General features: G+C 37.6%; 3 protein-coding genes across 29 annotated transcripts; 1 reads left to right on the plus strand and 2 right to left on the minus strand.

Moving 5' to 3' along the window:
- Window positions 1–10,101: 10,101 nt before the first annotated feature.
- Window positions 10,102–74,535, minus strand: Smad4 (SMAD family member 4). 2 transcript variants are annotated; one of them, XR_010041414.1, is made up of 13 exons: window positions 74,399–74,535; window positions 49,714–50,092; window positions 48,350–48,524; window positions 47,817–47,846; window positions 43,059–43,271; window positions 39,607–39,726; window positions 39,396–39,512; window positions 38,146–38,196; window positions 28,355–28,538; window positions 27,135–27,303; window positions 17,758–17,896; window positions 17,087–17,198; window positions 16,127–16,300 (listed from the first exon to the last, which is right to left on the minus strand). XR_010041414.1 is itself a non-coding variant. In XM_003474029.4 (12 exons), exons 2-12 carry the CDS (start codon window positions 49,960–49,962, stop codon window positions 16,089–16,091), a joined length of 1,659 nt encoding a protein of 552 aa, XP_003474077.1. In that variant the 5' UTR covers window positions 49,963–50,092; window positions 74,399–74,535; the 3' UTR covers window positions 10,102–16,088. The 2 variants fall into 2 exon arrangements, 1 of the variants encoding a protein (XP_003474077.1); XM_003474029.4 differs by lacking the exon at window positions 17,087–17,198 and having other exon boundaries at window positions 10,102–16,300.
- LOC106028573 (uncharacterized) lies at window positions 74,150–111,044 on the plus strand. 24 transcript variants are annotated; one of them, XR_010041417.1, is made up of 6 exons: window positions 74,657–74,831; window positions 74,937–75,111; window positions 75,208–75,387; window positions 90,957–91,063; window positions 97,716–107,913; window positions 109,568–111,044. XR_010041417.1 is itself a non-coding variant. In XM_063231630.1 (4 exons), exon 1 carries the CDS (start codon window positions 74,270–74,272, stop codon window positions 74,990–74,992), a length of 723 nt encoding a protein of 240 aa, XP_063087700.1. In that variant the 5' UTR covers window positions 74,150–74,269; the 3' UTR covers window positions 74,993–75,111; window positions 75,208–75,387; window positions 107,841–107,913; window positions 109,568–111,044. The 24 variants fall into 24 exon arrangements, 14 of the variants coding, with proteins under 14 accessions (XP_063087700.1, XP_063087699.1, XP_063087706.1 ...); XR_010041423.1 differs by lacking the exon at window positions 74,657–74,831 and having other exon boundaries at window positions 74,843–75,111; window positions 103,734–103,793; window positions 105,577–107,913; XR_010041419.1 differs by lacking the exon at window positions 74,657–74,831 and having other exon boundaries at window positions 74,843–75,111; window positions 103,734–107,913.
- On the minus strand, window positions 100,271–118,366 carry Elac1 (elaC ribonuclease Z 1). Of its 3 annotated transcripts, none has more exons than XM_003474037.5 (4): window positions 118,213–118,366; window positions 112,276–112,440; window positions 107,784–108,251; window positions 100,271–105,953 (listed from the first exon to the last, which is right to left on the minus strand). In XM_003474037.5, exons 2-4 carry the CDS (start codon window positions 112,430–112,432, stop codon window positions 105,487–105,489), a joined length of 1,092 nt encoding a protein of 363 aa, XP_003474085.1. In that variant the 5' UTR covers window positions 112,433–112,440; window positions 118,213–118,366; the 3' UTR covers window positions 100,271–105,486. The 3 variants fall into 3 exon arrangements, with proteins under 3 accessions (XP_003474085.1, XP_013012626.1, XP_005005590.1); XM_013157172.3 differs by having other exon boundaries at window positions 112,276–112,435; window positions 118,213–118,344; XM_005005533.4 differs by lacking the exon at window positions 118,213–118,366 and adding an exon at window positions 117,608–118,205.
- Between the last annotated feature and the right edge of the window lie 5,420 nt (window positions 118,367–123,786).

The following is a 123,786-nucleotide window of genomic DNA, read 5'->3' on the forward strand; positions in this document are numbered from 1 at the left end:
ACTAGCTATTTTGAAATATTAATTATCCTGTGCTAAAGAACACTGAAAGTTCTTTCTCCTATCCAACTGTACTATGAACCTGTTAAATATTCTCTCTCTGTTCCCAGAAAAGCTATGTTTTGTTGTTGGATCACGTACCGAAATGCCAATTAGATCTTGTCAGCTGAGGGTGGTACTGAGTTCTTGTATGGCTTTGACGATTCTGTTTAGCTTTCTGGCAGTGTATTGAAAGAGGGTATTGGGGGCTGGGGATTTAGCTCAGTGGCATAAGCGCCTACCTTGCAAGCAGGCAGTCCTGGGTTCGATCCCCGGTACCGATACAAAGGAAAAAGACAAAAAAAAAAAAAAAAGAAAAAAGAAAGAGGGTATTATAGTCCCTAGTTGCAGTTGCAGATTTACTTTTACATTCAATCATTTGTTTGTTATTGTTCCTTCACACTATTTTGCAACTCACTTGTCAGCACGTTCCATTTAGGATTATTACGTCTTCTTCATGGATTTGTTTAAGACAAGTTTTTGCCATATTGTCCAGGATGGTTTTGAACTACTGGGTTCAAGCAACCCTTCCACCCGAACCTCCTCAGTAGTTAGAACTACAGAGGTATTTTAACATACCTGACCAAAATGACTTTTTTAATTTTAAAAACAAAACAAAAAGGATAAAAATATACAATTTTTAAAAATAGTAGGAAATTAATTCTAGTTAATATATTGCATATTGTTATCTTAAAAGTAGTTGTTCAGATTAGAAAATTTAGGCATGAAAAAATCGTCAATGAAAACAAACTGTTCTTTTTGATGAACTCACAGAGATTAGTATAATCATCTGTCTTGTATACACATATACATACATACACACATCCACGTGTATACCTATGTACATGTAATCTTTTCCCTTCTTTTCTCCTTTCCCCACCCCAGTTGTGCTTTCCTTTTGAGCACTTTCTTTCCCTTTCATTTTCACAATATCCATTGTGGGCTGGGGATTTAGCTCAGCAGCACAAGTGCCTGTATAGCAAGTGTGAGGTTGTGAGTTCAATCCCTGGTACCAAAAAAAATTAAAAAACAATAAACAAACAAACAAACAAAAATCCCACAATATCCATTGTACATTTTGGATCTTCTTACTTGTTGTAACCCACCCAAAAAACAAGGCCCCATGATGAAAAACGGGGCAAGACCCCCGAGATGATAAACGGGGCAAGACAACGATGTCTTTTGTAGAAGAAGCGTTTTTATTTTAGCTGGCCCAGCAACACAGTGCAGATGGAATTTGCAAAGCTGTGTGACTGAGTTAGAATTTTGACAGATTTTTACAGTTCATTTATGATTAGCTCATTGATCATTAAGTACATAGTGATGAGAAACAGAAACAAGGTGGGCCTTTGCTCCCCTTTGCTTGAGGTCAGAGGCATTTGACAGTGGGTGGTTAGCCAATTCACAGCCCTTGGTCTGCCAATTCCAGGAACATTGGTCTCTCACAAAGGGAACAATTGTTGACACAGCATCATTTGTCTCTTACAAGGGGAACAAAAGTTGACACAGCAAATTAGGTTACTGGGGTGAGGGGGGGAATGATGCATTACAAAACAGCATGACTATGCGGTCAGTAATTTATAACAAATTTATAACAATGTGGTCAGTGCTCCAGGTACATCGTTACTAAGGCAATGAGCATAGAGTATAACATTACTCTTTGCTTTTTTTTTTTTTACACTAGGGAGATAATACAATATTTACACATGTGAATTTTATTTATTTCATTTATGAGTATGCTCACAAGTTGCATCCATTTACGTATAAAAGTCCCAAGTTTATCCTTCTTTATAGATGAGTACTATTTCATTGTAGAAAAATACCACATCTTTTTTATCCATTCCTCAAAGGATAGACATTTGGGTTGCCTCCAAGATTTAGCTACTACAAATTGTGCTGCTATAAACATGTGTGACATATATTGTTGCGGCATGATGATTTCAATTCTTCTGGGAAAATACCCAAAGGGGAATAGCTGAATTGAATGGGACTTCCAATCCTACTTTTTTGAGGAATCTCTCTGCACTGATTTCCACAGTGGTTTTACCAGTCTACACTCCCACTAACAGTAGATTTTCCCCACAGCTGTGCCAACATTTGTCATTGGTTGATGACTTAAAGATAGCCATTCTTTCTAGAGTGAGTTGGAATCTCACTGTTGTTTTAATTTGCATTTCTCAAATGACCAGTGATGCTGAGCATGTCTTCATGTGTTTATTTGCCATTTGTTTTTCTTCATCTAAGAAGTGTGCGTTCACATCAGATACCCATTTTTGGATGGGGTCTTTGAATTTGGGGAGACTGATATTTTTCAATCTTTTATAAGTTCTAAATATAAATCCTTTGTCTGAGGGACTATTGGCAAAAACTGTTCCCCATTCTGGGGGTTTTCTTATCACTCTGTTGGTGTGCAACAACTTTCTTTAGATGTGCAAAAACTTTTTTTAATGCATGATTGGGGCTGAGAGGTCAATGCCTCAGGACAGGCAAAGACCCAGATATTCCAAATCAGCCACTATTATTGGGTGTGTACAATGCATTGGGTGTATTCCATGATAGGAGAGGCTAACGGAAGACTCCAGGTTAGAGAAGATTCCAGATTGACAGAAGATTCAGAGGTTGATTATACTGCAGGCAATGGATAATCCTAGGATGACTCAAAAGGGTGAAGATGATCTTATGCTAAGAAGGATCTTATTCTGGAATGTTCTTTTTCATCTTAGTAGGCTTATGTTAGTCTTAGTGGTTGGGAGAGGATGGCCTATCCCAAGTATTAATGGGAAGCCTCAGAAGGTGATACCACAATCATTAGCCTCTATTTATCCCTTAGAAAAGAAAGCAAAATTAGCCATTATGAATTCATGGTCCTCAATATATCCTTTTTGTTTTTGAAGTAGCAGCAGTTAAAATATCTTACAGATATTATTGTAAATTATTCTTAATTGCCCATAACAGTTGTCAATTATTGGGATAGTTGCAAACTGCCAGAAGAGGTTAATGATTGGACTCCCTTCCTATATCTAACAATATTACATTATTTTCTATATCTTTTGATTATATTTTTTTGCTAGATGCTGAAGACCAAGTTAAATTCAGACTTGTACTAATTAAAATTAACCTCTTGCTATCTATCAGTATCAGTTAAGTCTCCTCAGGATTTGCCTTGGAACCATGGAGAGAGCCTCTTAGTTCTTAAGAGTGTCAGCCATCATGATGAGTCACATCCATTGCTTGACCAAATTGCTTTGTGTGAAAACTTGGGACATTTTCTTCTCCTGGTAACTGTACTTAGGCTGATGCGCAAAAACTTTTTAATAAGAAGGGATCCCAGCTCTTGATGCTTTGAAGTACTTCCTGTGCAGTTTGCGTTTTATGAACTCCTTGCCTACTCCTTTATTTTCAAGATTTCTACCTAGCCTTGTCTTCAACAGATTTAGTGTTTTAATATTTACATCTTTGACCCATTTTGACTTTAGTTTAGTGCACAGTGATAGACATAGATCTTGTTTTAGTCTCTGGCATATGGAAAGCCAAGTTTTCTATTGGTATTTATTACAGAGGCTATCTTTTATCCAGTGAACATGATTGGCTCCTTTGTCAAAGATAAAGTGGCTGTGTCTTTGCAGTTGTGTCTGCATCTTCTAATCTGTTCCATTGATCCTCAGATCTATTTTTTACTAGTACCATGCCAATTTTAGTACAGTAGCTTTGTAGTATAATTTCAAGTGAGGAATTGTGATGCCTCCTGCCTTGCCTTTGTTACCCAAGATTTCCTTTGCTATTCTAGGTCTCTTTTGTTTCCAAATGAATTTTAGGAATGTTTTCTCTAGATCTGTGAGGTGTACTAATGGTATTTTGATTGGGATTGCATAAAATCTGTATAAGTTTTGGGAGAATGTCCATTTTCACAATGTTGGTTCCTGCTATCCGAGAGCAAGGGATAGCTTTCCATTTTCTGATACCACTTTTAGTTTCTCTCTCTCTTTTTGGTACAGGGGATCGAACTCATGACCTTGTGCTTGCCAGGCAAGCACTTACGCTGCTGAGCTAAATCCCTGGCCCTTTTAATCTCCTTTTTAAAAGTGCTATAGTTTCCAATGTTTATACATGTCTTTTATATCCTTTGTTAAATTGCTAAGTATTTCATTTTTTTGGATGCTATTGTGGAAAGTGTTATTTCCATAATTTCTCTGCTTGTTGTTTGTGTACAGGAATGCTATTGATTTTTGAATGTTAATTTCATATCCAGCTATGCAGCTGAATTTATTAACCCTAGTAGTCTCTTGATGGAGCTTTTGTGGTCTTCTATGTAGAGTATCATGTCATTTTCTAATAGTGATAGTTTAACTTTTGCTTTTCCTATCCTTATTCCTTTTAGTTCTTGCTCTTGTCTAATTCCTCTGGCTAGTGTTTCCAGAGCTAAACTGAGTAGGAATGGTGATAGTGGACAGCCTTGTCTTGTTCCTGACTTTAGAGTGAAAGCTTTCCTTTTTTTGTCTATTTAGTATGATGTTGCCTGTTGGTTTGTCATAGATGGTTTTTTATCAGATTGAAGTAGAGGCCATCTATTATGATTTCCTGTAGGGTTTTTACCTTGAATGAGTGTTGGACCTTATCAAAAGCCTTTTCTGCATCTTTTGAGATGATCATGTGATTTTTATCTTTGGCTCCGTTGATGTGGTGTATTACATTTATCATTCTGTGTATGTTGAACCATTCCTGCATTCCTGGAATGAATTCCACTTGGTCATGGTGTATTACTCTTTTTGATGATTGGTTGCATTCTGTTTGCTAGTAGTTTATTGAGAACTTTTGCACAAATATTCATTAGAAAGGTTGCCCCATAGTTCTCAGTTTTGATTAGAAATTTCTCTGGTATTGGTATCAGAGTAATATTTGCTTCCAGGAATGAGTTAAGGAAAACTGCTTCTCTTTCAATTTCATTAAAGTTTAATGAATAATTGGCATTTTCTTCTCTAAATTTCTTGTAGAATTCAGCCATGAATCCATCAGGACCTGGGTTTTCCTGTTGGTAAATTTTTAATTATTTTCAATTTCAGTATTCAAAATTTATTCAAAATTTTCATATGTTCTTGATTTAGCTTTGGTAATTCATACAGTTCTAGAATTCTATCCATTTGTTTTCCTGCATATATGAGTAAAGATTTTTTAAGTAGGTATTGATGATCTTCTGAATTTCCATAGGATCTGTAGTAATTTCACTCTTTTCATTCCTCATTGCATGAATTGCAGCTTTTTATTTCCTTTTCTTGATAAAGTTGCCAAGGGATTTATCAATTTTGTTTATTTTTTAAAAGAACCAACTCTTGATTAATTCTTATTATTTTCTTAGTTTCAATTGCACTGATTTCTGTTCTGATCTTTATAATTTCCTCCCTTCTTTGGGCTTTGATCTTGACTTGCTCTTCTTTTTCTAGAAGCTTGAGGTGCAGCATTAAGTTATTGTGCTTGTTCTGATGTGAGAATGCAATGCTATATATTGCCTCTTAGGACCACTTTTGTTGCATCCCACAGGTTTTGATATATCTGCATTTCCACTGAATTGTAGATATTAATTTCTTTTTTAATTTCACCTGTGATCCATTGGTTATTCAAGGGAGTGTTATTTAATTTCCATGTGTTTGTATGTAGATTGTTGCTGGTAATTTTTAAGGAGAATAAAACCAAGCAAATGCAGATGCAGTATACCAAAACCTTTATCTGTAACCCACTGGTTGTTCAGGAGTGTGCTAATTTCCATGTGTTTATATACTTTTTGCAGTTTCTTTTGCCATTAATTTTCAATTTTAGTGCATTATGGTCAGATCATATGGGACAATTTCCTTTGCATTTTATTTAAGCATGTTCTCTGGGCTAATATATTGTCTATTTTAGAGAATATCCCACATACAGCTAAGAATAATGTGTAATCTGATGTTAGGTGGAAGACTCAATAAATATCCAGTAAGTCCATTTGTTCAGTTTTAATTCAGTTCTATTATTTCTCTACCAATTTTTTACCTAGTTGAACTCTGTGAAAGTGGGGTAGTAAAGTCCCCCATTATGACTGTTACTGCATATTTGATTTTTCATGTCTATTAGTATTTGTCTTATATAATTGGGTGCTTCTGTATTTGGTGCATATGTTTATGTTTGTTATCTCTTTGAATTTTTCTAACAAGTATGTAGTGACATTCTTTATCTCTTGTGATCATATTTGGTTTGAAATTCACATTGTCTGTAAATAGAACAGCTACCCCTGCTTTTTTCTGGGTTCCTGTCACACAGAATACTGTTTTCCATCTTTGGATTTTCTATGAATTTTTGAGTCAGATGTACTTCTTGTATATAGCATATTGTTGGATCCTGTTCCTTGATCCAGTCTGTCAATCTATTTCTTTTAATTAGTGAATTGAGGTGATTTACATTGATGGTTATAATTGATTTGTATTGGCTTAACTTTGTCATGTTATTTTCCTGTTGTTGGTTCCCTGCTTTTCTCCTTTAATTGCTTGTCCTGCCTGGTGGTTTCTGTCTGTTGTTCTGGGAAATGTGGTTATTTTTGTCTCTATCTAGAAAGTACTCTTTCTAGGGTTGGTTTGATAGACATGAATTTCTTCAGTTGTTTTTTGTCATGGAAATATCTAATTTCTCCATTAATTTTGAAAGATAATTTTAACAGGGTAAGTCAATCTGGGTTGGAAAATGTTTTCTTTCAGGGCTTGAAATACTTCACTCCAACCTCATCTTGTGTTTGTGTTGAGAAGTTGGCCATGATTCTAATGGATTTTCCTTGATAGGTGAGCTGTTTCTCTTCTCTACAGCTTTTAGTATTGTTTGTATGCTAAATTTCTGGGGTCTTGATTATTTTATGTCTGGATGTAGATGTATTCTGGTTATGGCTGTTAGGAGCTCTATATGCCTCACTTATCTGCATTTAAGATTCTTTCTGGATGCTTAGGAAACTTTCTATTGCTTCTGCTTTTTTGTCATTTGCATTGACTCTTGCATTTTCATTGACAACTATCAGTCTTATATTTTCTTTGCACCATCTTGGACTTGCTGAATTGTTATTTCATGGTTCCTTGTTATTTTTAAGAGTTCTTTCCTTTCATGATCACTAGTTGCAATCCTGTCCTCAAGGTCTAAAAGTCTATCTTCAGTTTTGCCAGCTTTCAACCGGATGTTTAGTTTCCTGGACATCTCTTTCAATTTGTTTCATGCATTCTATTTCTTTCCTATATTGGTCATTCAAGGTGTCCATCTTTCCCCATGGTTCTGTATTTCTTTTTTTACTCCGTCTCCTCTAGGTATGCCGAGCAACTTCATTAAAGTTGTCATTTCTTTACCTGAGAGGTTATGCCTAATCTGATTTCCCCTATACCCTCCTGGATTTATTTCACTTGCTATATTTTCAGAAACTTCAGGTGTGTGACTTCCTATGTCCTCTGTTTTGATGTTTCCTGTACTTCTTCTAGAAGGGCTGGTTATCTGAGATTGCATTTTGCTTTTTTGTCATTTTCACCTCTTGGGTTAATATTTTGGTTTTTTCAGTTCTACTACTCTCAACTGTCCATATGTGTGTTCTACTGTGTGGATGATGTTCACCCAGTTACTGAAGTACTCCTGCAGGCCACTTGGGTGAGTCCTATATTTTTCCTATACTGACTAGTCTGGAGTGTTGATGTGAACCAACTTGTTGCTTATATTGTTCCTATGGCTTCAGAATGTTCCAGGCTGCCAGATCTACCTGCCCACGGTGTGTGCCCCAGCTGGGACCTTACTATGTCACTAGGGGTCTCACAGTCATAGTTGGGCTCCTTCAGTTAGAGGGAGGCCTTGCTGGTGCACTTGTCTGGGGTTCTCTGTATGGAAGAACTCACCCATGCTGTTGACAGCTCGCCAAAACCCTCTGGGTGGGGGGAGTATTTGCTGAGGAATCTGCTGACCCATTGCTTGGGGCAGGGGGTCACTGCACTCTTGCCAGCCCACCTAAGTCCTCTGCATGAGGGAAGTGGTTGCCAAGACTCCCACCAGCCCACTGAGGTACTGCACATCATGCAAGGGATTGCTGATGTTCCCATGGGCTGCTGAGTTCTTCTGGGTGGGTGGGGGGGGGTAGTATGGCCAACATACCTATTGGATTTTGAGGTCTGGGTGTGGGGGAGGGGTAGCTAACACTCCCATTGGCTACTAAGGTCACAAAGGGCTACTAAACTGCCCTTTTTATCATTATATAATTTAGCTCATGTTTTTGTTTTGAAGTCTAATATAGTCCATAACTGATCTTTTTCACTTTTTCCTCCAAATGCTAGGGGTTGAACCCAGGGCCTGATATACATTAGACAAACATACTATACCATTGAGTTACATTTAACATTTACTTGATATATCTTTTCCACTTTTTTCTTTTACTTTTTATATATTGTTTGAAGTGAGTTTCTAGTAGAAACATACTGTTGGGTTACTTTTTTTTTTTTTGGTACCGGGGATTGAACTCACGACCTTGTACTTGCCAGGCAGGCATTTACACTGCTGAGCTAAATCCCCAGCCCCAGTGTTGGATTACATTTCTAATTCCACTCTGCCAATGTCTTTTAAATGGTACATTTAGACCATTTATATTTAATTACTGATGTTAGCATGTAATGGACCATTTACAAATTTTTCTTTATTCTTATTTTTGTTGTCTTACTGCCCTATCCTATTACTTGAAGTTTTTAGAATTCCATGTGGCTGTATCTAGTGTTTCGAACATACTTATTTACATAGTTTTTTCAGTAGTTATACTGGGTAGTACTTTGTATTTACTGCAGTCTACTATAATTTTACCACTCAAATATAGAAAATACACTCATGTATGAACCTTTACTTCTGCCAACTTTTAAATAGTTCCTCTATATACATTTAAAACCATATTATGTAATGTTACAATCTTTGCATCGATACCAGGGATCGAACTCACAACTGCCTGCTTGCAAGGCAGGTACTTATGCCGCTGAGCTAAATCCCCAGCCCAACTATCATAACTTTTAAAGCTCAGTAAAAGATTTTCTCAGTGTTATGATGTTTTTTCTGAAGTTTACATTCCTTATCACTTCATTTCTCTTATAGAACTTTCTTCAGTCATTCTTTTAGGGGGATATGCTGGCAACAATTCTCAAGTTTTTTTAATCTAATCTATACATCTCTCTGTGGCTCAGGTGGCCCAGCAAAACTATATCAAAATACAGAATTTCATGCCACCTTAAAAGTGAGGCCAGAACTAAAGAATTACTCTTTTAGGACATAAAAGGATGAAGGAAAAGGTACAGCAATTTCAGTGCTTGCTGAGGATGAGAAAGGTTTGGAGATTTAGAAACATCCCAACTTTTGAGATTGCTATTTGTGGGAGCTGTGATGATATGGGAAATAGAATAAAACACACAGATAAACACACACCCACATACTAATCAAAGATCAAAAGTATAAAGAATATATACAACTTCCCTTTCTCCTGAACTGCTCCATAAAAAAGTTTTTTCTTGGGAAGAATAACTAAATGACAATCTACTATCCACTTTAAGTTCTAACCTAAAATGTCCTAACTTTTGTTAGCAGACACATCTCTGAAACTCATGCCAACAAGATCACGACAAAATGCTGATGTTGTCAATACTATCTATAAGCCATTGCCCCTGAATCACTTACCTGATAATACAACCTTCTTGGTGATGCCCATTTCGTTAAGGAGGCAGCTAGGAGCTTTCCTTGATCTGTTAAGTGGGCAATGGAGGACCTCCAACTTCTGCCTCTCCTTTAACTACCCCAGTTCTCATAATCTCCCAGAACCCACATCTCCTCCAATCATCATCATTCCACACCCTCCTTTTGGAGAGAAATGAGAAAAGAATACGGATTGTTACTTCAGGATCATAGCTGGAATGCTGTATTTTCCATTTCAGTAGCCACAAAGCAATGAAGGAAAATGTTGACCTCAAAGTTTGAGAATTCTTTAAGCAATGAGGAATTCTTTCCAGACAAACCCAAGACATCCACAACTTAAGAAAAAGAATGAGCACATAATTATTTAGTTGGCCTTCTCTTTTAATCAAAAACGTACTTTGTTACAGAGTTCTCAAGAAAGGTTCAACTACTTTTTTAGCCACAGACTTCAACCAAGAAAAAGTATACAAAAAGCCACAAAGGAACTAACTGGAGCTTCAGCTGACCAGTTTTCTCCAAAGCAGAAGCTGAGTGGCTCTTCTCTGAGTTTTAGTATACCTGCATTCCTTGGGCTTCAAAAGAGACAGAGCTGGGAAACACTGACACCAAGTCTGTCTCCAGCCCCCCATTCTTTCAAACTGGGTTCTATAGCCCAACAATTTCCCATCATCTATAAGCATCCATACGTTTCCCATAAATCACATATCCAATTGAACAGAAGGAGGTTTGTCAACTTCATGTTTAGCCTTTTAACCAATCCAAGTCCATGAGTCCTCCTATCAATGACAAGCAGCCTTAGCAACAGCAGCTGGTTTCATCCCTTCTTCTCCAGCTACCAGAGCTGGCCTCTACCAGGACTCCCCAAATCCCCTCTCACTCTAAACCACCCTGAAGAAAGGCTCTCCAGGTCCTTGAAAAAGCCAAGTTCATTACTGATACTCATCCAAGGGTAAACTGGAAAGATCTCTAAGAGGAGTAATCGAAATGGACCTAAAAAGATCCAAAAGTGAATTATCATTTACTGATACATTTTGTTTTTTGAGTCATATAAACCATTTTACTTGATGCAGTTCAGAGGAATTTCCCAGTTTTAATATATAGGATTAAGAAACCAAAGACCCAAATTAATGGCCTCTAATATCATTAGGCATTAACAAAAGGTTTTCAATCCATTTTAGTTGAAAAAATTACTAACACACACAGCACTTAGGAAGATGATACCACTCATATACCCATTTGAGACAGAAGGTCAAGACTCAGAAAAAGCCACTATAAAATCTGATGACAAAAATTAAATTAAGGCTTTTTCCCCCTTTACTGTTTATTTTTGTCAAGTGCTTACTGCAACCCCTAAGGTGGTGCTAGGCCTTTGGTTAAGTCTTAAGGACATATTATGTAACTTCTTGTCCATAGGAGAATAATAAAATATCAAGCCCAGTCTCATTTGAATTCCATGGAAATAAGTAAAAAGCCCCCTCAAACAGCAGAGCAAAGGTAAAGAAGAATACCAAAACTGCTGCAAGGTAAGCAAGGTCACTTAGAATTCAGAGTTGGAATAAATAAGCTAGTCCAACTCCCATTTTACAGATGAGGCAACAGATGCGCAGAGAAGGCAAATGACTTGCCGAAGATCACACATCAAATTTCTGACAAAGTAAACTAGAGTGTACGACTGTCTGGCCTAATGCACAGCCATTTGTTTCAGGATGAAAAATAACATCAACTCTGGACTTACTGAGAAAGCATTTTAAATAAACCGTGAAAAATATCCACCTCAATAGAAAGAAATGATTGTCTTCACCGAAGTTTTCTCTTCAGTCTTTCCTACATTAAAAAAAAAAAAGAAAAAGAAGCTTCATTCATTCACGTCTGATGTTAAAATCCCTGAAAATATCAGCCATTACTTTAGCTACTCCTTGGGGCAGGACATCAGACCCTCAATTTTCATAAAGGCACCTACAGGTCATAAGTATCTATAGAGAAGGCAGGCCAGAAGATACAGGTAAGAGGACATTGAAAACAAAACAAAAGAAAACAAAAATGGCCCTCTTGTCTCCAAGATTTGTATGTGTGTGTTGTTTGCTGATGTCCTCCAAGTGAGAGTACTGCCTCTGGCTGTTGATGCTAATATAGCAACCCTGTAACCCCAGTTTCTCTATGAGAACCACTTAAGTGGAAGCAATGGAACCTTCTAAAACATTACTTTAATGGGCAAAATACGATTATGACTGATTTCTGTCTATTCATCCTCCTGAAACTCAGCAAGAATCAGGGAGCATTTTAAGCAGTCAACCAGTATCAAATGCCTGTGCACTGAAGTCCTTTTCTGCACTTAACTGGAAAGCATCATGGGTACTCAAAGTTCTAGTTTCAGTTGTCTTGGTTTCTTTGCTGAAGCAGTTAGAAATAATCAGAAAAGGAAGAATGAAATACTCAGGGGAGGCATACTAGTAAACACATAGGAAGTGGTAGCTGTTAGAAATGAAAACCAGAAAAGGAAAGGAGGTTAAACACTAAAAATTCTAACTATAGTAGTCTGGAACCACTTAGTAATGGCACAATAGTTTGTCTTAAATCCCCTGAAGCCCACAAAGACAATAAAGTACAAAAAAATGTTTTATCCAGTATATTTTCTGAAATATGTATTAAATAACTCCATCAAAAAACGGCTTTAAAAGAAAAGACACTTTTCCTGTTAGTAAGGCAAGTTTGTAGAAAATTTCATTCCACAGTGACACCAGATAAACAACCTAGCAGCACTGGGACAAGCAGTGAGGATAAGGATGGGCCAAGAATGCTGCTATGATAAAGCCAGTAACTTTTTACATCCTTCTTGACATAAAAGAAAAAATAACCTAGTTATCAGAGGAAAGAAAATGGAAAGATGTGCACAAGATTCTCACAGCTATTCTCTACCTTGCAAAGAAGGATTTAGGAGATTATTTACAGATCACTAGCAGCAACAAGATGGGTTCTGCCTTTAAAGGGGAACTGAGTGTTGTCTGCCCCACTGACAAGAGCTGTTAATTAACTTTACAGGTAATTGTATTCATATACTTATTTGCCTTGGAAATGTAAATTCATCAGTTTACCAATCTGCTATCAATAAATAAAATGACAACAAAGAGAACTATAGAAATTTATCAAATACCACTCTGCCTTACTCAGAATAAAACTGCTCCTTCCAAAAGGTTTTCAAAAAAGGTCTGAATGACTCTGATTTTGCATAAATCAGCTATTAAATGACCATTTGACTATAACCAGTTAACAAGAAACTTGGAGCAGAAATACTTCCCCTCCAGATACTTAAGAGAGCATTATGGTAAAATGTACAATTTCTGTGGCTACAATAAAAAAAGATAAGCTGCAGTTCACCTTCCTACAATTAACCAAAGAATTTTAAAATAAGGTATTTATCATCTGGAAGACAGAAAATTCTACTTTGCCTTCAAATTTTTTATTAGAAATCACACCATTTCCCATTAAAATGGATTTTTTGCTCTGAAATACAACACATCTAATAGTGTGCTGTTACTTAGCTATTCCAAGTAGAGTTATTCTTTAAGCCAACCATCCAATCTGTAAACCTGTAATGTTTGTAGAAGGAATGGGTAGGCGACCTAGTTACTGGTAAAGGGAATAGAAATGAGCCATGTTTCTGGAAAAGCAATGTTACATGGCAGTGATTTATTATCATTATCACTGTATACTAGCAGTCATAAACTGCGGAAAAACAAAACAGATCCTGCAAAAGAATTTACTCCCTGACAAATAAAGGCAGTATCATAAAGGACTCCCTTTGATAATGCAAAGAAAGGCACAAGACAAAATTGCAATGGGTCTCACACTGGTTCATCTTTCATTCAGCTTTTGCTGAAATTCAACATTCTGAGAGTCTTTGAGATATGAATTATTTGAAGAAAACCATGTTAAACCATACCCACATAATAGACTCTACAAACTACAGAAACTATTTTTTTTTCCTAAAATGGGAATAAAATTTTAAACTAATAAGATCCTTCAGGTCATCGAAGATGAACATCTCTTAAAAAATGGAAATAGTTTAACAACCAAGCTGTCAGGTACAATCATGTGACAAGCTAGGTAAAAATATAAGCAATTCATAATTAAAAGTACTTTCACACTTTATGGCTCTTAATAGAAAGAAACCAAGACAGATGGCTTGGCTCCAAAGAGATACTTCTTAGCAAACATTTTCAATGCTTTCTGAAAATGACTAAACATGAAAATCTTCCCTAAAGTACAAAAACAGGCAACAGATTACACCATTGCATGGCTAAGTTTCTAATTAAGTAATTTGGGTTAAAAATTCTTATCTTTAAATTTCTTCCTCTCCCATTCCTCTTGCAGACTAAAATCTAAAGACAAAAACTTCTAGAGAAGGCATCACTCTATAATTCCGCCAATAAAACTTTAAAACCCACCACTTACCCACAGATAAAAATTCGGACTTTGCCCTAAGTATTTGTGAATACTTAACAAGAGAAATGAACAGGTAGAGGGGCTATTTAAAAATTTAAGATGTATAACTTGGATTGAGAGCTGTGATTAAATCACAGCAGTAAGCATTCAGTGGTTTCTTACGACATCTTATTAAGTAAGACCTTCTGAGCAAGGCCACAGACTTATTTCAGTTGGCATATGGAAGACTAGTATGTCCAAGAGTTTCTAGAGGTCAATGTGTAACACATCTTAAAGAATCTCAGGAAGCTTACAAAAGCCCTCAAGCAAAAAGTAAAACCATCTGAAAGATAGTATTTGATTTTATTTCACTCTATCCTGCAGAGAATCTATTTGTCTCATAAACAATCACATTTATTTTTGCTATAGTAGAAGAAAAGTTAAAAAACTAAGCAACTCTATAAGTGATACACATGTTCATGGAAAAGTCCTGGTAGAGAGTAAGGGAAAAACCAAAGCTGCCCAATACAATTGGCTATTGCCTGTCATTTAGTAGAAGGTGTCTTGTCACTGATATTGGACTCAAAGTGCAAAAGAAAAATTTTTAAAAATCAAACCTAGAATTCAACTGTGTATATTGAGATTCAGTTTTATTTATACTACTAGCTAGGTAAAAAGCATACATATTGTGTCTGTGGTACAGTCAATACATCTGCAACTTTTCTACTTAAATTTTCTATACAAAGTCACTGCAGATTGATATGATCATTGATGGCAAAGGGCTTGGAATAACCAAAAGGTATAAAAAAGTTTGCAGTCTTGCCCCAAGATACAAAAACTGAATTTTAAACATGGCATAACATTCATGATTTAAACAGTATATGAAAAAAAAGTCACATCAAATCAAGTACAAAAATATCCAAACTACCTATTATGAACTGCAATGTTTTCATTATTCTGCACAGTATTTAACACAGAATTGAGCAGTTTTCAAAATACTCATTATTTAAGCACTGCCACCTTTGCAGAACAATGAGATATTAGGTAGAGTGACACTGCTTTTAGTGTTAAAAATACAAAACCTTTCCTTATGAATTAATGAAGGAAAAGAAATTCCTCTTCTAGGCTTCTTAGTAACCAGCCTTGTGCCCAGAAACACAGAAGACTATATCTACTGTTTAACAGGGCAAAAGTATATTTACTGATAAATATTCATTTGATAGGTATAACAATGTAATTTTAAATGATATTTGTCTGGTAATTTTAAGGAATTTTCAATATACACACAGATTAGTGTTTTGCCTTGGCAAAATTAAAACTGAGGTTGCAATACAATGTGAATTGAAATAATCTTCACTAGTTTAAGTTGCAAAAAATATTTTGGATAAAAGGTTATAATACATTACTGTTTTTTTAAACACAGAGTAAAGTTACTCTTAATAATATTAACTCACCCACATGGCACAATATCTTGGAATAAAGTATGTTTGACAATAACAATTTGCACACAAAATAAAATAGGTGAATTAACTTTGAGAACTTCTCTGCTTTTAAAATCAGCAATATTGAATTTATTCTGTAGAGTAACAAACACACTGATGTTCTGCATAAAAAAGGCTCTAACACATTTTAAAGGGTTAAATTTCCCAGTACTGGAATGACTCCTTCATACATAACTGGCGAAGATTTAATAAGAATATGTTCTTCCTGATCTTCAAGCTTTGAGCCATGCCTGAAAAGTTCTAAATAGAAAAAAAAAGTTTTAATCCAGTTTCTGTCTGCTAGGAGCAAGGCAGCAAACACATTTCTCAACCCTTTATGAAAAGATAAAGCAGAACAAAAATGAAATAGACTTCAGATTACAAACAGGATTGTATTTTATAGTCCACCATCCTGGTAATGGTAAGGGCCCACAGTGAGAGGCCTCAGTCTAAAGGTTGTGGATCTGCAATCGGCATGGTATGAAGTACTTCATCTAGAAGCTGGAGGGCCCGGTGTAAGTGAATCTCAATCCAGCAAGGTGTTTCTTTGATACTCTGTCTTGGGTAATCAGGTCCCCAGCCTTTCACAAAGCTCATCCTGAGTATGCATAAGCGACGAAGATCATCTACACCAATGCCGGCAGCCGCTGACAAACCTAGAAAAGGTTTGGAAAACATCAGAGAGGGAGGGTGATCTTCCATCCTCCCTACATTCTGCTTTCTTTATACTCCTCAGCATAAAACTTCTGTCAAAATGCCAAGAAATAACTGTAGACCTAAACTTTATCAATAAGAACTAGAAACTCTGGTTAAGGCAGTTCTGTGTCTTCTAGTTACCACCGATTATAAATTACCACAATCCACCACCACCCCATCTATTTTTCTCTTTAGAGGGGGGGATGAAGGGATAAGAAACAATTTGTTTGTAAGAGGTAGCACACATCTACACGTTGGTTCTAAGAACCTTATTATTTAAACAGCCTACTTCGAAATAAGACATGACTAATAATGAGACAGTTAATAAGTCTGGCTAAGACTTCTTAAGATGACCCAGATGTCTGCCTCTCAATTTCACAGTGTAACAAAAATAATACACAAATGGGGGAAACAGATGAGCATTTAAAAACTTATACTATTTCTGAAGTCTTCAGAAAAAAACATGTTTATAGCATCAAAACTAGCAAATTAATGGTTTAGATGCCCAAATTAAAAAATAAAAACAAAAAACTCTAGTGAGTATGTCTGATCTATGTATAAATTGTAAACTCCTGGAGTTAAGGTACAACAGAGACTCTGCTTCTAATTTTCCAGTCAAAACATACAGTCATATAGTCAATCTGCATTAATCAATATTACCATGAAACTAATGGGAGGAATTTGCATGTACTATACAGAAACCTGCAGGGCCACTGCAGTTTTCTTAGCCAGTGTGATTTGCTTACCACACTGAAGAGGTTAAGAACAGGGGTTGAATGAATCACTAGTTATGCCTTCAGACGTGGAAGATGGGTGCCACGTGTTTCCATCAAAAAGTCTATAGTCAGGAGTTTAACTCTGCAGTAAAAAATTCCCCATCAGTGTGAAACCTGGCACATAGTTCAATTTTACCCTAAAATTAAAAAAAAGTCTACAAGTTATCAAAATACCACCCTCACTTAGTTTTCTCTCCAAGCTTAGCATTCTACTTAAAAATAAAACAAAATAAAACAAACAAACAAAAAAGCTAGAGAGGCATCCAATTCTAAGATTGAAATATGCTTCCTTAATAGAATTAAGCCAAGCACTTCACTGATTATAACCCACCCTGGCTGGGAGGCAGGACTTACAATAAGCATCAACAAAAAAAGTGGGGGAAGGGGGACAATATAACATAGTAACGGGCCCCTTTATCCCATACTCCTTTTTTGATTCAAAAAGAATGCAAACAGCCTTTTATCTTACTTAGGCAAAGGGAACTATTACAGAAGAAACACGTTTACAAATTTAAAAATGTTATCATCCCCAGTAAGAATTTTAATTTCTATCACTGCTTAAATGGAGTAATCAACTGAGTGAATCAAGATAAAATGCCACTATTAGACTTTAAGAAAAAAAAAATCAAAAGTATACTTACTAATAGCTGGAGCTATTCCACCTACTGATCCAGGACCAGGGATGTTTCCTGCCACAGCTGCTGCCTGGGCAGCTGCTGCAGCTTGTGCAGTGGCTGCCTGTTGCTGCATCTGTCGATGACACTGACGCAAATCAAAGACCTTTTAAAAAAAGGTGTACATTTAACATTATGAGTCCATTAGGAAAGAGAACATGTACTAAAAATCAATGTGCAATTTACTGAAAATTCAAAACTTTATTAAAAATTTCAAATTCCTGTGTAGATGTAACTGGTATAAAACAAATTAGAAAGGGGGGCCTGGAGCTCACCTAGAGGTACATTTCATTATCAGGATGACTCTGGCTGCAAAATGCCTCTACATCCTTTATATAGTTCAGTGTGGGCCAGTCCTCGTGAAAAACCACCCATCTGTGGCAAATGAACAGTTAAGAAATCACACTATCCTTTCACAACCAAATTGCTGAGTTTTCTTTAGACTAGAGTTGATTTTAGTCACCTGACCAACATCTTTTCTTACCATTCTTTTAACATTTCTGCTATTTGAAGGAGTGTAACAAATGGCACTGTCATTATGTAAGAAAACATTTACACTTTTTAGTGTACTTTAAGTACTTTTATGTGTACTTTAAGTACCTAGCTACAGAATAAAAAGATTACCAATCTTATCTTCAAATGCTCTAAAGAAGGAGAGAAAATGGATCCATCAAACAAATATAAAATCTTTACTTCATCTAAGTGAAAGGCATATGGGACTTCATTAAACCAGTTTCAGACTACTTTTCTTAACATTTGAAAATGTTCATAATTTTTTTAAAAATCAGGTTTATTCCATCACTGATATCTGCTAATTATGTGAGCTAAGAATTTCTTAAACTCTCAGGGGCCATAATTTTCTTATGTATAAATTGAGAATGCTAAGTATACATATTTTCTTAGGGTTACTGTAAACAGCATAGTACACAGCAAGCTGTCAGTGTTATTTTGGTTTTGGCCTCCTCAATAGCCACTTTTCTTTCAAGATGAGTTGGTCAGTAATTTCAATGCACTTTATCAAGCAAATCACACACTCAGAATGGCAACGAAAGGGTTGACATGACTTCTACTTCTATCTTCAGGAAAGTACTAGAATGTAAGCAACAAACAATGGATAATTATATCACTATTTGTTCTGATAAAAACCCATCTTCCTAAAACATGTTTGCTTAATTTCCATTGTTTAAAATATCACTGGAAGATTACACAAAAAAAGAACAGTCACCTGCAAAAGTTGTAGGAAAAAGAGAACAAGGAGAGTAGAATCATGACCTAGACTAAGACCCTAAGAAGCCATTATCTAACAGCACAAAGCAGGGGCACTTGGAAAGCCAAGCAACTCTAAAAGCACTTTTTCTTAAAAGAAAAAAGTGGTAAAACTTGCCTTTGATCACAGCAAAACCGAGCAGAAAGTATAGAGTCCCTGCCCTCACATAAACTTCTCCCAAAGATCAACGTCTCCGCACCACTGTTCTACATTTGTCACAAGCAATAAAAGCTGCACTGACACATCACTATCACTTGAAGTCAACAGTTTACATTAGAGGTTACTCTTTAGTGTTGTACGCTTTTTCTTTTTGGTACTGAGGATCGAACTCACAACCTCATACTTGCCAGGCAGGTAAGCTTGTGCCCCTCAGCTAAACCCCTGGCTCATGTTACATACTCTATATTTATACAAATTCATAATGGCATGCATCCAACGCATTATTATTTCACATAGAATAGTTTTATATATTAAAAATTATGTGTTATACCTATTCATTGCTTCCTTCCCACTACTTTGTAGTAACCCACTCAGCTTCTGTCTCAATAGTTTACATGTTTCAAACTATATAATTGGGATCATATAGAAGGCAGCCTTTCAGATCAGCATCTTTCACCTAACATACATTTAAGTTTTCCTTTATATTTTTTCATGATAGCTCATTTCTTAACACTGAATAATATCCCAGTGTCTGATGTATTAGTTTGTCCATTTACTTAATGAACACTATCTTTGTTGTTTTCAAATTTTGGCATTTATGAATAAAGCTGCTATAAACATCTGCATGTTTCCATGTGGACCTAAGTTTTCAATTCATTTGAGTAAATGCCAAGGTATTTGACTGCTAGACTGTGTATAAGAGTATGTTTAATTTTATAAGAAACTGCCAAACTATCTACCAAAATGGCCATACCATTTCCATTTTCCCCACCAATGAATGAGAGCCCCCACATGCTTGTCATCATTTAGTATTATCCATATATTTTATTTTAGCCATTCTAATAGGTAGTTTATAATGGTATCTCCTTAATGATATAGGTTAAACACATTTTTAGATGCTTGCTAGCCATCTGTGTGTCTTTTTTTACTTAAGTATGTTTAGGTATTTTAAAATCAAGTTGTTTCCTTATATTAAGTTTTAAATTTCTGTGTATTTTAGGCAACCTATGGGAAATAGTTTCTTCCGATATGTGTTTTGTCTTCTCATTCTCATGACAATTTTTCACAGAAGCTAATTTTAATAAAATTCAGTCTATCTTTTTCTCGACTCATGCCTTTGATGCATCTAAAATGTCATTACTAAGATCATTTAGGTTTTCTCCTGTTAGCCTCTACATATTTTATATATTTAGATCTATACAATCCCGATTTTTTTGTTTTTAACTACTGTTAACAAAATACAGTATGTAAGTAATCTCATCTGGGAGTGGAGTATAAATCTTCAAGGTTCAAATATGCTTAACATTCTTTCACAATGAATCATAACAGCCAAGTAATTGTCACATATGCACACAATACAATTATCTTGTAAATATGTTGTTTTAGCATGAATCTATGGTAACACCTGCAATATATATTATAAGTAACCATAAAGATGAAATTCAATGACTTTTATATGAAAATGTAGTAAAAATTATTTACTAGACACCTCAACAAAGATTCACAAATTATTTATATTACTGCAACACTCAAACCAGAATATTTAAAATTATGCAATTAAGCTCACCTATGTTGAGACCTGGGTTGCCTCATTTCACACCATAATTTATACATGATACATGACAGATTTCATTTCTTATGCTGGATGGTAAAATTAAGTCTATTACTGAAACAGTACCATCTTCCTTTCAAAATTTAATGAAGTTGTTGATGAAACAATCAAAGTAACCAAAGGTTTTACGAATTCTTTTTCCTCAGATCCAAAATACATTTCTAAGCGCACTCTTAAGCTAATTAACAATCTGACTCTGCTTTCATTTATCTGTTTCCTGCAGCTACTCATATAGGTTTATTACAAACTTATTAACACAGGTGGGTGTCTTACAAAGATCACTGTCAGGGTGAGGGGTTTAACTCAGGGGCATAAGCACCTGTCTGGCAAGCATGAAGTCGTGAGTTCGATTCCTAGTACCAAAAAAAAGGAAAAAAAAATCCCACAAAGATCACTGTCAATATCCTCAGGGATATCCTCTTTCAATCCGAAGTCAAATTTTAGTATGATTCTTTCATAAGGCTTAATTGCAAATACTGAACACCAGGAAACAGTAATTTGGAAGGCAAAATGGATGGTGTTACTGGTACACATGTATCTGAACATAAAAATGATTGTCAAGTTAACTGACCTACAGTAAAAGAAAAAAAAAAGACTATATTACATGAATTTATTTATATGAAATGTCCTAAATAGGCAAATACATAGCAAGTAGATTAGTGACTGTCTAGGACTTTATGGAATACTGCCTGAGGGTGATGGCTAAAGGGATTCAGGTTTCTTTTTGAAATGATATAATGTTTTAAAATTGAGTGTAGAGATGATTGCATAATTCTATTGATATAGTAAAAAATAATGAGTTGCACATTTTAAATGGGTAATTTGCATGGCATATGAATGATATATCTCTATCAAACTGCTGAAAACTAGAATTCTCAGTCAAGCAACACAAAACAGTGGAAAAGTGAGGGAAAAGGGTATAAAAGTGATTAAGATTTGATATATGTGTACCAACTGCCTAAGGTGAATGTACTTACTATGTGTCATAAATATACACTAACAAAATTTTTTTTAAAAAAACTTCATTTTTGAAAGTAAAAAGAACAAGTCACCTAAAGTCAAATACTTACTTTATTCAAATTCAAGCTTTTAGAACCAAGGATTTAGCTCAGTGGCATAAGCACCTGCCTGGCAAGTAAAGGTCATGAGTTCAATCTCCAGTACAAAAAAAAAAAAAAAATTCAAGCTTACAAAATGCCATTCTATTACATCAGATTTTTATGAATATAAAATGACTATATCATTAGAGGGAAAATCAGTATCTAAGAAAAATCAAACAAGAAAACCTTTAATTCTAGCTTCTTGGCTTGTAAAATGAAAATACGATTCTCCAAATCTGTTTTCCTTGTTGTGAAAAAGAGAAAATGTGTGTGTATATGTCTATTCTCAATCTGTGGGCAGCACTCATTCTAGGGGTTCACATAACTTGTTCATCCCAGTACAGTATCATCCATGGTGACAATCTATGTGGCAAACTAATTTACATATCCCACTAGGTATGGTGGTGCACATCTATAATCCCAGTACTCGGGAGGCAGTGGTAGGTTGACTGCTTCAAGTTTGAGGCCAGCCTGGGCTACAAATTGAGTTCAAGGGCAGCCTGAACTATATAATGAAACCCTGTCTCAAAAAGACAATAAATAAATAAATTAATTAATTAATTTACATAGCCTTTAGTTACTGATGCCCCAAAAAATTAACAAAGAAAATGTCAAGAGTCAGACTTAAGGTATACTTACATCTGTCTCTTTTTGGCTAACAAGATTCTTATCAGTGACACAGTGGTGAAAGAGCTCTTTTAAATTCCAGTTTTTATGAAATTATGAGATACTTTTTACACTCCAAATATCTTGTCCCACAAGACATTTATCTATTGCCGATGAAAAAGTACAAGATCACTACAAAATCTGCCTATGACAGTGGTTTGTCCAGTAATGGCACGCTACATACCATGGAGTTTTTTGACAGCCATTTTACCAAAACAGAAATGTTATATTTATTTGACCATCCATGAAATTAGTTATGCAAGCTTCCACATTATTTGTTTTAAATATCACTCCACATTTCATATACACTATTTGGCACATAGTATATATACAATACTAGATAGTACCTTATCCATTTATTTCTAATTACACAAGTAATCCAGAGATATGCATGTATCACGGGGTATATATAATCATCACCTCTCTAGACTCCAGACACACAACAGAAAAACTTAAAAATAGATATCCGTGGGCTGGGGATTTAGCTCAGCAGTTAAGTGCCTGCTTGGAAAACATGAGGTTGTGAGTTTGATCCCTGGTACAAAAAAAAAAAAAAAGAAAAAATGATATCCTTTCTAGGTCAATAATGAAACTCAGCTCAAGTACAAAGAGACTGGGAAGAGCCAAAATAATCTTGAAAAAAGAACTCACATTTCCTTTTTTCCAATAATATGAATCTACAGTAATTACGAAATAAGTACATGGAAAAAAGACAAATCAAAGTATATTATGTGCAGTTACAAATTCCATATGATGGATGTGATCACAGTATATACCTAAATTGCATCAATAACTACGTTTTAAAAAAGGACAGACAGTTCTCCACAGACCACCTTGTGGGACCCCCAGGAACTCTAGCCAGAACCTGGCCCCTCCTGTGTCCCACAGTCCTGGCCACCCACCTCAGGACCTGGGAACTCCAACCCATGACACGCGTCCCCAGCAGTCCCACCGCTGCCATCGGGAGCCCCCCTCACCTCCTGGACCTGGTATTGCTGTTGATCTTCGGCTCCCACACCTCCCCCCCAAACCTTGGACTGCAGTGGAATAACCATGCAGTATGGAGGGGAGATTCAGTGAGTAGAACTCAGCAGGCTTCCATCAGAGAGACACAGTGTCATTAATCCCCTCACTCCAGGGGGGAGAAAAAAAAAAAAGGACAGACATATAGATCAATGAAATGGAACTGACAGTTCAGAAATAAACCTTTACACTTACAGCCTACTAATTACAAACTGATTTTTCATTCCTGACTTTGGATTAGGCAAAGATTTCTGAGATGAGACACCAAAAGCAACCAAAGATAGGGCAGAAAAATTGCACTACATCCAATATTTTAAATTTCATGCTGCAAATCATATTAAGAAAGTGGAAGGATTTCTTTCTCCATTTGCACTCTTGCCGTCAATCAAGAGAAAAAGTAATCCTGGTAGTAATTTTGGTTTGCTGCTCCTTTAGACCAAAAGAGAGACATATGCCTTATGATGAGCCTAGAACATCAGTTCCACACTGAACCACAGACTGCTGAATTCTTCAGGGCCCAGAAGAAGGATCCATAAGACAGAAAAACCAGTCCTTCAGCCATAACTTTCCAAATCACCCCCTCAGTCTCACTAACATGGCTTCTATTTACAGTTTTTTTTTTTTTTTTATTAAGATGAGAACACTACACTGCTATATTCAGAAGTAAGTCTCAAAGCTCTTTACTATAGCTAAAGTGATTCAGAATTCCCTCTGAACCTCCACTGGGGATTTGGTATCAAAGGAGAGAAAATGACAGAAATGCAGAAATGAACCCCCTTGCAGCTTTGAAATCAGAACCATGCAATCTGAGCAAACTAACGTATCACTCCCATGTGCAAACAGCCAGTGATCAATTTGTCACATTCAGTGATGTACAAACAACCTGGATATTGACAACACGAGAAGAATCCTTAACCCATGACAGACATGCAATATGACTGAGAAAAGGGCCAGGGATTTAGCTCAGTGGCATAAGTGCCTGCCTGGCAAGCACGAGGTCGTGAGTTTGATCCCCAGCCAAAAAAAAAAAAAAAATGACTCAGAAAAGAACTATGGTGTTTTAAGTCACAAGTATTTTATACATGCTACTGCCTTACAACCTAAATTGACCATAACATCCTAACTCACTGTACTGGAACAAGATTTTAAAAACTAGGGGAAAGATGAGCCTATCTTGCATGTGGAAAAGATGTAAACTACTGGTGGTGAGAGGGCAAATTGTGGTAAAGAGCTAAAACTGATCCCAGAGTCCCATCTCCCGACACTCACATTTCAATGGGAGCTGGCTCTACCAGTATCTCTAACAAAAATGAAAAAAAAAAAAAAAGGAAAAATGCTGAAACAGTGATGAGATAATGCTCATGAGATTGGTTAGTTAAAAAAAAAGAGAGAGAATGGCTTCTTTCTTGTTCATTGTGTCTCATTCTAAATTGAAGCCTCTGATCTGGAGAAAGTCAGTCACTTAGCCAATGCTATGTAGCATTACGGAAAGGCCCACATGGCACGGAATTTCTCTGGTTTATATCAAGAATATCTGAGGCTTATTAACAGTCATGTGAAATGAGACTGGAAAGGCATCTTTTGAGTCCTGCCATACCCTTTCTAGTAAACTTCAAAGAAGATGCTCTTCCATTTGGGCCTTAGAATGACTTCATTCCTGGCCGATACCTTGATAGCTGTCTTGACTTAGAAACACACCCAGTTAAGCTACCTCCATTTCTGACCCAAAGAAATCATGAAAAAGTTTATTAAAACAAAAAAGTTCACTGATAAGAAAGAAAGGGGGAGACAGGAGGAAGGAAAAAAGTAACAACAGCCTGAAGAATGGAAAGAAGCATTTGCAAATCATGTATCAGATGAGACTAGTACTCAGTATATATAAAGAACTCAGTATATATAAAGAACTCTTAACAACTCAACAATAAAAAGAACTTAATTTTAAAACAACGAAGGATCTAGCCAAACACTTCTCCAAAATTATGCAAATAGCCAACAACATATGAAGAGATACACAACATTATGCAACAAGATTAGGAATATTTTAATCAAAACCACAATGAGATACCACTTTACATCCCTTAGGATAGCTAAATATAATAACATGTGTTGAGGAAAATACAGACAAACCAAAACCTTCATGTGTTGCCAGCAGAAATGTAAAATGTCATGGCCATTTTGGAAAACACTTGGGCATTTCTTCAGAAAACTTAAATGTTAAATTACTATTATTATGAAACAATTCTACTCCTACATATATGTCCAAGAAAATGAAAACACACATTTATCCAAAACCTTATTCACAAACATTCACAGTAGTTAAAAAGTGGAAGCAACCCATGTCTATCAATGGATGACACAGACTAAAGAAAATGCTACTAGGAATACCTAGTTCAAAAACAGGACATAAGACAGTAATTCAACCCTCTAGGACAGCAACTAGCAACAGCTAAGCTTTCTGGATTCCACAAAAATACAATCACAATGTGTTAAGAATCAACTTTTCTATACCATTACGATCTTATCAATAAATACAATTTAATATTTTATTGTTTTATTCTATTCTATTACTCATGACACCGAAACTATAAATTTTAACAGGCAATTACTGTTAATTTTGTTAGGTGTAAACAGCACTGTGATTGTGTTTTTCAAGTCTTTCTGGATCAGGTATTCATGCTGCAGCATTTTATGAGCAAACTAGTATGCTGGAATTGGTTTTAAATTGCCACTGGAAAAAGAAGTATGAGGAGAAACAAATTAAAAACAAAATGCTGCTGGGGATTTAGCTCAGTGACCTAAGCACCTGCCTGGCAAGCACAAGGTCGTGAGTTCAATCTCCAGTACCAAGAGAAAAAAAGAAAAAAAAAAAAAAAAAAATTCAAGGTGGGCATTGATAGCAATGATAAAAATTACATGCTAATTGTTGAAATTTGATGATGGGTGTAACAAATTTTTTTCCTATTCTTGGTTTGAAATTTTCATAATTTGAAATTTTCACATAAAAAATAAATCTATTTGACTTGAACTGTAATTGAAAATGACATGTTTGCCATTATAAGGCAATAAAGCAATTTCATTTTTATAGGTACTATTTGGTCATATCTATATCTTAAGCAGCTTCTTGAGAACAGGTGATTCTTAGGAACACATTTCATTCCACTAATATAACAAGGAAGATATTTGTGATGATTTAAAAAATATAAAGCTAATAATTAATGAAAAATACAACCTTCTCAGTATCTTAAAAATTACTGAAAAATTATTGAATTCAGAATTCCTTTCCATAATATCCTAAATATCAGCTAAGATCAAATTCTCCAGTCCGATTCTTATAAAACAACACAAGGGCAAAAAGCAACCAAAATCTAGGTAACTGATCAGATCAGCAAATGCCCTGAGAAAACCATAACATTTATCACATATTAACATAAGGCATTTTTCTATTCCTTTCACCTTCATCTCAATTCTTTAACAAAGTTTTTGAAGTCTAAACTACTTAAATAAAATTGCAACTAACCTTTATGTACGCACTTGGGTAGATCTTATGAACAGCATCTCCAGGTGCACGTCCAGCTTCTCTGTCTAAGTAGTAACTCTGTACAAAGACCGCATGGTCACTAAGGCACCTGACCCAAACATCACCTTCACCTTTACATTCCAGCTGCACACCTTTGCCTATGTGCAACCTTAGGAAGACAAACAGAATGACATTTCATTTTAGGTATTTACAAAGAAGTTTTAGTTCAAGTTATATTACAGATTCAGTACTGAAAATTAAAAACAATAACGACAGAACAATGTAACATCATGCCTTAAAGACCACCACTGTTAACATTTTATATTTCCTTCTTTTCCCATTCATATACAATAAAGATAAATACATTAGTGATTATTATGTGTTGGGAGCACTTAAGATGAATTCTCATTTAACCCTCACGACTCATTTAGGTTAAGTCTTATAATTTCTATTACAAGGAATCTAAGGTTTATAAACATGTCCAAATCATTCCTCACTAGCAACACATGACTACTTAAATTTTAAAACAATTATACAATAAGTCATATTTTAGGTGGTCAAAAGCTACATGCAATTAATGGTTACAGAATCAAACAGCACAGATGTAAATCATTCCTTCTCACAGAAAATTCTACTAGCATGCAGTGGCATAGAAAGTAATTCATCAGAGTCACATATCAAGAAAAGAACCAAGACTGTATGCTTATGCACACATATCCTTCTTAAACAATTAAGATCATATATTAGCTAAAATGTTTTTTGGTAATGTGTTATCTTACACATTTCTATTCTGTTACATAACTTTTCACTAATGTTTTAATTACATGAAACTGAAATTTTATCATAATTTAATTTACCTAACTTCCCTTTTGCCAATTTTTCAACATCACAAATAACTTCAAAAGCATCTGTCCTTGTGTTACCTTATTTTCTCTCAACAGAAATAATTCATTATCAGAGAAACTAAAACCTAGTTTTCAACTGGATTCCAAAGGTCTGGCTACTTACTATTCAGTCATAGAAATGTCATTATTTTTTATCACTATATATTAGGCATCTATTTAAAATAAAATAAAATGCTTATGAATTTTATATTTAACATGATCCTTATTTCTTTATCTGTATTTATCAACTCATATAAGTCACATGGGAAAATTAATAGTTTCAAATAAAAGACAATGTACGATGCTCAACTTTTAAAGTAACTAATGATACTATACCTTGCTCTCTCAATGGCTTCTGTCCTGTGGACGTTGGAGAGTTGACCCAGGCAAAAGCGATCTCCTCCAGAAGGATCCACATACCCATCAACAGTTACGATAGGGCAGCTTGAAGGAACCTTAAATGTCTCTCCTACCTGAACATCCATTTCAAAGTAAGCAATGGAACACCAATACTCAGGAGCTATAAGAAATAAATGAAAAAGAAAAAACCACCCATGTAAAACAGATATGAGGTCTTCACTTTCACTCCACAAGACTAAGTTTTTCCCAACAGAAAGGATGACAGAAAGGAAAAGGTAAATGAAACATACTTGAGAATTGGACTAACATAACAATGCATTAAACAGAAGGAATTTCTGCCTTATATTTTCCAGCTCAGAATTGAGGACCATTCAGAAATTTGGTTCTCACATCAAAGGACCAAATCAACTAAGCATTTAAAGAACACAAGCAAGCCAGGCACCATACTGCATACCTGTAATCTCAGCACTTTGTAAGGCTGATAAAGGAGGATTGAGAGCTTGAACCTTGCCTGGGTACGTTACAATTACAATAAAAGTTCACATAAGGATGGAGATGTAACTCTGAAGGCCTGCAGTTCAACTCACAGTACCACCAAAAAAGAAAAAAAAAATTTTTTTTTTTACTGTGATGTTTTATTTGACTGCGTGTATTTTCCTATGTGGTCTGACTTTGATTTTTTAAAAACACATTAACCCAAGTTGTATTCTAGAGAGGTGCTCATGAAAAACAATCTGTGATATATTTTTACAGATCTGTAATTGAAAGTATATAAGCCAGTCAGTCATCACAGTCCCAAATCAAAGTTAATTACACTCTGTATAATATGTGTACGCTGAGATTCTCTAATGTCTTATGGGTGAAAGGTCATGTCATGTATCTCAAGGGACATTTTAGTGAAGTCAATTGTTACTACTGTAATTTTAACTTTAAAAGTATGTTTGGTGTATTCATTTAAACAAGTGATTTAGAATAATTTTAAGTGATTAGAAAAAAGAGGCAGTACATAAGTTTGGATGGCAAATATAGTCAATTAACTACTTTTGAGGTTATTTGAACACAGTGAGCCCATATAGACGAAAATTGCTTGGTTTTCCCTTTTTAGTTTATGTAACACATATCTACACAGCATCTAGCTGTCATCTAGATACTGCATGCAAAGAAGTAAATAAAATAGATAGTCACTATTCAAGGAGTCACAGGGACAGACAAACAAATAAGATAACTCAGGCAATGATAAATAATGTGAGTATTTTCAAAAAAAGAAAACATTAATACAACAAAAGATGTCTAGAAGCACATTTCAGCCTGGATGGTAGGGAATTATCCTATTTGAAACCAAGACCTAAAATCCTTGTATGTATGTGAAGACTACGCAAAGATTTCAGAGAGCAAAACAAAAGCAAAGGCATATAGTAAAAGGAGAAAGAAAGAAAAAGAGAAACAGAAAGCAAGGAGAGAAGAAAGGAGGGAATCAAAACAAAGGAAAAAACTGGAGTGAGGGAGTACAACCAGTGTCATTTATTAGAAAATGAAAGTGACAGTGGTTATAGTTTGTCTGTAGGTTAACCTGTACCTCAATGTGTTTATTCTAAACTACAATCTTAAACAATAAAATTTTCAACCATCTAAAAAGATATTTGATGGGGCAACCACTATGGGAATCAGTATGGAGGTTCCCCAAAAAGCTAGGATTAAAGGTCCATGTGACCCAACTGTTCCACTCCTAGGTATTTTCCCAGAAGAATTGAAAACATCATAGCACAGTGATTTATGTGTACCCATGTTTATAGCAGCACAATTTGTAACAGCCAAATCTTGAAAACAACCCAAATGCCATCATTCGAGGAATGGATAAAAAAGATAAGGTATTTTTATGCAACAGAGTACTACCCAGCTATAAAGAAGGATTGCATTGAGGCTTTTATATGATGATGAGATAGATGAGACCTGAGACCATAATCATAAGTGAAAGAAACCAGACTTACATGTGTAAATATCATATTGTCTCTCTAGTGTAAGAAAATGAAAGAGTGAGATCCAAAATCTACAACAGATATTGTGTAAGAGTGAGAAACTGCTCAAAGGGGAAAAATAACCAGGATAGGGGAAAGGAGAAAAGAAAGTGAAAAGGAAAAAGATATAAATATGTTTATATATACATAAAATAGCTATGATAACTATACTACTAATTCTATTAATTTCTGGAAAAGAACAGTTAAAACTCATACAATTAGATCAACTCTGCATATCTGTATTGGTAATCTAAGCCAACTCTCTTGAAGATACCAATATGCAGTATCATTGTTAAATCATTGTTAAATTCCTATCTTTTTTTGAAAGCCTATCTTATTGTTTTGGGTTTTTGTTGTTCTTATAGTTGTTGTCTGTATGTCTCTTTCTTTTTGTTTTTCTCTTTAAAATAAAATAAAGATATTTGAATTTTTAAGAGTCATTTCAATCTCTTCAAGAAATTACTACAATACAGTATGATAAAACTTGTCATAGTATTCTGGTGTATGTTCCCTGTCAGGGCAAAGTTCCGAGTTCCCTTAGAAGTGAAGCACAACTCATTTTAGCCACATGAGGTAGCCACTGCTATATAAATCTAAATATTTCAGCCCTATTTTAAAGATAAAATATTTTATGGATTTCTTTCCACATAAATCTCCTTTTTAAAAAAAATGGGTGAGAGAACCGGACATGGTGGAACCCAGGCGGCTACCGAAGAAGGCAACTTGCCCACTCTCTTGGTAAGTACCTCCCTCCGGTGCGAGACAGGAGATCAGTCGGTGGCTCCTGTGAGCCTACTGGCCCATGGGATGAAAAATCAAACACACCCACCACAATTGGGGACAGAGGTCTGAGCATGTCTTGAGAGGATGACCGGATGCACTATAGCAAATATGAGGGAATTCCTTCCATCTTCTATTTGAAAGCAAATTTTTTTCACTGTTTTGTTTCATTATGATTAATTGTATTACTCTATTCAATATTCTCTTTTGAATGATTTCATAATGTTCTGTTTTTTATTTGATTTTGCTATACCTAATTGACTGATTTAAACTTCTGCATGATAGCCACCTTTACCAACATCATTTATTAAAGAGTCTACCTTTCCTCCAATGTACATTTTTGGCCCCTTTGTCAAAGATCAGATAACTAAATATGCTAGGAGTTGTTTCTGTAGCTTCTAATTTGTTCTTCTGATCCTCATGTCTGTTTCTGTGCCGGCACCACATGCTGTTTTTATCACTACAGCTTTGTGATATAACTTCAAGCCCAGGATTGTGATGCCTCTTTGTTTTTGTTACCCAGGACTGCTTCTGCTCTTCTGGTTCCATATGAATTTTAAAACTGTTTTTTCTAGTTCTGGAAAGAATGCTATCGGTATTTTCATTTGGACTACATTAAATCTGTGTATCAATTCTGGAAGAATGGCCATGTTGGCTACACTGGCTCTGCCTATCCAGGAACAGAGGATAGCTTTCCATTTTCTGATGTCTTTGATTTACTTCTTCAGAGTACAGTATTTTTCGTTGTAAAGGTCTTTTTTAAAGTTAATTCCTAAGTAAGTATTCTTGTTGCTACTGTGAATGGTATTCTTTAATTTCTTTTGGTGTGTGTTACTAGACTCCTAAAATACAATAAAAGACTCATTCAAAAAATGATCAAGTAGAACGACACTTCATACAAGAAGTGCAAGTGGCCAATAAATACATGAAGAAATGTTCAACATTTTGAACATTTTGATCACCAGAGAAATGCAAATTAAAACAATACTGAAATGCTATCTTAACCTAGAAAGAATGATCATCATCAAAAAGTCAACTAGTAACAAATGCTGGCTAGGATGCAAGGGAGAAAAGAACACATTCCCACAGACAGTGTAGAAGGAAACCAGTACAACTACTACAGAAATTACTGTGGGTATTTCTCAAAAAAACTAGAAATTCCACCTGATCCAGCTATTCCCCATAGGTATCTTCTGGAAAAAGACATTATGTAGCAGTAATACATGCATAGCCCATGTTTATAGCAACACAATTTCTAATAGCTAAATCTTGGAAGCAGCCTCCATGTCCCTCAAGAAACGAACGGATAAAGAAAATGTATTTACAGACAGTGAAGTATTACTCTGCCATAAAGATAAACTTCAGTCTTCTGGAGGAAAACAAATGCACCTTGAAAGCATAATGTTAAGTAAAATAAGTCAGACAAACTTAAGTATCACATGGTTTCTTATATGTGAAACCCAAACTATCAAGACTAAAATAAAAGATAATAGGAAGCAGGGTAATAGCTCTTCCTCAAGTGTGGAAAAAAATCAAGGATGGAAAGAGGAAAAAAGAAGGGGAGGGGAAGCAGATGACAACGGAATCAAGCTATGCTACGTACATGTACCAATTTCACAAAACAAATGTAAAACATTACATACGGCAAACCGTACGATTAAAAAAATACAAGATATTGTATTGTTATATACAAGACGTTGTATATAACAAAATGGAAGAGAAATGTGTTTCAAAAATACCACAGTGAGATATCTCAAGAAAATTGTAAGAGTACTAAAACCTCAATGCTGCCACAAATACATACTTAAACTGAGGATAGTAACAAAATTAACTAGCTTAATAAAAAAAAGTTAGTCCCCAGGGTTTTTTTTTTTTCCTGTATTGTTAAATTTTATCAACTGGCAAAAGTTTGTTCTAAATACTTAAAAATTTTAAAAGAAAAAAACCTACAAAGGCTAGGTGCTTTTCAAATGTTATCAAGCAATAGAGTACTTTCCTTCTTTTATGTTCATGTTTGAGATACTACTACATTCACTGTGGGGAATTTGTACATACAGGGATATTACATCTCAGAATACAGTACTTTCCAATAAAGGGTTACTAAAACAAACCTCACAAACAGTGAGTAATTCAAATAAAATTTAAATGCTTTGCCATGCCAGTCTAATTAGTCAATTACAAATATTAACATTTCTCCAAATATATTTGATTGTTCAGAACATTAAAAAATAAGAGATATAACTGGATCATCTTTTCTTGAAACATCTTTTTTGGGTGAGTGGGGGTGACACTAGGGATTGAATCCAGGACCTCGTGTGTGCTAGGCAATTGCTATGCCACTGGGCTACACTCTCAACACTATACTTAGATCTTAGGAAGCCAGTTTTAAAGTATTTATGAAGTTACTTACTATTAAAAATTCCTCATTAAAAACATCACATTATGCTATGGACAAAAAGCATCAGCAAAAACAGGTAGTTCATACTGGCTGAAGCTAAAACTGATAGACTAAGATAATTATCCAATCTTCTAGTAGAAATAAAAAATAACAATACTTAAAAGAGGTCTTAACTAGTCTAAAAAATAAATCAACAAGTTCAAAAGATAAATCTTTGCAAAATATCTATAATAGGTTAAAAAAAGAGGTTCAAATATAATGCATTTCCTAGTTTTCACTGAAATTGAAAAAACTGCATAATAAGCAAACTTTTCTCTATGAGAATCAGTGATGGGATGGGGGTTATAGGCTTCATGTTTAATAAAAAAAATTTTTTGTCATTATCAATTGTAAAATCTGCACTCACACTGCAACATTACTATTTACCAGTCACCAAAAGACTTATTTGCTTAATATTTCAGGTATCATACATCAATAGTTATATAAAGCTGCATCTCCGAAAAGGTTAAATATGGACTGACCTACTAATATTGAGAAGAATTTTTAAAGACATGAGAATAAATCAAACTGGCACTGGAGTTGCCTCACAAGGCTACAAAATATGTGAAAATTTTTTCTTATTCCCAACTTGATAAGTGGTCAGAAAAACACATTTTTCATAATAGAAGGCAAAAAGAAGTATGCATTAAATCCTTCTGGGTTCTCTCTTTGCTCCAAGGACGCTTTTGCTCCAAGGATGAAATATCACACAAATGACCCTACAGCCTCTCAAAATTAGCAGAAACAAAAGGATGTAATTAGTTCTGAAAGGGCTTTCTTAAATTCCACAATTCATTTGAAAGAGAAGATTGTTATATGCTAAAAAAAATTTTAATATTTTATTCCTAAATTATTGAAGTCAATCTTATGAAGCCTATGGGGGTTTCTTTCTAGCCAGAAAAGTGGGAATACTAGCTAAAAATTTTTGTAACAAAGAAATGTTTTATAAACCACATTTTAACAAATTCTGTTCAACTGTAATGGAAATTCATCACTGGGGCACTTTTAATTTCTGAAACACTCAAGAAAAAAAAATCTGGATAATTACCTAAAGGACTAGTTATAAATTATTCTTTTTATTAATAAGGTCTGAATGAGATATCATATGAAAATCATTTATGAGCATATGAAAGTACTTTCTTGAGTGAAAAAGAACTCCAAAATTTCAAACCCATTTGTGAATCTGAACACAATCTTTTGCTAACTAGAAATATTTAACATGACTATATCTCAACTTTAAGAAAAAGCAAAAACTCTGTAAAAAAAAAATGAAAAACAGTAGTTAAGGTTTCTGGTTTCTTTTCTGCTCGCTCACTAAACAAGGACAGCAGACATTTAGACTACTAACTGGAATAGTTTGATTAGAAAGTCCTAGGGAGCAGAAGACAATGATGAAGAAGGCTCCCAACAGTGGTATGCCTAAACTACATCCTGGGATTAGAGGTGTGCACCAGTTTTGGTACCCAATGACTCTTGCCTTCTGGTATTAACATGTTTACGTAGTCCTCTCAACATGGCATAGGACCTTACTGAAAAGCTGGTGTGACTTCTGAAGTTAAGTATGAAAGGATACTGAGATTCTACTTACTGTCGCCTGGTCACTCATCAGTTGCCAAATTGTGAAAATGGAGAAGCAGTTCTATAGGGAAGACTATGAAGAGAAACTAGCTTCCTAACAACTAACTTGTCAGGTATGTTGGAAAATCAGCCTGAAAGTACAACTCCAGTCCCCATGACAAAACCCCAACCAACAACTTCACTGCAACTTTCTGAAAGCTGGAACCAAACTGCCCAGCTAAGCCACTCCCAGTTCCCTACTGCAGAAAGTTACACAACAAATTGTTACTGTTGTTTTAGCTTGCCAAGTCTGGAGACAACAACAGCAACATATAACACAGTAAAAGATAAATCAAAGAACAACATACTCAAATTAGCAGAGAAAGAAATAAGTGAAGCAAATTTGGGTAAACAGTAAAACATAATTAAAGCATAAAATGATGACACTAGATAAATAAGCAGAGACCAGAACCAGAGATGGTCTTTTGCCTACCCAGGGAATATGGACTTTCCTCTATGGCCATGCAATGAGTAGGGGAATTAAAACAAGTTCTTGAGCAGAAAAATAACATGGTTCATTTCATATCTTAAAACAAATACTGAGAGTGTTTCTAATTAATTGGCAAGGAGAAGGGTATTAGGATCAGAAAATCTCGTAACAGGGAAACCAGTTCAAATGTTCTTGAAATAACAGAAGAGGAAAAATGAAAAGCAAGTTATAAGGTAAAAGTCCTGGGGGGTTATTATTTTAGACACAACCAAAAACCACAGAAGTGCTAATCCACTGACTTCATCAAAAGTGTACATGCAGTTAATTGCTTCCTGCAACCAGCTGCACAGAAACCTGTTTAGGATCATACTCACAATTAAGTTACTTCCTTACTCCACTGAAAGCATCACTGCCAATGCAAGCTGCTACAGACAAATATCCTCATTTGGTCAGTGTTAATGCTTAAACACCAGTGGCTGTTCTGCCTAAACATCTACTCTACAGTAAGAATGAGGAAGAATAAATCTATTAAAATGCCAAAGGCTATTGCTGAGTTTTCAACCAGGAACAAATGACTAAATGCTACTCTACCTCCTCTTCCACCACACTATTTATCAGAAGCCTTTTTTCAGAGTCTTGATTACTCTCTTTCTTGAAGACCATCTCCCAGTTAGCTATATGAAACAGAGTCCCATAAGGTGCCAGAAGCCACTAACAATTCACAATGATGCTGGCTTCGTGCCAGCAAAAAATATTCATACATGAGACACTGTATTTTTCTCTCATCGCAATATACCTATTTATTCAAAAAAATTAAGATCCTGATGGAATGATTCCATTTACATAATTTTAAAAACAAGTAAATCTAAACTACTAAACTATACTGTTTAAAGATATATTCATCACTTTTAAAAAGAAAAATGTAATATTCATAAAAAGCAGAATATAGGTTACCTTTGGGGGAAAAAAGGAAAAGCTTTTGACTGAGACAGGCTGCACGGAATACAAGAATTTCTAAAATACTATAATGTTACGTCTCTTAATCTAGGTGTTGACCTAAACATTAGAAACTAGGCTATATAGTTTTATTATGTATACTTGTATTATGTTACATTTCTCAAAAAAAAAAAGTATTCATGAAAAAACTCCTGAATCCACAAAGAAGTTTAAGTCACAGAATATGTAATGTAACATATATACAAAAATCTATTAAAGAGGATACATGAACTAGTAAATATGTATAGTTTAAAATAAAAGCCTATCCCACCAATACTTTCCTACTAACCAAAACAAATGTTTGTGTCTTGAAACAGCAAAAACTTAATTAAATAATTACATCTATTGCTAGTGAATATGGTAAAACTGGTTCTCATAGTCTTGATGCTTTCACTGCAAAAAAAATTTGGTCTTCTGATTCAGAGCTTCTGCCAATCCTTAAACTGAAATAGGAGAAAAGCTAAAAGCACAAAGTTCTTCCCTTCAGTTACTTTTAAGCAGAAAAGATTTGGAATCAACATAATCAATAGCAATACTAGTTATACAAAATTATGTAGAACTACTTGGAACTGTAAATTAGTCTTCCAATTAACCATTATGGCCATTGTGGCTATATCTCTTTAAAAATCTTTATTAGAACCCATTCCCTATAGATACCAAGGCATAACTGTATTTCATCTTTTTAAGCAAAGAAAACCTGTATGTTGGGACAGAGGAAAAAAATTCAAAATTCTATGTGTTACAGAGGATCTTTACATTTTTAATTTTTAAAGCTTTTATTACTTCTATGACTTTTAAGTTACATATTCTATAATTGAAGAAAACAACTTAGCTATTTACTTTACTTCATTTTCTCTGAACCTAATTTAATCACATAGTTTATAAATTCCAATTAATCCAAGATTCCTGAATCTTTCTTTTAAGATACAGTGAATTTTCTTTTCAGCATCTTTTTAAAATTATCCTGGGCTTCTTAAGCTAAGGTTTTATAGCTGCTCTATTTTGAAATCTAGCTCTGCCTTCCATTTTTATATTCAATGTTAAAACCAGCAATTACATAGTTTATACTGGATTGAAAACATCACCTTTTCTTTCAGAGACAATTACAATGAATCAAATATTGCTTATGTATGATTTGTGTGTGTGTGTGTGCATGCGTACGTGTGCACAATTCTTCTTGGCCGCACTGGGGATTTACCAAGGGTCTCTGCACTAAGGTACTTCCCTAGACTTCTAAATTTTTTTGAGAGAGGATCACACTAAGTCATTAAGTTGCTCAGGTTTGGGTTGAACTTGTGATCCTCCTACCTCCCAGAGTACTGGAATTACAGCAGTGCACCTGGTTACATCACCCATTCTTTAATTATCAATTAACTGACATTATAATAATTAAGTACTGTACTTGTCTGCAGTTATATTAAAAACTGCATGTGTGTTCCAATTGCTATAATAAAAACCTAAATATAAGGATTCAATTTTGAAATACACTCACCAGGATGATTGGAAATGGGAGGCTGGAATGCAAGCTCATTGTGAACTGGCCCTAAAGAAAAGACAATAAAAATCACATTTTTATTTATTAAAAGTTTTCCAATGTTAAACTTTTAATAAACCTTACTTAACTATCACTATCATACCTACAACTTATTTAGATCAAGCTTATATACAGTCAAAGAACTTAGAAGTTTAGATTACTTTGTAAGTAAAGTAAGCAAATACTCTTAAATTACTTTTGTGGATAGCTAATAACTAATATTCAAGTACTACCTGCCAAGTGTTAGTAAGTAATTTACAAAAGTTCATGTATGGTATTTAATGTAGTTTAATAAATGATTTATAACATAACATGTAATACAGTATAATTTATAATTCAATATATAAAAATACTTTAAATTGGTAGGACTATTCAAAAAACAAGTGCTTATGTTTATTAAATTAAGGATATTTATATAGTGGAACTAGCTAAAATAATTAAAAGCTTTTTATAGGTTAAGATACTGCTAAAAATCACAAATGAATTATTACATTCAAATTTATTACAAGACTATACATAACAGGTAGCATGTTCTCCCACCCTTACCCCATTTATATATACCCACTTACACAGCTAGAAGAAAAATAACAAAATATTAACAACGATTATCTTCAAATATTATGATTTTAGGTAGTATCATTCATGCTTTTTGATGTTTTTCAAGTTTTCTTTGATACTATTAATCTTCAAATGATAGAAAAAGGTATTTTACATACATGGAAGATTTATACTCCTGATTTTACAAGCCAAATAAATAGTGTTCCTATCCTGCCGAAAACTACAAACTATGTGTAGGGTAGCCCTTGCAATCAAGCTTGCACAAAGTATTGTTAGATTCAAAATCTAAGTTATCTATGGCACTAATTATTATGGTGAGGGAAATCTTGAGATCACAGTAATAGATGGGTTTCAATCCAATATGGGTGAGTACACAAGTTACACATGAGATCTAGGAACATATACAAAAACAAACAAATGAATGGAAATCAATGTGGTGTTTATGAAGCATCAGCAACAGAGAAGTAAATGTGTTTAGTAAACATCACTCTAAAATAAAGGCATAACTACAAATGTTTACCAAAGTTACTGAAAAAATAATGAAAAGCACAAATTATTTAACAAAATTAAACTGTAGGATGAATAAAAATAGAAAAAAAAAAAAAAGTCCTAGAAAAGAAAAAGACCTTACAACAAAAACAAGAGCTTACAGTAATGTCCGGGATGAGGCGGCATAGGCGGGTGGTGCTGAAGATGGCCGTTTTGGTGGTGAGGCAAATTAGGTGTGTATGGTGCAGTCCTACTTCCAGTCCAGGTGGTAGTGCTGTCTAAAAATTAAGGCCCACATGGATTAATTTGCTTTTATAATGTCTGCCTATTTTTCTCAACTATGTAAAAGATTTTTAAAAAGCATGTACATACTATGATGATAAGTAGCTGGCTGACCAGTAAATCCGTTCTGCTGCTGTCCTGGCTGAGGCCCTGAAGCTATCTGCAACAGTCCTTCACTATGGCTGCCTGCCAGAATACTAGCAGGCTGACCTAGAGAAACAAGAAGACATTAACATGGCACATTATAGATGCAATCCTATCATTTCTTACAACATGTGAAGGACCAATTATATCTGATGATTCACAACTACTGACAAAGATGAGCCAAAAGTGGCACTCACCTACCGCTTAACAAAAAGTAATGTTATATGTAAGACAACCCTAGCTTGAAAAGAAGTCTGTCTAGTTGTGGTGGCCTTTTTTTCCCACAAATATTTTCTTCAAATGCCAGCAAATTCCACTACATATTTAGCCAATCATAACAAACTAAGAAGCACATCAATTCACCCTTGACTACTTTATGCAGCTTTCTGGACTTTTCGGACAAGGACATGCAAAAACTCAGGCTCAAGGAAAAGCTGAAAACTGAGAAGTTTATTACTGTCAGCACTGGTACTGGTAATAACAAAATGGTAGGATTCGATAAAAGAAAACCATACAGTATATTAAATAAGATGCAATAGGGAAGGTGAGGAAGTTGAAAAAAAAAATCTAGCTCCACTGTACAATCAACATACAATCAATCAGGGCTGGGGATTTAGCTCAGTGGCATAAGTGCCTGCCTTACAAGCGTAGGGTTGTGAGTTCAATCCCCAGTACTGATTAAAAAAAAATACTATCAATCTATTTTGAAATTTTTTCATATACATATAAAAACCCACAATGATGTCTTTTCAAAAATATCATATTCCTAGACTTATGTAAAATTAGCTGCCATTTCTTCATGTAACAGATCAAAAAGACAAAGCTTCCTCTGGCTTTTACCCTACTCAAAATAATGAATGTTCTATATTTGTTACAGTCTGGCACTTTTCAAGCTATTTTTAACTAGAAAAGGATTTTTTTTTCCTTAAAGCATTAACTGCTTATCTCATTTAGAGAACACTAAAATAACATAACTGTTATTATTTGTCACTGATATCACCTCATTTTTTCTTACCTAAATAGGAATGTAATCAGATGGAAGAATAAATGTCACCACTGCTCAAAGTATCAGAGATAAAAGAACATTTCTCTCCTTTCTACAGCTCATATTTCTTTAAAGCTAAGAATTGTAAAAAGCTAAAGAGACTATTTCAGCATCCCCCAAGTTAATTATTTTTAAGATAATGTTTTTGGCAACTTTCCATGCTACTCACCACAAAAAAAAAAAATTCTACAAATTAACAGTCAAATACATTTTTGCTCATTTTTAACATCTGTAATTCTTTATATACTTAACTTACACTGTCACTGCATAACAGAAATTAAATGATTTTCATTTACAGATACAGTATTTGGAAAGGACCCCTAAGATATTTGGGTACCAAAATCAGAATAATTTATAAAGTAACCCATTGCAATTAACTGTACTGAATATTTCCATTACATATTCCAAGACAAAGTTAGTTATATGAAATGACCTCATGTAAAATAATCATGTAAAATAAACTTCTCTACTTTAGTCTAATTTCTTTTCTTTCTTTTAATCATGTATGTATTTATTTTTTTTTAAAGTAAAGGAACACTTTACCACTAGTTCTAAAACACACAGTATTTATTACTTAATACAGAAATTTACCCTGAAAATAACAATACAAAATTAAACACATTTCATTCAGACTACTTCTTCAGGTCTTTAAATAGGACTTAGCCCACCCATGAGAACTAAACCAAAAAAAAAAATGAAGTAAACATTAACAAAAACACAAAAATTCAATCTTCAGAAAACAAACAGATACCAGTATGACTATGTTCTAGCGCTAATCTACACGTACGCAGCTGTCAACTTTTTTATGCTCTATCAGTACTCACTCTGTTGGTGAACTATATTCTCAACTATATTCTCAAATATAGACAGACTATAAAAAATATAGGTAACAAAAGCACCAAGTGATTAAGGATTCTAAAGTAAATCCATAGGAGTTACTTGAAAATAAGCTACCTACAGTGAGATTGTCACTTCTCAGGTAGCAAGTCAAAAAGATTTGGAAAAAGTGAAGCTGTGATATGCTTGAGTTGAAAACTTGGAAAAATCGATCTCCCATCTATTCCAAATACCAAAATATCAATGCTGAAACTGATCTGACATTAAAGTAAATAAAGTAAATCCTTTGGTAGCAAATCATTCCAGATCAACAATCTATTGCTGTTGCAGGCTTAAATACAATCTTTTTATTAACCAGCTACAAATAATGCAATATACATTCCAAAACAATGCTGCATGATTCATTTAAATAAAACAAAACACTACTCGTGAAGCACCAAAATGTTCAACCTTTCATGACTGAAAATAAATTGAAATACAAACAGAAATAGATCACATTGTCTTAAGTCTCAAGAAAACCTAAACCTGGACCAAGAATGCAATTTGATGGTAGAGAAGTTACCTAACAACTTAGCCATGTAAAAGCCCTGGGTTCAATCCCAGCACCAAAAGGAAAAAAAAAAAAAATCTGATCTAAGAGCCTTTTGTTAATCTTTCTACCATAGAAAGAACTCTTTTGAAACAGACTTCTAATTTTTAAAAAAAAGGTTAAAAAATGAGAAAAAAAAATTTTTGTTTTAAATTAAAATAGTATTTAATTTGGATAGGTTTATATAGTAACTATGTCAAGATTTTTATTTCTAAAAAATGTTTTTAAAATTTTTATTTCTAAGTTTGCACAATGGGACACTGAGATGATTACTTCAAAGTATTGTTCTCTTAAACTAAGCAAAATAAGATTACAAGACTAAAAGAATACTGGACTAAAACTACTTGTTCATTATTTAAAATTTCTCTAAAATCTATCTGGAAAATTTAAGAAAGTTCTTTCTTCCCATGCACTAGTAAATAAAGTACAAATCAGACCATTAAGTCAGAATTATAATCAAAGTCATTACTTAAAATCCAACTGATTATACATCAATATAAGAACTTTTAAATAAATTATAAGCACTAATTTCTCCAGGACCGACTCCAACACCTATTTAATGTTTTTTAATTTTTAGAGCAGTGGTAGTATACCTATGGCATGTGTGCTGCAGTGGGCTACTGACAGCTCTAAAAGGCTTGCCTTGCCATTGTTGCCCTAGAGACTAGGCCATGTGGCTTAATGATAAAGCACTAACCTAGCAAGCATCAGGAACTCTGGATTTGAATCTCCAGCAAAACATACATACATAGAGAGACATACACATGGAGGAGGAGGGGAAGGAAAGGGAGATAAATTTTTTATCTGTAAAATATATCACAGTACTTTTATTTTTTACTTACTTGGAGTTTTCTACCAAGTGATTACCCATAAATATTGACTGACTAGAAAAAGTCAATTTACTGACTATATCGACACATAACTCACTTGTAGAAGCCACAGGAATGTTAGGAAAGTTGGTGGTGCTGGTAGCATTAGACTCAGATGGGGCCAACAGAGCTGGGGTGCTGTATGTCTCTGTCGATGCACGATTACTTGGTGGATGTTGGATGGTTTGAATTGAATGTCCTTCAGTTGATAATGATGGCTGTCCCTCAAAGTCATGAACATATTCATCCTTCACCAACATACTTGGTGGAGCTACGCAAAAAATTAAACATATTTTAAAACGTTAGTTTTTATTCCCAGAAAAAAACTTATATGCAACTAATAGGGCAACTAAAAATCAACTATATTTGAAAGCGTATTATTTTATCAGCAAAAATTATCTAAGGTAGTAGCATCAGATACAGCTTATCAATTTGACTGAATGAAATTTGAAGCTGAAGTATATTCTAAGCAGCTTCCAGAAATAGTCCTAAAGATGTATTACACTATCTTTGTAAACCTAGAGATTTCTATGTAAAATGAAATAGGCAAAAACCAAATGTCTGTCAAAATATTTGGTTAAAAAGGCCAAATACTCAAGACAAAGCTGAAACTGAATACATAGCTTTTTAAAAAATTTCACACTGTGGAGATTTAAGTGGGATCTGACAATTATCCATTTCTAGGATCTAGAATTATTGTCAACTAATACATTCTTTGAAACTTAACTATATTAAGTGTCCCTTACAGGTTTAGAACTAAACAAAAATTCTAGAATGGTCAAACTGAAATTTTCCTTTAGAAATCTAATACAAATAAGGATGTTTGATAAATATATTTAAAAACAATAATCAGTATTTTTCACATGTATGCTCATGGTTTAATAAGCAAACTCTGGCTAATAAAACATAGTATCATTGCATTAACAAATTAAAGAATAGTTTGCTTCAATGTAAGAAAAAGAAAACTGAAAGAGAACTTCATTTATAATGCTCATTTTCTGTCCAGGACTGCCTCATTTGTATGGGGCTATTGTTTTAGGTTTGCCTTTTACCATTAGCAAAACAAGCCTTTACTCTTTCTGCACTAACACTACCCCAGAATTTCACAACCTACTAGATTCTAGTAAGAGAACACAAAGAAAATCTTTTCCCTTTCTATTAGGAAGCAGCACATTAGCTGGGAAACATGTAAATGTCTGCAATTCCAGCACTCTGGGAGGATGAAACAGGAAGATCACAAATTCAAGCTCAGGATCAGCAACTTAGTGAGACTCTCTCTCAAAAAAATCTTAAAAGGCCTGGTACACAGGTGAGTGCAAAAGCCCTAGTTCAATCCCCAGTATTATTTGTTTAAGAACAAGAAAAAAGTAAGAAATTATCACTTCCCTTATTTTTTCCTAGGTACACCATTGAAGAAAATAAAATCTATCACACGTAAGTATCAATTAGTTACATGGCTATGTTTTACTAAATTGAGACAACTACAAAGCAGCAAGAATAATCCATTTTTCAAGTTTCCATTCAACCTCTTTAATTTTTTCTCATGCATCAAACTCCACTCCAAAGTTTCTCTCTAGAAAATTCCATAGGAACAAAAAAAGATCATCAAAAGGTTGCTTAACACATCATCATTCATTGGCCAAAAAGTGGTCCTAACCATTCATCATTACTATTGGCTAAATTATAAAAATATATAAAAATAAAACAGTGTTTCAGGCATAAAGCATGTCTGCATTTAATCAGTTTTTATTGTATTCTTCAACAAAGTTCTAAGTTTTTTTCACAGATCGACATCTCTATTTAACTCCAGGACATATTAGGGTTTTTATTGTTATAGTGACTGAGAGCTTCTACTAGCACTTACTATCGACATATTGGCATTGCTAGCCTGTAAGGAGAAAGCTACTGGCTTGAGAATATAACTGGCCAACTTGATACTGCTTCTGCCTTTCAGTTGACACTGAAAGAGCTTAATAGGCAATCATAACTTCTTCAAGTATCAACTATTTCCTATTTTAAATAGCCTCAGAAATTTTTATTGCTTTAATATGTTAAATAATTTCCCAAATGGCAGCTTGGAACCTCTACCACTCTATGGATCTTCTTTTTAATGAAACAGTCTAAATTGTATGTTTCTTGGATAAAACTGAAGTTATCAACAAGGATAGAAGTTTGCAACATATTTTTGTTAAGAGAAAAAAAGTTACAAAATACTGTTAATACACTGGTCATATGCATGCTTTAAAAATATTGTAAAAATGCAAGGTCCAGAACAGTGTGCACTAGTATGCTTTTTTGTGTAAAAAAGGAGGGAAATTGTACATGTATCTTTTGCATAAAGAAACCCTGGAAGAAAACACCAGAAACTAATAAAAGTGATTACCTGAAGTAGGGGGGAATGGGGGCAGGGGTGGGAGCACTTCTTTTCACTGTATACCTTTTTATAGTATTTTGATTTATGGACCATGTATTGCCTATTCAAAAAAATAAAATTAAAAGAAAACATATAGTATATACTTTTTAAAGTCTAAAAAACAGATACCAAACTGTTCAGTACTTCTCTTATGGACTATCATTTCACAAATTCATTCATTTAAAAAAAATATTTATTGAGCACCTATGTTCCAGGTACTGTTCTAGCACTTGGGATATATCAATAACAAAATAAGTGTCTCTGACCTCATGAAACTTAAGTCTACTGAACTGCAATTTTTCCTTGTTTAAATACTTAGCAGCAAGATCATTATTCCAACTCCTTTTAGCTATCCTAATGTTGGGCAAGTTCCTTGACCTCTCCATAACAGTTTCTTCATCTGGTAAAGTATGGATAATCCTAGCTACCATGTAGAAGCATTATGAGAATGGTGACACTATACTCACAAATAATCTAGCTCAGTACCTGACACATAATCAGTTTTCGCTAAGTGCTGGTTTTATTATTTAAACATATTTTCAGCACAGTGATTGTAAATGGTCTATGAGAGATAAGGAATGTGTGCTCCATAGTTGACAAAAAAAAGCTGATGCTACTGAGCTTACCCTAAGTCTACATTATCACTACTGGCAAATAAGCTACAGCAATACTCTGATGGTATTATTGCTCTCTTACTTTCTATTCTCCCACCAGACTACAAACTCTCTGAGTGAAGAAAACATGCCTTGTTTATCTTAGTATCACTGCAACCTACCACAGTACCAGACAATACATGCTCATTAAATATCTGTAAAACAAATACACAGATCAATGTGGTCATAGAAATTTTCATGAAAAAGACAATAGACAGGAAAGGATTACTACAAGACCCCACCTCTCACAACTTAAAGAGTCATTCCATTTCTTTAACTTTTAGTTACTTGGCCTTGTCCAAATTCAAAGGGACCTGAGAAATACCTGTTTTCTAAGAAAATAAGCCATTCAAGGCTGGCTTAATGTAACCACCACTAGGGGGGCTCAAAAGGCTGAATACACCTTAAAGTTCCTGAAGAGAGGTTATCAATCCCATCAGTAACAAGTACTTAGAAAAACAGTAATTTTAGGATGGAGAGAAATGCAAGGAGCCTTCAAACTTCGGACTCCTTACTAATACCCCTATAATAACACTGTAGCTTCTCAATCCCTAATATTCACTGAGCTATATCTTTTATTTCTCCAGAAACAGAGATGGTAAATGAACGAACATCTGAATATTTACTTTCAAAGTGACAAGATATCAGTGCCTGTGTGGCAAAGAGGAAGGCTTCAAGCAACCTTAAAGCTACCATTCCCAAACCACCACAGCTCCCATTACCAATCTGCACTTCTCAGAAATCTCTTTTATCATTAACAATGATGTAATACAAGGTACTACAATCTTCCTCTATTACTGGGAAGATGGAAGAAAAATGGAGAATAAAAATAAACAGATTTGCATAGTATTCTTAAGTTTTAAAGTCACATAATATTACTAGTCCACCTCTAAAATTCTCCCAACGAAGAGGTGCCAAGTTACTAATTTACCTCTGGAACAGTACACCTTTTTCTACGGTGAGACAATTCTGACTTTCGGAGCTTCTCTGAAAATTAATTAGTTTCTACAAAATTGTATTTCTTTAACAAGTTCTAAATAACAGAGCTGAAAATTTCACAGAACTCTATTTTCACATATTATACTAAAAAACAAAAATAGCTCTAACTGAATTTCTCACCTTGAAACATTTTTCTTTCTTAAAATACAATCAGATCAGCTGTGATCAGTATGTACTTTAAAGAACTTTTTATTTAGTTGAAATATATCAAGGTTCGAAAAACATTAATACTTGTAATTTACTATCATTAATAAAAGCTAGGAGCTGTAGTTCAGTGGTAAGAAGCTGGCCTAATAAGAACAAGGCCTTTGGTTCAATCCCAGACACTTCCCCCCAGAAAGTGTTAAATGAAGAAAAAACAGACTTATTGGCATTTTTCAAGAGCATGTTACCACACATTACAAGTACTCACACCCATTTAAACTGGTTCTGTAAGATTTTCTTCCCAGTTTTTATCAATTTAAAAATATTAAAGTGACTATTGTATTAATGTTTTTGGTGCCTTCTACCATATTTTTAGGAAATCTTTAGTTAATAAATGACAATTCAAATCCAAACAGCTATGTTGATTTAAATAGTTTTAAACGCCGATGAATATCCTCAAAATCTACATTTCCAAACGTTTTTACTGTTAATGTTACCTATACCTACTTTACTATTTCTATGTCAACAGCAACACCAAAAAAAAAAAAAAAAAAAAAGGGTCAGGATAAAGGAAAATACAGAAAGTTACAAGAAACATTTTACCTACCATTACTCTGAAGTGTTAATCCTGAGAGATCTTAATGTTTTAAAAGGGAGGAGAAAAAAAAAGAAACATTAATCATTACCATGAACGTATCTCCCATTATATTTTAAGCTACAGAATATAAATGTAAGTCAGAAATTATAAAACTTTATGAACCATTTCACTTCAGAAGTAGTGTAATTTCTAATATATATATAAACTTAAGTATTAAAATCTATAATGCTTTTTATCTTATTTTTCAGAAACAATGGTACCAAGTAGACAAATATCAATTATATATACTTAGTTTTAGCAGCCAAACTACAAGCTTGTTCCCAAATTCAGATTTAAACACTTTAATTAAAAATGTCTCATTCTTTACCCTTAAAGTCCTGGATAATCCCCAAATACGTAAATATAGAAAAGCTAAAACACTATTAGGTCTTTTTTTTCTTTACTCTGCACATGCCAGGCAGGCACTTGTGCTGCTGAGCTATATCCCAGGCCCTGGGTCTTCCTCTTTTATATGTCTAAGGATAAATGCGAAGTCTGCTTACCAATTCCAGGTGATACAACTCGTTCATAGTGATATGGATTCACACAGACACTATCACATTTTAAATCAAATGCATACTGACAATATTTAACGTGCTTCAGTTCATTTTTGTGAAGATCAGGCCACCTCCACAGTCGGGCATAGATGACATGAGGAAATCCTTTCCGACCAGCCACCTGAGAAATATAAACAACCATTTATGAAGCAGCAATGGTGTGTCAGACATTATGAAGGGAACTTTTATATATGTTCTCAACCCTACAAAGTCTGTTTTTGTGATACTGTGAACTAAGTATTTGGTTTTGTCCCCGTTTCCTAACATTAAACTCCTAAAATCTTGCAATTTACAAAGCTACATGCTGATGAGTTGACTGACGACCGGCAGCCCTTAGGAAGATTCAGGCTAGAGGCTGGTCACAGCAAAGACCATGACAGAATCACTCCTCAATCTACAGAGAAGAGAACATGGCTGTACACAAAAGCTGACCACTGTGGCACAACGATTTATCAACCATGTTTATGTAGGGAAGCTGCCATAAAAACTCCAACAAGCAGAGTTGGAAAATCTCTAGGATAGCTGAACAGGTGGAGATTCTTGGAGAGTGGCATGCCTGGAGAGAGGCGTGGAAGCTTAACTTGCTCTATATATCTCTTCATTTATACCCTCTATAATATCCTTCATAATAAACTGGTAAATATGTTTGAGTTTTGTGAGCAGGAAGAGCAAATTAATCAAACTTGAAGAGTGAATGGGAGAACTAAATTTATTGCTTCTGGGGTTTAGTGAGGTGGGAGTCGATCTTCAGGACTGAACCCTTAATCTGTGAGATCGAACACTATCTTCAGGCAGACAGTGTCGGAATTGAACTAGAAGACACCTACATGGTGTTCACTGCAGAACTCCTTACTTACTTATGGGTATGAAGAAATTTCCATACCTTTAGAGTCCCAGAAGTGATCTGTGTTGTAAGCATGTACTAAGAAAAAACTGAATTTGAGGGTCTCTTCCCCCCGCATTCGGAATAGTATAATTTCTATTCTATAAACAAGAAAATTAAAACTTAAAATAACTAACTTGACCATCACCACATATCAAAGCTAGAATTTGAATTTAGGTGTGATTATAAGGCCTGTATCTGTATTCAGATTTTCAAAATACAAAAGGTTATTTGTTATAGAAACTAAGCCCTAAAATCTAGAAATAAAATTTTTAAATCTAACAAGATTTCTGTAAGTTTTTTCATGCAGTAACTTAAGGGTTAGGGATGTACTCAGTGGAACAGCAGATCTCTAGCTTGCATGAGCCCTTGAGTTCAACACCCAGTATTCAAAACAAAACTAATAAAATAAAACAATGCGACTTACCTGAAGCCTTCCATCCAACGTTCTCTGTATGGTAACACATTTGCTAGGATGAGCTCCATTTGTAGTTATAGCTGTTATTAAAGAATCCAATTCATCTTTTTTTTCCTTCAGCTTCTTTACCAAACTTTCAATTGCTCTTTTTGCAAACGTTTCACTTTCTCCACCCTGTCTATGGCACATCAAACTATGTACAATGCTCAGGCAGGCATCATTACTTGTTGGTGTATTCGTAATAGACATATTGTCCATTTGTTCAAGTTTTTCTTTTAAATCAAGTATGTCTCCAATTTCCAGAGCAATTTTGATCTTTTGGGAGGCAGTGAAAAACAACAGCTAATGCTGGAAGGAAAATTGTTAGACATCTGGTATTCAAGATAACCTAAAGAGAAAGAGAGATACACATAATGAGAACATATTTCACAAAAATTCACTTATTTGTGAGTAGATAAAAGTGCTTTAGTCAAGTGAGAAACTCAATACACATAGTTAAAAATCAATGCTTAAAGAGTTTTAAAGGACTGAATTAAAATGGGTTTGACAACCCAAAAGCATTAAAGTTCGACCTTCTCACTAGTACAAAGGCACACACACTCAATCAAGTCTTACCAAGTATATTAGTCACCCTAAAGTACAATCTTTACATTACTTATTTCTGTCTCATCCTTTCTGTTTTCTCTGTTGGTTCTGAGCCTTTTTAGAACTTATTAAGGGGGGGGGGGGACATACATCAGCCTCTTGGTATCCAACACTTATTTTTCTCTAATGTGATCTTTTAAATACCTGTTTCCTCATCACATGATAGGCCTCACACAGAGAAGTATCCCCCCTTGTATCTTTTAATACTCATCACATGCCCACATTCAACAATTGTATGTTGAAGCTACATTTTACAGATAATTGAAGGACTGAGTCAAAGATAGAGATTAGAATTCCAGCTTTCACAGTAAGCAGTCAACCTAAATGAAGTTACTTAAATCTTGAATCAGGAGTAAAAGAAGGATATATCGACCCTCAAATGAGAAAATATAAAGGGCATGGCACATAGTTTTCAGTACAGTACTGTCTAAACACTAAAATACATAAATTGTTTTAAAAGGAGACTGTCCTAAGCAGGGAATTATAGCTCAGTGGCACAGTGCTTGTCTGGTAAGTGCAAGGTCCTGAGTTCAATTCCCAGTACCAAAACAAAACAAAACAAAAGATTGTTCTAAATCATGCACGTTTCTGCATTTTATCTGATTAAAACTTAAGAATATGTAAAAAGGCAGTGACAGAAGCCACTGATTTGGGATTCATAATTCACAGGCATACAGAAAGCAAGTCATTATACAAATAAACAAAAATGTGCCAGGTATATTGAGAAATACAAATGTATGAGCTTCTGAAGTGAGTAGCACAACTCACTTTCAGAAATGGCATTTGAATATGTCAGCACACTGTTAATACTTGTTCAACTTACAAGCAGCAATAAAGAATTCCATGGACATGTGATAATTCACTTTTAAGAACTGGTGATTTATTTGTGGGGAAAAGGAAGAAGGGAGAGAAAGCCAAAGTACCACAAAAAAGGAAAAATCGTTGTACACATCAAACACAGCTTCAACTCAAATTGGACCTCTTCTCTCAAATTTAAAATATATTCCTCTTACAGTTTATAACATCAGTTACTTAAGTATTTGTTTCACAAATCTTGAAGTTGAAGAAAAAAAAGAAATAATCTATAAACATTCAAAACAAAAACAACAAAACAAATCTAAAGTTCATGAAAATAGCAACATTCTAATTGTTACGGTTTCAGAACTGGTGGTCAATGTAACGCCAGCTAATTACATCAGCATGCATTGGGAGAAGATGCTCCACCTGAGGAGGGTTGCCAGGATAAATAGGTGGAAAAGAAGGGAGGTGTTGAGAGGGTTGAGGGGTTAAGGAAGCATTGTGGGTTCTCCAAGAGTTGCTGTCTAAGCGATTGGTTCTCTTGGAGAAGCTTTGGTCTTCACATCGAGCATTGCCTCCTGGCTCCGGAGGGGAAGACATGTCCTGCTTGGTCTCCAGGATGAACTTGTCACGCTGTTTCCTGGCACGTACCCAACTGTGCTTGTCATCGGAGGAGCTCGGGAGCCTGTGTCGCTGAGGACAGCTGTGGTATCTTTCAGGATAGCCCTGCTCTTTGCTGTGAGTGTGACTTCTCGGCTCCAGCATAGAACCCTCATGCCACTAGCACACCTCCTTCATCCTGCTGGCATAAACTTTCTCGCTTCCACCGCTGACCCTTGGGTCTTCCTGGCACGGATCCAGAACAGAGACTGGCATGAGTCCTTCTTGTGGGCTCTGGACCTCCAGTTGGTCTCGTGGGAGGCATTGTCCTGAGCTCTGGGTTTTTATCTGGACTCATGTGGGACATTGCCATGGGGTTTAGACTCTTGACTAAATACTCTAAGTCTTTGGTGTTGCAGATAGATTTCCTGCATTTTCTTGTGTTAACTCCCGGTGACCATTATAAAAATATTATAAACTCCACGTCCTGATCTAAATTGTTCTTGATGTACAACCCCTGACTACAACAGAAATTGGTACCAGAGGAGTGGGGTCATTGCTGTTATGTTGCCTGGTCATGTGATTTAAGAGCTTTGGAAATTAGTCTGAAAAACATTTTAGAGACTGGCCAAAGAGACAGCCTTTGTGTGCTGTATTATTTTGGAGACTCTGGTCAGAACCTGAAAGATCGAAGTACTGATGGAGATGCTGCCAATTAAGATGAAGCTTGGGAGGCTTCTGTTCGGAAAGACTGCAATGTCTGCTGGAGTCCAGGTAGTATATTGTGCTTTGGCTGAAAATGGGTCTTCTTGTTTGTATTTAGGTATATTACCTGGGTGACAGAAAAATTTCAATGTAGTCTACTTTCAGGATGGTAGCATGGTTACTTTAGAGAACGTCTAACCAGATCTATTTTGAAAATTTAGAAAATTTAGAGCAAAGAGCCAGTAGAGTAATTTAAAACACTTGGCCAAGAAGGCTCCATTGGAACTGTGGGTTGTAAAGATGAAACAGAGAACATGGTTATTTAGAAGAATAGGACAATGGAAAAATCAAGAGTACATTTGAATTGCAGGAGATCCTTATATTTTAGTCTTGCCATGCCATGTTAATCAGAAGCAAGCACTGTAATTGTAATTGTTCTTTTAGTGTGATTTTAATGTTTTATATGTTTGTAACCCAGTTGATTTGTCAAAGTACTGTGTTTTAATATTGAATCTTGGTCACCTTTTAAATGTTTTGGTTTTGATGCAGGAATTAAGTGTAAAAAGAATTATGTATACATGTAATTGTTTTATTAATGTAACAAATCTGCCACTAAGGACTATAGTTTAAGGAAATGCGTGTGGTTATTAAGTTGACGAGGGATGGATGTTATGGTTTGAGAACTGGTGGTCAACTTAACGCCAGCTGGATTACATCAGCATGCATTGGGAGAAGATGCTCCACCTTAGGAGGGCTGCCAGGATAAATAGGTGGAGAAGAGGATTGAGGGGTTAAGGAGGCATTGTGGGTTCTCCTACGAGTTGCTGTCTGAGCTATTGGTTCTTCTGGAGAAGCTTTGGTCTTCACATCGAGCATTGCTTTCTGGCTCTGGAGGGGAAGACATGTCCTCCTTGGTCTCCAGGATGAACTTGTCACGCTGCTTCCCGGCACATACTTGACTGTGCTTGTCGGAGGAGGAGCTCGGGGCCTCTGTGTGGCTGAGGACAACTGTGGTGCCTTTCAGGACAGCCCTGGTCTTTGTTGTGAGTGTGACTTCTCGGCTCCAGCATAGAACCCTCATGCCACTAGCACACCTCCTTCATCCTGCTGGCATAAACTTTCTGGTTTCCACCGCTGACCCTTGGGTCTTCCTGGCACGGATCCGTAAGAGGGACTGGCATGAGTCCTTCTTGTGGGCTCTGGATCTCCAGTTGGACTCGTGGGAGGCATTGTCCTGAGCTCTGGGTTTTTATCTGGACTCATGTGGGACATTGCCATGAGGTTTAGGCTCTTGACTAAATACTCTTAAGTCTTTGGTGTTGCAGATAGATTTCCTGCATTTTCTTGTGTTAACTCCCAGTAACCATTATAAAAATATAAACTCCGTGTCCTGATCTGAATTGTTCTCTGTGTACAACCCCTGACTACAACACTAATCAAAGAAATCCCTAGCATTATAGCTCCTGACATAAACCAGAAGAGTGGGGTTTCTTCGTATGTATTTGGTGTTTTGTTTTGTTGTTTTGGCAGTACTCAAAATGGAACACAGGGTCTTGTACATGCAAGCAAGTGCTCCACCACTGAGTTTTATCTTCTAGTCCTACAAGTATTCTGTTGAATTCATTTTCTGACATTATATTCCAAAAGCTTTATACTAAGTTATAATACTGAGTGTTTCAGTATTTCACTCAAAAGTCAATTGTCATCATCTCTAAAATTTGGGGAGGTCCTCTAGTATCTCAAAAGTCATTAAATTTCTTGGTTTCTCAAACACAGCTTACTCAAGAGTTGTAGTCCTATGACTGCTAGTGTCTGAAACACAATTTAAAGTTCCTTATATAAAAAAATAATATCTATAGGGATGTTCCTAGTAGAGCTCCAGAAGCATGACTGGCCATGTTAATATCTCTCTCAATTATCTCATGTATAAAACAGCAACTATCTGCCCTCAGAACTTTATAGATTTAGTGTAGTCACCAAATGTAACAGTGTACATAAATGTAATCTAGGCACCACAAATTGACTAACTCAACAAATACTGTTTCTATCATGTGTAAAATATAACAGATACAAATACATATATAAAGTAGTACTCTAATTTATCAGACCAACTACTTTTTATAACAAGTAACTTTCTGCATCTCCTTAGCTATCCAGAAACAAAATCCTAACCTTTTTTTTTTACATTCAACAATATCCTAACTAAGATAAAAGCAAAAATTAACCTAACATAAAATGTAAATTGCATTACAGAAATGACCAGGCATACCAACTAATTTAGAATGCACAATAAAGAAGTCAGGGTAAGCAGAGCATAGTAGTGCACACCTGTAATCCCAGTACTTGGGAGGATGAGGCAGAAGGATCACTGCAAGTTCAAAGCCAGCCTGAACTACTTAAGACCCAATCTCAATAAAACCAAAAAGAAAAGAAGTCAGGAGTTGGAGATAAAAGTTCAGTAGTAGAGGACATGTTTAGCATTCATGTGGCACTAGGTTCAATGCCCACCACCACCAAAAACAAAGTTAAGATGCTTACACACTTACATAGAACTATAAACACAGTTATAAATAAGACAACAACAAATTGAGATCTACAACTACAAGTGTGTTGTCTTGGCAGCTCCAACAGCACAATGACATACTGATGACATGCATTTTCTCAAATGGTGAACTCTTTAATAGAGTTCCAGGCAAAACAACTTCAATTAAGAAACAGAACTAAGTGAAATTTAATTTCTAAAAAAATGAAGAAAGACAAAGAAAAGGAGGGAAAGATGGAGGGAGGGAGAAAGAAACTGAGTTCTAAGCTAAGTATATATTTTCCTCTTCATGAAGTTCTGAGGTATTTGAAAATCTTGTGGGAGGCAAAAAGATTCTACCGTATCTTACAGAAAGGCATTCCTAGCCCCAACACCAAAGCTCTTCTCACAAATTTCTACTACACTCTTTAAAGTATAGCTCTGGATTAGAGAAGAGGACAGCTTGTGGACACTGAGTGGAGAGCCTCTCTGGAAAAACAGCTCAGACACTGGAATTTGACAACATGGAGAGGGCCAGACAAGCGGAGAGGGACTCTCATGAACCCAGGAGGAAACTGAAGTGAAAAGAAAAATAGGAAGAGGAAGGAAAAATGTGAGTGGAGGGCTAGAGCCTGACACACTCACTGAGACGGGTCCATGCTGTACTGGGAGCACCGTGGAGTCGGGCAACTCAAGGTCCCACTGAAGCCAAGGCTGCTGATAATGCGAATTGGTGAGTTCCAGGCCCCTGGAGGGAGGACACAGTACAGTGTGGAGTGGAGTCAAGGTGGGGAACTACATTGATTCCCGGTGAGTGCTGGAGATTGGGTCCCACGGTGGACGTCCTTGGCTGGAGGACATCTTGGAGTGGATCAGAGCCCGGTGCCACAGTGGCATCAGTCAGCTGCCCCTGGCCCAGAGAGGACTGGTGGGATCCGCTTGGGCTGAGCCACGCCCCTGGTTAGGACCCAACAGCCAGGGATGAAACTATCCTAAAAACTGTGATGTCCGCAATGCACAGGCTAAGTTGCTGAAGGCACTTGCAGATTCACTGGCTCAGAGGCTAGAGGCTAGCCTACATCGTCCCTGCGTGCACCTAAGATAACAGCAAATTGGAAGACGGCAGCAAAACCCCAGTCAGCATGCTTCAGAAAAACCGTAAGCAATACGGAAGTCAGGGACCTCCACAACACAGCTGTCTGAAAAAAACCAGAAACATGACAAGAGATACAAAAAAAAAACCTCCAGTTGCTTACCATGGGAAAATAAGCCCAGGAGAGGTAACACAGAAGAGAACCAGTGCAGCAATCATGCAATATTAGCCACAACATCAGCGAACATAAAGAAATACCTTCCTGGGGACTGGGGATTTAGCTGAGTGGCATAAGCACCTGCCTTGCAAGCAGGTGGTCGTGAGTTCAATCCCAGGGACCGATAAAAATAAAAAAGATTTAAAAAAAGAAAAAAAGAAATACCTTTGTGGCCTCACAGATGAACTTAAAACTGAAATTCTAATCCAAGTGAGGCAAGATGTAAAAAGATTAATTAAAAAAATGCAAAGCCCCTCCCAAGAAAACACAGATGAAAGAATGGAGGAACCCAGAAAAGGAAGAGAAACCTTTGATAAAGAATATAAACAAAACCTAGATTACATGAAACAGACCCAAAGAGATTACCAGGAAAATAAAAACTCCATTGAAAGCTGGCAAAATGCCTTGACAGAAACTAAAGTTAGTGTTTCAAAACTTGAAGAGAGATTTATAATGTGTGATCGTGAAAGAAAAGATCTCTTAAAAATACAAGGAACCAGGAAGAAACAATTCAAAGGCTAGAAAACAACAAGAGGATCTATAACTTAAGAATCAAAAACGTGAGCAAAGAAGCAGGAGTAACCACAAGTGAATTATAAAGACTATTCAAAGAAATGATTAAGAAAAACTTCCCAAGCATAGGAAAAAGAAATGATATCCAGATAAATGAGGCATACAGAACACCAACCAACTACAACCAAAACAGATCTATACCCATACATATAATAATCAAAATCCCAGAAATCCACTACAAGAACAGAATATTAAAAGCAGCCAGAGAAAAGAAGATCACTTACAAAGGAAAAATCATCAAAATAACGACAATTTATCAACACAAACTCTCAAATCAAGAAGAGCCTGGGAGAAAATAGTCCAAGCCCTGAAAGAAAATAACCTCCAACCCAGATTGATGTACCCAGAAAAACTCTCAGAATTAATGGCGAAATAAGGTATTTCCAAGACAAGTTGGAACTATGGGGGTTCATGGCCATCAATGCAACCCTACAAAAAAATACTGAAGGACATTCCAGAGAGAAGAGAAAAAAAAAAAAATCAGGATTCCAGCAACAATGGCAGAGGGGCCTCAATGAACGGGGCAGACAGTGGAATGAAGGAGAAAAGTGGACAAATAATAGCAGAAAAATAGAATAGCAGAGATGAGGCAGAGAAGGTAGGCTATAATCTTTAATATAGACAGCCTTGATACACTAACAAAAAGGAACACAGGCAGAGTACATTAAGAGGTAGGATCCATTAAAATGCTCTGAATAGGAAATATACTCAACCTGAAAGAGGGTTAATAAACTGAAAGTCAAAGAAGAGAAAATAATGCTTTATGTGACAGGAAGCCAGAGAGAAATAGGGACAACTCGTCCTGCAGCCACAGATAGATTGGAAAGTTATGACACTTTTGGGCAATGTACAACTACACAGCTGGAAGGAAGGGAAACCTTGTGGCTTTAGTAAGTAAAGGAGTACAGCTCAAGATCAAGCTCAGGAGTAAAAAGGTTCAGCAACACTCAGATAGATAATGGGTTGACCCCCTAATCTAAAAACTAAATGAGCTAGTGGGACCCAAAATATACAAAGCATCCTGATAAGGGGAAAGGTGAGGAACTGCCTAAAAAAAGGAAAGCAGAGGACATTGTTAATAGTGTATCAGGATTTAAAAGCCACAGTAGTCTTATCGCTCTGTTCAGTTTGATTTTATTTTGTTCCGGTCTGTCTGCTCATTTTAGATTTGAGGGCACAGATAGCTATTCCAAAAATAGCACGTTATACCACGGTAAATATCTTTAATTTCCTATTAACTTAAACTGAAACCTGTATTCTTACTATGACTGATCTTATTTGAAGCTGGTTTGTTAAGACTGCTGTTTTGTCTTGACTGTTTTTATTTGAATTTGGTATGCTTGATAGCATCAAGTCTAAGAGTAGAGGCAACTACTCTGAAGATGACAAGATGTAAAAGATACCCATTCTGGTTTGAGTATTAACTGCTTTCGAAGTTCTACAATATCTCCAAAGTTTTATTTTTATTAAAATAGCTATGTAATGCTATGTTCAATTATATTATGTCTGATGATGTAGACAATTCTATTGAAAATAACAAGAGAAAACATAGAAACTATTGTAGATCGCCTAATAGTGTGGTCTTATATGTCTTTTTCATTTCATGTTTTTCTAGGAATTAGTTTTGTTGTCTTGTTATGATCTGTTTTTCCCTATAATACAGAAAGGATAGATATACATACAGAAATTCACACATGGGGAAAATTTCTAAACTATTTACAGGATAAGATTATATAATGCACGATACAATGAACAGATACTCTGAAGAAGAGACATTAAGAAACCCCAATGCTAATTCTGTTGCATTATGATATAAAATCTAGCAATACTATTATTCACTGTTCAGAGTGATATTAGTCTAGTCTCTTATCTTCAGTTTCAGCATACGTAAAGATAAGGACAGCTACTATGAAGAGAATGAGAGACATTATGGCAGTTATTATTGACTTTCCCAATGTCAGGTCTTCAAGATCTAAAAAGCCTTCATCATCCTCTAATGACTTAATTCTATAATGTTCAGTATGTATTCAATGTGTGTGAAGATAGGGACAACTATTTGGAAGAAAAATAGAGACAATAAGATAGACAGTGAAGATCTCCAATGGACTTGCTTTGAAATCTGTGTTTCTTAAAATTTTTTCCTTATGATCTGTTTTGTTATGTTTAATCTTACCCTCTTTAAAATAAAAAAATAAAGAATAGCTCTTTTTCCATTAAGAATTACTGATCCTGGCTGGGTATGGTGGTTCAAATCTGTGATCACAGCTACTCTGGAGGCTAAGGGAGAATCACTTGAGTTCTGGAGTGCAAGACCAACCTGGAACATCAGCAAGATCCTATGTTAAAAAAACAAAACAAGGGGCTGGGGATTGAGCTCAGTGGCATAAGCACCTGCCTTGCAAGCAGGCAGTGAGTTCGATCCCTGGTACCGATAAAAAGACCAAAAAAAAACACAAAATCTCATCCAGAAAAATCTAAATATATTATCACACTAAATAACAAATGTTAAAAGATGTATGTATTAAAGTGATGTGTGATTAAACAAGGTACAGATGAAGTGTTATAGTTGAAACACTGTGTCAACTTGAAAAGTTTAGAAGTTTAATTAAGACACTCAGCAGGGAGCCAGCTTTTTTACTTTGTAAACATCCCTATCTCATGCAAGAGAAGGGTAAGATTTTGTTAGTGCTATACTGGGGATAGGGCTGGAACTGTGCAGAATATAAAAGAAGAAAAGAAACTTACTCTTCCCCCTTTTTGCTCTGACTGCTTTTGCTGACTGCTGCCTTGAAGTGCTGCCCCAGTGCCATATGCCACCCTGTATGGAGCCAAATAATTATGGATTGAAACCTCTACAAACATTGAGCTTTTTCCCTGTTCTTCCTTCATTTTGGGTGTGCAGTATTTTGTCCCAGCCAAAAGAGAAAAATAACCAAGATAGAATTTGGTACCAGGAGTGAAGCCATTACTGTGACTATACCTGACCATGTAGTTCAAGAGCCTTTGGGAAAGGCCTGTGGGTTGGAAAGGTTCAGAGATGTTCCCTTAAAGAATAGCCCCAGACCAAGGATTTAGCTCAGTGGTGTAAATGCATGTTTGGCAAACACGAGGTCATGAGTTCAATCCTGAGCACCAAAAAAAAAAAAAAAGAGTACCCCTAGAATGCCTTAGGCTGTTCTAGTCAGAGCTCAGAAGACCAGAAAATTAGTAAAGACAAGGCTCAGGAGGTTTCCAGCAGTGAAGAAGGACTGCATTGGTTGTTGGAGTCTACATGATATGTGTTATGGCTTGGCAGAAAATTCGCCTACATTTTGCTCATGTTCAGAGACTTTGTCTGAAACTACCAAGTAAGGACAGCGGATGGCTGGGGATTTAGCTCAGTGGCATAAGCGCCTGTCTTGCTAGCGCGTGGTCATGAGTCCAATCCCTGGTACCAATTTTTAAAGTCTCTTAACTTTGGGGCTGCAGATTTAGCTCAGTGGCACAAGCGCCTACCTGGCAAGCACAAGGTCAAGAGTTTGATCCCTGGTACCAAAAATAAATAAATAAATCGATAAATGGACAGCGGACTACTTAGTCTGGCAGAAGAAATTTCAAGGCAGTTGAATGCTGAGGTGGTGGCATGGCTATTGTTGGAGGCTTATAGCCAGATTTATGTTGAAAAGCAAGAGCAAAGACCCCAGCAGGATGATTTAAAACATTATGAGTTTGTTTAGAAAGGAAGTTCCAGTAAAGCTGTGGACTGCAAAGGTGAAGCTGAGGAAATCTTGATTGTTGAGAAGGAATGGGACAACAGGAAACATGGCCTTACCAAGTGTGGTAGCACATTCTTGTAATACCAGGAGGCTGAGGCAGGAGGATCATTGTGAGTTCAAGACCAGCCTGGGCTACAAAGTGAGCTCAAGGCCAGCACAGTGACACTCTGTCTCAAAAAGACCAAAACAAAGGAAACATGGCTTGAAGGCATCACAAAAAGCAGCAAGTCTCATATCTTTGCAGCCTCAAAACTGCAAAAGTAGAAAATTTTGCATAAATCAAAAGCCACACAGCATTATGTTCCAGAATAGCAGCAGCATAGAAAAGTTTGTTCCATAGGATTTAAGTCAGAGTGCCTAGTGATCAAGGCACTCAATCCCTACAGTTAGGAGAGAGGAAAGCCTGGCTACTGCTCCAGCTGGCAGCAGACCTTGGCATCATCCATGTGGTGCTGGTTTTAGGTGCACACAGAATACAAGAGCTCTGAGGTTAAAAAGGTTTCCACTCCAATTTCAGGAGGCCTGGGGGGTGGCCGGGTGCCTCGGAGACAGTAGTAGGTGAAGCTATGAGTGTGAAGCTAAAGGTGCAGTGGAGATCCCAGAAGTTTGAAGAGCCAGGAACATGCATCATTTAAGGAAAGCTGCAAGGAGAGAGCAAAGCAGGCCTAAGAGAGAAACTGTTGGAGCTACAACCACCAGAAGTACTATAGGGTGGAGTCACAGAAACCGTTTGGAGCTCTCAATTTGTCACAGATTGTTTCAGATGCTGGACATGCAACTACAGGACTTACCACTTGCCTTGCTTGGTTCCAATGCCTGTATCCACATGTGTACCTTTTAGAATGGGAATGTTTATCTCCTGCCATTTCACGTTGGAAGTGGTTAACTATGTCTTCACTTGTATAGGAGCTTGCAGTTAAAAGTTCCCTTTCTACCTCAAAGGAGACTTGAGACTTAAATTTTCAGCAATGCTGAAACTGTTAGGACTTTGGCAACACTTGCAGATAGGCTAAATGCCTTTTGCATAAAAGGATGTGCATGAGTTACTGGTGAGCCAGGGGCAGAATGTTATAGTTCTAATATAAATTGATAGACAATATTGGTTCTTAAAGATCCTTGAACCTATGTTATAATATTCAAGTTGTGAAATGCTAAAAATAAGCATACCTTTGAATCTGGAGGCTGGTTTAAAGAAATATGTCTGGCTGCTGAATTGACAAGGGGTGGACTGTTATGGATGATATACTGTGTCAATTTAAAAAGTTTAGAAGTTTAACTAAGACATTCAGCAGGAAGCCAGCTTTCTCATTTCTTATCTTAAACATCCTCATCCTGTGTAAGAGGAGGGCAAGGAGATTTTGTGTGGTACACTGTCCCTGGAGAGGGAAAAAAAGAAACCTTCCCCCTTTTTGGTCTGACTGCTTTTGCTGGCTACTGCCTTGAAGTGTTGCCCCAGTGCCAAATGACTATGAACTGAAACCTCTACAAACAGTGAGCTAAATAAACCTTTCCTTCCTTTTGTGGCTGTGTGTTTTGTCCCAGCAGGGAGAGAAAAGTAACTAAGATAATAAGTCTTGACACAACGTATCAATCAGGGCAGGGTCCAATGATAGTGAAGGTTTCAGCAATTTCAATGATACAAACACCTCCTTATGCCCTAGGTTGGCCAACTAGGCTAGGTTGTAGTTAGAACCAACCCTCAAATGATCACTGGCTTAAAGAAAGATTTATATTCTGGTTAGGCTATTTGATCATTGAAAATCCACTGGTGGCACTGTTCACTGACACCGCAGGGACTGGGCTGACAGAGGCTTCATCTCTACTTACATTCTTAAATAACAGAAAGGCATAGGACAGATCAAACACTGGCAATGTCTACAGATTTCTGATAGTCACAACTGGAAGGGCAAGGTGGGAAACACAACACTATTACTGGTCATTGGAGAGTATAGGCCAATGCCATTGCTAAACATCCTGCAATAAACAGGGTATTCTCCCAAAACAAAAAATTTTACCCAGCCCAAAACATCAATAATGCCAAGGTTGAGTTATCTGGCCTATCCCTAATTTCAAAGGTGTAAGGAGATTGAAAGAGATAAAGAAATGTAACTAGTACATGCCATAGGAGAGCCACTGAATTCTGGTAGAACAGAATTAATGACTACCATATGTAAATAACAATTTGTCAAGCTGAAGGCAATCCACAGGGGGGTAAAAAATCAGGATTAATAGTCAAATATTTTGCCTAGAGTTGGTTCATGTTAAGAAAGACATGAAATAATAGAAATAAGAGCATTAGATTTTTAGTAGAAAGATTCAACGAACACATGAGAACTTTGGAAAACAGAAATAGAACAAGCGGAGACACTGAGAAAATTGGTAAAGGCATACATTTACATTAGGGACATGCCAGTCAAAACAAAAGGAGTTTCTAGGTAGAACAGACTGCTTCTAGGTAGAAGAGATTAAATTCTATAACCAACTGAAAAGGGGGTAAAAAAGGAGACAGTCAAAAGATGACCAATTTTCTAAACAGGTTAACCAAATGATGAAGAAAAGAATAAATTTTTAAAGGTAGTTATGTAACAAATTCAGTTTTAGTTAAGCTAAGATAGAAGAGCTTAGTAAAGAAGTAAGACCTATTTGAAGACCACTAACGTAACACTGGTATTAAGGTCATGATAAGAGTTAACAGAGGTCAAGTCAACAAATGAGACATATCTTACATCTCTGCTATTGTGTTTTTCCTCTAGCTCTGCTATTAACAGAAGCTGCCACTTCTTGTAGGCAATAGATCTAATAAACCCATGGACTACAAAGCCAGATAAGCAAAGTCATTGAAATATTCTCTAAAATTAAATGGGGTTAATATGGGAGTGAGAGGTTGTGTGTAAATTCTTAAATTTTAGTTAATGAAAGCTGACATTCGTCAGGCATTCACTTTTAAATATTAAGCCTCTCTCCATCTGGACAGGTAGGACAATTCTCAGTTTAACTATCCAGAGTCAATTTCTAGCTACATAATTATCCCAGAAATGGAAAAGAACCCAAGCCAGGCCAATGATCCAACTCCAGAAAATCTGATGTGGATTATGGGGGGAGGGTCCTCCTTATTCTGAACCTAAAGCTCAGAGCAGCCTAGAAATTACTCAATGAAGTGAAACAGAAAGCAAGGCTAAGCTAAGAAACAGTCTTGATAATACTGGTTGAGAACCTATATCCAGCATCTGAATTCCATTTTTCATGTTGAATTTGACTGCTACATATTCAGTAACATACAGTAACTGAACAAAAGCTGAATTACTAACATTCTCAGAAATAGCATGAGTATAATGCAAATCACACGAGGAACCAATCATCTACTCCAGTGGGACATGAACCTGTGACACGCAAGTCTCCACAGACTGTATCTTGTTGAAAACTCAAGAAGGTTCACTCATGTAGTCAATAATAGAGAACTAGTTATCTAAAAATAGTAGCTATCAAACTCTGTGGTTCAAGATCTCTTATTAAACATTTCAATTAGTTTTTATTTGAGTTAGACATAGTTTTATTAAAACTAATAAAGTTTTATGTATTTAACTCATTTAAAGTAATAAATCTATCACCTTAACACAAATAAATTTTATGAAAAATCTTTTCCATAACAAACACAAAATCTTTGCAAAGCTCTTTAATGTCTAGTTTAGGAAGACAGCTGGATTTTCCTATTGATTCTAGCAATCTGCTTTACTTTAGTTAAAGTATTCAAAGAAAATGTGCCTCAGAGATACACAATTGAGAAAAAGGAGTATTTGAATAATACTTCTTGGATAATAATGGATAGTTATCAACACAAAAATTTAACAAATGGCAATTTCTAAACTTATAGAAAATGAAAAAACAAAGTCACAGAAAATGAACTCAAAATTTAATGGATTTTGGCCTTGTTGTCCAAGAACCCACTTGTCTCACTTTGGATATGCTACCCATTCATGATTTTGTATAACGAACTGGTCCTCTGAGAAAATACTGGTTTAGTGAGTTATACAGATTTCCTAAATGTTGCCACATTGTCTTACACAATACATCTTTAAAATCACATTGCTTAATATTATCATCAATCTCATTAGGAAAGTCTTTAAGCATTAGGAAACAGCCAATTTCACAGCTACAGATACATGTATTCCAAAAACCTAATTTTTGGGGCTGAGGATTTAGTTCAGTGGCCTAAGTGCCTGCCTTGCAAGCACGTGGTTTTGAGTTCGATCCCCGGTACCAATAAAAACAAAATAAGACAAAAAAAAAAAAAAGAAAGAAAACCAAAAACCTAATTTTCACTTGAAAGATCAGTTTTATCTTTGGCAACAAATAGTTGTTTTCCTTTAAGTGGCAGGTTGACTTCATTTACTTTCAAGGAAATATTCACCAAATATTCTGTATAGTTACAGTCTATCCATCGGTTATTCTCTTAACTAACAATATAAACGGTGTTCTATTTAAAAAGCAGGTAGTTCTGCCTGCAGCTCACTAGCACAAGTGCATTTCAACGTGCAGCAATATTTTAAGCACATCACTAAATGCTTCTAAATATTAGTAAAGACATGCACTCCAAGTTAGAGATTTTAAAATGTAATTTTTACTACTTTATTAAAGCCATTCTTAAATGAAACTGGCATTTTTCAAATGCTTTAACATGTGTTTGAATGTGAAGAACACAGAACTCATACAATTTAGTGCAACCACCTTGATTCATGCTAAGTTGTTTGCAGTTTACCCACAGTTGTTTCCTCACCTTCAGTATAAATGTTAATGCAAAGAAAGCCTAAATAACATCTTAATTATGTTTTAATACACATAATCTCTCTAAAGGGGTCTAGGGATTCCCCAGGAATCTATGGACCACAATCTGAGAACTACTGTTTTAAAGACTGGAACTTGGGGCGGGGGGTTTAGCTCAGTGGCATAAGCGCCTGCCTTGCAAGCAGGCAGTCATGAGTTCGATCGCCGGTACCGATAAAAAGGAAAAAGACAATAAATAAATAAATAAATAAATAAATAAATAAATAAAGACTAGAACTTAAGTTGAATTCTGTAACTGAAACATGTATTTCATGAAACTTAAGTCTACTAAGTCAATCTAGTTTATTTTTTGAAAACGAGCTGTATTACAATCCCATGCAGGTTAGCCCAGCTCTACTAAATAAACATCCAGGGTAGGGCCCTAGCTTTAAAAAGCACTCAAGGAGTCCGAATTGCTGTCAGTTTTACAAACCACTGATGCTATCTACAAACTTCACTTTACATATTACCAAAAAAAACATAAAAAATAAATTCAATGCCATGAACATGTGCAACTGATTTAAAAGACAAATTACAAAGAAATCATGTCATTTTCTTTACAATTAGCTGCTTCATTTACATCTACATAAAATTCTTCCTGCAGCTAATTTTAGTAGAGATTATCTATGACATAGATGCATTTATTATGCTTAAATACAATGATTCCTGGCTTAGTTTTTCTAATTTAGTACTTTATCTGTCACCTGTTCTCTAATGGTTCAATTGATTGTTTTGTTTTGTTTTCTGTCTTTTTGAGACAGGGTCTCAGTATGCAGTTCAGGCTGATCGTAGGCTTACCTTATAGCCCAAGCTGGTCTTGAACTTGAAATGATTCTCCTGCCTCAGCCTCCTAAATGCTGGGATTACAGAAGTGCACCACCATGCCCAGCTTTTTAATTTTTTTAATTTGCTAATTTTAAAATCATTTTTACATGAAATATTTTTTGTTTTTATTATTTATTTTTGTTTGGAGGGGTTCCAAAGACCAAAATCACAATCTCTTGCAATGCAGGCACTTGTAACACTGAGCTAACTCCTCAGTTGAACTGACTCGCCCCCTATAGGCATCAAATATGCCAGAATTCACTAGTGAACAACACTGATTAATATCTTTTTTTTTTTTTTTGGTAATGGGGATCGAACTTATGACCACGCACTTGCAAGGCAGGCACTTATACTGCTGAGCTAAATCCCCAACCCCTTAATTAATATCCTTAATTCAGTTTTACACTTAGAAATATATTTTGACTTGAAAAGAGCTGAGGTTCACACATTTATCCAATTTGAGACACAGAAAGCATACTTCACTAAAAAACCAAATATTTAGTAATGATCCTTTTGTTTAATCAAAGGTTTGCAATCAAAACATGTAAATTGGGTGACAGATCTCAAATAAATTATTCCAGTGTACCGACAATGGAAAGATAAAGTCTGTACTATATCAACACAAATCAAGCAATAAAGACACTGTAAATAATCAAAGCCTTTAAAATCAAAAGGGACTTTCTTATAATACAGAATTCCATACTTCCTCCACTCCATTTGCATTCTGTGTATGTACTGAAACTGAATGGCAAAAATTACTTTTAGGACTTTTAGAAGTTTATCTAAATAACTTCTTCTAGAGACAGAGATGCAACTACATTACAGACCAGTTCTTGGAAACTACTTAAGGTGATGTAAACGTTGAACTGAACATGCTCCTAGATGATCACTAGAGAACTGCTAGCTAGCTGGACAAGCTAATCAACTTTCTCATAGTGTATATAAATTTAAGACCTGACAGCAAAAGTTAAATCAGTACGACTTGCCTTTCAGGAACCAACAAAGTATAAAATGTAATCTCACATCTAACTTAACGGGTCTATTCAAAGTTATTGGCACTTTTTGTTTACTGTGATAGCCTGTGCACTGAGCTACATCTCTGGGTCTTTTTATGATTTTTTTTTTATTTTGGGGGGGGAGAAAAAAAATTGGTACTGGTAGCTCATAAATTTTATGATTTCTCCTAAGAAAACCAAATTCCACTGGGAGTTTAAATGCTAATTTAAGGACTGGAGGAAGTTGCCCCCTCTTCTTCCCTAAATGGGATACAAATAAGCATTTTAGAGTGGTGTTTTAAAAGACCAGCTTCTTATATAAAATAAATATGATGTACCAACTTTTCATCACAGGAAATACAACTTAAGTTTGCTACCAGATAGTTAGAAGGATTCCAAGTTTGGGTCCAGCCTGGGCAATTTAGTGATCTTAGTAATAACCTTCCTCTAAATAAAAAATTTTATGAAAGGAGCTGGAAATGTAGCTCAGTGTGACTGTTTATCACAATAAAGTGCCAATGCTTTCAAAAGATCCATTAAGTCAGATGTGAGATTACATTTTACATGTACATATCACTGTGTTAAAGAATGACACAGTTCAAACACAAAACAGTCATAGCTCAACTACTGCAGTGCTCTGACCTGGATGCAACTGACTCCAACTGAATTAAAATACCTGAAGTTAGGACCCAGACATTAATTTTTTTTCTAAAGCCTTCCAAGAATTCTCAAGGTATGGACTTCTGGGAGAACATGGTGGATAGATAGCAGCAGCTTCGGAGGCTCTCTGAGAAACCCCACTTAAAATCCAGGAATGGTGCCGGGTGAGAAATCCTAAGCAAGGGGAGATATACTTTGCCGACCCAGGAACGAACTAAACTAAGAAAAATCAATTGGAAACGCAATCTCGGTGATATAACAGGAACAGATAAGGTCTCAGCGTGGAAGCTGGACCCCTGCACCACCGGAAGCTGCAATTTGAATTTCCTGCAGCTGCTGCAGCGTCCCAATCAGCATAGCAAGGAGAGAGGTGCAAAAGCTCTGAGGGTGGGAAGCGGTGAATGGAGTTGAGAGCGGGACTGGCCGGGAGCCCTGCATTGACCTGCGGTGAGTGAGCAGATCGGGGACCCTTCTACTAGAGTAGAAGGTTTCAGCAAAGGACATATTGGGACCAGACAGACTAGCTGGAACAGGTGGTTGCAGTGACTTCAGTCACATATTCCCCTCTCAAGCAGGATTGGTGGACAGTGCCTGGCCTGCATGACGCCGCTGACTAAGACCCAGTAGGCTAGCCCAAACCAGATCCCAGCGCCTGGAGGTGCACCCTAGCAGTGAAGGCTTCGGTAGGTTGACCTAGAGGGGCGGGCCCAGCATAGGCTGCCCAGGTCTCCGTCTCCCTAGAACACTGCAGTGGGTGGGAACACCTAGTCAGCGCAATTCAAACAAACTGTAACCGACAAAGAAAGAAACTGGGCCTCCTATATTCACTTGTATAAAAGGAACAAAAAATATGGGAAGTGGGAGCAACAAGAAAGGGTCCTCGGCCCCCAATCCTGAGAAACATGCAATATCAGACACGGCACCAATAGATATAAAGTGCTATCTCCAGAGCCTCACAGACGAGTTCAGGAATGAAGTTATTAATGACCTGAAGCAAGACGTAAGTAGAATAGTTAGAGAAATGCTAAACATCGCCCAAGAAAAAACAGATAGTGGAATGGAAGAACAGAAAAAAAGGGGAGAATTGTTTGATGGAGAAAATAAAGAAAACATAGAATACGTCAAGCAGGTTCAAAGAGATTACCAGGAAACTAAAAACTCTATCGAAAACTTGCATAACAGCTAGAAAGAAACTAAGGATAGATTATCTGAACTGGAGGGCAGATTTGTAATATGGGAGCATGAAATGAAAAACTTCTTAAAAATAACAAAAAAACCAAACAGCAACAACACAAAGGCTAGAAGATGATAAAAAGATCTACAACTTAAGAATTAAGAACATAAAAGAAGAAGTAGGGGCACAAACAAATGGACTACAAAAGCTATTCACAGAAATAATCCAAGAGAATTTCCCTAATTTAGCAAATGGTAAAGATATTCAGATGTACAAGGCATACAGGACCCCAGCCACCTACAACCCAAACAGAGCTACACCCAGGCATATAATAATCAAAATTCCAGAAATCCAATATAAGAACAGAATATTAAAAGCCGTCAGAAACAAAAAACAGATCACTTACAAGGGAACACCCATCAGAATTACAGGAGACTTCTCGGCACAAACCATCAAATCATGAAGAGCGTGGGGGGAAATAATTCAAGCTTTGAAAGATAGTAACCTCCAGCTAAAATTGATATATCCTGCACAACTGTCCCTAGAAATTGATGGAAAAACAAGGTGCTTCTAGGATAAAGAGGAACTAGGGGAATTTGCAACCACCAATTCAACTTTACAGAGAATACTGCAGGATATTCTAAAAAAGGAAAATATCGATTCCAGAAATAGTGGCAAAGAGGCCACAATGAATGGAGCAGAAAGCGAAATGAAGAAGACAAACTGAAAACAAACGACAGAAAAAGAGCTCAACAGAAATGAGGCAGAGAAGATCGGATGGTAGGAACAGCTATTTTGGAGAAAACAAGACATCATAATAGCTAGTGCTGATTTAGTATCATTTTGTTTTGAAGTCCCATCAAATTTGTATTCTTCTGTCTCCATCGGTCTTAAAAGGTTGTATCTTATTGGATTTTATTATATATGATAATATAAGTAAAAACTTTTATAGGCAAGGACATTATTCAGAAATCATTGTTCATTTTCTGTTAGTTGGTTCTAAATACCCTATAATAATGTCATTCTCTTGAATGTTTTTATAGTGTCTTAATATGTTTGGTGCTACAGTATACGAAGTTATACTCAAAGATTTCAAGGAAAGAGACACTATGGTAACTATTTTTATGTCAGGATATCTTGTGCTGCAACACTATTTTGCTTAAATGGTTATGTTTGGGCCTGCGCTGTTCTGTTGTTACGCCCTCTTTTATCTCAATCCCCATTTTTTTAATTATTTACTTTTTTCTTTTTATCTTTTTAGTTACGGGAAAAATAAATAAAAAATAGCAGGATATAGTATTATAGTATAGTAACCTACTTTGATTTCCTATTAACTTGATTTGAAATCCTGTATTGCCCTCACCATCTTGTTTTGACTGATTTTCCCCTATTCTGCTTTGCTTGATAGTACCAAGTTCGAAAGTATAGGCAAAACTGTGAAGACAATAAGATTCATTATGACGCCCATTCTGGTTGACTATCATCTTCTTTTAAAGTCCTGTAATGTCTCCAATGCTTTGGTTTTATTCTTTACTGTTTTGTTCAATTTTATTATAACTGGTAATTCTTCTTAAAACAGAAAGAGGCAGTATGGTAACATTGTTATCACCTTGTATTTTGTTTTTACATTATCTACAATGTCCATCCTTTTGATTTGACTGACTCTGTTCTGATATGTCGCATAAGTAATAACTGTGGGAGTAATAAAACCCAAAATGTGTAATTGTCATTGTACAAAAGAAAAGTACTCTAAAGGTTATAACTGCATATATGTTTAAGTGTATAAGATAGATAACCATTATTACTAAGTTTTTTTGGACATTGAACAAAACTGTTTGCACTCCCACTGTCTGAGAGTGCTTCAATTTTGTAACGAACAACTGTTTCTAAGATGAGAATATGTAATCTATTAACTAGTGATTTCTTACTGTTTATTTTTTAAATTTTGTATTACTTGTACCCTTTTTCTGTTTTTTTTTTTTTTTTTCCTCCTTAAGTTAAAAAGAAAAAAAAAAAAAAAAGAATTCTCAAGGTACAAAGTTGAAAACTACTGCCCAGCCAGGAATGGTAGTGTTTGCCTGTTATCCCACTACCTAGGAGGCTGGCTGAGAGGCAGGGTATCACAAGTTTGAGACCAGTCTGAGCAACTTAGCAAGAACTTACCTCAAAATTTTAAGAAGTAAATTAAAAGGGCTGGGGATGTAGCTCAGTGTTCCCTGGGTTTAATATCCAGTCGGGGAGGGTGTGTCTATTTCAAACTTTGGGATTTATAAAAGCAATATGAAGGTTGGGGACATAATTGATGGTAAATGGTTGCCTAGCATGTATGCTTGAGGTCCGGGTTTGATCCCTAGCACCACAAAGAAGGGGGCAGAGAATAGAAAGATTACTGAACTGCAAAAAAATCTTCCGTTTAAAATGTAAATAGCAAGATACAGCTGAAAGATATTGGTTATCGCCAATTTTAAACTGATTAAGACATAACAGATTCTCTTTATTTAAATCTCTGTTGCTATCTAATGGAGTTACTGAAGACAAATTATATGAACCTTGTAGATAAGTCCACTCGTTATCTTAGTGGTACATTTGCAAAAACTACCCTAGTTTTCATTTTTTCTCATGTTTAAAAATTCCTTAGATGCCAATTATAGCATGTAATAATACCAAAGTGATACAACTTAAAATATCTTGTTGAGAAACTGGATTTCGGCCAAATTTCCCATCACCGAAATTACACATTTTAAAATGACAAAAAATCCACAAATTCTATATGTGACTCATATATTTGAAACACGATGCACACAGTATCATACTGAACGCAGCTCAAATGATACCTATGTATTTGTCAATGGTTTGAATGTCTGATTTTAAATAACTGAGTCTTCAGCAATGCTTGGGCAAAATGCCTCAAATTTGTTAAACCTGTACTGGACACTAGTTTATGCTGGTATAACTCCTTCAACTTTCATTTAGAATAGAAAACAATCGATCCCCGGTACCGATAAAAAGGAAAAAGACAGAAAACAATAAAATCAATAAAACTTTTAGTTTTACACATCATTACAAATCACCTCAAAATCACCATTCCTCATAGTTTTTTTTTTTTCTTTTTTGCTACCAAGGATCAAACTCATAACCTGGTGCTTGCCAGGCAGGCACTTGTGCCACTGAGTAATATTCTTCAAAGGTTTAAGGAAAAAACTCTGCCTAACTACAAAATCTTTTGGGGGGAAAAAGCAAATCTAAACATGTACAATGAGCACTGAAATGGCTAATTTAAGATGCTTCAAGGTCCACTGACTCTAAAAATCATACAACGAAAAAAAAAATGCTAAGCATGAACTAGAGACCGAATACAACTAAGTCTAAATATCAGAAAAATAATGTACTAGGCAAAAATTTAGCCAATACTAAATATGTATTTTAAATGTAACAAACCCTGCAGATTCCATAGGGTTAACTGCTCCACTAGAGGCCCCAGCAATTTACAGTTCAATTAGCATAGTATCTAATATGTTACTATAACACTGGCTCCATCAGGGAAAAAAAAAAGTGTTACCAAGTGAGACAGCTTGAGTATGACTGGACTAAATAAATTATTTTAATGCTTGCTCCTTAATTGGGAGAGCAGGTGGAGAAAAAGAATTCACACATACAGAAAAATAGCTCAACTAAAATATAACTGAAGTGAAGCATTAGTTTTTCAAAAATAAAATGTACTGCATCCTAGTGTTAACTACTGCTTCAGCAGCAAAGCCATCATTGGTCGATGGTCCATGCCAAACTTATTCCCAAATATTTTCACAGTGACTTTCTCAGTACACATTTTCATTAATTCTAAAACAGACTGACATTTCTTCCCTGTTTAAGATTTACATTGAAAATATTCAGTTAAAAAATAGGTATCCCGCTTCAAAAATAAAAATTAAGATGCAAGTAACACTTTAAAATCAAATTCACCCATAAACCTAGAAAGCAAAGAAAAAGTCACTTCTATTAATAGGATCACATAATATTATGTCAGTCTTTTCTAGAAAGGCTTTTAGTTTTAATTCTAATAACTTAAATGTACATAGCGCACTTTTAAACCAAAAACTACTCCAAATCATGCCTTTTGGGCCTGTCTCTATTACATTAGTTCTGTGACAAACCATTTGAGAAAACAAAATTATGACAGAATTACAGAAAAAAAGAAAACACATTTAAAAATGTTAACTATATTAACCATTTACACTTTAGAATACCATGCGCTAGTCATATCAGAAATTTCAGATATAGAACAAATAAGTCCTTAGTACTTAGCTACATTTCAACTCGAGTATATTTAGCCTTGGTACCACAAGGCAAAGGTAACTTATCAAATCTACAATAAAAATTATTTTAATGTAGTCTAAACCCTAATTACTTTGAGAAACTATACATTTCTGTATTGTCAATCAAAACATGATTTTGCCAGCAAAAAGCATTAACCGAATAAAGGTGCTGAGACGAAAACGATGCTAAATCTAGCAAAAGTCCAAAGATTTTTAAACCTTTCAAATTAAACACACCTATGTCTTTGAAAATCTAGCTTAAGAAATCCTAACAGCATTTTATTGCATGTGGTGAAGCCAACGCCCTCCACCCTACAACAATTTCACGCACCGTACTTGTTGTAGCCCTGACAATAAGATAAACTACGTCTTTTATTAGGATACACCTTTTACTAGGGAAAGGAGATGCAGTTAGGTGATTAGAATGTTTCCTGCATGGTGCCATCACTCACAACACCCAAAAAGTAAACAACTCAAAGCTAGAAACACAAAGTGGAAGGACACAATAAGAAAGTAAAGGACAAAGAAAAAATAAGTATCCGTCTGCGGAAAGAAATTAGACAAACCATTTATTTACTACTTTCGTTTGGACCTAAAGGCAACAAACACTCTAGTAGTCTCGACGCGCTCTGCCCGGGCGACAGAGAAACTACTCAGGAACAACAAAGCGGAGCGGTGACTGAGGCAGAAGTCGCAGTCCAAGTTCAACTGGATTGTCCGACAAACTGCGAGCGAAGTTCGGGGCTGCAGGGTCGACCCAGCAATCCGAGTGGGCTCGGGCGCGGCGGCACGCCCAGCCCGCCTTGACCAGCGCGGTGGCCCCCCGCCCGCTCGAGCGCCGGGCCTGGCCCTCCAGGCTGCGGTGCTCGCATGCTAGGCGGACCCGCCGGCCTCCCGTGCGCTGCCTGCCGGCCGCTTGGAGTCACCCCCGGAGCGGGGAAGCCGCGGGCGGGGCGCGCGGGCCCGGCGGGGGAAGAGGAGGGGACATGGCGCGGTTACCTGGGCTCCGGCGCCGGCGAACGGAGTCCGCTCTCCCGACGCTGCTCGGCCGTGGACGCGTCGCGCCCGTGGCTTCCTCACGCGGCCCGGTGCGCAACTCGGCCCCCTCCCCGAGGCGTCCGAGCCAGGCCGCCCCTCCTCGGCCACACCGCTGCCCGCGCGGGCCCGGCCGCCTCGAGCTCCCGGGCCGCCCCGCGGCGGGGAACCTCTCGTGCTAGGCGCCCGGCTCTTCTCGCCCACTCCAGGGCCCTGGGCGATCGCAGAAACAAGCGGAGAATAAGAAGGGCCTCCCAAAAAAAGAGGACTAGCACGAACGCTGGCTCCGCCACCCGAGCTGCTCCGTTACCGCAGAGGCGACGACGACCAGGGCCGTGTTGTTGCTGCCAACTTGTCGAGAAGACACTGAGCATGCGCGCGCGGAGACCACATCCGGGTAATTTCAGGGTTTGGCCTACCCCCCCCCCTCCCCTAGCAGCTCTCCTTTCTCCCGGGTGCCCCCGCCTCCCACCCCAGGAGACTGGAGGATGGCTCTGCGCAGGCGCCCGCGCGGAAACACTGGTAGATGCTCTGCGGGGATCCTCGGCCAGGGCCTAGCGTAGCACTTCGCGCGGCGCTGTGTCTTTGAGCAGAGGTTGCTCCCCGGGAGTGGTCTTCACTGAGAAACGCATTCTTTCGCAAGAGTTCTGAGGCAGCGCAGGAGAATTCGGTGTCCAGTAAGTAGTTACGATGAGCGTCCAACCAAACCTTTTTAATTTTTGTTTTGTTTTGTTTTGAGGACTTGCGTGGACTCTAGGGTTTATTATTAACAGGCAAACACTAACTCCGGTTGGTTGTCCAGCGGCTTACTTTGGGAAGAAACTGGCTGCACCTTCCTTTCCTTCCCTCCAGCGCCAAATCGCGAACTTCAGAAGTGTTTAAACTCCAGAAACGCACTGAACAGTCAAGGAATCACATTCACAAGCCTTGCCAGATGTCAGAAAATGTGAAAGGTTCGTGTTGCAAGAGACTTAGGCAGAATATTCCAGTTGGAAGCAACCGCCGAGATCTGTCATTCTCCTGTTAAGTAGGTTGCTCCTTGGGTGGCGAAAGACCTAAACTCTGCTTTCGGTTCATACTAACTTTATAGGATGAGTGCATTTCTTTCTGGTTGAACTTGTACCTCAGCGATAGAGCAGAAGGCCCTGAGCTGCATTCCCCAGCAACGCAAAATAATAATAATAACCCAGAAAACATATCAATTATATGAATGGTTTTTTACCAACCAAAGAAACACTTTGTTGTGGGTTCTCAAAGAGTAATTATTAGACAGCTCGGAGTCATTTCTTATGTTTTTCCCAAAAACAATACACTTGCCTACCATTCACGCAGTGTCCAGTTCTGTCCTCCTTGCCATCATATCCTGGGCTTTTTCTACTAGAAAGTCCCTAAAATTGTTGTCTTCAAACTGGTGTATCCTTACCTCTGGGATTAATGAGGATTTAACAAGACTAGTGTTAAGGGAATTCATTTCCAGATCTTTTCAATGTGTACTATTTTCTAAAATTTCCCAGCTTGAGGCTAAAGATGAGTGTACTCATCTTTACTATGTATAGCAGCTCCTTACAAGATCATCCTCACATCATACAAAACAAAGTCAAAATTGCCACTCATTACTAAGGTGACCCAAGATGTCAGAACCTCCTGGGCAATCCAAAAGCACAACTCAAAAATAGGTGTCTGTGTTGAGAAAGTAAATGACCTTAATGAGTGGGTATTACAGTCTTTTGCAAATGAAGTGGTTTCCAATCCTTCACTGTCAACAGAATTAAAAGATCTGTCAGCTGGTATATCATTAAAATGACTTGGTAATAGACAAATATGTGATTCTGCAATATTATACATCAGAAGTTTTAAACATTGAGCAACATTACTGACACTAAACTCCTTCCATTCCATCTGTATTCATTATGTATTACTATATAACAATAGTCCCAGAAAACTAGACACTCAAAACCGAACATATGTATTAGCTTACTGTTTCTGTGGGATTCAGGCATGACTTTCCCAGGCCCTCTGCAAAATAATGCTCTACTAGGACAGAGGATCCATTTTGAAGGTTGCATAGTTGTTGGTAGTGTTCAGTATGTTATTCTCTGTTGCCTGTAGGCTCCTCAGTTCCTTACCATGTGATCTCCTCCCTAGGAAAGCTCACAGTATGCAGCTTGCTTCTTCAAAGCCAGCAAAAGAGAATCTCATCAAGACAATGCATTTGGCTGGGGATTTAGCTCAGCAGCACAAGCGCCTGCCTTGCAAGCAGGCAGTCGTGAGTTCAATCCCCAGTACCGATAAAAAGGAAAAAGACAAAAAAAAAAAAAAAAAAAAGACAATGCATTTGTTTGTTTGTCTAAGAAATAGCATTGCTGTGTTGCCCACCCTGGCCCTGAACTCCTGAGCTCAAATGATCTTCCTACTTTCAGGGTCATGAGTAGTTGGGACTACAGGTACGTGCCACCATGCCTGGCTTGGTTACAATTTTATATAACATAATCATAAACCCTAATAAATCACAGATCTCATCTTCACTTAAAAGGAAGGGATCACAAAAGGGTTTGAACACCGAGGCTGGCAATCATTATAGTTTGTCTACCACACCATCTATTTATTTATTCTCTATAAGCTCAGCCTCTTCTCTGAATTTCCCTTCAGGTTTCCTTCACCTTTTTGCTTAAGGGAAACCCGACTTTACCCTGGGACACTGCTTCCCCTTCCACCTCCCAAACAGTGGCATCTGTATTTTCAACTTAAGAGAAAATACCCTAGAGGTATGACATATGTCCTCTCTCCTCAACAATGCTTCCAGACTGTCTGCCTCCTCCTCCTTACAAACCAGCAACTTTATTCCTGTCTAGTACTACCATCATTATTCTCCTTCCCTTTCCTTTTTTCACCGTCTGCTCCTGTCAGTCACTCCAATGCCACTTTTGTCTTAATCCCATAGTAGTTATTTATACGCTTAGATGATCTTTCCGGTACCCTGACCCCTCAATTCCTTAATTTCTCCTCCACCAAAGATCTTGTCCTCCATCCTAACTTAGTTACTCACTCCACTGAGATCATGAGAGCCTTATCAAACTGCAGCTTCTTCACAGTCACAATTTCAAGCACCTTCCACTGTGATCACCACCTCCTATTTCCGGGTCATTTTCTGCAGCACTCTAATGGCAACAACTCTTTAACCCTTGCCTCTGCTTTTTCCCATCCTTATTAGTTTAAACCCCTACCCAGTCATAGTCACTCTTGCACATACTCAGAGCCCCCTATTCTTTTTCCTTTTTCTTGCTTGCTTGGCAAAACCACAGTCCTAATTCAAGTCAGCTCTCCACCTACTCCATACCACCACTAATGCTAGAATAAAGACATAAGGCATACTGATTAATTTCACTTTAATTTCCTCACTTTCAAATTGACCTTTAGTGTTAAACGTCCCTACTTTCCCCCTGCATTCTTTTTAGATTTCATACTTTTTCTGTCTATAACCTATATGTTCTCCCCTCCATCCTCATTCTCATGAGTACATATACTTTGGCTCTTACTGAGGATATTGAAGCAATGAGACAAAAACTTGCACAGAATCCAACCATCACATCTACCCATCCCCAAGCTTTCTCTTCCCCTTCATTGCGTATTTGAATTTCCATGCTCCTAGGTAGAGCTAGTCCCTCTGTTAAGTCAACGGATCCCAGTCCCCTCTTGGCTAATCAAGGTCATGACTGTTACCGCAGCAGTTATTTCTTCTTCCACAGCACTGACACTTCCCTCTGTTGATTCATTTTCATAAACTTTGAAGCACCAGTTATTCCTTCATTGCACAGCTTCTTCTCATGGATCCATTTCCACAGTCTACTACCCATGTCTTTGCTTCCTTTGCAATAAAACTTCCAGAGTTTTCTGTTCTGTACTTTGTCCCTAGTTCTTCTCCCCATACTCTGCAGCAGCATACATACAATATGATGCCATTTTTATAAAGGTCAAAAACATGTCAAACACTATTTGTGTGTGAAGACTACACATATATAGAGTATAATCAGTGCATACGAGGTTACACATATAGCAGGTTATCAGCTGAAGTTGTAGGTTTCCCACCGTCTCCTCACTTCACTCCATCGTGATTTCATCCTTCCATTCTATCAAAATGCATCATATCACAGTCAATAATGATCTTCAAATTGGCTAAATCCAATGATCTAGTACACTGATGGCAAACTTTTTAGAGCTTTCAATGATATAAACACCCTGCTGTGGCACACATGCTATAGGTTCGTCACCACTGATCTAGTCTTTCTGCTTATCTTGATTGACTTGTCTATAACAGCTGACACAACTAATCACTTGATTCACTTTCCCCGTCCTTGGTTTCCCTCCCTGCTCCTTCCTTCTCTGTCTTATTTGTTCATTGTCTCCGTGTCTCAAACCTTGCAGTGAGTGAGTGGCCCAGGAGTTTTTATGCATATTCATTTCCTTTGTGATCTCATCTCATTCCTTTCAGTACCATTTAACATATATGCTATCTGATCTCATTTCAGTACCATCTAAAATATATATCATAATATATGGTGACAACTCCCAAACTTATATCTCCCACTCAGACTTTTTACCTGAACTCCAGATTTTAATATCCATCAGTGTACAGTATATTTTAAACCTAACATGTCACCAACTAAACAATAGTCTGTCTCAAACCTAACCCACTAGCTTTCCTATCTCAGTTGATGACTACTCCATCCTTCAAGACGCTTGGACCAAAACCCCTTGAGTCATGCTGGCTTTCGTTCTTTCTCTTACACCCCGTATTTCTTCCCAAGTCAGATCATCTTTTACCAGCTCCCTGCTACCCAGATGGTGAGCTGCCATCATCTCATGTTTGGATCACTCTTTTCAGAGCTCTCCTGTTCTTGTGCTAGCCCTTTCTCAACATATTAGCTAGAGCAGTGATGGAGAACCTTTCAGCGGTTTCAGTGATAATGAACACCCCACTGATGGCATGCGTGCCATAAATTTGCCACCACTAGAGTGACCCGCTTAAAACATAAGTCATCTCTGTATTAAGTGGTCCTTGTTCCATTCAGTGTAGTCCACATCCTTACAATAGCCAACAGGTTTCTATGTGGCTGGCACTTCCACCTCACTGCCTATCATCCCCTCTCTAATCTCACCTTTACTTTACCTCCTGTCACTCTGCTTTAGCCTTCCTTGCCTCCTTTTTTAACCCTAGAAGATGTTAATCCTGTTTCCATGCTAAAACTCCTGCATAGGCTGTGCCCTCTGCATGGTGCACATCTTCCCCAGAGACCCTCGTTGGGAACTCATTACTCCTTTTGAAAAGTCACTGTCTTCCTGAGGCCCAGTAGGACCTTTTAAAAATCAGAACTTTTCTTTGTGTGTGTGAGATCACCAAAGGAAATTGTACGTTATTTATTATGAGTATCACAATCACTATTTTGTTGGCAATGCTAATAGTATTTTTGTTACAGTTATTAAGTTCTTTCAATTTTGGAGGAAACCAAATGGAGCATGTATTACTTGGAAACTTCTATATCTCTCTGCCACTTTTTCATGGAAGGGCAAACTTTTGGAAATAACCTAAAAAGAGCAATCAAGAGAAACACACTTACAGTATGATAGGAAGCACATAGGTAAGTAGCCTGCTTAACAGCTCTCAATCAGGAGTCACCAAGTCCTGCTGATTGCCCAACACCTACTCAGTTTCCTCTTAGATTGAAACCAGAAAGCAATCTAAAGATGCCCAAGATGTTTTTGTTATCTAAACACATTCCCATTTCAGGAAAGAGGATGGCTAACATCAATTTACTGAAGGATCTGATTAATTGTTAAAGTAAATACAGTACTTACACTGAGAATACAGTTAGTAGCTTTCTTCATATTATCCCATTTTTAAAAAACTCACAGAGGTTTCATTCATGTTTTAAGTAGTTGATTTGGAAAAGAGCCTTTCTCCATTTCAGAAAATTATACTTCAGTTACTCCTCAACACTAAACTGGAAGATTATTCCATTGCTTCAGAGAACTAGTTGGGATAAATAAGTGAGAGTTTAATGTAACACCTGCTTTGGCTTCACTTGAAAATCCTTTGTTGATGGACATACTGGTTCACCCAGCCCTTGTTCTGCTACTCCACAGTACAGCAGACCAGCAGGTCATTGTACTGTAGAAGCTGCTGGATAGTCTTTTGATTGACTGTGGTCCTGCCTCTCAATCATTCCCATATAAAAGGCCCCAAATCCCACAGAGTTTGTAGAAACCTACCCCCTAGAACCGCCAACTGCGGCACTTTAGATGAATACAGTATCGAAATCATAACCATTCTTAACTTTCCCTGTGTACTACAACTCCCTCTTATGCTCTCCTGTCTTTTCCCCATAGCACCTTGATTATTGCCTGCCACCTCTCCATACTAGAATTTAAGCTACATGAAGGCAGGGCTTAACTGTACCATTCACTAGTGTATTCCAATTACCTAGAGTAAGTATTCAATATTTATAAATGAATGGACAAAGTGTTTCATGCTTCTATTATAAAATGAAAATTAGGAGTAAAGTTGATTCTAAATACTATGCTGTTCCAGGAAAAAATACTCTATGCATTAATTTTAATAGTATTTAAAAATGTATAATATTGTATATTGTTTAGATCAATAAGGTATTAACATTGTATTATATATACAGTCAAATTGAGTTTTGTTTTCATTTTGTTCTGGGGATTGAACCCATGGCCTTCATACTAAGCTCCATCTCCAGTCCTTTTTTTTAATTCTAATTTTGAGATAGGGTTTCACGGAATCACTATGTTGCTCAGAATGGGCTCAAGCTTGTGATTCTTCTTCCTCAACCTCTCAGCACACTGGAATTACAGGCCTGTGTCACCACGTCTAGCTGATACTCAATTTTAAATTATTTTTTAATCTGTAAAGAAGTATGACAGGCTAATCAATAAAACAAAAAGAGTTTCCAGCCTAAAATACACTAAAATACTGAGGGACAAATGTAATGGAAATACAAGAAAGAGATAAGTGAGTGATATAAAATTTGGTCTAAAAGTAAAGCTTTTTCATGTGATTTTATGTGGATGATAGATGCATTAGGATTTTTAGGTCCCCTTAAAGAATGATGTCACAGACCTCTTTTAAAATGTCAATACTTGGGACAGAAATAACAAAGCTTGCCATTGTTTAAACTTAGTACTGAAACATTTTAGATAGGATTTTTAAAATAAGAAACACAGTTTTGCCAGTTTTCTGGAGGTAAGCAAGCAAGAAATTTTGAAGACTACAATCCTGAAGCACTTAAAAAGGAACCAAGCAACCACCTTTGCTGGGGCTTTTGCTGGTAAAATATCTGAATTCGCTCATCATGCACTCTGACCTAGATAGACACTGGCTCAAAAGCTTTCTTTTCTAAACCCTGCTTGGGGAGCACAAGGTCATGAGTTTGATCTCCAATACAAAAAAAAAATAAAAAATAAAAAGTTTCTTTTCATTTTTTTTTTTTTTTTTTTTGAGAGAAGGTTGCTTCTTGGTGTTTTTTTGGCCATTGGTCTCACTAAATTGGCAAAGTTTTCCTAAAAGCGGAGAGTCTCCTGTGCCAGCCTCCTCCTGAGTACTAGGATGAAGATCTGGCTTCCTTTCTTTGGCAGTTCCACCTCCTAGTGTTAGGAACTTCCCTTGGGTGACAGCAGTGTAGAACTTGAATTTCTTCATTCCAGGGATAGAGATAGAGCTTGAACCTCTAGCACTGCCCACCTAAAAGTGACTATATTGAAATATACCATGACATAACCTAACATTGACAGCTTGCAGCACAATTAGCATCTTATTTTAGTGCTCACTCAGTGTAGGTATTTAAAAGTAGTGCAAGTTGCTTCTGAAAAAGAAATCACTTAACAGTGATCAGCCTGAACACCATTAAGTGTATCCACATTCCTAAAAGTAACGTAGTAAACACTGGGCTTAACATACAGGAAGTTATGTTTGAAAGCGATTCTGATGTGCATGTGGCTGTCAAGCCATTTGTTTTTGTAGCTTTAGAGGCCAAAGACTTGATGAGGAAGAAAAACCATGGGCAGAGGCAAGCCTCCATCTTTATTTTTATTTCTTTTTAAAAAACTGTCATAGCTGCTGTCATTACTAAACCTAGCACAGGCCTTAAGAGCAGCAGTGGACAGAATCCCGGCAATGGGGGTGGGGGTGGGGTCAGAGAGTGGGTAGGAGATTGGGAAGGGACAAAAGAGAGAAGGAGGGAAACCATGGAATAGCCTTTGCAGCAGTCTTCAGTATTCACAGAGGCCGGGAGGCCACTGACCTGGAGGGACGGGAGGGACATAGCTGCACCACACCCCTTCGTGAACCGTAGACTCCATTCGTGCAGCAAATGTTTCCAGCAGTGCCTGCCATGTGCTGAGTCCTGCACAGAGGGAGCCAGAGAGAAACCCAGCACAGTACAAGTCCTGAGTAGCTCCCAGTCTAGAAGGGAAGAGTGGAGTCATAAATGCCAGTTCAGAACATGGGGAAGGGAATGCTAAGAGAAAAATAAGGGAATCCTGCCCAAGGGAGTTCAGAAATCTTCAGAAAGAGTGACGTTTCAGTGAGGGAAAGGAGAGATTGGCCAGCAGAAAAGGATGGAGTGAGACCTTCCAAAGCAAAAGAAGCAACTTAGAAATGAAAGTCATTGGTGTATTTGTGGGATGGGTAGAAAAATTCAATATACAGCCATGGATATGCTTGGTTCATATATAAAACAAAACATGGTTACATATTGTATTATTTGCTATAGCAAACAGAAACAAATGTTTATTTAAAAAAAAGGGGGAGGGGGGACTAGTTAGCCCAGTGTGGTATCCCATCCCTGTAATCCCAACTATTGTGAAAGCTAAGGTAGGAAGATCCTAAGTTTGAGGCCAGCCTGTCAATTTAGCGAGAACCTATCTGAAAATTTGAAGAGGTGGGGATGCAGCTCAGTTATAGAGCCCTTGCCTATCATGCACAAGACCCTGTGTTCAATCCTTAGTAATGCAAAATAAATAAGTAGATAAAGAGTAAGGTAGCTGAACAAATTATGATATCCATCCAAGAGAGCACTACATAATTATAGGAGTAAAAATGTTTACTGTCCCTATAATGAAAGATCAAAAAGATTTACTGCCAAATAAAAAAGAAAGGACTAGAATAATGTGACTATTATTTTTTTTTTTGTGTTTAAAAGGAGCAGAAATAATATCTAACAATATGGTTGTGTGAGATGAGGTAGGGACAGGTAGATAGAGAAGTGGGATGGGAGGGAACCTTTCACTGTATGATTTCTTTTTTTAAATCATGTAAATATATTACCTGTTCAGAAAACAGAAGCTTGATTCAGTCACTTGCAATTCCAAGTGACCAAAACCTAGGCTGTCTGGAATGTGTATTTGTATTCCTCTCGTTTACCAGTTGGTGAGGCTCCAGGAACAGACCAGTGTTTGTCAGAGTCAGGGCTCTTCTTCCTGTTCAGCTAGGCTGTGGGTTTCCAGGTAACAGAGCTTCTCTTTCCCCAGGTTCTCTGGATCCTAATACCAGACTCGCACACACCAAGTAGCAGACAATATTTGTTGAATGAATGCATGGAGGAGAGAGAGACTGAGATAACACTGGAAGATAAAGGGCCAGACTGTGATGACAACACGCTTAATGTCCTGAACTCCACTTGAGGCCAAATATGTTGGGCATTTTTTTTACTTTTATTGACAAATAAAACCTACACATGAAAACCTTTTTTCAGCTAGATGTGGTGGCTCACACCTATAATCCCAGCACTCTGGGATCCTGAAGCAAAAAGATCACAAGTTCAAGCCCAGCCTGAACAATTTAATGATACCCTGTCTCAAAATAAAAAAATAAAAAGGGTTAGAGATAGATACGAGATCAGTGCCAAGGCTCTGGGTTTAATCTCCAATAGGACCACCAAAAACAAACAAATACAAAGCTACTTTTCAGTAGAGAGTTTGATGCATTTCAGTAAATGTCTATATAGTATCATGAAACCACCACCATAGTTTCTAGAACTCACTGTCCTTCCAAAAAAGGTACTCAGTGCAGTCAGTACCTATCCCATCTCTTGGGGCCTGCTCCCTATTACTAATATTTGGGTTCTTCGAGAATTCCACATAAATGGAATTATATGGTATTCCAATCTTTATATCTGGATTCTTTCAACACATTGTTCTGAGATCCAAAATGTCACTGTATCAGTTCCTGCTTTCTCTTTTATCATTCAGGCTCCATTGTGTGGGTTTGCAAATCCATAAGAACAGAGGTATATACATAAATTAGTGATTCTCAAGGAGTGGGAAGAAGGGTTTGGGAAGTCTCTTTTTAGGGAGTGATAGAAATATTCTGGAATTAGGTAGTGCTACAGGTTATACAACATTGTGAATACATTAAAAGTCAATGAATTGTATACTTGAAATAATGAATTCTGTGTTAAATAAACTTTATCTTTCAAAAAAATTCCATTTTAGTCAGATCTGGTGGTGCATGCCTGTAATCCCAGATATTTATGAGGCTGAGGCAGGATGATCACAAATTTGAGGCCAATCTGGACAATTTAGTAAGATACCATCTCAGAATAAAAATAAAAGCAGCCGGGAGTATAGTGCAATCACAGAGTTCCCCTAAGTTGAATTCCCAGTACTAAAAAATAATTATAGTAAGCATTACAAAAAAGTTACTAAGCAGACAGTCTTTGGAGACCTCGTTCAGGTCTCCACTCCTCACTTAATGAAAGACATTGATAAATGGTTTTAAGTCTCACAGTCTTCATCCAGGAAATGTTAGTTAAAAATAGAGCTCCTCTCACAGAGCAAAAACTGAATCGGGGAATATTCATGAAGCACTCTGCGTGGTACTGACACATGCCTCACTGGTGTTGGCTACTTGTTAATCTACCTACACTTGCCATCTGTCACACCCATTGCCCATCTTACTTGATTCAACACAAAGTAGAAACTAATCTTAACTGGTGGTAATACTGAACCAGGGGTTAAAAAGTAACTCGCTGTCTACCATATGTAAGTATAGCATAAAAATGAAAGACAAAAGGCTGAGTGAGGAACTGTTCCAGACTAAAGGACACCAAATAGATGTGGGAGTTAAATACTGTGTGATCCAGCTTTAGGTCTAGGAGAATTTTTTTTTTTCTTCTGTATAGGACATTATTGGAATAATTGATAAAATTGGAAAATGGACTATAAATAATACTATAGTATGGAATTGATGTTAGTTTTTGTTTAGTTTTTAAATTTTTGCTTTGCTTTTGTTTTTGAGACTGGTCTCACTATGTTGCTTGTTTCCAAGACCAGCCTTGAACTCCTAATTCTCCTGCTTCAGCCTTCAGAGTTGCTGGGACTATACATAAGCATCACTGTACCAAGGCCAGAGGGTTTTTGATTGGTTGGTTGGTTGGTTGGTTTTTGCAAGTGAGCACAGTACTGGGGATTGAATGTAGGACCTTTACACTAAGCTACATCCCTAGCTGTTTTTCATTTGTTTTGTTTTAAGTTTTTGAGACATGGTATCACTAAATTGCTAAGTTGCCTAGACTGAGCTCAAACTTGTGATCTCCTGTGTCAGCCACCCAGTGCTGGGATTACAAGCATGTACCAGCACATCCAGTTCTCAGTCTAAATTTCTTGATTTTGATAAATATAGCATGCAGAATGAGGACTGCCATGGAGCATGAAAGACTCCTCAGGAGCAGAACTGAAGGAAGCCCTCCTGCGTGGCCTTGCCTGCTTTCCTCTGATGCCAGCCTGGTGCTATGGCTGTGTAAGAAAATATCCGGTTCTTAGGAAGTACACAATGAGGGGTTAAGGGGAAAGACATACCGGTGTATAAAACTCCACTAATGTGTTAACTCTGTACTAGTTTGGAAGTACTAACAGAGAGAGAGAGAGAGAGAGAGAGAGAGAGAGAGAGAGAGAGACAGAGACAGAGAGAGACAGAGACAGAGAGAGAGAGAGAGGGAGAGAGAGAGAGAGAGAGAGAGAGAGAGAGAGAGAGAGAGAAAGATTGAGAGAGATTGCAAGATATTGGTACCTGGCGAATCAGGGGTAATGGATATTTAGACATTCTTTGTACGATCCTTGCAAATTGTCTTTAAATCGGAACTGTTTTTAAACTTTTAAGTCACTTGTTCATATGATGAAGTTCCTTTTGCAGCAGAGCTGGATTGAGGGGCATTGCTGAAGGTTGACCCCAGGGCTTCACCAGTGCCAAGCACATGATCCACCACTTAGCTGCACTTTCAGCCCCAGAGCTGAGATTTGAACCCTCTGTAGCTCCAGCCTTCTACACAGTATGTGCTGTGGAGCTACACTGCATCTAAGCAGTTGTAGCTCAAAGACGGCCTGACTGGGTCGCAGGGGACACCTCCTGAGGTGCCTCAGAGCAGCGTTTCTTCTCCAGCTTTGACACGTGCACAGCAACTTGGGGATCCTGTTAAGATGCAGATTCTGATTCAGTAGATGTGCTGGAGACTCTACGCTCCTCAAACTCCGAACTGGTACTGCTGTCCATGGACTAAAGGATCCAGGGGCACAGCCCCAGACTCTAGGGCCCAGACTTACAGGGCTTAAAATACAAAATTTATTGCAGTGGGGGTGGAAATAAACACTAAATTATTTAGGGGACAGTGCACAGTAAAGATTCTACTGATTTGAAATGCTTTGCAGGCTGGGTGTAGTGGTGCCCACTTGTAATCCTAGCACTCTACTTACACAGGAAGAACCCAAATTCAAGCCCAGTTTGGGGATTTTAGTAAGACCCTGACTCAAAACAAAAAATTTTAAAAGTGCTGGGATATCATTCAGTGTTAAGGTCCTGGCTTCAATCCCCAGTATCACAATAAACAGACTAATACAATGCTTCTTGATAAATTAAACTCCTTTACTTTTCAAATATCCTTTCGTTCAGTAAACATGCAGTGTGAGCCTGTTGGGTATCGTATTTTAGAATTCAGAACTGGATGACTATGAAAATTAGCTGAAACAGATAGGATTTAGCCAATCTTTCCCTTCCCCCAGCAGACTGAAAGTCAGCCTTCAACCCAGGCATTTTTAGTCCAACAAGTGAACTTGGGATCTGACAGTTTCACTCAGTGTCACAGGCACAAGATAGAACATTGCAGGTAGAGGGTGCTGGAATTGACAAGTTCATCAAAAGGAAAAAAAAAAGTTGGCAGTTACGCCGTCAGCATCATTTTAGTGAAAAAACACTCTTCTGCTGAATATTTGTATTTGTTTAGCTTTCAACTTTGAGGGGAAAACTATCCTATAAACAATGCCAAATTCTTTTCATATTTTAAAAAATATCCTTATAGACAATCTGGAGGAAAATAATTAAGTTTACCTAGGACCAAAATCACAGTGCCTACTTTCTTTGAAAGATTTAAGGTTAATCCAGCTGCACAGCTCTGAGGTATAAATTAGGCCCAACAGACAGGTACTGAAGAGAGAGAGCCAGAGGCTGAAAACCTCTGAGCGGGCCCCCCAGCCCCTTCTCACAGGGGGACTGTGTGAAGGGATGCGTGGGTGGTCCCAGGCCTTAGCCTGCAAGAGGGGTAGGTCTCACCTCTCTCAGGCTCCGGAATACTGACCCCTCTGGAGATTTTTCTGTTGCTCCCGGCAGCTGCAGCCTGTCTGCTTTTGCTTCTTCCCCTTTTCTTCCCCAGCTGACTTTCACTTCCTCGGCATTTCTGACCCGCTTCACTCTTGCTGCTTTTGAGCTGTCCCACACTTCTTCCCTCAGCTGCCAACATCTGCATCATCCACAGGAGCCAGCTCCTAGAATGCACTGGGCCAGGGAAGCAACTGGGGCTGGGGTCTCTGGGCTAAAGGGCCTCATTTATTCTTGATTTGTTTTGTTTTTGAGGCAGAGTCTCATGTAATACAGGTTGGCCTAAAATGTTGCCCAGGCTGGCCTCAAACTCACAGCAATCCTCCTGCCTCAGTCTCCCAAGTGTTGGGATTATAGGCATGTGCCAGCATGCTTGGCTGTCTCTCTTTTTTTTTTTTTTTTGCCTTTTTGAGATAGGGTCTTACTATGCAATTCAGGGATCCAGGGAGGCCTTGAGCTCACTTTGTAGCCCAGGCTGGTCTTGAACTTGCAATGGATTCTCTTGCCTCAGCCTCCCTTGTGGTGAGATTACAGGAATGCGCTACTACGCCCTGCTTGCCTATCTCTCTTTAATCAGGAAAGAAATGAGCACCAGACACCCCTAACCTCATACCTACTTGGAGAACACTGGTTGTATTTATTTCTCTTTCTCCTCCTTTACAGAGAGGGTGGTTTCCAGCTCCCTTCCCAATGGGCTCAACAATAACACTAATACTCTTTAAGAATGATATCCTGGCCAAAACTTTTGCCCTTGTCTCAGGCTGGGTTGCCTTGACCAATACACAGATATGAGGTGTGATTGAAAAATATGGTGAAAATTAAAAATTTTTTTTTGTGTGTGTGTGTGTGTTTTTCCTTTTTATCAGTACAGGGGATCGAACTCATGACTGCCTGCTTGCAAGGCAGGAGTTTATGCTGCTGAGCTAAATCCCCAGCCCCTGAAAATTTAAAAATTTTTAAAAATACATTACAGTAAAAGATACATTACCATTAATCCCTTTCAATAAGTGAGTATTCTTGCCACTTTCTGAAGCAGTTCTGAAAGTCCTTTTTCATGGATGTCTTTAGTTATGCTGTCATGGTTGTCTTGATATCCTGAACTGACTCAAAAGTTTTGTCTTTCATGATCATTTTGACTTTGGAGAAGAGCCAGAAGTTACATGTGCTGGATGTCATAAATGAAGACATCACCTGTTTATACAAGCCTTCCTTTGCGTTGGGTGACACCCAGCAGTAACATCCACTATATTTTTGATCATTCTGCCTAAAGATACTCATGAAAGGGAACTTCGAGAACTGCTTGAGAAAGTGGTAAAAACGATAGGGTAAGTCTGTTGGAAGCGAGAGGGAATTTTCTGAGGTGGGTTTATGGTAATACTTATATGTCTTAGTATAATAACTTATTTAAACATTCACTGTGTGTGTTGGTTACACCTCATAATTAGGATAGGCAGTGAGTTGTGAAGTTGGTCTCAACTTGCCTCAGGCTACACCATTAGTTAGAATTCAGGTCCAGACTCTGGTTCCAAGTATACTCCGCAAAAGCTCCTTGGAAAATGTTCTTTGTTAAGAGGTTTGACACAAAGCTCCAGGAATGTAGGCTGCAGTGCTGATCCTACAGCCTACTCTCTATTCTCACCTCTGCTAAGTGGAAAATCCAGACTATATTCTTCAGCCACAGCCACATTGGGTGGACACAGGCCCACGCTGGAAGCACGGGGGTTTTCTCTCTCCCCCTCCCTCTCCTCTGTCTTCCCCAGCTGCTGCTTCCATGATGCCGCACTCTTCCTCAGGATGTACTCCACTGGTCTCCTCCAAACAACCACAAGCCACTCTGAGGCACTTGACTTTGTATTGTCTTGTGTGTTTATTTTTTACTTTATTATAAGTCAGGAGCATAGAGACTACCACTACAGAAGTAAAGCAGAGAAAAACATTCAAATCATGACTGTAGCCAGGGGTGGTGGCACATATCTATAATCCCAGCACTCTGAGGGGCTGAGACAGAGGGATCACAAGTTCAAACCCAGCCTGAGCAGCTTAGCAACATAGCAAGACCTTGTCTCAAAACAAAAAAATGAAATGGGCTGGGGATGTAGCTCAGCATAAAGGCCCTGCATTCAATCCCTAATATTGTTTTAAAAAGTAGTAATAATAAATAAATGATTAATCGTATCAGGAGTGTATACTCCTGAGGGAATTACTGAACCTATCTCAACTTCAGTTATTTCCTCTATATAAATAGGTATCAAAACACTTGTTTAATTTTTTTTCCTTAAGTGTTTTAAGGAGATCCCTAAGAGGTAAGTGAAAATTCTTTTTTTTTTCTTTTGTCTTTTTCCTTTTTATTGGTATCAGGGATCGAGCTCACGACTGCCTGCTTGCAAGGCAGGCGCTTGAGCTAAATCCCCAGCTCCAAGTGAAAATTCTTAACCAACAAAAATATACTCAACCCATCAACCTAACATTCAGGAGGCTGAGGCAGGAGAATCGATGGGAGTTTGAGGTCAGCCTGGGCTACATAAGCAAGTTCAAGGCCAGTCTATACTATGTAGTGACATCCAGGCTCAAAACAAAATAAAACAAGTGTGTGTGTGAATATATATGTAGACATTAAATATATATATATATTTATTTTATTTATATATATAATATCTACCCTTTGCCAAGTACTGCCTTAAATAGAGAAGTAGTGGTGTATGAGGTAAATTGCTTGCCATTTAAAGATCTTGAATTCCAGTGGGCAATACATATGATAAACTAACATAGAAAATGTAATTAAATTATTCATATTGGATGCATAACAAATATGGATAATATAAATTGATAATTTTTTTTTTTTTTGCTTTTTGCGACAAGGTCTCACTATGCAGTTCAGGCTGGCCTCGAGTTCACTTTGTAGCCCAGGCTGGTCTCAGACTTGCAATGATCATCCTACCTCAGCCTCCCAAGTGCTGGGATTACAGGTATGCACCACCATAGCCCACTAAATTGCTAATCTAAATTGCTGATTGGATATTTTAATCAAATAGTGGACAATATAATTAAATCATAGTCACTGATTTTTTTTTAAAAGACCATCATGTGATTTGGTTTGGAAAAAGAATAAGATACTTTTTTAAATAGGGCAATAAGGGGAGCTCTCTGAGGAGGTGACATTTCAGCAGTTACCTGGATGATATAAAGGAGTGAGCTTTGCACTAATCTGGGATGAGCAAAGAATAAAGATTCTGAAGTAGTAATAAGCTCAGTATAGTCACAAAACAGGAATAAGGTCAACGCAAGTAGGGCTGGGTGAGAAAAAAGGTGTGGAAATAAAAGAGATAATATGTATAGAAGAAACTCAACAGGTAGTCATTGTTCCATAAGTAATAAACATTCTTAAATGGCTTCTATTTTTCTACCAAGGCCACATCTTCTCTTTTTGTTGGTTTGGTCTTTTAAAGGAAGATTCTATGTTGCCCAAACTGGTTTCAAACTTCTGAGTTCAAATAATCCTCCTCCCACAGCCTCCCAGGTAGCTGGGCCAGCACAGTAAGCAAGCTGTCCAGTGCATGCTTATTGAGCGCATTCATTCACTGAACAAATGTTTACTGAGTGCCTTACCAGGTTCCAGGCATTGTGCTCAAGATAAGGATATCATAATGAAGAAGACAAACATGAGAAGGAAAAAAAATAAGAAAATAAGCTATGTGCAGAGTCACCCTCAGAGATTGCTGAGGACACCTGTTGTAACCTTAGGAGCGGCCTTGGACTTTGGCATCCTAACACTTGCTGTTCCATACTACAGCACTGCCTAGAAAGTCTCCAGTGAGTCATCGGGGTAGATACAATTCAAAAGAACTCCAGGAGACCAATTTTAATGCCATTCAGGATAGACCTGAGGGTGGAAAACATCTTAAGGGACAAACAAAACTTTATATGTAATGTAGATTAAGAAGCTATACAGGGCTGGGAATATAGCTCAGTGGTAGAGTGATTGCTTAGTATGTGCAAGGCCCTGGGTTCATTATTCTATACTGGAAAAAAGGAGAAGGGGAAAAAACTGAAATCCTTTGGGAAGTATTAATAAATCTAAAAACCTATAGGACTAGCCCATCTGCCCTGCCCCTGCCCCTGCCCCTGCCCCTTTTGAGTGACTGAGGCTCCAGTCCTGGCCTCAAAGACTGTCCATAGTCCTACTTTATGTCCAGGTGCTAGCCTACCAGGGTTGATATGGGGACAGAGAGTACTGCTGTTTCACTCACCACAAATGTTAAATCTAAGAAGAGGACAAATCAATGGTGGTACAAGAAGCTTTCCACATCCAGCAGATTGGCGATTTCCTGCTATAGTGTGAGGACTCTCCAGCCTTCCTAACTTGGTCTGTGTTGGTTCCGTTGAACTCTGGAGGTGTGGGCATGCCTTATTCCCTGAATGGATTGAACATCTAAGGCATTATGGCAGCCTCCTACTCTGGCATGCCACTTGCCATCAGTTTTAGAAATCACTCATGGACCCCATCCTGTTGCCCTACACACATAGTGGGTTCCTCTGCCTCAGCCCCAAGCTCTTGCTGTTCTGTTATCCAACAGAGATGGTGCCACCAGTATTAGCTTACTGGTTTATCTTCATTAAATGTTTATTTTTCTGTTCATAGCTGAGATATGTTTTAGCTTTTTTCTCTGGAACCCATGCTTTTATCAAAACTGAATGTTGTGTCTATATCCCTGATGCCAGTGTTAATATATCTATTTTATGTCCCATGTAAAAGCCCAAATTAATACCTTTTCTGATCCTGTCCTTTCTAGAGGAGATATACTAGCCCATTGATTTGGTTCCTTGGGCTCCTGGTTAAAAAAAAACCCTGATTATTATTTTCATTTGCATAGCTAATCTTTGTTTATTTTTTATTCATGTGCCTATTCTACGGCTGTGCAATGTTTATAAACCAAACATATGGCCACATGGTATACCACTGACACAGTGCTAAACCCCTCACATATCACAGGAAAAGAAACCAAGTCAGAAGGTAAGAGTCAGTTACAGGGATAGAATTTAGCAATTCAGCTTGACTTGACTGTAGTCATTTTGGTATGAAGAATTGAACTCAGTACTTGTGCCTGCCAGGCAGGTGCTGTGCTGCTGAGCTAAATTGCTGGCCCAGCTGCAGGCATTTTGAACCACAACTGCCCTTGAGTAATCCTGGTCCATTTTCCCTACTGTTTCCTAACCTACTATAAGTAAGCTGAACTATGAAAGCAGTATATAGGGCTTTGTTACTGGACCCCGGTGCTGTCAGTGCCAAGAATGCACCTGACTTCTTTGGTATAAACTTGAGCTAAACCCAGTACATTCCAGATTGGACCCACTTTTATCCTGATCCCCCCTTCTCACCCAAAGTTGGTGGTCTTGCTGCCACTGGGGACCATACTTCTGTCAGAAAGACCCCAATAAACTGCACCCTATACAATTCTGGAACTGTCTGCCTGTTCTTTGGTCTCATGACACCTGCAGTCCTTTTATACTGGGATGGGTAAATCAGGAATGGTTCTTTAAAAGAGGACACAGAAGGAGTTCAAAGTCAGAAAAGAACATGGTAAGATGGTGGAAACAGACTGATGTGACACATTTCAAATATAGAAAAAGGGGCCACAAACCAAGGAATACAGGCAGCCACTAGAGGTTGAACCAGAAAAAGAAATGGATTCTTCTCTAGAGAAGAAACCAGCCCTGTCACCTCTACTTTAGAGCTTTGAAACTACTTTTGCATTCTGATCTTCAGAATAAGAAATTCATGTTGCTTTAAACCACTAAGCTTGTGGTAATTTGTAACCAGTGGCAACAGGAAATGAATACACATGGGGTACTTGGTACGTGTACACAAATTCTCATCCCCCTCCCCTATAGATTCTGATTCTATAGATCTGAGTTAGGATCCCAATAGTCTGTTTTTTCTACCAAGCCAAATACCTCATCACTTCTTTTCCAATGACATACTCCATCTATTTTGGCTACAAGTGTGGACATAATGACCCTTCATTGTCCCAGAGCTTGAGACTGGTGCACAGGTGGACATCTGGCCCACACTGGCCAATCACAATCTTCTCTAGGAATTTACACATGGAAGTCAGAACAGGTTTACTATTTGTGCTAGAATTTGGTTGAAGAGTCAAAGATGCCACACTAGGAGAGATGTCTACTTGCCGTGTCTGGCACTCGTCTTCTCTGACTAGATAAAGGAAGCACATACACAGCAGCAAAGAAGATAATAAGCAGAAGGAAGCAGAGTTGAATGCTAGACGGAGAAAGAAAACCCTACTCCTTTGAATCCCTGGATCCAGCAATAACTACAGAATAAATCCTTTTCCTTAGTCATACCTATGTCTGTATCGACTATCTCATACTTGTTTATGTCATTTTACCCATTAGAATTTAAATACAAATGACACAGAGACGTTAGTCACTTATCATTTGCACTAACTCTTTAGAATACACATTTCCATGTATAATCCACTTTCTGTCTTAACCACATAGTCCCCAGCAACTGTATATTCAGGCTGATTCTTTTTTGATCCTTGTTCCCTCCCATATATTCAGTGAAAAAGAAATTCTCAAGTGATGGCTCTTTTCCAATAAAAACAAATGACGCAAAACCCATATGATTGCCTTTGTTCAAAGCAATGGCTACAAAATACCTTCTGCTCTACATTATGTGGGGTTTTACAGGCATCTTTAGTGAGAAGTAAGCAGTAAAGAGGTTGAGTATTAACTAGAAGATTCTCCCTCATTATTCCAGTTACTTCAACAATAATTCTTTTTCATTTTTAAGGCATTGTCTCACTATATATTGCAACTTGAACTCACTATGTAGCCTCAGCTGGCCTTGAACTCAGAGTGATACTCCTGTCTCAGCCTCTTAAGTGCTGGGATTACAAGTGTGCACCACCATGCTTGGCTTCAACAATGCCTATCTTTCAATCCAAAGTTTCTCATTGCTGCAAAATACAACTGAATGCTATTATCTAAAAACATTTTTCTGGTGTAAATTGCCATTGCTGGGGGATGGGTCTGTGCCATTTACCAGGTAGGATTAGCTATACACTTTGCTAAAGTCTCTGAACAGACTATTGCTGGCAAATACTACCAAGTCCTTCTTAGAGTTGTGCTGTAAAACTTAGTGGAAGAAAATAGGGATTCCTATAATTTCCTCCTGCCAAAAAAGTGGAAAGAGCACTTGCCTAGCAGTCAGGAAACCTGAGCATAGTCTTGGCTCCAGCATTTATTGCCATTTAGTAAACTTAGTCAAGTCAGTTAACACTTCTAAGTTGTAATTTCTTCTATAAAGTGGAATTCATGATACTCCCCTGCCTTTTTAACTAGATGGTCATAAGAGTTAAGACATACAAATTTAAGGTATTGTTAACACACTATACAAACGTAAGGTAAAATTATGATACTCTAGTACTAGACACCTTCATTCAAACAGTGAGATTGTGACTGTTCTATTTACCAAAATTTAAAAAGTGAATTCTCGCTGGGTATGGTGGAACATGCCTATAATCCTAGCAGTTGGGAGGCTGAGACAGGAGGATCCCAAGTTTGAAGCCAATCTGGACTATATAGTAAGACCTCATCTGAAAAAAAGAAAAAGAAATAAAAGCGAATTGCTTTTCACAAGCCAATATTCACACGTTGTGGAAAAAATATCCACACATTGTGAAAAAGAAATTATGCAAATGTATCTATAAAGTAGGTATCAAACCTGGAACATCATTTAGATAGTGCTATATGCAAATGGTTGGCAATTCAAAGTAGGGATGTATAATCTAAATAGATGATACAGATCTCTAAAAAAACATGCCTAAAGTTGGTCTTCAGCAGATAATCCCAAACTCTGAATTACAGCTTTCAAACAAAGCAAAAAACCCAACCGATGTGGACTAGAGATCTCTGAAACCTTCTCCACCCCCACAACTGTCTTTACTTAGTACTAAATTTAGAGCAGATGGAGAAATCCACAAGTAAGACAATGCCTACATCTGCTAATAAATTAGTACTGGTGAGCCAAGCAACGAGAAAAATTTCAAGTGGTCTTTACATGTTAGCTGAGCTCCAAATAATGCAAAAGTTTCTGCTTTTGAGGAATTTAGATTTATGTAATTTAGATACAGTCAGTGAATGGAGCAGAAAGCAGAATGAAGAAGATAAGCAGACAACTGATGGCAAAATAAGAGCATAACAGAAATGAGGCAAAGAAGGTTGGTTATAATCTCTAATATAGATGGCCTTGACACACTAAATTAAAAAAAAAGAACCACACATGGAGTAGATCAGGAGGCAGGGTCCACCGAGATGCTATTTATAGGAAATATAATTAATATGAGAAAGAGTACATGGACTGAAAATCAAATATGAGAAAACAATGCTCTATGTGACAGAGAACCAAAGAGTAATAGGGGCAACAAGACCAGTATTTGTGGATAGGTTGGAAAACAGGCTTTAATAGGTAAAGGAATATAATTAGAGATCAAGTCCAGGAGAGAGAGAGAATGTTTGGAACCACTTAGGTAAATAGCAGGTTGCCCCCCCCCATTTAAAATCAACGGTCTTGGTCAGACCCAAAAATGCACAGTGTACCCTGGGAAAGTGAAAGGGGAGGGAAAGTATTAAAAAAGGATGGCAGAAGATATTGTTAATAGTGTATGAGGATTTAAAACCCACATTACTCGCAAAACTCTCCTTAGATAGATTTTATTCTGTCCCACTTTGTCTACTTGCATTAGATTTGAGGGCACAGACAACTATCCCAAAAACAAGGATATAGCACAGTAATCATCTTTAATTTCCTATTAACTTAGTCTGAAGCCCTGTATGACTTATACTGTTTTATCATGACTGATCTTAGTTAAATCTGGTTTGTTTGGGCTGGGGATTTAGCTCAGCGGCATAAGCACCTGCCTTGCAAGCAGGCAGTCGTGAGTTTGATCCCCGGTACTGATAAAAAGGAAAAAGAAAAAAAAACTATAAAAAGATAGGCAAAATAAGTTTTAATGGTGTATTTTTACTTAACCTAATATTCTGAACTATATGATCACCATCAAAATGATAAAGTATCTTATTTTTTTTTCATATTGTCTTTGAAACCCAGAGAATATTCTCTACTTACAGCACATCTTGGTTTGCACCACCCACATTTCCTTTTCTTTTCCTTTGGCAGCACAGGACTGAACCCAGGGATCCTCCACCACTGAGCTAATCTCTGGCCCTTTTTAAATTTTTTATTTCAAGACAGAGTCTTACAAAATTGTCCACACTGGCCTCAAACTTATGCTCCTCGTGCTTTAGCTACTGAGTAAATGTGTAACACACAAGCCTGGCTTGGACTTTTTTCAAATAAGATTTTTACTCACAAATTCAATTTAATTTAATAAAACATCTGAATACTTCAAAATTTTGTTTTGCATCGATTCTAGCAAAACATGTTTTGCTTTGATTTTTTGAGATGAGTATTTCACTATGTTGTCTAATTTGGCTTTGAACTCCTGGACTTAAGATATTCTCTTGCCTGGGATTACAGGAATGTACTGTGTCTGGAAAATGAGTTTTTGTTTTGTTGTTTGTTTGTTTTTGAGACAGAGTCTTGCGGTGTAATTCAAACTGGGCTTGAACTCACTATGTCACCCAAATTGGCCTCAGACTCCTAGCAGTTGCTCTGCCTCAGCCTCCTGAATCTTGGAACTACAGGCTCGGTTTTAAATTGCTTTTTAAAAATGTTGTTTTAGTAATTTTATCGAAATTTATTTATAGTAATTCCTTTTACCTTACTGTGTTTATATGATTTATATCAATATCTCTTTTTACATTCTTGATTGGGTATTTTGTAGAAAGTAGTTTTAACAATATATCATTGGATCAACTGATGAATGGATAAATAAAACATGGTACATTGATACAATAAAATATTTTTGGCCATTAAAGGAAATAAAGTACTCATATTATGTGGATGCCTCTTAAAAACATACTAAGTGAAGAAGCCAGTCACAAAGAACCACATGGGATGAAGCATTTCTATTATTATGCAATAACCTAAACAGGAAATTAGTAGTAAACAACAGATTAGTAGTGATGATAGTTGTACAATTCTATGAATTTTTTTTTTGTACCAGGGATCAAACTCATGACTGTCGCTCTATTAATGTTTGAAAAGCTATTGAATTGTATGGCTTTTTTTTTTATCGGTACCAGGGATTGAACTCACAACTGCCTGCTTGCAAGGCAGGCGCTTATGCCGCTGAGCTAAATCCCCAGCCCCCCCCCCGCCTTTTTTTTTTTAATCTGGCTTTTTTTTTTTTCAAGATAGGATCTTACTAAATTGCTAGATTGCCATGGCTGGGCTTGCACACCTCCTGCCTCAGTCTTCCAGAGTGTGGAAATTACAGGCATGTTCCAGCATGTCCTACTTCAATAAAGTTGATTTAAAACCTGTCATTATGAGTGCAATCACCAGCATACACACACACGAAATTTTTTAAAAAATCTTATCACTGGACAAATTATGTCCTCCCTCAGTTTTACTCAAAACAACAAATTGGAAACTACTAACTTGCAAAAAAAAAAAAAATTGTTACATAATCATTCCACTTTTTTTAAACCTCGATACTAATTTATCAATTATCACTTTCTTTGGTTTTTATCCTGCACATTTGATCACAGTAGTATCAGCAGGATACTTGACCACACTGGTTTCTATGAAGATCAGTTTTAGGAACTATTTCATATGAAAGTATGTCTGTATATACTTGCAAAGTCTTTGCTTATCTCCAGAAGTACAAATACGCTAGTGGGAAGACCACTGTTCAGGCTCACTGCATCTCAGGAGAGGCACATGGGAGGACATGGATGGTGCCCAGGTTCTGCTGGCGGGGTCCATGGCAAGGCCACTGATAAGCCAGTGAGGATGAACACTGGAGCTGCTGACCCAGACCTGTGTACTTCTACAAGGTCAGCTCCAGTCCAGAATATGTGACAGAGATAGGGTCAGATGAACCTATCATCTCTGAAAGTCACAGCAATGTAGAAAACAACCTACACAAAATAACCTCAGTTATCTGAACTAAAGGTTGTTCAGTTCTGCCCGAGGCTGCCGAAACACTGGCTCACAGTTCAAAGATTTATGTAGCTGGAAAACTTGATTCCTTGACTTTCCTCTTTCACTTTTTTTTGTGAGTGAATTTAATCTTTGTACCTGCCATGTCTGCTGAGAATATAATTAGCATGCTGACATCTGAGCAGCAATTTCTCAGCTTTATTTAGGGATAGAAGTATTTTTTACTTTGGATAAACTCAGGTACCCCCAACTTCCTTATTATCCTGAATATGATAGTTGTTTAACCTTTCATATACATTGAGGACACAGCAATAGCTATATTCAGATGTCAACTGGAGTTACCTATCCTTTAAGATAGACATGAAATTGGCTCAGTTCCTCCCCATTGTCCCAATGGGTTATGTAAAAGTCAGCGCCTTCTTCCCAGTATTCTAAATATTTCTGGGAAATATGGGTTCCGTGAGCACCTGATTCCAGCTTCCGTGAACTGTACTCCTTCGAGAACTGACCACTCTTCCTCCTGCTCTTTTCCTCCTTACCCCGTCATAGAATTCAGAACTTGTCTTTGATGGTGTGGAGGATCCTCAAATCAGGTGCCTAGCAGACTTCAAAGAAAGTTTGGGGGACACGGATATACTCTGGGGAACAAGGACATAACTCTGAGCAGCAGAGAGTCAGTAGAACATCTAATTTGTGTGCATTCCCCATTCTTTCCCCATTCTCCTACCCTCATGGGGTTTCAGACGCCTGTCTTGAGGATCTGCTCTCTCCTTCCCTTCTTTCTTACTTTTGTTCTGATATTCCTGTACTTAGCAAAAACCAACATCCACTTGTTAGGCGAGGGAAAAAAATTATTTTTTACAACTTTTTCGCTGTCTGTGGATTTCTGTCTACATATCCTGGGTCACCAAGCTGAAGTTTTAAAACTAGTATTGATAAGGATTTCCCTAGTAAAGTCAGAAGCCACTTCACTCCTCAATTTTATCTCAGAGAATACAAGTGTAGATTTTGCTTGTAAAATGAATCAGAAAAAAATAGGAGAAAAAGAACAATCTATTAATAGAATAACACAATGACAAGAATGTTTAGCCAGTTAATACTATTTATTGAGTACCTGCTATGTTTCAGGCACAGAGCTAGGCACAAAGGCAAACAAAATCAGACATAGTTATGTTCTTGTGAAGCTTACAGAGCTTCTGAGAAAAGAAACAACAATCAAATACAAAAATAAAATGAAGCTATCAGTGACAAACACCAGGAGAGTGCAGCACAAGTGCTGTGAGAGTAACATGCTACTGGGGTCAGGCTAGCTGTCCATGAGATTGTGACAGCAAACCTGTGATCTGAAGGTCTAGGGTTGGAGAACCTAGGAAGCAAAAGAGCACTCCAGGCTGAGGGACAGGCCATGTGGAGGCTGTGTACAACTGAAAGCCTTGACAAAGGACGGAAAGAAGGCCCACATGACTGGGGCTGAAAACCTGGGCAGCACTGAGGGGTGAGTGTGGGCTGAAAAGATAGTAAGGCTTTGAAAAGTTTCAAGCTGGGGAATGCGAGGCAGCTCAGATTTACGTTTTGAAAAAAGCATTCTGGCTGCAGTGTAGAGAATGGGACGGAATGTTACAAAGACTTGAACTGTCAACTGGAGAGCCCATGTGAAGACAGGCAGTGATTACTGATGATTATTCAGAGCAATGTCTTCGGCTGGGGATTTAGCTCAGTGGTGTAAGTACCTGCCTTGCACCAAAACAAAACAACAACAACAACAAAAACACAGAGCAGTTTCTTATCTGTCTGTTCTTTTTTATACTAAATGAATATACACATACAAGTAATTCAAAACAGCAAAAGTACTACCATATAAGGTTTATAAAAAAATGAAAACAAAAAAAAAGCAGCCCTCCCAAAAAACAAAACAAAACAGGAATCTCAGCAGCACCCCAGCCGTCCTTCCCCAATCCCTTCACTCCTGCCAAGGAGCCCTGCTTCCACTCTTACCTACTTACCTAGTATTTCCGCCCCCTTCTTTTTGGGAGGAGTGGGGAGCAGGGTCTAGTGCTGTGCTACAGGCCCAGCCTTTGCCCTTGCTTTTTAAAACATATTTTTAAAGTGCTATTTGCTTTTCAGTTTCACATATTATTTCCTACTAGGGAAGAGAAAATGTTCACACTACTGCTCCATGTTCCCCCGTCTTGCTTTGCAAGAAGGAATTCAAATCCATGACCAACAGTTTTTTTTAGTATTCCCATATGAAAAAAGTACGAATGTTCATTACCAGAAAAAAGAAAACATGAATCTGTAAGAACAGACTCAATATATTTCACTATAAATATATACCTCTGTAAAAAGTGTTTTCATGTATATTTGTCATGGACATATTTGACGCAGTAAGGATTTCTATCCCTTTAACAGAGTATAAACTACCCAAATTTTAAGTTTTCACAAGAACATTCAATGAAACCACAGTTGCAGTATATATATCCTAGTTGAAAGACATAATAAAGTTATTTGTACTAGGAGCAAAAATAACTATTATAAGACTGATGTCTTGGGATAGAACTGTTAGAAATGTTATCAAACATTGACTGTCCATAACATTTACAGATAGAACAGCAAAACAGGCCACTCCTACAAAGAGTGTGAAAACAAGCGGGTGATTCCTACCAAGAGCCTAAAAATATAAGTCAGACATTGTGACCCTCAGATAAATAAACTCCAAGGAAGGAAATAACTCAGAGGTACAAAGATTTAGTATGAAAATATTCACATGGAGTTATGTATAATAACAGAAAAAATGCTCCAAAATAGAAAAATGGTGATATCAATGTAAAAATAAGCATGTCTACATGTGTGTAATTATATATATATATACATATACACACATATAAACATTTATAATCATTTATAAAATACCTACATGCCAATTTAAGTTTGAAGAAAAAGGGTAAGATATTTTCTCCTGGGCTGGTCTACCACCCATACATGTCAGAATCACTCCAGGTGGGAAGTATTAAAATCCAAATTCTCAGGTTCCTTCCTAGGCCTACTGACTTTTAAGAGACACTGTGAACAGCCCAAGGCTCTGTGACTGATACATTCTTGACTCCTAACAGAGTTTGATTCAAAATTTATTAAAACTATATTAATGAGGCATGAGTGGTTCATCTGGGCAAGTGAAAACAACTTTAAAGAATGGAAAGTATGTGTTTTAAGTCCAAAAAATAGATGAATCTATGAATTTCTGAAAATTTTTAGGTCAGTTTAGGCCACAAAAAGTATTATACTAAGTTCAAATATGGAAATCATTACCTCAATAAATTGTCCAGGTAAAACATAAGTATAATAATTTTAGTAGTTATAAGGAACAGCATTTCTCAATGTTCCAAGACATTCCTTCGCAAAAAGAGGGTTCAGTGATCAAATAAGTTTGGGGCACATTATACATATACCACTCCCTCCTCTTTAAGGTCAGACAATCATTAGTAGATTACAGGTTCTGAGGAGTTAAATAACCTTTCTTTTTACTTCTAGTTCCTTGTTGTCTTAGAATTGTCCTGCCATTAAAAACAAATTCTAGGCTGGGAGAGGATCTGGAAAGAATTCTCATCATGGACTGAGTACTACACTTGACCCAACATCTTAGTTTCTTTCCTTCATCTCTGAGGGCTTATCATGGCTCAAATCAGCTCCCAAATAATGTTCAAGAACAGCAAAACAATGCCAGGCCACAAGACTGGGACACCGAAAGGAAGTTTTACTTGCCTATTACTACCGCTAGCCTGTTAGCTCAGAACGGGAAACATACCTCTTGTCTGTTCATTTATGTACGTACCTAGCACTTATTTGGTACTCAACGAAAGGGACACAGCCATTCAGGTAATTTTAAAAAGTTTTGATGAGTAATGAAATGAATGCACAATCAAAATATCAAGACTTCATTTCACTCAAAGAAAGTTTGAGCACTTACTCTACAAAGGCATTTCTAAGACTGTAGAGCCAGCAAGACATAGTCCCTTCCCCTAAGAGCTCTAAGCAATGAGCTACTAGTCCCCTAGTTCTGCCTTGTACATTTTGAGAACACAATAATTTCTAATTAATGCTTGTTTAAATTGAGTTTGGAAACCAAGACACACCTTAAGTTTGGTCAAATTTGGGCAATTTGGAGGCAAAGAGACTAGAGTCAAAATCTGACCGTTCTAGAATTATTGAGAACTCAAGTAAACAGAGGTGTCTTGGTCATCACTTACTACCATGTAATCTCTATAGCCAGCCAAGAATCAAGAATTTTATGTAGAGAAACCTTAGAACTCAAAGGAATGTAAAAGTACACACCTTGACAGTGTTTCTAAATGTGTGTACTGCCAAGTTCCCTCGGCTTTTGTGATGTTAACATACAGGACTGAGAAAGGAGTTCTGCAGAGTTGACAGGCCTGTGTACTGCAAGACTTTTCATTGCTTTCACAGTGTGCTGCATTCCTTATATACATTATGTTTGTATTTTTTCACAAGAATCCTATGAAGCACATTTTATGCTTTTTTCCATCTTGCAGATAAACAAGTTGAAGAAACTATGACAGAGTACATCATAACCTGCCTGCTCGACCATAAAGGTACCACCCGAGTGGAACTCTAAAAGCAGGGCTTTCTGGTACCAAAGCCTGGTTTATGATCACTGCAAGCAGTACTTTGTTTAATATGTTGATGGGTACCAGCCCAGAGGAACACATAGTACATAGTGTTTCCCAAACTGGTTTGATTAGGGAGTCCTTCTGAGCAAATCCCTTCACTTGGTTTTCATGAGAAATACTGTGAAGCAAGTGAGTCAAAGTCTCCATGGCAGACAAAAAGGAGGTAGAAGGTAACTCTGAAAAGAAAAGCTACTCTACAATTTGTTCATTTCCACCTCTGCCTTTCTCTCCTCTCCCCTTTCTCTCACCCCGCTGTGGTACTGGGGATAGAATATAGGGCCTTACCACTGAGCTACATCCCCAGCCCTCTTTTACTTTGAGACAAACTCACTAACTTACTAAATTGCCAAGACCAGGTGACCCCCCTACCTCTTCCCAGCGTTGGGATAGAGGTACATGCCAACATGCTGCCAACATGCTATTAAAATTGTGCTCAAAGAATTATTATAGGGACATGTAAATTAAACCTTGGTTTAACAGGTACCATTTAAACCTCTAGACTCATAAGCTTCACTTGGTGAGTCACTTATTTCACAAAATATTTCATATGGAATTCCAATTCAAGCATTAGAATCTTCTGTAGGATTTGACTTACATATAAACCCATTACATCACTAGTTTTGGTAAAGCATATTCAATTGGGAGTGTGAGTTTTAACTTGTTAGGACAAGAACTGAAATTTACATTTGAGGATGAGATCATTCTTTTATTTTTTTCTGGTAGTACTAGAGATTGAATCCAGGGTCTTATGCATCCTAGGCAAGAGTTCTATCACTGACATACCCCCTGTTGCCTTTTTATTTGACACTGAAATAGGGATTCACTTCCTTATCCAGGCTGACTTCAATCCCCCTACTTCCCTGAGTAGTTGGGATTTTAGGAATGCACCACCATGCACAGCTAGAGTAAGAGAATTCTTCATTGTACAGGACTAACCCAAACTCTGTTGGACATTTGGCATCCCTGATCCCTGCTGATTAAACACCAGTAACATCACCACCATTCCTCAGTCCTTATAATAAGAATACATCCTTAAAATTTCTAAATTACTAGGGAAGTATCCAGCTAAGAATCATAGAAAGTTCAATAAAATATTAAGACAAACTCCCAGCCCAATCTTGAATTCAGTATTCTAACAAAGCCACTGTCAAGCTATTGTTCTCTGTCTTCTGTTAGTAACACGAGTAGATTCAACACAAAATGCCTCCATTCCCCTAAGAATACCATTCCCCTCCATTCCCCTATCAATACCATTTTTAGCCAAGAGGCCTATATACTTTACCAATAACAGCAATAAAGATGGGCAAAACTAGGGCCAAGAATTCATGGCTTGTATCTGTGACAGTAGCCACAAAATGAGAAGTTTATTTGAAAAACCTATCATTTTGTCTTACATTTCAAGAAGAATGTTGGATGTATTTTTATCTTTTAAAAAATGATTTATTATCAAAAAGTTTGCTCCTTCTTACTACGAGGTCAGTTTAGCAATGCAGCTCCATCCTTTCAGGATTATTAGGGCCAATAATTTTTAAAAAAACCAGAAAACAAAACTCTGGACTGTAAGTTTTGGCAACATATTCACAGACACGTCAATAGGTACTCAGGAACACTGGTTTCACTTCTTGATCGGAATGCCAATCACCATAAAATCTTCTGCTAGAGTCACTTCTTGGAGATCTAATACTGATTCCGCCTGCTTTTTCAGTTCTGCAATGCCATCTGCTTCTCCTTCCCTGGCCAAAGCAACTGGTTTGTACCTCTGACTGAAATGAGTCAGAATCAGCCTCTTTGCACGGCACAACTTTGCAAATGTTGCTGCCATCTGTGGAGTGCTGTGGCCATGCTCCTTTGCTTTGTCCATCTGAGCATCATCCAAGGTCGCCTCGTGGATCAACAGGTCTGCATCAGAGCACAGCTTCACTCCTCCATCACCCACAACTCCAGAGCAATCACCCAATATGCAGATTTTTCTTCCAACAATAGGCTTTTTTAAGACGTCTTGGGGAGAAATTGTAATCCCATTTTCCAGGACAACAGAAATCCCATTTTTCAGTTTCCCATAGGCAGGACCTGGTGGAACACCTAATGATGAAGGCAGATAACATTATATCATGGATATGGAATTTATGATCTTTTAAAAAGGCACTTTCACAGCACAGCAAATAGAAAATGAAATAAGCATCCAATTCTTTTCATAATTGCTGTTTTACTACTTGTGGAAAACTAGAATATTTATACTTTTAAAAGTTCAGTGTTGGCTATTACCAATGTGTTTATACTTAAAACATTTCCCATGTTCATTTGTCAGATGACTTTTAAGCTGCTAAATCCCGCTAAGACTTTATTACAGTGAGGATAGCAGCTTTGATTCTCTGCTATACATGGAAATAACAGTTTTTTAAAACTGCTTTACTTAGTGAGCTAATTTTTGGGCAGAATTAAAGAGTATAATCAAACAGTAACACAGTGTCTAGTCAAGATAGGTACCCACAAGTTAACTTAACAGAAAAAGCATTAGAGAGGACCGTTTGGATCATAAAATCAGAAGCAATTTAGGAATCACACATGAAGAATCTTCTTGGTAGATGGGACAATTCCACAATTATCAACCTGGGCCTACATCTTAAATTAATCTAGAGTGACACCTGATCATCACTCTGGACAATACTTACAAACAAGTATGATCACTAATTCTTATACAGATTCTGTTTAAAGTTTCCAAATACGATAGTACTTACACAGGCTTTGAGATAATAAAACTAACTTTGACCTAAGTCACTTTTCCTCATTATGTAGCATCTTATTTTAGTAAAGGAAGAGATTGTATGCATAAAGAAACAAATATACAGAAAGGAGATGCCAAGGCAGTGGTGACTGATGCTGGGGGTGGGAAGGACCTGGCCTCTCTTTCACAGTGAGAGCTAAGGATCCTTCAGTAAGCCCTAAACCTTCTTTGCATGCTTTCTTACCACCACGATCAGCCCTAGTATATAAAACTGATTAACGTATAATGCATTTTTTAATGGTACTGGCATTGAATTCAGAGCCTTTACACTAGAATCCTTTTTAATTATACAAGTATAGATAGATATAGATGTTTATTTTTAGTTTTTTTTTTTTTTCATTTTTATAGAGTGATTGAGAGAGGGCAGAGTCTAAACTGGCAATCCAAATGCTTAGGCCTCCCAGAGTGTTGGGATTATAGGTGTGTAACTAGATACAGTGTTCTGAAAACCAAATTAAATTAGTCATGTTTGAGTGAGCAGGCAAAGTAGATAGAGAAGGAACCCCTGCAAATAGTTGTCTGCAGCTCTAAAGTTAAGAATCATCATAAAAATTCTCAGGCCAAAGATGTCACAAATATATATTAGCCAGGCATGATGATGCATGCCTATATTTCCAACACAGGAAGGCTGGGACAAGAGGAATGCCTCAAGTTCAAGGCTGGCCTGAAATACAGAGTGAAAGCTTCTCTTAAAGCAAACAAACAAACAAAAAGAAAATATATTTCAAAAGGAAGATATGAGGGCTGCAAGTATAGCTCAGTGATACAGTACTTGCCTAACATGTGGAAGACCCTGGCTCAACCCCCAGCAGCACAACAAAAAGACCATTCCCACCCAAACAACCTTACCAGCCAGACAGTATAAAGTGAAGATAAGACACGTAAGAATGTGAATCCAGAAAACTAAAGAGAGAAGAATTAAAAAATACTGCATATTTGGATTTTGTTCTGAATAGCATCTTTTGGCCCCAAAGACTTTCCTTAATAAGCAAACTTTGGGCAGAGACAGTGGAGAAAAAGTTATTTTTAGGCCTGAAATACAGGAAAGGCAAGTTACAGCTTCACTTCTAATGGCTAAGTAGCTTAGCTTTTGAGAGGGATACACACACACACACAAACGCACTTACCAAGGTCTTTTAGCTTCTGTGCATTAAGTTTACCTGGCCGTTTCTTTTCCACAACAGAGAACCCAAAGGAGGGAATTCGGTGAAAGAGGCGAAATGCTTTTACAACAAACTGTTCATCATCCACTAGAAGGTATGAGTTCTCTTCTGAGTCTAACAGGATAGTTCTTCCTTGTCCCTCTTTAGGAGCGCTGTCTGCTTTAGCCACGTGTGAAGATTCTCTTAGCTCTTCTGTGGGACACTGATCTGCTGTAGGTACCAGCTCATGGACCACATAAGGAAAGACCAACTCTGTATGAGAGAGCTCCATTGTTCGCCAGATGAAGTCCCGAAGCCCTACAGGGCCATAAATTTCAATAGGCTGTTTGGTGACAACGGAGCTACTCTGCAGGCTGATTGTGCATAGGAGGCCAGGAAGGCCAAAGAAATGGTCTCCATGAAGATGTGTGATGAAGATCTTGGTAATTCTCCCTTTTAATTGAGACAAAGAAATACATTTGGAAGTTTAAAAACTAAAAACTCAAAGCTATTTGAAGCAAGCCTAACAAATTGCACTAAAAGTATCACACTAAATCTAATAGACTTATTCTTTTCTTTGCTACGTGGTTCCACAAGCAAAAATGGCTTTACTTCATTGGATTGTTTTTTTCTTCCTATTTGTTTTGTTTTGTTTTGTTTTGGTACTGGGAATCAAACTCATGACCTCACACTTGCCATGAAGGTGCTGTGCCACTGAGCTATATCCCTAGCCCAACTGGATAATTTTAAATGAGATATTTATTTTCATTAAATATCTTAAAATTATACAGTTTTGCATTTTTCAAGGTGTTTTCCTACATATTCCCTATTTTAAAAGAGTGAGATATAAAATTGTACCAAAATAATTCATTGAACTAGTTGAGACACGTCAAAAGTCTCTGACTGTTACACTGCCCCCTACTGCCTTCTCTGAGAATAGCAAACATGTACTGTACTTGTTTCACTGATTCCAGGGCCTGAAGCCAAAACTGCCTTTTAAGGTCTCCATACGGCACAGGGGTTAACCAAACAAGGCAGACCCTGGATGTCCTGCTGAGGTTGTACATGAAGGAAAAAAGGGATGAGGCTGAGAAAGGGACAGGAAAGAGGTGTGCAAATAAAGGTGGTTATGAAAGGAACCTGGTAAGACACAGAGGAGGAGAGCAACGAACCCCAGAATGACTGGAGGACAGATCCCTTATGTACTGTGTAAAGGCACTTGGGCCCTTCTCCTGCTTTCAATCTGAACTAACACAACAGCTTTTTCAGAGCTCATTGGCTTAGATTATAACTTGATTTAGCCAATCGTGAACTGAATTTACTGCTGGTATGTGGCAGGATGCCACATCAGCATTTTCTGAGATGCACCACAGACATTTTGAAAGTAACAACACAATTAACCCATTTCCAGTATAACAGGCTTCTGGGCCTTGCTCAAGGCCCACCTATTTTAAACATCTGATACCATAAAAGTACAGGAGCAGTTTATTGATACCATAAAAGCACAGAACCATTTATTGCAATGTGATTTGTCCTGTCAGCGAATGTTCTCCAACCAAGTCTGCTTAGTGACTACACCGGGCCCAGGGGCAGAGAACAGTGGACTGAGGAGAAGCTGATTTTAGACTTTGAGAATCCCCAGAAGGAGGAGACACTCTCACACTAGAAGCTTCCTTAATATGCTCCTTTATCTTTCTTTCTTTCTTTTTTTCCTTATTTTTTGCTGTTTGCTGACCTTGAAAATCTTTTAATTTCCCCCTCCTGTTTAGGATACTAAGCCACCTTGAAGTGTGACATGAGGACTCTGCAGATAAAAAGACTATGGTGGCCACTCAGTTCAGATTGCATGTTGGTCTCAAAACTGGCAACATCAGCTTTTCTGGGTCCTTTCCTATCTACTCCAAAACAAAGCTAAAGTTGAACAGCAAAACAGCCTGGGAACCCAAAGCAAGTCAGGCAAATTAAGTAAGTGGAAAATTGCTTCCCACAGTTATCACAGTTTCAAGAGAGACAAACATTTCATTTTTCAAGAAACTTGATTTCAGAGGGAGAAAGAATGGCAACCACAATTATCAAAGTTATGAGGAAGCTATCAAATGAAGAGAGAAAAATATATGTATTCCCTGGCACATGAGAACAAGCAGTGATCAGGAAAACACTGCCCACAGAGGAATGGAATGCTAAGCACCCTATGAAAATGACGGTAAGGTATAACTTTCTACCATGCAAAAAAGTCTACAATACATTGTATGTATATATGGTTCCAAGGAAAAAAGCGGGTTATGCCAATGTAATGTGTGATTTCACTTATGCATAACTACACATACATATACACCAAATACGCATATACGGCCATACTGTTACCATATCTATATGAACAGCAAGTTTACCTAAAGGGAAGAGAATTTGGGGGTTCTTATTTATACTGTTCTGTTTTTTTCTAGCCTCCACAATAAGCATTACAATCAATTTAAATTCATTTAAATAGCGGCTGGGGATTTAGCTCAGTGGCATAAGCACTTGTCTGGCAGGCACAAGGTCATGAGTTTGATCTCTAGTACCAAAAAAAAAAAAAAAAAACCATTTAAATGATTTATAACAATCTCTTGTGCCCTCTTTTTGTGCCAGAATCAAACTGAAGGTTTTATTTATGTGCTAAACACACATTCCAGCATAAAGCTACATCTTCAGCCCCACATAAAAAACTTTTATAATCATATTAAAATCATACTTTTAGCCATCCTAGGGACAGAACCAGCCAGTGTCTCCTGATACCCATGTCACAATGGAACTTAGGGTGCTGGGAAACAAGGCAACCCGCTTGCCTCACTGGTAAGCATCTGTGAGCCTACCAGCCCACAGGCTGAGAATCAAACATCCCATTCTCCCCTTCCATTAGCAAATGGAAGCCAGAAGTCTGAGCATCTCTTGGGAGGATGATCATATGCATTGTTATCACTCTTTTGCTTTGTTCTGATTAATTGTATTGCTCTATTCAACATTCTGTTTTGACAAGCTCTATAATGTTCTGTATTTGGTTTGATTTTGCTATACCTGACTGAAAGAACAACTATTGTGAAGATAACAAGATATACTGTGGCACCATTTATCCCATTACCATTTATCCCAGTAACCTGCTGTGACATTCTATACCAATTTCACTGCATTATCTCAATTGGCTTTGTTCTGCTTTGTTCTGTTGTATTTTACTACCTTCAAAATAATAAAAACATTTTTTTAAAGTCATACTTTTAACAATTGTTTTATAATCATTTTGTTGTCTCTGTTTTTGGTGCTGGACCTTGCACATGTAAGCACATGCTCTACTAGTTAGGGTCTCCTCTGTGCTCCGAAAGTACTTCAAAATATCTGCATTGTTCTTCTTGGCACACTACGTGCTTCAGGATTGTCTGCAAGTCAGTTTCCATCACTAGACCAACAGACCTTGTGATACAGGAAGTATCTTTCCTTTAAATATCAGATGATACACCCAACAATGAGCTGTAGGAATAACCACAGTAACTACTTTTTTATCAAGACCAAAAAAGTAAGAGGTACTGTACAAAGTTGCTCATCATCTTACTCATTCACAAACTGAATAGGTATGTAGTAGGCATCTGTAGCTATGTAACTATGATAGCTATGGAACTTTATTGTACAGGGAGGTAGAGAACACAGAAGCAAATTATTTGATTAACATAATTCCAGATACTGATGATAAGGAATCAATAAAAATAGGATGAGGTGAGGGAAGGATTGCTTAACCCAACAGATTCAGGAAAATCTCTGAGGAGGTGGCCTTTGAGTTAACATTTAACTGATGAAGGGAGGAAACTACACAAAAGAGGAATTCTTATAACATCTCTTCTAAATAGAGTTTCACCTCCATTTTCTGGACAAGGAAAGTAAAGCTTAAGTTTGCTAATCTGCTAGTCACAAGACAGACATTCTGGGACTGAAACCCAGGTCTGCAAATCTGGACTGAGACTTTGCACTATTCATTCCTCTATCTTGCAGGTGCTGGTCTTCGCTTAATGTATTTTTCTGACTGCAGTTCCCCTTTTAGCCTGGGAACTCTTCCTCCCCCTCAACAGTCAACTTCTATGAGATGCCTAACCCAATAACCCCAAGTGGAAAAGGGTGTCTCCCTCCTCTGAACACCTACATCTTCTTATGACCACTCTTTTCTGTGTAAACACAGCTACTGCTCCAGAGCAGTGTCCATTCAACATCCCCCATCCTCTACCCTTAAGCCTACAGAAATCCTTGCTCTCAACATTTACAAAATGAGTGAAAATCAAATAAACAAGTACACGAAGTTCAGCACGGATGGCTGGATGCCTGAGGACCTTCTAAGCCTTGCCAGGGCTCTAGCACTGACGTGGGATGCAACTGTCAGGGCTATTTCTGAACAACAGGCTCCAGGATAGCCAAGAAACTGAAACGAAACAAAAAAGAAAGCTGAATATGCACTAACCTGCTTTCAGTTGGCTTTTCATAAGCTGTGTCTGTGTTCCTTCACCACAGTCAAAGAGCCAGCACTCACCCTCACACCGAAGGACCAGGGCAGAAGCACCCCGGGTTGGCGATGGATATGCTGCACCCGTCCCAAGAAAGGTCACATCCATAGACATCTTCTACTCTGCAACAGAAAGATCACCTGGGGATTATTTCAAAGCACTGTGCCAAAAATAAACATATTCTCATGAGACTTACAATCTTTGTTGCCAGATTTTGAACCTAAGGCCTTGTAGTTGCTAAACATGTGCCCTGTCTATACCTCCCAACTCCCAATTATTTTCAGCTATTGCTTTTTTTTTTTTTTTCAATGTTGGGAGATAGAAACCAGGGTCTCACGCCTACCAGGCAAGCACTATAGCACTAAGCTAAACCCACAGCCCTTATTATAACTCTTAACTGGCTAAAATTACAAGTGACCAAACCTTATAATTGCGCACATGCGCACACACACACACAATCAATTAAAAACTAATTGAGGGGGGCTGGGGATTTAGCTCAGTGGCGTAAGCGCCAGCCTTGCAAGTGCACAGTCGCAAGTTTGATCCCCGGTACCGATAAAAAAAAAAAAAACAAACAAACCTAATTGAGGGGCTAGAGGTAAAGTACTTGCCTAGGATGTGTGAGGCCCTGGGTTTAATTCCCTGCACCACAATACAACAATCAAACAAAAAGTACAACTGAATCCCATGTATATAACACTCTCAAAAAGGCCAATGTATATATAGATTCTAAAAGGACAAGCGTCCATCAGTAATATGGGAAAAGGAAAGAAAGATTATTAGGTGAATTCAGGACATTTGGAGGCATCAAAACTATTCTGTATGATGCAGTAAGCATAGACACATCATCATACATTGTATGATGTATGATGTAGAATGTACAACACAAAGAACCAAGTCAAATTTAGTTAATAACTGTGTCATAGTGGCTCACCAACTGTAATAAGTGCAGCACTTCACTGAAGACATTAATATAGAAGAAACTGGGAATTGAGAGGTGAGAAGCCATATGAAAACCCTGTATCTTCTACTCATTTAAAATAAACACAACACAATTTTACCTGAGGTACTGGCAAGAGATGAGATTTAATTATGTTTACTGAATGGTTCATGGTGATCAACCTTTCCTCTGAACGATCATGTTCTGTGATAGCCCATAATAATGCTACTTCAGAGTAAATGCTGAGCAAATGTCTCATTCCTCTAATGACTGGTTAGGGTACTGCTAATAACTTGTTGAATGTGCAGATTTCTGCCAACTCTTGGCAGTATTTCTTTCACTACTTCTGGACACATCTGCCATCTTTAACATACTTCTATCGTGGTGGATGTGTATTAAGCAAAGTAAGTGAAAAGGAACTGAAACTTACACATAACCAGTTCTAGATCATCTAATTGGTCCACACTGATGGCAAGGAGGAAAACTATTTAGAAAAACTACTATAGTTACAAAATTTGACAGAAAGCTGAATATAAGATAAACATACAAAAGAATCAATGAGTAAAAGGGAAAATCCAGAAATAAACTGATACATAAGAAATCAATATATAATAAAGTATAAAAGGATGACTTATTTATTGAGCAGTACTGACTTGCAGAAAAAAATAAAGCAAGGTCCTTGTTTTATATTGTCTATAAAAATTTATTGCACATGGGTTAGAAATTAATTAATTTATTGAGACAAGGTTTTGCTATGTAGTGCAGGTTGTCTCTGAATGTACTATGTAGCCCAGGCTGGCCTTCAGCTCAAGATGAGCCTCCTGCCTCAGCTTCCCAAATCCTAGGATGTGTGTGTGCTACCAAGCAGTCTTGGGTTAGAAAATTAAATGTAAAAATCCAATAAAATGTTTTGGAGAAATAGGAGAGGATGGGGGGTGGGCTGCAGCTCAGTGATACAATCCTTGCCTACCTCTGGAGTCAATTCCAACACTGCATGGGCAAAATATCAGGAGAGTATGTATGTAACTTTAGAGATGGGGAAATCCTTATTGTCAAGACAAGAAGCCCAGGAAACTTAAAGACATAATTTTCATTTGAACTTTTATATATCAAAGACTTATAAAGTCAAAGAACAATGACTGGAAAAAAATTTGCAGCACTTGTGACAAGATTGTCAGTTATGGTGGCCCATGCCTGTAATCAGAGCACTTAGGAGGCTAAGGCAAGTGGAAGGCCTAAATTTGAGGCCAGCCGGAGCTACACAGTGTGCTCAAATCCAGCCTAAACTGTATGATGACACTCTATCTTAAAAAATATATGTGTGTGTGTGTGGATGTAAATATATATAATTTAAAAGTTTATGCAAATGCATTAAAAAACCCAAAATATTGATGGAAAAAAAAATAGGCAAAAGACATACGCCAGAATCACAAAAGAAATTCAAGTGACCAATAAGCATGAAAAGTGTGCAGCAGAAATGCAAACTAAATTTTAAAAAGACACCATTTTCTACATATCAGCTGGCAAAGAGCAATGCCCTAATGGTAGCCAGTGCTAACAAGATGAGTAAATGGGTGTTCCGCAAGTTACTGATGGTGGAGGTAAGAATTGCTATTGCACTTTGGAAGAGTACTTGGCAGTTAAGTGATATCAATAACAGTAGTGCTGTTGATAACAAGCCTAGAAGTCCTATTTTGGGGACTTTACCCTATAGAAATAAAGGATCTAGGTACAGTACTGTTTTATTATATTGCTTTTAGGTTAGTTAAAATATTGAAGCAATCTAAATACATATCCATCGGGAAATGGCTAGTTTACTGTACATTCCTATTACTTTTCCTATTAACTGCCTATTAACTATTCAGCAACTAATACTTAGGTCTGTAACTACTGCCCTAGAAGGATGATAATGAGAAGTTACAGGTGGCTATGTTATTGTCTCAACTTCGTAACAATGCCCCAAACACCTACACTTATATGAGACAGTCTGCCGTGGATGGATACTGATTATTTCTGGAGTGATTAGAATGCTGGGGTAGGAGAGGTGTTATCAGCTCTTAAATCTTTGTATTCTTTCAGTTGTAATGAATAGTATTTCTTTAATTTTATATTTAAAACCAATGATTGTTAAAGAATGTGTCATAAGGCTGAACATGCTTTTCTAATTACATAATCTTCCTATTTTGGATAAATCAGCTCCCTACTTCCCATATCTCACAAATCCCTCACACATAAAGTGGTACATCTTATCCCAATCCAAAGAGGTGAAGTTTCTGCAAGTGTCTCTTCAATATTTTATTCCACATCTTCTCAACAAGGACCAACTCTTCCTCTGACAAGCAGCTTAATCTGCAGAGGGTTCCCTCCTGGACTGCAGTGTTCAAGAGGTGAAAATAAACACAATGTAGAAAGTTAGAATGTAAGGGGCTGGGGATTTAGCTCAGCGGCATAAGTGCCTGCCTTGCAAGCAGGCAGTCGTGAGTTCGATCCCTGGTACCCGTAAAAAGGAAAAAGACAAAAAAAAAAAAAGAAAGTTAGAATGTAAAGCCTAATAAAATGCAGAAAAATAATGAAATGTAATCACTTTGCAAAGCCTGTTGTTTAGAAGGATTTTTTTAACTAACTTTTTTTAAAGAGAAAAAAATAAAACAAAATTTCAAAACATGATGATTACAGGATAACAATGGTTAATCCATTGCATACTGTTATTTTCAAATTAGTTACTCAGAGTACAAGCTATCTGCTTTTAATTGTGAACAATACTAGCACAAACCTTTCTCTCTTCAATGAATGCAAAGAAATCAGTTGTATAACTATCTTAATTATCATATATACATGTATTATGTAATTTCTTTCTGAAAGATATTTTAGAAAGTGGTAAGATCACTTTCCAAGCCCTAACAAACAACAGAGACCAGTAATACTGGACTCTGGGAGTAGATCAGGATCATCTGGAAAGATTTTAAAACATACCAGTGATTACACTCTTACTCTAAAACAATTAAATAGGAAATTCTGTTACAAATGTGCTTTGATATTTTAATAAGACAGAGAAGGAGAACCTTACCCTGTAATTCTAACACGGAATCAGATTTTAAAACCTGGGTATGGTAGCACAAGCCTTAATCCTAGCAAAATGGGAAGGTGAAGCAGGAATACTGCAAGTTGCAGCCCAGTCAGGACAATATATCTACTTAGTGAGACTCAATCTCAAAATAAAAAATAAAAAAGGGCTGAGGATTTAGCTAATGCAAAAGACCCTGGGTTCAATCCCCAGTACCATACAAAAACAAAAACAAAAACAAAAAACCATTTAGTGACAAGCTGACCCTGACCTGAATTTAGTGAGTTTATCTTTTTTTTTTAAAGAAAAATTTCCAACACCTACAGAAGTAGGATATAATGCTTTGCCACGCACCCATCATGGAGCTCCAGTAATCAACAATTCATGGGTAATCCTGACTCCTCTATACTCCCACCATCCCCTAAGTTACCCAAGAAATCTCAATAAACGGTATGAAGTATTTCCATCGGAAGGCACCCGTCATTTGGCTGTTTCTTTCTGATGTTAACATCTACTAGTGATCACTGCCAGGATCCATTATTTCATTAGAGTTTGCCAAAGAGTGCCACTTTCCCATTCATTCTGCAATTATTCGCTAGCATCTCACAGTAATTCACAGGGTCAATTATTTGGTTACCCTGCGGTGCAATCTGTACATAAAAGATCCACAAAGAGAAACAAGATCTAATCTAATTCCTGATGATGCAAATGATACATAGTAAGCCTGTAGGTTTTCTTGTCAAAAAATGTAAGTAGAACCGGAAAAAGACTAAATACCAGCTTATTAAAAGCGTCTAATGAACATAAGACCACTTAACTAATTTCAGGAATGGGAAAAACAATATTCGACAGAAAACTTTATAGGACAAGTAAAAGGGGAAAAATGGGAGATTAAAGATTTAGGAAGTACCAACCAAACATGTAGTACCTGTTTTGATTTGGCCAAATGATAAAGGGGAGGCAGGGTACAGACAACTGGGGAAATGTACACCTTGAGTGGAGAGTACTTGATACTATGACTAATTACCTGGACTGATAATGGATTGATGTTTAAAAACGGGTTACGGTTTTATAAACATAAACAAGTAGTGGAGGTGAGGGTAATAGATAAACAGGTGACTGAGTTGGGAATTCAACACACTGTTCTATTTCCAGATAAAGTTCTCACAATAAGAAAGTTTAAAAACAAACCAAATAAAACCCTCCACTAGGTCAAGAAAGTAATCAGAAATGGTGCACGTTTGATATGCACACTCTAGATATCAGGAATTAAAAGTGAGCAAACCAGATTTGGTCTCTGTCTTCTTGGACAAAAAGAAACAGCTGTTCGCTTTTTCAAGACTGTAATCCACCCTCTACGAAGTGCACATTCCGGTCGTGATTACAAGTCACTTGACACCCTGGATCCGTGGTTCTGGGTCCTGGGTGCAGATAACAAATCACCCCATGAGATGGGGTCTCAGCATTTACAAGGCTTCCCAAGTGGTTCTTAGGGTCGCCCGAATAAGAACCAGCGCTTCTCAGTTTTCAGGCAGACTGCATCAGCCCTATAATCACTCCGTAGCAGCGTAGGTGAGGCAGACAGCGCCCTCCTCCATTTTACAGAAGAAAGAACCCGGGCCAGAGGGAGAGAGTGAATGGCTAAGCACAGGCAGGTCCTTAGGCCAGGCCTCCAGCCTAAGCTCGCCTAGAAGATCATGTCACTTTCGTAAAAGGATAGGTGGGCGGCGGTGTCAGCGCCGGGCGGCCGAGGCTCCGGCCCGAGACGCGTCCTCACTCCCAGGCCTGGCTTCTCCGCGCCAACTGGACCAGGCCGGACCAGGCCGGGCCAAGCCGAGGAATCTCGAGGAAGCGCGCCAGCCCCCCTCCGGCACGCCCTTCCCCACTCACCCTCTCCCCGAGGCCCGGGTAGGAGCTGAGCGAGAAACAGGCCCGCTCCAAGGCCCCGCACTTCGCGGGGCAGCGATGCGCGCAGGCGGAAGTGCGCCGCCGGCTGCGTCCAGATCGGCCGCTCTAGGATGCGCAGGAGGCCCGCGCTCGGTGGCACCCATCCTGGGCTGGGTTCCAAAGGCTTCCTGAAACCCGGAGGGTTGACGGGAAAGTTCCTGCCGGTCTCCGCCTGCTTTCCTGGTCTCTCTAGGGTGTTTTGTTTTTCATGTTTGTCAGTCAGAAATGACCTTCTTGCTGCTTTGCTCAGGCACGTTTGTATATTTTTAAATATTTGCTTGCAATGAATTTCCAGCCTCTAAACCTGAAAGTTTAAACTTGTGGCACCTTAAGCGAGAAAGTTAGGAGCCTTCAGCGAAACCGAGTATCTTGATGAGCTCCGGCCCCTATTTCCATTCTGGCTTCCCTAGGTTACACTGTCCGTTTGCTTGAAACTGAAGCTCTGTGTGCTGTGCTTGCCTCCAAGCCTTTAGGACGTGTTCTCTTCAGGAATCAGACCAGAAACTGATACAGCAGGTCGCGATTACGAGCAATAGAAGTGGGTATTTTGACTGCAGTTTTTAGAGATTAGTTGTTTTGTTTTGGTTGGTTGTTCTGTCTTACTGGGGGGCTGTATTAGGGGTGCCCTATCACCGTGCTGCATCCAAAGACCTTTCTATATTTTATCTGGAGATGGCCCAGCTGCCTTTAAACTGGCTATCCTACCTTAGCCTCCAGAGTAGCTGGGATTGCTGCCTTCAATCTTGTTATCCTCCTGCATCAGCCTCCCCAGTACAGTAGCTGGGGTTACAGGTGTGCACCACCAGGCCCAGCTAGGGTGAAAATTTTTGAAACTACCAGAAGAAAATGAGGTATATCCCTCCACCTTGTACTTCATTCGAAAAACACTACTTGGTCTGCTTTTTGGGCTCTTCAAAGTCTTATTTATTGAAGTATTAATTGAGTTCCAGCTTTGTGGATAGTATTATTTTTGGTGCTGAGAAAATTTTTTAAGTGTCAAAGACCTTACACTAAGGCTGGGAAAAGGTGTATCAGGAAGCAGTCAACTAATAATATGAGGGACAAATGAGAAAAAAGAAAAGAGTGGTTAAAAGTAGAGAAATACGCTGAGGTGGAATAGAGGTCAGTGGTAGGTAGAGGGCTTGTCTGGTGCACAGGAGGCCCTGGATTCAATTCCTAGCACTTCAAAAACAACAAAAAACCACAGGCGGGGGAGTTAGCTCAGTAGTATAAGCGCCTGCCTGGCAAGCACGAGGTCCTGAGTTTGATCCCCAGTTCCACAAACAAAACAGAAAAGAGCTGGGTGTTGTGATACACACCTGTAATTCCAGCTACTCAGGAGGCTGAGGAAGGAAGACAGCAAAAATATGAAATGGAAAATTATGCTTTATTTTGTGTTGGTTTTGAATTTTTGAGATAGTCTTACTATGTAATTCAGGCTGGCCTTGAAGTTGCTATGTAGCCCAGGCTACCTCAAACTTGAGGCAGTCTTTCTGCCTCAGCCTTCTAAGTGCTGGTATTACAGGGGTGTACCACCAGAAAATTCTAGAAGTAAACAATTCATGAGCTTTGAATTGCAACCCATTCAGAGTAGCATGGAATCTTGTGCTGTCTTTCTCCATCCTCCTTGTGATGTGAATCATCGCTTTGTTCAGTGTGTCTCCCCCTTCCCCCACCAGGGGTCAAACTCATGACCTTGTACTTGCCCAGCCCTTCTTCAGTGTGTCTTTGCTGTATGTACTATCTGCAAGTTAGTCCCTCAGTTGTCAGATTGCCAGTTATGGTATCATGGTGCTTAGGTTCAAGTAACTAATAATGGCCCCCAAAGCACAAGAATAATGAGGCAAAGGAAGCATGAAACATGAAACATAAAACATTAATGGAAGGTGTTCAGGGCACATAGGGAAAAATTCTGTGTGTGTGTTTTGCGTGTTTTTTGGTACTATCCAAAATTTCAGGTATCTACCGGGGGTCTTGAAATGTATCCTCTAAGGAATAAGGGAGGACTGTTGTATAAATCTGGAAGAATACCCTCAGCAGAAACCCTCTTCTTTGGGTTTTAGCCTCTAAAACTGTAGAAAAATAATTTGCTTTCTTTTTTTTTTTAATCAGTACCGGGGATCAAACTCACGACTGCCTGCTTGCAAGGCAGGCACTTATGCCACTGAGCTAAATTCCCAGCCCCATAATTTGCTTTCTCTAAGCCACCCAGTCTCTGGTATTTTATTATGGCAGCCTGAGCAGACTAAGGCAGTAGAGTTATATGACTTTTTTTTTTTTGAGTGTGTGGTTGCTTATTAATCCATTTTTCGCTGGCTGAATGCATATATGACAGAATTCGGTTCATTAAAACCTAGCACTAAAGTGGGACACAGCTGATCCTCAAGTCACTTCAAACCTCTTCAGTACTATTATTGAGCTGAAAGTACCACATGAGGGTAGGTATCCAAATTGGCTTAGGTTATTTCACAGTCTGATTTGGAGTTGGGGTGGTATATCTGTGGGGCAGAGTGGGCCCACTATCAGAAAATTCAGAAAGTCTGTCTCACCAAATATGTCATAATTTCAGGGTTTGTATTCTATATTCCTACATCCTGAATCACCTGCTGTGCTATTGCAGGTTTTCTAATAAGAAGACAGTAAGATTAAATCTGCTGGTAATGCATTAGGGGAAACGCCTGTGACAATGGGAACCAGCAAGGCTATGAGCATCCTCAGACCACAATACAGGTGTGATCCAAAATAAAGGGAAGCAGGAAGAAAGAAATGTTATATAACAGGTCATCTTAGATTGAAGGACAGATCCGAGCTCAGGAAGGCCACAAGGGAAGCCTTGAGCTCAAGTTACCTTTCAAGAAATCCTGGGGAGCACCAGGAATGGGCCTGCTGTGTATGATCGCTACTGCTCTAAGTTGCAGCCAGCAGATGATGTGGCTTCTCCATCCATGTGATGATGGATTTCAGAGCTCTGCAACTGGGCAGGTAGGCAGTTGTCTCCCAGCAGTCAGAGATGAAACAGGCACACTTTCATTGTTGCCACACCCGTGGTGTCTTGAGTGTAATTTTTAGACCACCTTGAGAAAGAAAATTCTTCATGTTGAACATTATCTTCATTTAGTTTAGACACTGAGGTGATGTTGGTATTTGTTTACTATCCAAGAACAGAGCAATAAATGTTTTGGAGAAGGAGATGCTGAGCCGATCTTCTCGCTGATGTGTCCATGTTGTTGCTTTGGCGGGTGATGGAAGGCCTGGGTAGGTTGGGCTAAGTCAACCTAGAGGAAAGTTGGGGGCCTGTATTTCACATCAAACTTTCCAATAAAGAAGCATGGTGGGCTAGTTAAAAAGAGTGTTGTTTATTTGTTCCTCACCTACCTTTGGTAAAGAAAATCCCTCTTAGAAAATCTGATAAAGATGACTGGCCCTTTCCCTACTAGAAAGAGGCACACACAGTCTCATATACTATATCAGGGGCTTCATAGTGGCTCAATTCGTAGATGAAGAATGTATGAGCTGGACACTGTTCTGGGTGCCAATGATAAAAAAAAAAAAAAAACTAATAAAATAGGTATGGTATTGAAAATTCGTATTTGGGGCTGGAGATTTAGCTCAGCGGCATAAGCACCTGCCTTGCAAGCAGGCAGTCAAGAGTTCGATCCTTGGTACCAATAAAAAGGAAAAAGACAAAAAAAAAAAAAAAAAACAAAAGAAAATTTGTATTTGTCCTTCTTTGCTGTTTGTCACTTGGAATCTTCAGTAATAAGACTTTTTTTATGCTAATGAGTTGACCAGTGGCTACAGCACTTAGTAGCTTCAGGATGTGTACTGGTCACAGGAAAGACCAAAGCAACTTTAGAACGTAAAGTCCCATAGTCTCATTCCAAGTTCTGCAGAGGGGGGAGGGGCTGAAGATTGAGTTAAACCCCCACAGAGGTTGTGGAGCACTGATCGAGTGGAGCGTGGTGGAGGATGGCATCTGGAGGGGCCGTGGAAGCTCCATGTCCCTTCCTTCAAAACTTGCCCTGGTGTCTCTTTATCTCTATCCTTTGTCATAGCTTTCATAATAAACCAGTGAATGTGTTTTCTTGAGTTCTGTAAGTCACTCAGGTGACCTAATCAAACCTGAGACAGGGAGGCTGTGGGAACCCAGTTTGATAACCAGTTGGGGAGACACCTGGGTAAAACATCTGGGGCTTGGAATTGGCATCTAAAGGGAAGCAGTGTTGGAGACTGAGCCTTCAGTTGTGGGATCTGATGCTGTATCTAAGTAGAGTGTCAGAATTCAAATAGAGGACTCGGGGCTGCATTGTTGCTTGCCTGGAGTGAAGAGACCCCTCCCAGTTTTGTGATATGATAGTGGGAAAACTGAGTTGATAGTTTTTTCAATAGACAAAAAGCCTTATTTTCATGGATTTCATGTTCTATAGGGGAGAGGCAAGAAACAAAATTCCTAATATCACATAGTGATTAAGGTCTGTGGAGAAAATTAGTGGAGAACATAGGGTTTTGGGCGTTTGGACTGCAGTGTTTTTCTGCTTCTAAGGATTAAACCCAGGCTTTTCACACAAAGGTATAGCCCCAGGCTTTTTTTATTTTTTTGAAAGTCTTGCTGAGTTTAAATTGTTAGGTTGCCAGGCTGGGCTTGAACTTGCAGTCATTACGCCTCAGCTTCCCGTAGTGCTGGAATCACAAGTGTGGGCCACCATGCTTAGCTTGGGCTACAGTTTTTAAAGATGAATTAGAAAAAGCCTCACTGATGTGACATTTGAGCAAAACCCTGCAGGAGGTACAGAAATAAGCCATGGAGCTTTGGAGTGTTGCCAGCAGAGGGGCAGCAAACGGAGAATTGTGAAATTGTTTGGTGTATATATCAGGTGCTTAATCTTCTTTCACAGTCAGAAAATAAACCTTTATGTATACAGAATGAGAAAGAACGAATGAAAAAACAAATGGAGCAAAATGTAAGTAATAGATTCTTCTGGGTAAAGGTATTTTAAAGTTCCTTGTATTATTCCTGCAACTTGCCTATAACTTTGGAATTGTATCTACTAAAGGAACACACACAAAATAAACAAAAGAGAGAAGAAAATGGCCAATTCTGTCAAATGATGTTTATGGGTTTAGCAATTTAAATTTAACATCATTAGGCAATGTATAGGTCTCCACGGAGGGTACATTTGAAGATCTCACTCAAAGTGGATGCAAGAGCGTGGAAGATGAGAAACTGGAGTTAGGAAGCACAGAGTAAATACAGAACATCTTTTGAAGAATTTTGCTTTGAAGGATAGTGACTTAGAACAAAAGCTGGAGGAGTCAGGAATCCTTAAGAGTGAGACAAATAACAGATGCCTGCATGCATCTGTGCACAGGCATAAACTGTGAGAGGAAGAACTGATTGTGAGGGGAGAACTGAGGAGGTAAAGCCCTTGAGTGGAGGGAGGAGATAAGGCCTAAGGGCAGAGATGTAGGGTGGTCCCTGTTGGTGCAAGCATAGCTGGTGCCTAAGTGTGTGGGTGC

Source organism: Cavia porcellus, unplaced genomic scaffold, assembly GCF_034190915.1.
Source record: "Cavia porcellus strain 051 isolate PalLab524CR breed Dunkin Hartley unplaced genomic scaffold, mCavPor4.1 scaffold_20, whole genome shotgun sequence".
In the NCBI taxonomy this organism is placed as follows: domain Eukaryota; kingdom Metazoa; phylum Chordata; class Mammalia; order Rodentia; family Caviidae; genus Cavia; species Cavia porcellus.

What these genes read in the sequence shown, in the direction of transcription:
- Smad4 (XM_003474029.4), bottom strand. Translation starts at nt 49,962, where the DNA reads ATGGACAATATGTCTATTACGAATACACCAACAAGTAATGATGCCTGC. An exon ending in AGTTGTATCACCTGGAATTG is followed by an intron (nt 47,847 to 48,349) that starts GTAAGCAGACTT and finishes TAAAACATTAAG; the next exon opens with ATCTCTCAGGATTAACACTT. An exon ending in CATTCCTGTGGCTTCTACAA is followed by an intron (nt 39,727 to 43,058) that starts GTGAGTTATGTG and finishes TTGTTTCTCTAG; the next exon opens with GTCAGCCTGCTAGTATTCTG.
- Elac1 (XM_003474037.5), bottom strand. Translation starts at nt 112,432, where the DNA reads ATGTCTATGGATGTGACCTTTCTTGGGACGGGTGCAGCATATCCATCG. An exon ending in GAAAAGCCAACTGAAAGCAG is followed by an intron (nt 108,252 to 112,275) that starts GTTAGTGCATAT and finishes CTCAATTAAAAG; the next exon opens with GGAGAATTACCAAGATCTTC. An exon ending in ACAGAAGCTAAAAGACCTTG is followed by an intron (nt 105,954 to 107,783) that starts GTAAGTGCGTTT and finishes CTTCATCATTAG; the next exon opens with GTGTTCCACCAGGTCCTGCC.
- LOC106028573 (XM_063231630.1), top strand. Translation starts at nt 74,270, where the DNA reads ATGCTAGGCGGACCCGCCGGCCTCCCGTGCGCTGCCTGCCGGCCGCTT.